The sequence below is a fragment of the Numenius arquata genome, chromosome 4 (assembly GCF_964106895.1).
Source record: "Numenius arquata chromosome 4, bNumArq3.hap1.1, whole genome shotgun sequence".
In the NCBI taxonomy this organism is placed as follows: Eukaryota; Metazoa; Chordata; class Aves; order Charadriiformes; family Scolopacidae; genus Numenius; species Numenius arquata.
The window spans coordinates 10364421-10483751 of record NC_133579.1 but is presented as its reverse complement, the minus strand read 5'-3'; the positions used below and the strand labels follow the sequence as shown (position 1 = coordinate 10483751).

Sequence of the window (119331 nt, the reverse complement as noted above, 5' to 3'; positions counted from 1 at the left end):
TATTGTTGAGAAGCTACAGCCTGTTAACCTTGTTAACTACCCAGAATTTTGCCGCTCTCCTCTTGCCAGACGAAGCATCTCAGCTGCTTTTCTTACAGCATGAAAGTCAAGGAGCTGCTGGCAGATACTCATTATGACAAGTCATCAGGTGTGAAGCTCCCTTTGCACCTTGGGTTTGCCATCAACCAAACCCCTTCACCTTCCAGGCTCACTACAAAGCCTGGGTTTTTCTCACAGCTGATATGGGGTGTTCTATCTGTGCAGCAGCTGAAATGACTCAAATAGGAAACACGTCCTCTGTTTAATTCCCAGCATAGGGAGAGGTGCAATGGCCATACTGGAGCTCAGGACAGAACCAGGGCTGTTGATGGCTGCCTGGGTGTATTTGCACACAGGACCTCGTGCTCCGACTGCAAGATGAAGCTGTGAACCGGTACCTGGCTTTACTGAAGATGCAGAAAGAGCCAAACTGACTTTTTGTTAAACGTGACAAGGTTAGATCATACTGAGTTTATTTTTAAGGAAAGTGTAAACAAATGCTCCTATTTCTAGCACATTTATTTGATTTCTGGCAGGTCTATTTGTAGTGTTTCTACCAACACTAGAAGACAGCTCCCTAACCCAACTTATTGATGGCCCACTCACCTGTGTACAACCAACACACCCTCCTTTCTGTTGCGGTTGGGTGTGTTAATAAAGCAAACAACAACCAAATAATAATGGTGAGCTCAAAACCCTGCTCCTGGCTTGGCTGCTGCCAGGGACCACCTTGTAGATGTGCTCAACTCAGACTCTTCCCCTTGTTTTTATGTGCTGGGGACTGTCTTGAGGTGCCACAAATGCCACAGAAGCCATTTAATTCTTCCCTGAAGGCTTTATCCCCCCAAAGCCCCCCTGTCTTCAGGAGAATGATGCCAGCCCGTTATGCACTGCTGTTGAGAGAGATTGTAGCTCGTTAAGATGCAATGAGTAACATGTTTGAAAATGTAATTAAAAGGGTTTTTTCAATCATTCATGAAAACTCTTTTAATGCAGTGTAAAGCTTGATAATATCTGTGGTTGTACTTTGACCTGATGAAAGCTCTGGATGGAAACTTATACAGTAGGTAATATTTACTCTGGCAGTGTGTCAGTAGGGAATGTCTACTGCTTTTATTGCTCTGTGGAATAAAAGTTTTGAATTTTGCTCTGTACTGAACCATTTATTGTCTTGAAATTGGCAGCAGTAACACCCAGCTGGATGCCGGTATGTTTTGTGTTTGCAAACAGGCTGATCCATGGGAAACAATCTAGCAGACAAATCAGCTTCTTTACGAATTAAACAAAATCTTTACTTGGGTATGAGGCATTTGAGCCTGAGGGAGCTATTATTTTGGAAAAGGCCCATAAAAGGACTTTTTAAGACACGGACTTTGTGAGTTTTAAGTATGATATTCTTAGACTGCCTTTAGTTACGCCTTGCTTTGTATAACCCAGTGGACTTTTATAAAACAATATTTTCTAAGTAAATGATGCTGGTGTCCAAAGCTCTGAATTGTAAAGGCAGAACAGAGCTCGGTGTCTGGCCAAGCTGTTGAGCTGCTTAAATTGTTCTTCTTCTACTTCCCACCTTTTTTTCTGCCTTGTCCCTGGGACAGGAACTGCCATTTCCTATCTCTCTATTGCATAGCACTGAAAAATTCCTTCTTGTAAGCAAGAGAGAGAGGTAGAAAGTTTACTCAGAAATAGCTGACTGCTCAGTACCAAAAATAAGCTTAGCATGTAGAGATAATTCTGTGTGCTTAGAGCCAGTCCTATCAACTCTCACAATCTCGTGAATGTCATGGGATCTGATGTTTTCTTAATTCTCCAGCTGATGGCAATCGAGGAACCACATGATAATCTTCACTTCATTAATACAATGAAAATATCACATGTAACTTTCTAGCTTTGTTGTTGCTGGGAAAATGTGAGGCCAGACAATCTTAAATCCTGAAGGTAAATAAAATCATCTGATGGCCATTCTGACCCTTTATGGCCTCCTCCTGGGTTTACATGCCTTATGTTTCTTGGCTGCTTCTTAGACAGAGCCACACAAAAAATTGGTTCCTAGTGAAATATCCTCTAACGGTCTTTGCTCTCATCTCTATTCAGAATCAGCCACATTTATGATTTATTTTTTTTTTCCCTTTACAGGTCCAAAAGTGTGTGCTGATAGTCAGCCTACAGCAATGTGTGTTGGATAGTCTCACAATTTACGCCTGGCTTGTTCTCTCTGTACCTTTAATAAAGGGCTCGTAGGCTCCTCTTCTTCCTTACCAGTACTCAGTGGAAGTAGGCTCCATTCTCACAGACTTCCCACATGGCTTTGGGAAAGTCACTGTAACAGTTCCTCCATTTTTTGTATATGAAAAGAGAACTGTATTTCCTCTCCTTGTCTGTGTGGGACTGCCGACTCTTTTGGACAGGTATGGCCAGGGCCATGCACAACCAGGCTTCATAACCGATCTCCATTTACTTTAAAAGTCCCTTGGAGCATGGGCTGGGATTCAGGTTTCCCCCCTCCCAGGCTGGTCCAGAGGAGATGTGACAAAGGGAGGAAGCAGACACCAAGCATCCCCACAGGCCACGCACCAGCAAAATACAGCCTGGACACTCATAGGTGAGTAACCTTGCGCCGGGTTCCATAAAACACAAACTGGGAAGAGTTTTGAGTTGTTAATGCTGGTGTGAATCATGGGTGGCAGGATTAACCATTCATGGACATCTCTTTATTAAAAAAAAAAAAAAATCAGGATAATAAATTCATTATATAATCCATGTCAAAGTATATGCTCTGGGCAGGACTTTTTCCCAGTGATCTGGATGATACCATTTTCTTCCTTGTAACGCAGCTTTCAGAGATGGGCAGGCACGTTTTTGTCATGTGATTTTTTCTGGACTATGATAAGCTTTCAAAGACAGACTTAGTTTCCTTATTCTTTCCTTGAATTCATAAAGCTTTAAGATGTCGCCTTTAACTGTGTTTCAGAGTTTGAATGCTTTATATTTTCAGGAAGAAATGTGAGAAAGAAAGAAAAACATAATAGTTTCCGATCATCAAATATTTTGGGTGAGTCATTCGCCTGCATTGCTAGATAAATGCAACAGGACATCCTGTAACCGTTGTGCAGTTTCTTTAACTTCTACATGTTTTTTTTCCTATAACATAAATAGTGAAGTAGGGAAGAAAGTGGCAGTGGAGTCCTGTCCGGGCACTCCTCTATGCTTGGATCCCCTCCCGCATGAGGAGAGGGAAGTCACAAGTCATCTCTTGAGGTGACTACCTACCTCAGCACTCTGATAGGCAGACAGATTGTGGTGTCCTTCTGGCCAGTGGCAGAGAATTCAAAGGCAAAGCCTTCCCCTGAGGGGAGTTAGAGAAGCTGATGTTATTTTCTTGAGCTTTTTGCTTCACGCAGGAGTTTCAGGAGTTACTAGCATCAGAGGGAGAGCATAGATATGAATCTTCACTGGAGCTTTCCTGGAAAAGACCTGGAAGGGGTGTTTCTGTGTCAGCAGTCTATTCTCTCACCCACAGTTTCGAGACTAATGTTCCCCAACCATTTTTTTACCTCTTGAATGCCAGTTAAGAGATTTCTCTTTTTTCTTTTGGATAAAGGGGTACAGCTGACCGGAACACCAGTAAGAGTGGCTTAACTGAAGTCAAACAGATCCTGCTCCCAACAAAACAAAACAATAAATCAATCAATCAATAAATAAAAAGAGAACAATAAATAAACATAATAATTCTGATCATAGAGTTGGCATATTTAAAAGTAACAGAGAAAGAAGGAAAAGTTGAAAAACTGGCAAAAAATATATGCTTTCTTCTTTCTACTCTATTTGCAAGTACAAACAGAGCTTTGAACCTTAAATCTGTCAAAAGTCAATCTGATCTTAGCCAAAGGCCTTGGGAAAAAAATTCTGATATCAGATAGATAAACATCTAGTCAGAAATCTTAGAGTAAGACTGAGAGACAGTTTGCGTGTGTGTGTGTATACATACATAATCACCAAAAATTAAACAGACAGATTTATGATGGCAGACGAAGTGAAAGGGAATTAGTGGAGAGATAACAAATGAACAAAACCTAACTTTCAGTAATAATTCCTGACAGAATTTCAGAAGCACGACAACGTTAAATAACTGGAATCTCCTGAAATTCAGCTCCCTCCTCAAAACCCCTTTTCAAGACTTGTCCCTACTGTGACACTCAGAAGCAGTTAGTTGATGAAAATTGAATGGTGATGTGTTACTGAGGTACAGAGGATTTTATTTCATTTTCCATTACCACTTACTATATTTATTATTATTATTGCCCTTTACTTAGAGTCAGAAAATGCCTTTCTGTGTTTACACAGTAAATAGCGGTCTCCAGTTGTGGTGGTGGTTTCAATAAACCCAATCAATAATTACCAGGAACCAAATCTGTCAATAAATAAGTCTCATAACTTCATGATCTGACAGTGAAATGGCGAAAAGTCAGTGTCTGACTGCTGTCATGCGTGTTTAATTCTGGCACTGTTCTTCCCCTCTCTCCCATACAGATACAGCCTCAGGAGGCAGGAAAATAAAGATGGGGCTCTGTAGTTTCATATGCTATTTACAGCAACATTTTTTCCAGGGTGAGAAGTTTCCTGTAGTTCTTTTACACACCTCTTATACACACTTCTCCCACTTCCTCGTTCTTTGAGTCTTTTCCTGATCTGGTCACAGGTATATTGGCAGCAAGCATTTTGTTTGTCTTTATATTGGCAATTTTTTTTTTTTTTCCACTTTTCAATCACCAGTTCTCCTGCCCTCTCCCAGGGCCATCTATTTCAAAACTCTTTTTGTCAACAACACATCTTGTGTTCCCTATCTGCTTTCCACATCGGGATTCATGCCTTACGTCTAGACTGGGAAGTCTCTGGGGCAGGCACTGTCTCTGGATTGACATGTATGCATGTTTATTTATCCTCAAAAAGCCCCAGCTCCAAACCTCAAAGTCCTATTGCAGTAACTAATGCTGCTGTGGGTGAAATAGCTTTAATCTATTAATTCCAGGAACCAGTTGAAACACTACTTTCTAGGCTTGACCAAAATACAAAGGTTACTAACAATTTCTTCCCAGCCCTTCTAACCCCCGAGCTCTTTCATCTGACTTCAGGCTCTGCAGCCTCTCTTGCGGCTGTTCTAGACTAGTAATGTAGAGCCTTTTCTTTGTCTCCCTTTTAATTTCAATAGCCTTCCAGAATAACTTGGGCTTTCCCTGCTTTCCTTCAAATATTACCTGAACTTTATCTTCCTCTCCTAATGGTTCTCACACAATTGGTTTCTAAAACCTTTGATTTAGCTGGCTTAGTAAAATAGGCTATGGAAAATGCCACAGGAAAGTGTTGCTTTGTTCCAGATGGTATTTTTACTTCTGTAATAGATTCATAGATTCATAGATTGGTCCAGGCCGGAAGGGACCTCCAAAGGTCATCTAGTCCAACCTCCCCGCAGTCAGCAGGGACACCCCCAACTAGACCAGGTTGCCCAGGGCCTCGTCGAGCTTCACCTTGAATATCTCAAGGGAAGGGGCCTCAACCACCTCCCTGGGCAACCTGTTCCAGTGTTCCACCACCCTCAATAGCTGGTAACTCTCTTTAGTTCACCTACTAACCTGCTTTCGGTGTTTGTTGTAGGTAATTGTGGAATCAATTTTCTGTTACGTCCTCATCGCTGAGTCTGGCGTAATCCCGGTAATCCTCCACTTCTCTTTGCCCTTCGGAGCACAACCAATACACCAGTTTAAGGTTGTACTTGTTTCCTTTATCTTTGATGACTGACACAGTTGAGACACTTCACCAAAATAGTGAGCATTTTCTGAGTCGTTAATTGAAAAGGTTTTTTTAATTACCACAGAAAACAAATAGTGAAGCTGGGAAGAGAAAGAGAGTTTGTGTTATGCTGCTGTTAGTTTTTACATTTATCAATGTGTTTATTTATTGTTGTAAAGCCTGTTTCAACGTAACCCATGTCCTGGGTAATGTCAAGAAGCGTAATACTCACAAAGCCTGTGCAGTGGCATGTTCAGGAGTGGCAGGCTGGTTTTGGCTCGAGAGAATGCGTGATTCTCTGCCCACTGTCCATATCTACCCTCCTTCAGTCTAGCCAAAATGCACCACCATCAGAGAACTCTGGGGTGGCTTATATGGAAGTCACCGCTATCCCCTTCCTTAAATACAGGACAAACCATCCTCGGGGCTCACATCGTTGTTGACAGAAGAATAATAAAGAAACAACAGAAAATGACCTTTCAGCTGGCTTTGCCCCAGTCTCCTGGGGCTGGACAGACCCGGTGAGGGAGCCTGGAGCTGCAGAGCGGCACCATTTAGGGATGTGACATGGTGTTGCCTCCCAGCAGCCGTAGCCTTGTGCCTATGGTTGCACAACTCTCTGGTAGACACTGCACAACTCCTCTGCACGGGAGTTTGGTCCCGGCTGAAGCGCTCAGCCTCAGAAGGCTGCCGGCAGCTGCTGGCAGAGGTAGGTGCACACTGTGGCTGTCCTGTGCAGGTGTTTCCTGACCGCCCTAGAGCCAAGGCTGGGGTGAACACCCCTCCTCTGCATAACCTTCCGTTCCCCACAACAGCCGGCTGAACGATAATCATCAGACTGTCCTACAGACACCTTTGTGCTTCACGAACATCTGCCTCTGCCTTGCTTTGCCTTCACGGCCTGCCACAGCACAGTGTGGCACACATACTCCTCCTTGCAAGTGTGACACCCAGGAAAGTGGTCCTGGGAACCTGGCTGAAGCTTCCCCCCATAGCTGGGGGCTCTGGTGTCCCCTCAGACCTCATCACATTCACAGAATCACTTGGGGTTGGAAGGGACCTCTGGAGATCATCTACTCCAACCCCCCTGCCAGAGCAGGTCCGCCTAGAGCAGGTTGCACAGGAACTTGTCCAGGCAGGTTTGGAATGTCTCCAGAGAAGGAGACTCCACCACCTCTCTGGGCAGCCTGTTCCAGTGCTCTGCCAACCTCAAAGTAAAGAAGCTCTTCCTCATGTTTAGATGGAACATCTTATGTTCAAGATTGTGCCCATTTCCTCTTGTCCTGTCACTGGGCACCACTGAAAAAAGACAGGCCCCATCCTCTTGACACCCACCCTTTAAGTATTTATAGGCGTTGATCAGATCCCTCCTCAGTCTTCTCCAAACTAGAAAGACCCAGGTCCCTCAGCCTTTCCTCATAAAAGAGATGTTCTAGGCCCCTAATCATCTTCATAGCCCCAGCCCTTAACACACTCCCCATCTAAGGGTCCACAAAGTCTTGGGAGATCCTTGTCAGCTCCCTCCTGGCACATACCACCACAGTGTGGCTGCTCAGTGGAGAAGTCCTCTACGCCGAGTCCCTCTTTCCTCTGCCTGTCTCATTCAACCTGACGGTTTCTTTGAGCAGTGGGAGTCCCGTGGGACTCCTTCACAGAGATTTTTGGTGTTTCTCTTTTTAAAGAAGTAGCCCACACTGGTTCCTGTTTATCTTCATTTATTCTCCGCTGCATAGATGACAGGGAAGCCACAAGATCAAAAGTACATGGACTACTTAGTCCTTGAAGACTTTATCTGCCGTGCCTGAGGGAACTGTCTGGCCAACAACATTCCTAAGTGCTATAATTTAATATTTTTATAATTCTAGGCAGTTTCTATTCTGGGCTAATTCTTTCAGGAAACATCAGCTTGTTAGGTCTCTCTGTGTACTTATAATTAGCAAGTAGCCTTAACTTTGCCCTACATGCCATAATAGCAAATTAATATTGTTGTTGGTAGTCAAACCTGGACTCCTCAAAACCGCTATTCATAACTTGCCTTTCAAGAAACAAAGTTCTACTGACTAAAGCTACCTTGCAGATGTCAGATATTGGCTACTTTGATTTTTAAATGCCCTTCAGTCTTTAAATGGAGCACAGAAATTTTGCTTTAGCAGGCAAAGTTAAAACTATGCAATTAATAGGGTTTTTTTTCATACACTTTGCCTTAGTGATGTATTTGGATGAGAATAAATGTGTCTTAATATCTTTGTTACATTTTTACGGGTTTTTCATAATGATTTTTCTGTTCTTGTCATTATACTAAATTGCATGCTAAGCATCATATTTCTAAATCTGGCTTTCAAATGTCAATAGCAGTGAAATAGCTGCACACAGTGTTAAGACAGTGTTGTCCTAAGCAACCACTGGATACAGCATCTGGATGCAATTGGGATGGGTGGGCTCAACCTCCTACACAACAAGCTGGCTGGGACTCTCCGTTTTCTTATTGCTCAGTAGATTTCTTCCAGCCACTACCTGCAGAGCAGCTCAGAGCTAAAGTACCTTCTTCCCGTCCAAAGACAAGGAGGTATGGGAGAGCATGATGAAAAACCGCAGAGAGGAAAGTGTGTGCATGAATCAAAAGCATGGTCTCACTTTGGGGCCAATGTTGCTGATGGCTGACCAGGTAGGGCAGGAGGCTTGAGCGGCATGGATTAAAAGGAATCTTATTTGAGAAGAAGGCCTTAAGAAAATGGAGATTAGCAGCCCAAAGAGATTTGAAGACAGAATCACAGAATAGTTTAGGTTGGAATTCAACTTCCCACTCAAATCAGGGCTAGCTTCAAAGTTAGCTCAGGTTGCTGAGGGCCCTGTCTAGTAGTTTTGAGTATCTCCAAGCATGGAGATCCTACAGGCTGTCTAGGCACCTGTTGCAGGTTTAATTACTCTCATGGAGAAAACATTTTCCCTTAGATCCATCTGGAATTCTTATTGCTGTGACTTTGACCATTGTGTCTTGTAATTTCAGTCTGCACCTCTAGGAATCTGTCACCTTCTTCTCTATAACACATCTTCAGGTAGTGAAGACTATGATTATACCTTCACTGACCCATCTCTTCTCCATGATGAACACAGGTCTCAGCTTCTCCTCATACACCATGTGACCCAATTCTCTAATCATCTTTGTGGACTTCTGCTGAACCTGCTCCTCTTTGCAAACTGATCGCTGATGGGGAAGAGGTAAAAGATAATATGATATGATATGAGAAAAGGTAGGAGACAAAAGTGGAGGAAAACCTTCAAAAAGCAAAGCCTGGAGCAATTAGGACATTGTATCCAAAAGAAAATGGAGGGTGGGAAGGCAAAAAAATAGCACAAGGAAAGTGGCCACACAGTTCCAGCCCTGTAGTAGTTGTCACTAGAACATCTCAAGAATTCGGCCCCAAAAGCTTTTATCTGAGAGCTGCTGTTCCTCTGATTCATTTTAAAGGTTAGTGTTGACATAGATTTCTTTCCAAAATGTCTTACTAAAAATCAAATTAATTTTGCAGTAGTGTGCATAAATTATGGAGACGGTGAAATGGGAGGTTATTCACATAAGACAGTTATCAAGAAAAGTGAGTGATACTAGGTTTTGCATTGGGCTTATTCTCCCATGAACACAGATGTCTAAGTAAGACAACTCTGAGACGCAGATGTGGGGGTGGCAGACAGTGATGCTCAGGCTCAGATTCCTTGATTTTCTTTATTGCAGCAGTCATTGCCATGAGCTTGCTGTGCAGCCACATTCCCATTTGTTTTGGGGCATCCTCACCTTCTGGAAGCCACTCTCCAGCTTAGTGGCACAAGAGTCACTTGGCAGTTTTTGCTCAAAATGGTCGTCAGGGCTGTGGCTGTCACTAATAGATGTTTCTTCTACTGCTTTGGGACTGCTGTGAACCGTTCCTCTGATCATGAGCTTGACAGATCAGCCGGCTGTTGCTCAGTGACCCCATCACCGTGGTTGGCAGACATGGATTTGACACATCAGGGTGGGCAGCTACTTCAGAGCCCTGGTAATGTCAGTCCCTGACAGCGCGCTACATTGGTGCAGAGGTGATGGCAAAGCAGAGCAGCACGTTGAGTAATGTCACCGAGCAATGGGACAACAGCTACCATGTTTTAAAATGCATGCATATTATTCATTCTAAAAAAAGCACATTTGCCTTTTTAGAGAAAAAAAATATGTGTAATTATCTACAAATCTAATCTGGAATATGGTTTTAGGGACTGTCTGGTAGTTTTTTCTCGTTTAGTGTATTACTTGCTCAAGTAGATATTCAGCTATAAATTCGAAGTATATACCTATCTCTGCTGTGAGTGGGGTTTTTTTCCACTTTAAAAATCTTTTTACGACTAATCAATCTGCTTAATCATCTAAATAAATGTCAACAATTATCCACAACTGTGATCTATACTGAAATAATAAAGTTATCAATAAAAAGCCTTAGAAAATTTACAGGAAGAGCTAAAATCGTCACAGCTCTATGTACTCTTATTAAGTCTAGATGCCAAATAAAGAGGAAATTAGAAGTCAGAGAAGTAAAAGAACATGTAGAGTCAGATATGGTCAGCTATGTCCCATTTGAGCCCATTTAAGATCCTGAAAGAGATGGAATCCAGTTGAGCTTTTTTGGTGACAATATCCAACGTGCTGGGGGTCCCTGAACAGCCACACTTCTGCTTGGTTTTGAACCCCTCCTTGTAGTTTTCCACCCTCCTTGTAGGTCCCTATTTGGTGGCCTTCCTGGAAGCTGGAAGTCTTGGAAAAGATGTATCATCCATTTGATTTCTCAGGCCCCAAAATAATATTCTTTTTCTATCTATCTGCTTTCACCAGCTTTATTTAGCACAAATCATAAGGTTGGAAAACTGTCTCTACAGTAATTTAGGTAGTAGTTTAGAATTAGATTAGAATCTACTGCATATCACATGTTTTAGTTAAGAACGTTAAAGATTGGGTTCATTCAGTTTATCTCTGAGCTCGCACATTTCATAAGCACCCTCACAGCTGCACCTGAAGAAATGTTGATGTGTACACACAAATAGCAAATTAGCCACACTTATCATTAGGCAATTTGCATGCCTAACGTAATGTATGCATTTGTATGTATATAGTTTGATGTTACAGTACAGACCACAGAAAAAAAGTCCATACGCTTGCCATTTTATTTCGTAGGGGTGACAATTAACTTAGTTAATCAGACACCTCTTAACATTGCATGCCATCTACAAGATTACCCTCATCCCCCCAGAGCTCAGTCTAAAATTGCTTTTGAGATTTGAGTTGTATTTATAGTGCCACCCTTGCCTCTAAGGCTGTGGTCCAATACAACGGTAAACCTTATTTTAAATACTACTGGACCAAAATTGCAGTGTCCATCTAATACAAAGCACTGCTCTGATACATATAGTAGAAAGTTTTGATGGATTAAATTTTTTGTATCAATGAATTTTAAGCTGTCCCTGCTGCAGTATAAGTTCAGTGGCCCTCTCACAGTTAGTGCCATCCCAAGAATCTGCTCCAATGCCCTCCTGCCTCTCCCCTGCTCATTCTGTTCAAAGATAACGATCCCTGACTGTCACCTGCAGGCTTGCAATCTCACACGTATTGGCCGTCTCTACTGGACACTCACCAGTCAGGCTTCTTTGTCACAGGTCTTATCCTAGATTCCTGCCTTGCATCAGATCTCTTCATCAGACCTATTCCTCAACCCTTGCTTTTGCCTCAGCGTGCGCACAACCAGTCTGTCAATACAGCACTTTCCCTGACTCACAGCCAAGCTAACTGAAGTCAAGCCATAAATCTACGCAGGCCATAAATAGAGCTGATGTTCCTCAGGAGCCACCCCTTATGCCGCACACATTTGTGGGCAATGCATATCAAGATAGAGTTCACCATTTCCCACAGATGCTTCAGTGGGGACATCAAAGGGACTTGGGAAAGTGAACGGCAAAAGACATGTCTCTGAAAAGTTCTGCAAGGTGGTTAGGGGCAACAGCGGAAAGGACAAGTGAGATGATGCTGACAGATTTACTGTCATTATGGTGGTGGACCATATCCTGAGAGGAGACATAACACATACTTTCAAAGAAGAAAAGGAACTCCATCGCAAAGAATCTAGGGCTTCCCTTTGTTGTACTTGAGGTCACTCGCTTTAAGGTAGAGGACAAGTTTGTGCACAAAAACCTGGCCACATGGAAAAGACAGCCAAGGAGAAATGAAACACTCTTGGCAGCCAAAAGCACCATCTATCCCAAATGCTCCAAAAAGTCTTTAAGAAGGCTTCCCCCCGCCATTATCTTAGCATTTTTTAGGCATTCATTCTGGTCCCAAGTGTTTTACTAACAAACTAAGTGCTACATGAGAAATGCTGCTCCCTAGCTCTTGCATACCCCTAAGTCTGTGCCAGCGGCTTCTGCCTTGGTTTGTCCCAGGCTTTTGCCATATGGTACCTCCCCATTACCACCTTGAGTGTCCCTTATCCCTGCACCACCATACTTTGTGTCAGGTAGAATTGCATGTCATACCCCTGAAAGCCTTCCAGGTCTGTGAGCCCAGTATGTCCCAGTATTGCTCTCTTATCCCCCAGCAGTCCCATTCCTTGGCAACAGCCACTCGCCACATTATCAAGAGATAGGCTTATCTGTAAAGAAGAAGAGGTTTCATCAGTGGAAACCCTCCACCTTGTTGCAAGCAGATCATGCCAGGCATCCTTCAGAAATGATGCTTCATCCTTCAGGATGATGCTGCCACTCATCCTAGGAGGTCTCCTTTCCCCTAAGTCTAACACTAACGTAGGTTTGCCATCCCTCACTGACTCCAATCCCATCCCTTTGTGGCTTAGGAGCAACTTATCCAAAGAGTATGCACGTGGAAGCTGCCAACAGTCGAGCTGATCCAGGCAGGGCAGAAGCTGCTGGTGCAGACCTTCAGATAACCTTTGGAAATGTTAACAACCTGTCTAGCTAAGGGAAGAACAAGGATTGCTTTTATTCTCTTACTAAACCAATTCTGCTGACTGCGGCAGAAAACAGAACAGCAAGTACAGGGTGTGCACGACAATCAAGAGGCTGGGCAGCTCTCTGGCAGCAAATATGTGGATACAGGAAAGAGGTGGTTACAATGATAAGAAAGAACAGACTAAATAAAGTATCCTAGAATGTCCAAAAAGTGGAGCCAGGTGACAAACACAGCTGCTGTTGAGATCACAAGTGCTAGTGTAGAGTCAGAGGAGGCTGGTATTGACCATAATGAGCATCAGTAATTCCTGCTCCCTCAGAAACTCCTGGTACCTCAGACGTAGTCTTCCTGACCACTTCATATCCTACCCGAGACACCTCCACACCAAATAACTTACTCAAGGCTCGGTGGCTGCTAAGGAACAACTCCTAATCAGGAGACACTGCATAAGATTCTTGCTACAACCTGATCCCAGACAAGAACTCGGGCAGTGATCATCTTCCACTCTTCAAGTATGTCTGGACATAGCTGCTGTGCCATTTCATTCAAAATTTGATTTTCTTTTTGCCTTTGTTTTTCAATGACTTTCTACTTTTTTTTTTTTTTTTTTTTTTTTCCCAGCTGAGAGCATTATCTGGGGGCTTTCGCAGCAGGGCTGGACGGCATCAGAGATGTTAAGGGTTGAAATTTCAAACGTTTCAAAGCCTGGGGCAAAGAGCCGCGGAGCTGCAATGGATGGGCCCAGCACAGCTGGGATTTCCAATCCAGTGGGGCCTAGTTCCAAGAACGGGATATAAAGGGCTTCAGGGGCAAACGGCAACTGGGAACAGGAAAGTCCGAGAAAAGCTGATTTACTGCTCATGTCTGACATATGCACGATTTCAAGTTACAGCAAACAGCTGTCAACCACTCGGCAGAAGACAATTAGTCAGGTTGTCCCTGACAATGTGACCCTCCCAGTTTTCACGGGAAATGAGTGAGCTGCAGCTGGTGGAGGGACTGCCTGTAGTTCCACTTGTACTCCCACCCTGCCACCATCTGCTCTTTTGGCTCTCTGGGTTTTTGTGAAGGGCACAGCATGCAGACAGGAGACTGGTCCAGAGGGCAGGTTAGTAGCCCTCCAGCATCCTTTGAGATACTTTGCACAACCATTCTGAAGCCCTACCTGAGGTGGCAATGCAAGAGGTTCTAGCAACAGCTAGGTTGCTGCTAAATGCCAGATGAGGTAAGCAGGTTCATCCAGTACTGGGGTGATCCAGCAACTCCATCGCTCCAAATGGGCTCAGCAGCAGGTTTGTACTCGGCATGGCTGCGCAGCATCAGACGGGCAGGAGACAGGAAAGATGTGAGTGCCACATGCCTTGCCAGACCACCCAGCCTGAGCTGATAGCAGTAAAGTAGCTGTAATCATCCATGACGGCTCCTCTCAGGATTCCTGCAGGTGGAAAATTGTGCCAGGAGACAGGGAATAAAGACATTACCCTACCATGTTGCTGTTAGAGGTAGCACAGCCTTCCAACACATCCTCCATGTGCACCAAAGAGTACATGCTGAGAACTTTATGGGTGCCAGGTGTCACCTCCTAATTCACACAGGTAGTTGTCCCCTTCCCAAGCCCAGGCTGATGGGTAACACACCAGCAAAAGTTAGGTGCTCCCAGGTTTCCTATAACCAAGGCTGTAACCCGGTTTCCTATAACCAATGAACTTCTTGATGCTCAGTGGCACTCCAGTGATAACTATCTTCTGTCCCAGAGAAGAGCTACTTCTCACAAACCCTGTGCAACAAGGGGAGGGAGTTGGTAACTCTAATTGGTACCAAATGTTTTCATCAATGCTACCAGTTCTGGCTTCATTAACTCAATTTCTGCATATGTTGCCTGATGCTCTGCACTGTCCCAGAGGAAAATGAAAGCTGCACTTGATGCAGGGATGCCTCATACTGCTGTACGGCTGTGACCAGGAACAGGACTGCTTTCCTCCTGCTACTGCAGCTGCTCAAGAGCAGCTTGAACACTGAATTGCTCTTGCACAGCAGAGATGCTAATGATGGTCCAATGCCTCTCTGTGAAGAAATTTTCCTGAGAAATTTTGCTGAGAGAGTTGGGATTGTTCAGCCTGGAGAAGAGAAAGCTCCAGGGAGACCTTAGAGCAACCTTACAGTACCTAAAGGGGCTACAGGAGAGATGGGGAGGGACTCTTTATCCGGGCGTGGAGCCATAGGACAAGGGGTAACAGTTTTAAATTGAAAGAGGGGAGATTTAGATTAGATATCAGAAGGAATTTTTCACTCCGAGGGTGGTGAGACACTGGCACAGGTCGCCCAGGGAAGCTGTGGCTGCCCCATCCCTGGAGGTGTTCAAGGCCAGGCTGGATGGGGCTTTGAGCAACCTGCTCTAGTGGGAGGTGTCCCTGCCCATGGCAGGGGAGTTGGAACTCGGTGATCTTTAAGGTCCCTTCCAACCTGAACCATGCTATGATTCTGTGGTGTCCAGTACAAGATGGATTTTGACACAGTAGAGCGTGTTCAGTGGGTGATGGGGGGCTGGAACACACAATTTATGATGATCTTTAGGTCCCTTCCAACCCAAACCATTCTATGATTCTATGAATTCATGTGGTGCAGGAGAGGCAAGATGCAGGCTGGACACCCATGTAGGCTGGTGATACCAGGCATAATGCCCAGAGTACAAGGCAGCAAACAAACAAACAAGTATATCACCACGGTGTAATCTTGCTAATTTGAAATGATCATACACCTGCTCCTGAATTAGCTCAAATCTGTTCTTCCAGGTAAATAAATATTAGGGATCACAGAATTGTGTACTAAATTAAGAATAAATTAAACAGCCTCTTCAGACCAAGAAGAATATCTGCAAATGGCCACAAATCTTTGAAAGCAAAGGGCTCCTGAAACCACTTGTTTGCCAGCTCACCCTTACTATTGCCTACCTGAATGAGCTGAGAACTCATCGGTTCAGCTGATTTCCTTGGCTCTGTAAGTAAGATGATATTCATGAGAACCAAGACGACCCTTTATTTGAGCTGTCATTTCTACAGAAAGGCAATTGGGATATTCTATAGAGCTCACGTAGGCAATTTTCACTCTCCATCAGGATATGTACCAGTGCCGTGCCACCAACACGACCTAGCTCATTGCAGCCGGGTCTCAAATTGGCTTCCAGTGTTGAACGCATTTGGATTCGCAAACTGGCAATGTTTCTGCTCACAGCCAAGAAATAAGTGGAAGCAAAATGGGAAGGATACCTGTGTATAAAAAAGCCTAATGGCAGGTGAATAAAATATTTTAAATCAGCAAAGACACAGAAAAAAACAGCTTTTTCCTAACTTTCAGAATCAGAGTATCTCAAGACAGACACTTTTTGTATATGTTGTATTATTATGGCTTGTTCATGGGAATTAGAATTAACAAGATGAAATAAATAAAAAAAAAGAATTTAGAATTTATGGCCAGAAAATGTCAGTGTAATAAAATGTAAGTGGCTGTGCATTAGGCAGACCACTGTCTACAGGAAAGATGCCAGCTTTCCCTAATTTAACCTACTGAGTCTGAATGACAGGTCAAATGTAGATTGTGTCAATAAAGGGATCTGTGCATTATTCCCCAAAGCGTTTTTAAATACTTTCAAAAATTTTAGCCATCAAATTAGTCAGGATCATAAATTAATGTGACACATTTCAAGTAATCACAATGGAACTACAATTAAAAACTAAGATTTTTTTTTGTTTGTTTTCATTTCTCTTTAGTGTCACAGAACTTATTTTCCCAGGCTCCAAACTGGAAATAAGAACAGGAACTGATGAATATCCACACATAAGGGTGCGTTAACTGCTTGCTTCATACTTGAAAGTAACATTTATTTCCTATAGTCTTTCTCTTTGAACAAACAAACAGAAGCTAACTGCCTTTATCACATGAAAAGTACGTTTCTTAGAATAAAATTTGTAAATATTCTTCATACATACGTCAATATGGCTTTCTCTAAAATTGTAGGTTACAATAAGAAAGGAAGCGATCCAAAAGGAATGCCAAAACGTACAGCTTTTATTTTCAGGGGGGGTGGGGGGTGGTGTTGTGTTTTTTTCCTCCAACAAGATTGTGTGAAGAACCAGCACGTGACTTGAATCTCATTTTTTATAACCCACTCTTCACTATTTGTTTAAAAATCGCTACAGTTTTTACAAAGCAGGTTAACAATTTGGACTTTAACCACTTAATGATAATCCTTTGAGGAAGAAATAAAATACAGAAAAATAATGCAGGCGGTGACCATGTAAATGCTGGAATTTCTAGAGAAAAGACATTTCACTGTGCCAATGAATTGAGAATGAATCTCCAAAACTCTGGCTCATTCAAAAAGGCCAGACATCTCAGTGTTTTAGTTTTACGTGTATCTTTACTCTCTCTCTCCCTGTTCTTCTGTGAAGAATTTAAATCCTTGTAAACCTAGTTTTGAACAAAGCGATCTTTTCCCTGTTTTGTTTTTTTTTTTTAATTGAATGAACCCAGGTGTACCTTGGGATCTCTCTCAGATGGCTGCTCTGGCTGTGCCACCTATGCTTGCGTGACTAACTTGTGTTCTTCTATTACTGCTCTGCTTTGGGGTTCAAGCAGAGTGAAGAAAGTGCGCAACGATGAGTTTAAGGAATATATAAAAACGTGGAATGAAGTCTGCTGTCCGTGACAGTTTGATTTACTGCCCGGAGCCACTATCCCCTCCAGTTCGTGCCACTACAGACTGGTGGAAGCAATCCAAACAATGACCAGCAGCTCCCTATATGGGTGCGTAGCTGGATTGGTCTGGGGTCTATAGGGCTGCCTAGAGGTCGGGAAGTAACGGTGCCCAAGGAAACTTTCCTGGGCGTTCCTGAGTCTACTGACAAATTGCTGGATTGATTCCTGGCCCTGGCCGCTTACCACTCTCAAAAAATTTCCAGAGCTGATCTGGAAGTTAACCTGGGCCAGGCACCATTCAGCCAGCAGTTTGGTGTAGTCCCCACGTGCTGGATGCCAAGGGCACGGACACAGAGCCTTACAGCGCCAGTTGGCCTGGGTTCTGGAGCGCTGTCTGGCAGCCGTGCTTAGATCAGCAGCGGGGACAAAGTCTGGGGAGTCAAGCCGGCCCAAAGCAGAAAATCAATTGCCAGGCATGAAGGCCGGCTGGCTAACGTGACCCGGCACTTCCACTTCAGCGGCAGGCTTGAAGTTTCTTTCTTGCCCCGTTTTACACCCCCGCCCCCAACCTCCTTGATCTATTCACAAAGATATTTTAAAACATGTGACTAACAGCAGATCTACAGATGTAAGAGAGGCTGGAACCAGCTTTTTTTTATCTCTTGGTGAATATGTAATAAGAGAGAGAGACTTCCTTTCCTGCTTACGCTTTCCAAGGTAAATTTGGTACATAATGCTCTTACCAGCGGGAACGAGGATGCATAAAATCGTGACTTATTTCAAATGATACTAACAACCTGGTTTTGTTTTTTCTTCTTATAAAGCACAGTATATTTACTCTGATCCAACCCTTCTCCAGGTTAGTCCTTTTGGGGCAGAGCCGATGAGTTTGTGCTACGCCTCCTGGATCTCATATTGCACAGCTGCCTATTGAGGGTAATTCAGCACTTTTTTTATTTTTCCAAATGATTCACGTTACATGTCATTGTGTTTATATATGGGTATATTGTATTTTACTAGACTGCTCGACTCTATTATGCATTTATAAGACTAAATTTTGTTTTATTTACACTAATGCTTTGATAGGAGAAGGTGAGTTTTAAACCCAGCAGAATACTTGATAATGAGAAGAAATAGGGAGGAAAGAAGGAAGAAAAAAGAAAGAAAAAGAATAGGGAAAGAAAGAAGGAAGGCCAAGACAGATGTGGACTCGTTGAACCATTTCTCCTCTCCAAGAAGAAAGATACAAGATCGAGGTACTTACCCTATAGAGGAAAATGGAAACACGAGGCACTAACAGTAAATTCTCTTCAGCGTCTGTGATAGCACTTCCAAACAGAACTAGCTCTTTTTACATAAAATTCTTGAATCAAATTTCCAACAAAAAAAAATAAATCCCCAAACCCAAGACAACATAAACTAAATCAGATCTTTCCTTTTTGTACAAACTTTTCATAGGGAAAAAGGCTGTTTTGTGGTTTGTTTGTTTTTTTCTTTTAAAAACACCTTTAAATAAGTTGGAGGAAGGGAGAAAACATTTACCAACCTTTTAATGGAACTTGAAGGAATTCCTTACTGTCTCACCCTACACTATTTTTAGAGGCTGGTCTTAGTATGAGTATCTACATGACATCATTTTAACCATAGATGATACAATTCAAAGAAGACAAGCAACTATTGCCCTCCACTTTTCAGAGCTCTGCAGATGCCCAGGGACATCTGGGACTCATTTAGAAACGTGACAGATGGTGCTCTGACTGCTTCTATGGACTGAGTCTTCTGCTGGATCAAGGTAGTGGCCTGTGTTCTGGAGTCACAGCCTCGAGACAGGGTGGCAGCACACACTACAGTGATTGTGCCAGGCCTTTACATCAGTGCCAAAGATCTGTAAGTCCTGCTATCAGAGTTTGCTTTCCTGGATATGATTCAGGTTCTTCTCTTAAACCCATTGGGTGTGAGCTGCATTGAGCCATTTTCAGCTATTTGGTTGCCCTCCTGGATGTCCTTGCCAGCTCCCCCGTCTGCTCCAACTCACAGCTAGGCCTTATTGGTGGACTTCAAGAAGGGGTACAGAGATTGGAACAGGCTGCTCAGAAAGTGGTGGAATCACCACCCCGGATGTATTTAAAAGATGGGTAGACGTGGTGCTTAGGGACACGGTTTAGTGGTGGTTTTCGCAGTGTTAGGTTAATGGTTGGACTCGATGATCTAAAAGGTCCCTTCCAACCCAGGCAATTCTATGATTCTATGACCTTGTACCTAGTGTACCACTTTCATGGTACCACCAAACTCGTTCCACTGCCTTCAACACTTTATATGGAGCCCTTAAATGCCTTTATTTTGAAATTCTGCCTTTGAAATCTCGACGACCTGACCTCGTCCAGGTGGTCTGGCAGTACACATTCGACACCTTGACTCCAGCTCTCGTTGAGCTTTTCAGCTGTATCCTCTGGGTGTTATGTCCACACATTCACATTTCCTGTTTTGCTGACCTGTGAGACTTACTTTCACTTTTCAACAGGCTGGGAAATAATTCTAAATAATAAAATAATAATAAGAAAAGAAAGGAAAGAAAAATTAAAAGATAACCTTACTTGTCCTTTGTTTTCTTCCAACTCAGCTTAGAATCACAGAATCACGGAATTATCAGTTGGAAGGGACGTCTAGAGATCATCTAGTCCAACTCCCCTGCCAAAGCAGGATTGCCCAGAGCACATCACTCAGGATTGTATCCAGGCAGGTCTTGAAAATCTCCAGAGGAGGGGACTCCAGGGCTCTGTCACCCTCACCCTAAACAAGTTTCTCCTCATATTTGAATGGAACTTCCTATGTTCCAGCTTGTGCCCGTTGCCCCTCGTCCTGTCGCTGGAAACCACTGAAAAGAGCCCGGCTCCATCATCCTTCAACCCACCCTTTAGATACTCATAAGCATAAGTTGCTACAGCTGAGTTTTGAAGACCTCCATTATAGGTTTTTTAGGCTGTTGGTGGAACGAGACAACCTTTTTTTCTGTTTTGCCTCTCAGACTAACACCGGTTTATGCAGTTAAGAACTTTTCCCGGAGGCCAATCCCACGGCACGAAGTTTGCTGTGGGGCAGAGGGTCGCTCCGACGCCCGAGGCAGCCCAGCAGAGCCGTAACCCCCGCGCTACCCCACTTCCACATCTCCTGTCTCCCCCCTCTTCCCCATCACTGCCTCCATCCCTCCCTTCTTCCCTCCTCCCCCTCCGCACCCCGCGCTCGGGCCGCCGGAGCTGCGCCTCCCCGCCGCCCGCCTTTCCCCCCCCCCACCCTCCGCTTCCCCCCCCCGCCCCCCCCGGCCCCGCTCTCCCCCGGCAGCCCCGCATGCAAATGGTAGCCGGCAGCAGGAAGTTCAAGCCCGTAGAGGCTGCGAGCCAACCGCCGGCCGCCCTGCGCGGTTCCTCCGCCGGCCGAACCCCCCTCTCCCGGCCGGCGGGGAGCAGCACCGCGCCCCGGCTCCGCTCCCACACCGGCCCCGCCGCCGCCGCCCCCCCCCGCCCCGGGACACCCCGCTCGGCGCCCCGCCGGGCACCGCGGAGTTCGCTGGCTGCCGCTCAACTTTCGCACCCGGGAAAGTAAGTGCCGGAGGGGGCGGAGGGGGTGGGGAGGGGAAGGGGGAAGGGAGGCAGCCCCGGCTTCTCCGGGCTTCTCCCACGGGGGTGCACCGGGCGGGTGGGTGGCCGGGTTGTCTCCGTGCCCCCCGCCACGGCACGGCACGGCACGGTGGGTACAAGGCGCTTTGCGGGGCGGTTTGCCTTCCCTTCTGCCTGCCGGAGGAGGTGCTGCTGCCGCCTCACCTTCCCGGTAGGAGCGGATGGGGTCTCGAAGGAAATACGGCATTTGGAAAGAAAAATAATAGTAATAATAATCATCATCATCATCGTTCCCAAAAAGCGTGATTTATCTCTTGCCGCTTTGCCCGGCTTCTGCTGCGGCCGTGAGGGCTCGGGTGCCTTCTGGCCGTTTCGTGCCGGCGAGCGTGTAAAGATTAGCTGCTCGGAGCCTGCAGCCCGTGTCACAAGCCAAGGCGAGAGCTTTGACTTAGGGGACACAGTGTGGCCTCTGGGTATTCCTTCCGACGCTGCTTTATTTTTCTAGGGGAGTCATTCCTGGAGCGTCTTCTAAGTTACAGCTGCTTCCCCTTAACTGTGTGTTCAGATGTGCGTTAGCTTGAAAGAAAGACGAGAAAATGGGATTGTGATGTTTGGTGCATGGTGTTTCTTGCTGACTACGGTTGTAACGGTACCGGATGCCTCGGGAATGGTCTTGAGGGGTTTTCTCCTCCTAATTTCAATTTAGGATCTGAAAGCCAAGCTGGATCTCCCTAGCTGATGCCGTACCTTCAGTGAAGCAGTTAGAGTTTCTGTTGAAACTACATCTTTTATGTGTTTGCAGGAGCTCACCTCGCTGCCTCGCTGACCTCTGTTGGCCATAAAGACTAAAAGAGATTAACACTTAAAACTCCTTTAGCCAGCTCGTACTGCTGTGGGTATACATAGGGAGCACAACGGTTGAGTTCTCGTTCTGTTACTTCATCTGAAACCCCAGATCAATCTCCTCTCTTGCCTTTCATTCCCACCTTTGAAAAAAAGAAACAGTTAGACCAATCTTAACGTATTTTAGCACATTGTAATACAAATTGGAAATTACGTCTTTTTGCTTGATCCCCATAACCCACCTGGAAGACTTTGGTAATTTAGATATCTTAATGTTAGTTGAAAGTATCTGTAAAGTATAAGTGCCAGGTAGATAAGTCTGCGCTCACCGTAGTATCATTAAAGAGTTATTTAAAAACAAAAACAAAACCAAAATTAATTAAATAAATAAAAAAAAAACCAAACCCAAAAAAACCCGAAACAAAAAAAAAGAGGAAGATTTCTGTTGGGAAATTGCAAAGCTATGTTGGGAAAATGTAGCTCAGTTTTACCGAAAGGACAGTCAGATTGTGTTTGTGTGAATAGTTTCCAAGCCAGTACTGAATGCAGAGTTCAGTGTTACTTATCTTTTACATGTTGGGACTTTGTATAATAGGTACCATCAACAATGCGGGAAGTACGGATGAGAAAAAATCAAACAATTTTCTCTGAGGAAGTAGCATCAGGCTAGAAATCAGTTAGATACTGTTAGTAGGATGTGATGAAGTCTTGGGCGAGGATTAAAATTAATGAACTCTGAGATCAACAGATGTCTCGTCCTATAGATCTCTCCTGAGCTTTATAGCTTTTTTTCTTTCTCCAGCTTTGTGAGCTACAGACTAGTTAGAAAATAATTCTTGATTCAATAAACATCTATTTTAATTGTATGCTGTTGAGGTATATATTTATTTTTAACTGCAACGGTGTAGAACAATCATCTGTGTACAGTAGCTGGCTGAATTGAAGTTATTCTGCTTTCCTCCTGTAGTCTTTTTTGAGTAAATAAGGGGTTTCTTCCTACATAAATATACAAGAGGACAAGGTAAGGCTTAGGCCTTTCTTTAGAAGTTCCTTGGCCAGTGGAGTTGCACAATGACTTTTTCTGACAATGCAATGAATTATGAAACTTTCGCATACGAAGTCAAACCCCATTGCCTTTGAGATGTTTAGTATTCCAGTTTTTAATGCTACCCTTTCAAGAGCATTCCCGTAACTGTGAAATTCTTTCCTGCATGTATTTATGAATGTATAAGTAGCTCTTTCATAACACGTTTTACCCCATTTTATCTTTGTAATTGACGAGAGCCATCTTTCAATGGCCTTGTTGGCTGTTTTAAGATAAATGGCATCACGGAACGCCAGGTGTTGCGGGAAGCAATTCCTGAAACGGGCAATGAAAAAGGTCTAAGGTCCTCCTGGCTCAGCTTAGCTGCTGAGAGTTAGCGGGGTGGCTCAGAAGACCAGAGACGCTACTTCTGCCCCTTCTGCTGCTGCACATCAGAGAGCAGCATTTGACCTCTCTTCAGCTGTTCAGGAAAGTTTAAGAACTGAGGTATTTAATCTCTGATGTGATTCCATTTCTGTCACAAAAAGGGGATGCTTTCCTATCGGTACATTACATGTTATTTGGAATCTTAATGGGCATCTTCGGGGTTTTTGGTTGGAAACGTGTTGACCATGAACCAATTTTTATTCTTCTCGAAGGGCTAGATGATCTGGGGAGGGGACGAGGCTTTCCTCCTTTCCATACGTGTATATTCTGAATGACTGAGTGACTTTATTTCTTGTGGGTAATTAGGTAGAGCCAGTTTTACTTATGGGGTTCAGGGAGCCCTTTGCAAAACTGAATGAACACAGAAAATAAGCAGATGAGGAATAAATAAATAAATATTAAAGAAATAAAGAAATAAAAGGCATGGGGTGGGCATTAGGTGTGGACTAGGACTCCCAGCGCTGTGCCGTGGTAGCGTGGCTGCACACAGAGATGTATTTCTGCAGCACCAGTGATCCCTGAAGGATGTGAGCTGTCATGTGCTAATGCAAGGGATGGGAGGAGAATCCGTTGGCCGGGCATCCTGAGGGTTGCGTGAGCTTCGTGTGCAGTAGGTGATACTTCCTTCTGAAGCTATGGAGCTGGGTGTGTCAATAATTCCACCAAACCACGTGGCTCTGTTAAGTAGCATTTATTGTTATTTTACCCTTATAGGATTTCTGCCGCTAAGAAGAACAGCTTCACTCTGTAGAAGAACCAGTTGCCCAGCTGAGAATTAGATTTTTTTCTCCTGCTGATCATATTCCTACTTCCTATTTCTCCTATTTATATGTGTCCCCTCATTATATATATACATGTAGGGAAGTATGCATAGGGAGAAAGGCTTCCAGACTTGCCGAGCCATGCCACAGGAAACTATGCAGATAAAAAAATGTAAAATTACATTTGTATGAAAACAGTCTTAAGTGAGGCATACAAGAAGGAGACTGCCATACCGTAGACAGCAATGGTAGCATCTCAAAGAAATCAGTTTCCACTAATAAAAGGCAAATACAATGTAACTGTCCTTAGTGTGACTCTTCCTAGTTTAAACTTAATTGTCCTTCAGGGAAGGATGAAAAGGTCTGTGCTTTCATATTTATTTTTGCCTGATTCAAATAACGTTTCCTGTTGACATTGTCATTAAATGCTGTAATTTCCGAGGTTGAATCATTCACGGTCATGTTCGGCATCTTTCCTGAAAATATGAGTTCATGGAACAAAATGCAAAGGCAGAATTCATCTTGTGTTGGAAGTGTTCCCTCCAAATATTTATGAGATACTTGTATTTGTTCTGTGCCCTAAAGAAGTACTCACAGAGGTATGTAGTTAAGTTATTTTTGTCAGCCGAACGTCAGAAGAGAGATGGTATTTTGACCGGTTTGCTGAGGACAGAAGGAGAAGGAGACCAGGGAAGGGTGAAGGGGAGAATGGGTCGATCTTCTTTGGGGTTTCTGAAAAGGGGAGGCTAGCACCCTTCAGGCCAGTATTTGCCATCCTTTAGGTCAGCGTTGTCTATCTTTTTCAGACTGCTGGCATCTTAAGTATCTACAATTGGTTCCTGTGTTTGCGCAGCGTATTATCTTACTTCTTTAGTTCAAAGGACTCGGATGATAAACAGTCTGAACAGCGTGTCCTTCTTCCTCTATGGTCTCTGCTGCATACAGCGTGAGGCTACTTCTTCCTGTCCAGACTGTGGTTGATATGTTGTAGAACTTGCTACTCTAATTTGCAAAGGCCGCCTTTTTACTGCCCGCGTTCTTGTGACCAAGCCATTTCTTTAAAAAGTGCCTGTGATGGCAAGTTGTGCCATCCTAACCTGGAGAATGTGATAGTTCGCCATAGGGGTTAACGTATGGGATGCAGCTCCTGTTCTGGAATGGCCTTTTCTGCCGTTTTCTCTATTTTAGAGGGCTCCTAGAAGTCGGGATGTGATAAAAGTTTGGAGGGAATGGACTCCCTCTGGGATGTGTTCTTAACTACTCCTTTGTTGGTTTAACAGAAAGCTGTTTCAGGAAGTTCGTCAACAAAAACGTAGCCTGTCAAGTGGGCTTTCTGATGTGGCTTCTATAAGATATTCCTGTGCTTTTCATGTTTCCTTCGTTGGAAAGATGGGTGCATACAAACCTGTTTGATCCATTTTTTTGATGAATTCTTATTCAAGCTGTTTCTTGGGCAGAAACTGAAGCAACACGGTATTAGAGGAGTCAGTGCAGAACTATATTTGGCTGCTGAACGGGTTTGTTTTTTCCATGTAAGACTGTACTAGGGGCTTAGAACAAAATTAATATTGAAAAGTAAAGAGTATGTTTGAGTGAATTCCTACATAATGATAACATATTTATAGGTCTGACCTATGACTCAAGTTTTACTCTGCCCAGAAAAAGAAAATATTTCCTGGTAGTATCATCTGAGTCGGATAAGGTCTGGGTAGTAGTGCATCTATTGCATTTATTGAAATTGCCTGCTCGAGTATCCCTTGCCAGCATGAGGCTTACATTCATTAGATCCAGTAGACAGAAGATTATTTTCTTCAGGGCAACCCCAGCCTTACCATGTGTCTTGATGGGATTTCTAAACCTTTCAGTGAGTGCTGAATGCCCTGGGGTAGCCGTGATTCAGGTGCCAGCGGGCAAGAGCTGGAGAAGAGGGTGAAGTGATCGCCAGAGCTGGTGTCAGTGCCACTGAGGAACTGAAAGCTCTGGGTAAACACACAGGAAGGGGATGGGCAGGAGAAAGAGGAAATCCTCTGTTGGATGTTCTGGGTTCCACTTGTTCAAAATGCATTGCAAGAGTCATTTGAATGTGCCGTTATGGCACAGCAGAGCATGCAAATGGGATTCAAACTACATTTTTGTAACTACAGACCTCCTGTTGCAAAAGATGTGCTAAACTATGTGAAAGCTAGAGAGAAGCATTGCAGCCCGTGAGGGGTGAAGGAAAACTTGCCTTTTAAGCAACTCTTAAGCATGCTGTATTGCTGGCATGGCACTTTGTCTTCCTTTTTCTGTTTTGTGAGGTCTTTGCTCTGTCACTGATTTCCAGCTGTGCTTGCCCTGGCTGCGGGAGAGATTGCAGCAGCTCTCCAGGCACCAGCGGAGAAGCATCAGGCCATATTGAGGTGACTGTTAAGCCAGTTTCTCTTGGGCTATGGATGGCCTGATTGATGGTTTCTGCTAGACAGGTGGTGGAGAGCAGGATTGCCACTAGGCCTGACCGGGAGAGCTTGCCTCCTCTGAAAATCTTCCGCTAAATTTCCTTGAGGCAGTTCCCATCCCTCTGCCATGACACTTAGCAGTGTGTCTGAAAAAGTCTTAGAGCCACACTGCTTCAGCTGTCTTCATTAGTAATTATGTGTTGTGTTTGGGGCTTTTTCTCCTCAATTTCCTGGAAAAAGTAATTTTTCAATCTTTATACTGTTGTAGCAGTACTCTCTTCCTATGGCTGTTTTTTCTTCTCCCATCATTCTTTTATTTCCCCAACATCATTCTGTCGTTTCTTTCTCTCCAGCTTCGTCTTCAGGACTGTCAGCGGTATAAGCTGTTCAGTTCATCTCTTGATTTAGATCTCTGTGCAGCAACTTTTCTTCTTTCCTTTCCAGACAAATAAGTCCAAGCACCTTTTATACTCTTTCGTAATCTAATTATCATTTGTAATCTACTTGTGCTACCTTATCAGGGAACATGCACCCAGAAATACATACCTCTTCAAGAGGCTGGGGGTATGAAGTCCAATGGAGTACCAACCTGACAGTACCAACATGGTCTTCACAGTGTTTTAAGAAGCCTGTGCCTCCTTAAAGGGCAGCTTTGTACTTCTACAGATGGCCAGCAAGACTCTTCTATCCAGAGCATGTATTATGCGTAGGTGTGATCTAACTTGAGAGCCAACTACCACTGCTTACCTTGTCTGATTTAAAATGGTGACCTCAACCTCGCTTGCAATGGGTTAGTTTGTCTCCTGAAAATGGTCAGCGTGGGCTGTCTGCTACCCCTGTGTCTGCTGTTCTGCGATGCTGCTGTGACATTTTCTGGTCAAGTTTTATTTCTGTTGTATGCAGGAGGTTTATCTGTGCTGTGTAGTAGCACATGTAGAAGGTTTTTGAGCCAGCATTGACCCTCCTGGTAAATCCACCTGGTTTGGTGAAGCAGAGCGAGGACTTGTCCGCATGTGTGCTGGCTTGTGAAGAGGAAACCAAGGCTTGGTATTGTGTGGGTGTAGTGCTAAGGCAACAGCTCTTGTTCCAGGATTTCCGTGCTGTGCTCCTGGGTGTCGACATGCCCCGTATGCTCTGTCCGCACAGAAAGTGAAACTCAAGAAATTTAGCTTTGGGAAGGCACTGCAAGCTTTGAAGAACCAACTTCAGCAGAGCCAGCACCAGCAGAAAGGAGATTTGGCCGGTGGAGTGAACAAGTGGGAAAAAGGCGCTTCAGGTAAGATCTTTCTGCTCTCGATGGAGCGTTTGAGCAAGTCTGAGGGCATTGGATACCAGTTTCAGAAAATGCAAAATTCGGCATTTGAATAGCTTATTTGAATCGGAGATGAGAACAGTATTATCTTCTGTAATGTATTTGACTACGTACAATGGCAGTCTTCTCCTGCTAGGTTTAGATGGGTGAAAAGTCCTTGTCCTTGCTCCTGCAATAAAAGCCAGATGCTTGGTATGGTATGACACAGGAAAGTAGTAACAGAATACACTTTCGGTGATGTGACTATATTTTGTTTGTTACACGTTCTGTGTCTTGTCGTGCTGATTGAGATTATGTGCTTTTCTAGGGGCTGTAATTGTCTCTACCCCATTAATTATCATCCTTTGCATTCTTACTTGGTTGTTTCTTCTCCTTTTATCTCTGCGCTTCTACAGCTCTCTATCTCTCAGCTTCAACCCCAGTTCTGACTTCTCAGGCATTTCAGCCTCCTCTCCTACACCTTTTCTCATATGGTTTGTATGTTCTCATATGGTTGTCCTGGGAGCTTCCCGTGTGTGCCCAACAATCGAGCAGTTTTACTCGTGTGAAAAGTGTCTTTTTTGCACAATGCTTAATTTTATGGGACTCCAATGTAAGTTCATTGTGGACTCATTACAGTTCTCCTGAAACAAACATCATGAACGCTGATTTGTGTTCATAATGCTGTGATTCTGTGATTTATTCTTAGTTTGTGCTTGGAAAATTATCTGCATGGTCCCTGAGTGCTAAAGTCACGTATAAACAGTGGGGCTTGTGCACAGCCTAAGATGTTTTTATTAGGTACAGTGTAATCACGTGGCCTGCCTATGAACTGTATATTTGATATTTTAAGTTACAGAGGTTCTAAGCTTTAATGAGCAGCCAGTATGGTCGTAATAATAGTACTGTGAAATTCTTGCAGTCTGCGGTATGAATGTGAAAATAATTCTTGTTGTGGACCTCCAGTTTACCATGAGTCTAAATCTGCCCAAATTGCCATGCGTGATGGCCAGTTTGTTAGGGTCCGTGTCCTGCACTTTTTTTATAAAGTCCTGGCCCGAGTCTCTGAAAGTCTGTAGAGCTCTGGCAAGTTGTGAGTGCTCTCTTACAGGCTCAGAGCCTGGTTTGGTGGAACTGGCTGTGGTTGTAACTGCTAGGTCTTCATCTGCTACCAATTGCAAGGCTCTTGACCACTAAGCAGGACGAGAAACAACAGAAAATACTAAATGATATGCAATCCAGTAATGATACATTGTGAGTACAGCAATGTTGGTTGTTTATAGAGGGAGAAAACAAGAAATGTCAAGGCAAAGTCAAAATAGTAGCAGAAGTCGAAGTATTAATTGGTTTCTGACAATGAAATAAATTAACATAATCAGCAAATGCAAGATGCTGCTTCAAGTCAGTCCTCCACTCAGAACTTGTCTGGTGTAGAATAACTTCTCTCAAATTTAAAAGAACTTTAATCAAGATAATACTGTTGCATAGCTGCTGTCCCAGTGATGTGGGGACTCTTGGGTTCATTCTTGCCCTTGAGAAAGATCACCTGCGAAGGCGTACATGTGTTTAAAATCCATGGTCTCCAGTTCTTCCTTTAAATGGCTGAAACAGGAACAATCAAGTGAACCGTCACACCAGCGATTCGCAACCCTTCCTCAAAAGAGAGCTTCCAGATTCCCACTCTCACTCCTCTCTGAAAATGGACAGAATGTAAAATATTTTTCATTTTTGTTAACTTCAGAGAAACTTCACATTCAAGCTCATGTGCACAACAAATGTGAAAAGCAAGCTTAGAAACTTGGACGGGAATTTTTACTCCATGTTCATTCAGTGATGTATTTCCTTTTACTGTCAGCCCAGCTTGAGAAAGCAGATTCACAAGATTTGAGTTAAAGTGTGCTTTTGTGTTTATGTGCCAGGCTTTCAGACCAGAATCAGAGGCAATTTGCAGTCCTTCAGGGTATGTTTGGTGGGCTTATGCAGAGTGTACTCCCAGCTATTCAAACAACCCTGTTCTCAAGGACTTCATCTAAAAATCTCCAAAAATTGCTCATGATACATCTCTTTTAGTTCTATTTATTATGTTTGCAGCAAACTGTTGGTTCAGACAATATCCTTTGGTGTCCCCGCATGTATCCCAAATTGCAACAGCTGCTTAGAGCAGTTTACTAAGCTGGGTGAGAAATCCACTGGAACATGCCTGTCAAAGGAATATAATTAACACAGATTTTAAAATTAAGTAAAATAAAGGAGTTAAAATAGACCTCTGTGAAGTGCCAGAATCTAGAGTACAATCTTACACCCTTGAGGTTAAGGGAGGTTCTGCTCCTTACACCAGTGAGAACAAGGCAAGGTGGTTCCTCACAGGAATAGTTACACAGTTTAGTGCTGAATGTTCTTCTAGTATCCCTGTAAAGATTAAATAGCACAAAACTTCATTTTTTTGCTAGTGTAATTTACTGGCACCGGATTTGACAGTGTCTGATTTTTTTTTTTTTTTTTTTCGAGAACTCTTGCAACTTCCTCTTGCGATTTAAGAAAACTTGTCCAAGGTTTGCAAACTTCCAGGAGGAAGTGGACTCTGAGTAAGAGTGTTAGCCCACATCAGCATGAATGCTTTAACCCTAAATTTTCATCTGAGCTTAGAGTTCATTCTTAAATCCATATTACATACCCCAGTACCATGGCCTGTGTTTCAGGAGGGTTCCTCTGTGTGTATCTAGTGCTGTACAGCTAATGAAACACAGAACAGACTGCTGGAGAAGTAACTTTTTTTGCAACTGAACTGTATACTGGCATTTGAAGAGGGTGAAAGAAAAATCTGTTTTTCTCTTGTGAGTTATTTGTGAAATTCAGGGATTTAGGCAGGTACCCAAGGCATAATATGATGCTATTATAACAAGAATCCTATGTTTAAGTTGCAAGTTTGGCCATGAGTATGTGTCAGCATTTAGATCCAGGCACAAATACAGGTTGGGCGGAGAATGGCTGGAGAGCGGCCCTGAGGAGAAGAACTCGGGGGTGCTCGTGGATGAGAAGCTCAACATGAGCCAGCAGTGCGCAATGGCAGACCAGAAAGCCAGCCGCATCCTGGGCTGCATCAAAAGATACTCTGCGCTCGTGAGACCCCACCTGGAGTACTGTGTCCAGCTTTGGAGTCCTCAACACAGGAAGGACATGGACCTGTTGGAACGGGTCCAGCGGAGGGCCACGAGGATGATCAGAGGGATGGAGCACCTCCCCTATGAAGACAGGCTGAGAGAGCTGGGATTGTTCAGCCTGGAGAAGAGAAGGCTCTGGGGAGACCTCATAGCAGCCTTCCAATATCTGAAGGGAACCTACAGGAGAGCCGGAGAGGGACTCTTTGTCAGGAGATGTAGTGACAGGACAAGGGGTAATGGTTTTAAACTGAAAGAGGGGAGATTTAGATTGGATACCAGAAAGAAATTCTTTCCTGTGAGGATGGTGAGGCACTGGAACAGGTTGCCTAGAGAAGCTGTGGATGCCTCATCCCTGGTAGTGTTTAAGGCCAGGCTGGATGGGGCTTTGAGCAACCTGCTCTAGTGGAGGTGTCCCTGCCCATGGCAGGGGGGTTGGAACTGGATGATCTTTAAGGTCCATTCCAACTCTAACCATTCTATGATTCTATGATTCTAAATGGGAAGGTGGGAGCCGATGAAGAAGCCCTCTGACCAATGGAGCAGGACAGTACATGCAGGGTGGTGCAAAGTAATACGAGTTACAAAATAACCAGGCTAGTACTGAGTTAGGATCCATGCACAGGGAAGACGTTCTGCACTAAATTAGTTGTAACTGTCTTAATTCATGTTGAAAGTGGGTTTTAAGAGTGCATAAAACCAGGAAAGGTTTATAACAATTGATCTATTCCATGGGGAAATTCCACCTGTATTTAAGACAGCAAAAGCACTGATGATCTCCTCCCTCTTTCCCCCTCTTATTAAAGATACTGAAAACAGAAGATAAACCCAAAGGAGAAGTGGTATACTTTCTATGAGGCCACCCTCAAAACCTTCATCAGGGCTTGTTGGCTGTGAATTTGCTGTCCTCCATCATGTTTTCATTGCCATGTTGTGATGATTTCCTAATCATAGAATCATAGAATGGTTAGAGTTGGAAGGGACCTTAAAGATCATCGAGTTCCAACCCCCCTGCCATGGGCAGGGACACCTCCCACTAGAGCAGGTTGCTCAAAGCCCCATCCAGCCTGGCCTTGAACAATTCCAGGGATGGGGCTTCCACAACTTCCCTGGGCAACCTGTTCCAGTGCTTCACCACCCTCACAGTAAAGAATTTCCTCCTAATATCTAATCTAAATCTCCCCTCTTCCAATTTAAAACCATTACCCCTTGTCCTGTCACTACATCTCCTGACAAAGAGTCCCTCTCCGGCTCTCCTGTAGGCTCCCTTCAGGTACTGGAAGGCTGCTATGAGGTCTCCCCGGAGCCTTCTCTTCTCCAGGCTGAACAACCCCAGCTCTCTCAGCCTGTCTTCATAGGGGAGGTGCTCCATCCCTCTGATCATCTTCGTGGCCCTCCGCTGGACCCGTTCCAACAGGTCCATGTCCTTCCTGTGTTGAGGACTCCAAAGCTGGACACAGTATTCCAGGTGGGGTCTCACCAGAGCAGAGTAGAGGGGCAGAATCACCTCCCGTGACCTGCTGGCCGCACTTAATCTCCGAGTTCTGTTTACAGCGTAGCAATGGGTTTGAATTACAGGCACATCTCAAAGCCAGAGATCACATCTGTAAGAGACTCTTTATTGTCAATAACATCTTTAACTGGTTGAAGGCCATGCTCATAAATAATCATTTTCTCCTCGTAGTGATGGTAGCTGTTAATGATTCCTCCTAAAAAAATGTCCTGTCAGTACATTTGTCCAGGCATTTGAAGGATAAGCGTTAGGCTGTCTTTCTTGAATGAGATGAAGGTTTCGAGTATCAGCTGCTACCTACAAATATACCTTCCTATGTGTCTTCTGGAGGGGGTGGACAGTGTGACAGATTTCAGTTGAAGAGCTACCTGGGGTGCAGCCTGACGACGATAGTAAAGAGAAACCTTAATTTTCCTCAAACTCGTTAAAGGGTAGCAAGCTGCTTACTCATCCCATGTTATCTTCTGAGGCTCAATGAAACCGGGAGAAGTGAACTCTGATTTCTCTTTTATGTATCACATAGTAAATGTAGACATTAAGTACTGCAAAGTAGCTCGTGCCGGGCCACTGGTTACTCAGTGTAATTTGTTTGTGTGGCTGTGCCGTTGGTTTCAAGTACATGGATGGTTAGGCTGAAATCAACACCCGAGTAAAACCACCATGTGTATAAAGAAGGCATTTTGGACTGTTCTACTGATGTAGAAACCCTTGTTCCATGCTTCTCAACTACACCTTGTTTTGGGAGGCTGACTGTGTGAAGAAGGGGAGTGCGAGGAGCTGGATAAGTTACTGTTGGGAGTGAAGAAGGATAGGTCCCAGATCTGTGTCCTCCAAAGGAACTGTGTCAAGCTTGTCCTTCTGCCCTTCTGTTGCATCACTTGTTATGAGGATGACGTCATTTGGGCTACTCCTGGACCTTGCTCCAAGACCTTGCTATTTTTATGGGTAGTTTTTCATTTTCCTGTGCCACAGTCATTGGTGTAGTCATTAAAAAGGGAGGGGAGAAGGATCTTTGTACTACTGGTAGGCATGGATTTCTGTAAAGCTCAGGGCAAACATCAGACTACTGACACTTTAGCACACTGCAATTATTGGCCAAAGTCATCAATTTAAAGCTGAAAAAATGGTATGTGAGTCATAGATACGTTCAGCTTGGAACGTAGGTGTAGACCTTGGGGTTTGCTAGCTGGAGTGGGACACCTTCTAATCCTTAGGAAAAATTACTGTCCTCTTCAACATAGTGGTTTGGCCAAATTTTCATATGGAAATGGAAATCTGGTTATATGGTTCTTTTGTCATTACTGAAATTTTTTATTAGTAAAGAAAATTTACGTTTTTACTTCTAGTCTAGGTAACACTTTTAAGTCTGTAAAGCATTTTGGGAACCTTCCCTTTAAGTTGGTTAACATGTTGGTACAGTTTTTCTCTGTTCCATTTCATATCATCCTTTTGAAGAATTTGATAGATGTTTGTTCTGTTATGACGAATTAAGATGTTATTTATTTGACCTTTTTCCCTTATCCTCAAAAGATAGTACAGTGGAAAAAAGTTGAGGAAATGGAAGATGTGGTTGCCTGAGGGCTGGCAAAGTGCATTAATTCATTGTTGATATTGATTCAAAATTCTGGAGGATGCCGTTGAGGCAAACGATGGTAATAAAATGAAGCTAGTGTTATAAGGTCAGAAAACAGATGTTAGCTTAATGTAAGACTCGGTTTAAAGTTGGTGCCAAAAACACTGACTACATGAATCTGGAACATTTTCATAATATATAAAGTCTATTATGCAACGTTAACAAAATTACAATCTTGTGTGGATTAACTTTCTTGTGTTTTGCTATTTTTCTTCAATTGAATAAACAAGGAAAAGGATCGGTAGTTTGTATAAATTATAATCCACTTCATGTCAATGTAATGTTTTGTTTCAGAATTTTATTTCCATCCTTTTACAAGTATTATGGGGTTATTATACTGCCACGATGACACTAGTTATTTTCAGTGTGTCTTCTTGATTTTTTTTTTTTTTTTTTTTTTTTTTTTTTTTTTACCACTGCCAAAGTTCCTGCATGAAACCAAGCTTTTAAGAAATCTAGGTAAAAACTGTGGTGGATTTGCCCCCCACCCCTGCTAGAGCTACCTTTCATGTCATCAGCTATGATGATATTTATTATGCTATCATTTATGAGTTCTGACAAAGATCATATATCATTTAGCTGAGCATAGAATAAATTTATCCTCCCTCCAGAGACTTAAAGGATAGAGAGACAGAGGTTGGCCTGTGGATTAGTATCATTTGAATATACAAATCTGTTCACCTGAACTGATACAGTTAGTTTTAACAAAGCACTTCCATTTCAAAGGCCTGGACTAACAAGTAAAAAAAAAAAAAAAAAAAAAAAAGAAGGGGGTATAGGAGAAAAGGTTTCTCCCCTGTGTGCAATGAAATGCATCAATACAACATTAGTACAGCTAAAGCAGGTTATTATAAAATGTCTCGCCAGAAGTTTCCTGGTCTTATGTCAGCAGTTGGGGGATCTTTGCTGTAGGATGTAATACACAGACTACTTCCACCATAGTCAGATGGCAGCACGCCTTTTTTTCCCCTGCTCTAACTCAGATTTTGATTTATAAAATCTTTAAACGAGGAAGTGGAGTTGAATTATGAGTGTTGCATAGGTTTACCCCTGATTTCAGTATGCAGGCCCACGTGAGAGAGGAAAGCAGGATGCCAAGGGGTAGAAGAATGAGTGTCAAGAATGTCAACGAGAACAGCAGTCAGGGAGGTAATGAGGTTCAGGAAAGGTTTCTGCCAACCCAGATTGGTTTGGTCGGACTGAGATATTTGTGTGCTAACGTCGGGAATCTGGGCTCTGAAGAGGAGGAATAGAAATACCGGTGCGGGGCTTAAAACCGAATGTTGCAGAGGAAATAGAAACGTGACGGATTTATCACTGCAGTAGGAACAGTGTGGAGTGTTGGAACAGGAACACGTAGGAACTGTAGTAGGAACAGGAATAAGTGTTGGAGAGCATGAAGGTGACAGCGTGATACTTTCTGTAACTGTTACTGGGAGACCCTCAAAATCAATCCGAGGTAGCATGGACAAAATAGAATTTGTCTTGGTCGCAATTGCTGAGGAAGGAACTGCGAAAGAAGCTGAACGGGGTAGCGGTGCCTGTCTGCTGCACTTCCCCAAACTCTTGGCAATACCGCTCTCTGTTGCCTCATGTTACGTTAGCGTTACATTAAGACTGTCTTCTTTTTTTGACACTTTCATTTGCAATGAAAAAGTAGGAGTCCCCTCATGATATTAGGAGGTATTAGAAACACACAGGCGGCTGAAAGCATCATGCAGAAAGAGCGATTTGGCAAAATAGTGGGGAGAAATTTAATATCGGGGTGTCGGGTCTTGCTGCTGGAGATACGAGAGGAAAATCTGCCGCGACAACTGTTTGTCATTATGAAAAACGAAACAAACTTGAGTGCTTTAACTGATCACAAGAGGGTTATAAAGGCTTGTGTGACTGATGAAAATGTGAAAATAATAAATTAATTGCTGGAATTTATTGGGTCATGTATTTCTGTAGACGGAAGAAATAGAAATATTATTTCTTGCAAGGCATTGCTGTTCCAGGTCATCTTGGAACACCCAACCACTTCTAGCCTCCTGCCCTTAGAGGGATGAGTTCAACTGAACCAGATGTGGAGAAGGGCTCCTAGGATAAGCAGTGGAAATGGAAAAGACTGGGAGAGCTTGGTCTTTAAAGGCTAGAAAAGAGGCTTAAAGAGATGTGACTTCTTCCTAATCGCCTGAGAGGACGAAGGGCTAAATGCCATTATTGTCCCCAGAACGTGCTTAAGGCGTGGGAATTACGAGACAGATTCTAAGCCAAGTGGAGTGAGATTCTGAAACCTCTCAGCAATAATATTTTGTTCTTCCCACCCTACCCATTAACCTCTCTAAAAATGGAGCGTGGCAAACTCACTTCTGAGCTTGTACGATGCGATTGTGAAAAACTAGGTAGCCCTGTTATCTTGCTGTGATAGAACTGCACCCTTGGAAATTTTGAAGGTTTGACTTAAATTAGACTAAGTTTGAGAAAATCTCGCAGTAATGTGCTTGTTGCGTGCATTTCACCCACACTAATATTTGGGGGTTGATGGTTACACTGGGGATTAACTTGTTTCTCTCCTTTGCCTGTTTATATAGATAGGTGTGTCAAAATATTGTTTCAGCTTTGTCTTACCTTTTCCCTCAAAAAAAGACTGAAGCGGCTAAAGAGTTCCCCAAATTTTTTCCTTTTTCAAAAATGCTGTCAGATGGATTACGACTTTTCATATCGCAGGAAGAACAGGAGTCTACACTGGGCAAGTCTCTCATTGTTGGACACTGAGTAGAGTTAGGCTTTATGTGCTCCTTGTTACATGCATTGCAGGGACCACGTGGGGACTTGTGCCCGTGTATATGTGTATCATATAAGGGATAAATTCAGCTTGGTAGGCACAGAAATTAAACTAAATTAAAAAAGAGATTAAAATACACGAGGCGAGGAGTGACTGAGACACAGAGAACCATTTCAGCGGAAAGGCAAAGGAAGAACAAACGGCTTAAGTTCCCCTGGTTGGTCTCCAGTGCAACAAGAAGATGTAGGAAGTGAAACAAGCCCGAGATGAAAGTTGACCCAGGATTTCTGTGTTTGCAAGAGTCCAGTTTGATGAAAGTTACCAGGCAGTCAGGACTTACAGTAAAATTTAAATGTGTATGTATATGTAATATTATATTATATTAGTAAATATATAGATACATATTTTATATATCTGATGAATTGCAGGTATGAGAACAAGGCTGAACAAAATAATAACTGGTCATTTGTGAGACAAGCAAGGAATAGGAATCCACTTCTGTTCAGTTGCTCTCCAGATTAATTCTTTCACATTACTCCCAACCACAGATAATTTGGTTTTGCCACTCTTCTTCTCCCTCCAGTGTAGTAGCACACATCTTCACTGGCACATATATGTATAGAGCAGTACTGATGGGGCCTTGCTGAACCCTGCCACCTCAAATGAAACTCCTCCTCTGGGTTCCTTGAGGGTTGCTTTGCCGTTCTGCACCATGTGGTGATGGGTCAGAAATGAACCCAGGTGTCCCAGGCCCCTCAGAGATGGTCCTCCTCATAGTTCCAATAACAGAGGTGCAGAAGATCATTGCAACACTCAAGTACTGCAGATGATGTGGAAGCAGGTAAACGTAGAGAGTAAGTCAGCAATAAAGATTAAGATAAATCAATTCCTTAAATTTAATATTTTTCCCAGGTTTTTTTCATGGAATGGGAAACTTGAGCAGTTGATTGAAGTGATGTAGAAAGTTAGGTGAAGGTACTGAGAAAGCAAGTGTTTGTGTCCTTGGGCAGAGTGGGCTTACGATTCTTCCTCCCCAGCAGTTTTAGATCTAAGTTAATCATCTGAGTTTGTTTGTTTTTTTGAGACACTTCTGCCTTGACCTTGAGGGTAATGCAGAGAAGTCTTACATTCTCGATTATTCAGGAGATCTGATGGAGGCATCACCGTGTTACCTCTGACTTTATAACTTGTGAAGTAACAACAAACCAGCTGGCAATGAAGGCCAGAATGAAATGTCTAAAACAGAAGAGGGAAAAGATACTCTTTTCAATTTTTGAAAGAGGTGTTAAAAGATAAAATTATTTTCCCCTCTGCTCTCTAAGCTGCTTTAAAGCTCCACATTTAAAACCAGTCGGTTTTTTTATGTATAGGTATAAATAGTTGCTTCCTGTTGTTTGATTCAGAAGCTTAAATATAGAACAATGATCAAGACTCAGAATAATTTGGGGGTCTTAATTTTTTAACTGTTTTTTCCTTTATACTTCTTAATGCACATTCTCTGTCTTATTTGTACTGCTGAGGAACAACTTTTAGATATATATATATGCATAAGAAATGTTGTGGCTTAAATGAAGAGGTTACTGTTTATAAACATTGTAATTGAATACAATTTTGTTTTATTTATGTACCTGTTAAAATACATATGTATATATCTGTTAAAACCCTAAGCCACCAACAGAATTGGTGTTTATATACATGATTGCTGACCTTTTGAACAACAGATATTTATTTGATAAAATAGAGTTGTTTGTGTACTCATTGCTGTAGTTCTAATTCTTTTTAAAGCTACTTTATTATTGGAAAAGCCAAAGTATAATCTGTTTGTTTTTTTTTTAAAAGTTTGAATTTTCTGAGAAGAATAAAATGAGGCCACTCTAAAGTGTTGAAAAATCTGTGAGGATGTGAGAATCATTTTCATGAAGACCTGACTTCAATTAAGAAAACCCCAGACATGTCAGGTTGATTTTTAGAAAATGGTTACTAATGCGCACCATAAATATCGTCTGTAACAGAATCCCAGGGAGGAGAATAGTTGCGACCGTGAGCAAAAAGAAAAATGAGGTTGGCTTTTTAGATGGTGCGGGAGATAAGCGCTGGGAGGAAATGAAACCTCAAATGCTGCTGATGGTGGATGGACAGGCGACGGTCACACGAACCTTGACTGCTCGCAGCGGGAAGTGTTGTGGCTTCAGACACATCACTCGGCTGGTAATACAGCAAAAGGCAGAAAAAGCAACAGTGTTTTGGGGATAGACAGCAGTTTTTAACCCTGGAAAAACGTTGCACTATCCTCCCGTAATCTGTGTTGAAACTATAACCCAAGTGCTGCTGCAGCAAGATGAAATAGGGGATTCAGAGGGAAAATTCAAGGCAAATGCCCCTGTAGGTGACAAAATTGGTGTCTGTGGAACAACCTGCTGCAGAGGCTCTGTGTGATGGTTCTTACGGATCCTCCCGTGCCTTTTCAAAGGGTGCCTGAACTCAGGTTCTTATCACCACGCTGCAGATGTTAACTCAAGTACCTGTCCTTGCCTTTTAGCCACGAAATACGATGTGCTCTTTGTTAAAAGAGATGCTGATACTTTTTTAGACATCTGATTATAAAAGTTAGCAGCTATGTTATACAGAGTTTCTTTTAATTAAATGTTTGTCTTCCATGCCTAGAGGTACGGACAGGGCAATAAATGAAAAGCATGGATGAAAAATAGTATCTCCTGTACTGCGGAGCTGTTGGAATGGGAAACCTCTGAGTAGGGACTGACAGCATTTCCTCTGATGCCTAAATTATTTTTATCTCTGATGAACAATAACATAGTTTCATTTGTAAGGATGCTGCGGTCTCTGGATTGCTCTTTACTTACCATATTCTTTTTTTTTTTTATACCTGCACAAAATGCTTCCTTGATGCTCATTGTGACACGGCAACAGAGAGCTATGCAAATAAAGATTTTACACCAAGTGAAATGTTTTATTTATGCCTGAATGAACTTCCCCTCTTCACATTTTCCTTATGACTACTCTATAAACTAGGAATGATGTACAGTGTGTACACATTTTGTATTTCAGAGTTTCTTTTTTGTAGGGGTAATTTGCTGGGATGGAATGTTTGTGAAGTTAACTTCGGTAATGATATAGCATTTTGTATTTTGAAATCCATTAGGATGTGTGTTGATTGAAACTCTTCCGTCGGTACTTGCTGTTTATACTGGCCCTATGAATCTTTACTTTGATACCACTCTCAAAACCCTGGGAAAGACCCAGATCAGGTTGTGGTAAAAATGTATAATACTGTGCTGGAAACCAATAAATCTGGCGTTGCAGTTGAACTGAGCAGTCACTGAGCAGAAGCTTTTGAAACCAAGACAGTTAGGTTTGCTTTGGGCATAGGACTGATCTGGAATTTTAAAGGTGTTGCCTGGAACCCAGTGCACCCAGCTTTACAGAGAGCTGGCATGTACAGAAATATAAGATCTTGTGGCCTTTGAAGAGTTCAAAAATCTTTCTATTTCACAGTCTGAAAAGAACGTGTGTTCATTGATCCACTTGCTACTGCTTAAAAACTATTTGTCAACTTTGTTTAGGCTTTGTCTCTATTGTCTGCCTATACTTGATTAGAAATAACATAAGGTCAAAAAATTAAATGTTAAATTATGTGTTATAACCTTAACTATATTGATATATATTAGGTGCTAAACATTGATTTTACATTATGGCATATTTTTCAGATGTTTCTTTTGCAAGATTTGAGAGGCTTGTTTTATAAAGAAGCTAAAAGTCTCAGGATGTGTCTACATCAGCATTTTAGTTAGATCAGGATCCCACTCCTGAAGCAGTTGCCCCCACTTGCTTGGCTGTGGTTCATGTTGTGGAGCAGACTGGGAGTGCAAGGCCGGGACTGCTTCAGGAAGATGCAGTGCAAGGACTACCTTTACATAAACCCTTACTAAGGTCTTGCTCCTACTGAAAGTTCAGTCCTTGGGGCTATACTGGAGTGAACGGGGCAATAAACCCCCTTGAAGCAGGAAGGGGCTTCAGCACCAACTGTTGGGGCTATTTGCTAATGTAGATGATGATAATGTATGTAGATGTAGATAAATCCTGTGAGGATCCTGGGCTTTCATCTCCATGAGGAAAAAAACAAAACCCTGTACTTCATGATGAGGCTCAAGATCTTCTCTTTGGTGGCACCACATGAGTTATAGAATCATAGAATTGTCTAGGTTGGAAGAGACCTTTAAGATCATCTAGTCCAACCATCAACCTAACTCTGGTAAAAAACTATCACTAAACCATGTCACTAAGCACTATGTCAACCCATCTTTTAAACACCTTCAGGGATGGTGCCTCAACCACTTCCCTGGGCAGCCCATTCCAATGCTTAATAACCCTTTCAGTATAAAAATATCTAATCTGAACCTCCTCTGGTGCAACTTGAGGCCATTTCCTCTTGTCCTATTGACTTTGACTTGGGAGAAGAAACTGACCCCTGCCTCTCTACACCCTCCTTTCAGGGAGTTGTAGACAGCGAGAAGGTCTCCCCTCAGCCTCCTTGTCTCCAGGCTGAACAGCCCCAGCTCCCTCAGCCTCTCCTCATAAGACTTATTCTCCAGACCCCTCACCAGCTTCGTTGCCCTTCTCTGGACCCGCTCCAGCACCTCAATGTCTTTTTTGTGGTGAGGGGCCCAAAACTGGACACAGCCCTCGAGGTGGGGCTTCACCAGTGCCGAGTACAGGGGCACAACCACAATCCCCTCTCGGGTCCTACTCACCACGCTGTTCCTGATACAGGCCAGGATGCTGTTGGCCTTCTTGGCCACCACCTGGGCACACTACTGGTTCATGTTCAGCCAACAGTCAACCAACACCCCCAGGTCCTTTTCTGCCGGGCAGCTCCAGCCACTCTGCCCCAAGCCTGTAGCACTGCAGGGGGTTGGTGTGACCCAAGGGCAGGACCCGGCACTTGACCTTGTTGATCCTCCTACCATTGGCCTCGGCCCATCGATCCAACCTGTCCAGATCCCTCTGCAAAACCTTTCTACCCTCATACTGTATTTGTGTGATTTCACACGGCGTCGAGTGGGCTTCTGTGGGGTCACAGAGCACCTGCACCTTGGCATTAGCGATCCCTTGTTGTTACTGTCACCAACAAATACTAACCTTGAGCTTACCAGCACAGCCTCGCAGCAGGCTTACGTTACAGCTGTTCACGTGCTTTAAGCTGCAGAAAAAAAAAAAAATAGGAATAATAACGCCTTTCTCTGAGTTTACACCGGCGCTGGGCAAGCTGCAATCTCTAAAGATATCTTCAGCTTTCTTACAGCAATAGGGAAAGGGATTTTTGGCTGACAACTTAGATCAAATTACCTTATGCCTTCCACTTCAGCTGTTTGTTCTGTAGAAGCAGGACTATTGAAGAGCAAAAAGGTTAGCGCTTAGGTGGCTCAATACCTGATCTTGCAAATGCAGCAGGTAATTAAACACTGGGCTTCCTGATGTCTAGAATGAGCATGCAAACACCAGCTTGCCCGTGAGTGTGCAGAAATTTCCTGTGAACCATTAACTACAGAACAAGAGTCTTCTGTGGACCACAATTATAGGTAAATAAAATAAAATCCTCAGTATTTCAAAACAACTAGTGTGTAAGCCGTGTAAAGCTGACAGTTTGGAAAAAATCTTCCACTAGATGTTTTCACAAACTGAAATTAAGCATTAAAGATGTTTGCTTGTAAGGGAAGATCCTGGCTGAAAGAGCCTCCCAGTGCCTTCAAACGAGTATGGGAGCACTGTAATGTTGACACACAAGAAGAGGAAACTGTATTCTCTGTCTCTGTGGGATGATGATGCCTGGTCAGTGCCTATTGATTTTCTGTATCATTCCTTTTATTTTTATTTCAAGAGAAGATGAGAAGGGGAGCGATGAGTTCTCAGGCTGCTTTTAAAGCCGCATCAGAGTTCACTGCATCACTGCTGAAATCTTATGGGCAGCCAAGATTTGTTGGTGATGGGTGACAGATAATTTACAGAAATGGTAGGCGAGGAGGTACCCTCCTCTCACGTTTAGAAGAAAATGTTCAGCCCGTGTATGGGACAGTGTGTCTGTCATTATGTGGTGCTTCCTCAAGGGCAGGATGGGAATTTAAATGAAGGCGATGTGGGAAGTTGACACCTGCCATGAGGGAGTGCTTGTGGCCTTGGCTTATTTTTATAGTCAGTTAGGATTATGATTATTATCAGCATTGGTACAAAATTACAAGTCTTAATATGAACCCAGGCCAATCTGGCTAATTTTCCTGTGTACAGGAGTAGGGTGTGTCAGGCACATCCCATTGAAATAGTTGTGTCTGCAGGTGGACGCCTCTACTACTTTAACTGTTTTCTATGATTACCTTTTCTATCCTAGAGATGAAGGTAAAGGTGAGGTGTAGTACAGGGTGTTAGAATCTGCTTTAGCTTCTCCAGCTGTGTTTTAGTCAGTGCTGGTTTACTTGAGCCCGAATGTGCACTGAGCTCTTATTTTAGGTTTCACACTGTTTTTCAAAGAACTGGCTTTAAAGATTAATTAGGGCAGGGGGGGAGAGAGAGCGTGTGCCTGCAAGGGAAAATGTGGCTGTGAACCTAGCATTAGAGCACTGACCTGAAAGGAGGGAGAGAGGAAGGAAGGAGAGGTTTGAAAAGCATTCATAGTGGATTCTTTGAAGAGTAAGTATGATTACTCTCTTCTGAGGGAGGAATATAGACATAATGTTGTATGTGTGCTTGCTGAGGTGCTGTGTAATTACATCATGGGATTAGCAGTCAGGTTCCAGTCACGTAGATGCTAACAGCTGTATCTCATCTGATTTAGCATGGATGCACATCCTGAGAAGGATTATCCTTCTAAATTGTATTGAAGAAGAAACACTTGTGTGGTGATTTGCCGTCACTGATACACACATCGGCTATTGTAGGCTGCTGTAACAGGCCTGTTTGAACACGGAGATTCATGACTGAAGGTCACAGTAGCTGCGTATCTGCCATGGAGCTGGGGCTGCACAAGTCATCAGCTTCACACGAGACGGGGATTTGAATCAAACGGAGCTCCCTGCTGGACTGGCATACGCAAAATGAAGTGGGGAGATACAGGTGTTGGCAACTCCAGCTGCAGTTCTCATCATTCGGACTGGAATTTTTTTCCTACATCTTCCAAAGCAGGCTTTTCTCTAAAATGTACCAAAATAAATTATCACTACAGCAATTACATTTTTCCTATATCTATTCTTGAGCTCACAGAAGTATCAGAAAGATGTAAGGGATTTGGGGAACAGGGGAGGAGAGGGAGAAGATTGGGGAGAAAAGATGATAAACCTGAAAATATTGAAACTGTAAATACCTATTTTGAAATATTTACTTCATTTGTGGATTGAGACAAGAAGTCATTTCTTTCCTTTGCAGCAGAAAAGAGCTTTCAGTGTGTGTTCCTACCCTTCAGTTGTTCTCCCTGTGGACTATTGTATATTAAGAGGAAGCATGTTTTTGCTGCATAGCCCAGGTGATTGCATGGGAAACGGCTTGGTTTATGGCATAATGTTTTTTGTTTAATACCTTCTTTATTCCAACAGGAAATATGGGATGTATAAAATCAAAAAGGAAAGAGAATCAGCATGGAGATGGGCTAGATTTGAAGAATCAACCAGTACGTAAAACTGAACGAACTATTTATGTGAGGGATCCAACGTCCAATAAACAGCAAAGGCCAGTAAGTAGATAGTCTCAGGGGAGAATTCCAGTAGCAAGATCAAAGCATGACTGGCATAACTTAAATTTCAATCCAAAGCACATGCATGAAGAAATTCAAATGATCATTAGTACACAATTGGGCTCTTAGGGTTGTGCAGTTCACCTTCAATGAGTAATTACTTAAAGAAATCAAATATAAAAATTGGTGATTTGTTACTTAATTACTTTGTTATGTTTGTCATAGTTTTCTGCATGAAAACTGTAATCCTTCTTGGAGATGCTTGATCTAGATGTAGCTACGTCTGTAGAAGAATGCTAGGTGACTTTAGAAAACCTGAAGTAGTTTAGAACCATTTTTAAAAGCATCGGAGTTGGGTTTTTAATAGCCATGGGAACCAGGTGTTGATTATTCTGTTTAAAAAGGCTGAGATAATTGCGGGTGGTTCTTTACCAGCTCTAGTCAACTTTCCTTTTATGCCCTGAAGGCCACTACTCGACGTGGCGCCAGGGGCATAGGTAAGGACGGGAGGGGAGCGGAGGGTGCAGGGAGCAGAGCTGTGCTGCAGGAGGAACAGCCTGCTGGTGGTTCCGTGTGTGCTGCTTGGCATCAGAAAGGAAGGGGAATCCCATCGAGTACCAAGTGGGTTTGCTATTTTGCAGATTGACTGGTACCTTTTTTCCATGCCTCTGCGAGTGTGAGGGACACCCTTTTCTCCCCTCTCACCAGATGGCACGGTGGGCTCAGTGGGCTCTCAGTCAACGTACACACGTCACAGACTACCATTTGAATATTTTTTGTAATTACTTCTTTTGTCTTGCACAATCTTAGCAGCGTAACTGTATTTTAGTTCTTTAGCATGACAGCTACATGTCAGTGACTGTCCTGCTAAAGTGCCCTTCGTAAATCCTCATCAGCAGAAGTCACAAAGCTGTGAACTTCCTCCCCACAGCTTGTGTCACACCTTCCCGAGGTCTGAGCTGCTCAATTCAAAATCTAGTGGGGACTTGCTGTATTTTCATCTTTTGAAGAATGGTGGGAAAAAGATTGGAGCATTTCCTTTTAATTTAAGACATAGAAGATGATACCAAATCACCTGAATAATATGTAATTGTAATGTAAGATCATCACAAAGATCTAAAACTGCTTAATTAAAGACATATTTTATTGTAGGCAAACCAAGAAGCACAGCTCTTACCAGGACAGAGGTTTGTCACTGAAGGTACGTTTCGTAGGAATCTTACTGCTGTGTGCCGTGCCCGTGTCACCCTGCGAAACAATGCAAACCTGCCTTTGGCTTTCTGCCTTTGTAGATACAGAGGAGCACGGAGTCATTGTGGTAGCTTTGTACCCCTATGATGGCATTCACGAAGATGACCTGTCCTTCAAAAAAGGAGAAAAAATGAAAGTTATTGAGGAGTAAGTACGATAGTACTGCTTGTACTGTAGTTTTTCTTTGGACTCATCTAATTCCCTTCATAATTTTTTGGTATCCTACTCAAAACATGGCTGCATTAATGGTAAGAGAGCTCTCTTATGTGTGGAAACACAAATGCATGTGGAGCTGCGGTTAGGATTTGGCAGCTGCCCTTGGTAACAGCGACCAGACATTGATCTGGTGGAGCCAATGGCTTCTAAGGAGGCTTGAGTTCAGAGGAAAGATGCTGCTTCTCTCTCCAGCGCGGGCAAAGCTCTCAGCACAGTAGAACCCAAATAACACTTTATAATTTTCCTTTCCTGTGAATACTAGCGTTGTTTCTGTTTTTCAGGTTGGGAGAATGGTGGAGGGCAAAATCTCTCACGACGAGGAAGGAAGGATTCATTCCCAGCAACTACGTAGCAAAAGTAAACACCTTGGAAACAGAAGAGTGAGTTCTCCCAGGCTCTAAATCCTGGCAAACTACTTCTTCACCCTGGTGGTGGATCCTTTGTGGGTGGAGGAAAGAAGAGGTTCTAACCCTTTGAAATATTTTTCAGATGGTTCTTCAAAGACATAACCCGAAAAGATGCCGAAAGACAACTTCTGGCTCCTGGAAACAGTCCTGGATCTTTCCTTATCAGGGAAAGTGAAACATTAAAAGGTGGGCTTCAGGGTGGGTTACTTTGGGATTAACGGTAAAGTTAAAAACGTACATTCTGTCTTCACAAAAATTGGCATTAAGTGCTGCTGGGTGTGGAGTAGTCCTAGCATGTCCTATTGTGTGAATGCTCTGCAGTTCTGTGGGAGTGAGAAGGATGAGAAAATCACAAGGAAAAGAGAGAAGAGAGTACAACCCAAAGTTGAGATGGGAAAAAACCCCAAACGTGTGTGTGATTACACTGACAAGATGCAAGAATGAATGGAGACATCTTTTCCCTTCCTAACATCTTTGATTCCTTTATTGAAGGACACTTTTCATTGTAAACAGTAGATGCTGCATTTTATAATCTTCTATTATTGGGTCTGTGTCCATTGCTACAAGTTTTAAAATGTAGTTAGTGCATAATGAGGGGTTTACACTTCTGCACTGTAGTGGGATTTTTTTGTTTTTTCCAAAAGCTTTTTGGTAAAGGCTTCTGCTGTAGACAGAGTTCCTTGTACTGAAAAGCTTAGTGAAGTCTCCAGGCTCCTTGGCTGGGACTTTCAGAAAAGCCTTAGGAGGTTCTGCCCCAGCGTCTGGACTCTGACAGCTGCCTAACTGCTTTCTCCAGCTGGATACTCCAACACTGCATCCTCCAGAGGAAGATGCACGAATCCCTTCGGCAGATTGTATGTCTGTCCTCTCCACAGGGGTAGATTTTCTGGCACTAACAGATTCTTGCTTAGGTAGCTCTCTGTAATGGGCCCATATCATTGTTTCAAATGAAGACTCCTAAATGAAGTTCTCAATGGAAGACTCCTAAATTCAACATAGGCTACTGAGAGTAAGGCAAAGTACCCCCAAAATATTTATTTCTATCCCCTTCTGTCACTTGATCTGTGTGCGGGATGGTTTCTTATCCTTTGAAAATGGACAAGAAGAATTGTACAAGTCGAAGAAACGAAGAGCTCTATAGTTTAGGATAGATGCTCTGTGGCCCCATCTTAAGTCCCAGCTGAGGTCAGGCTCCTTGGGCCTAACAGATCTGCCCTCCCTCCCGTGTGCCTCAAGCCATCTCCAAGCTATCCTTTTGCTTTGCCTGTGACATTCAGCGGGTTCCTTTTCCGAAAAGCCAATCTCCAAATTCCAGCTTCTGCCTGAGGAGTGTGACAGCCCTGTCCTTGCTTTCCCAGCTGGTTCCACTCGAGTCGGGGGGACTTTCTGCAGGCGTGGGTGTTGGACATAGAGCTGTCTGCCTTATAGAACTCCTAACTTTGTTGAATAAGATTGAAAAAGAAAGTGTGACTGTAAGCATTTTGGTGACCGGTTCAGGACCGGCTATTGGCTAACTTCCTCCTGTTGGTTGCAAAATGCTTTTTGAGGAAATAAGGGAGTAAAAAGAAAAACAGACAAAAAGGTGATTTTTGTTAGGCTCAACTGTATATGTGTGGACACTGTAGACTTTTGCTGTCTTTTAATGATCATTCTTTCTTTATCCACAGGCAGCTATTCTCTCTCCATAAGAGACTATGATCCCCAGCATGGCGACGTTATTAAGCACTACAAAATTAGGAGTCTAGACAATGGAGGATTTTACATCTCTCCAAGAATAACTTTTCCCAACATCAATGATATGATCAAACATTATCAAAGTAAGTTAAATCGGTTAGTGGATTACTTAATAGAATACAGCCATTATTTCCTGTGAAGGAAAAGAAATGCTTTCGTGTTTTGTTGTTTTGTTTCAAACCTTTTCATCTTTTTTTGTTTGTTTTGTTTTTTCTAATAACGCGGGCATGCATGTTATCAGAGATAAAGCAGAGCTGGTTGGAACTCAAGTAACGTTATCATAATCAGACCTAATGCTGCTTGCTCTGCGGCATGCCATTGTGAAATAAAGAATAGCTTTATAAAACACTTCATCAAAGTTAAGGTGATGTGAAACTACAGTAAGAACTGACTGCATTGGAAATAAATGAATTCTGTATTCGAAAGTAAATTAGTATTCACTATTCACAATTAGCAGAAATACACACAGACTTATGAATATCTTCTTGTGGTGTTGTGTGGAATTGTTTTTATTTTTCCTATCATTTTTTTGGTTGGTTTGTTTGTTTGTTTATTGTAAATGACATTTTGAAGGAAGTAGAAGTCGACTGACTTCAAAGAAAGAAAATGGCACCCACGTAGGATCTATACATTTATTTAAAAAAAAATAGGGGGAGGGGGAGGAAGGGACAGGTTTCTACATATGTTTTAGCTACAGAAGTGCCTTTTCATTCTGTAAAACTTCCTGTTGGATAGCTCCAAAATACGTGGTTTTAGTCTTGTAACTGGGAAGACAGAGGAGATTAAAAACGTAGGACAGAAAATCATGTAGTGATTTATCAAAGCCACGCTGAGGACTTGGCCATGAGGTTTCTCTGAGCTGTTGGCCATGTGTGGTTATTATTTGGCCCAGCTGGAAAACCTGAGAATTATTCTACATTTGTATTGAAGTTGTGGCTGGTCTGTCTGGAGAAAAAAAATAATTGTGACCTACTTATGCTTCCATGCACATGTGTCTGAAACAATGCTGTAAGAAATTTAATGACAAATTCAGAATACAGCTTCCAAGCCTGACTCCAGTGTGCATCTTCATTGACATACTGACAGTAAACAGATCTTATATTTTATTTAGTTGGTATGAATTGTACTAAAATAATAATCTGATGGTAACCAGATGCGTGTGACACTCCTTTATTAAATTTGTTTCTGAATACCAAATTTCAGTTCAGAGGTGCTTAAGTTACATGAAAGCACCAGAAAGGTTACATTTTCATCAAAACAGCTGATTATTTTGAAAATTATTTTGAGTTGGTTAATGCACACCTGCAATTAAGAAATATTTGTCTCAAGTCATGCGGCGCAGAAGTGTAACAAATTTTGTATTTTGTTTTTCCTTTGAAAAACAGAGCAATCAGATGGCTTATGCAGAAAGTTGGAAAAAGCTTGTATTAGTCCCAAGCCTCAAAAACCATGGGATAAAGACGCATGGGAAATTCCACGAGAATCAATTAAATTAGTGAAGAAGCTTGGAGCTGGTCAGTTTGGAGAAGTCTGGATGGGTAAGTTCATTCCTTTGGGAAGCGTATTTAAATCTGCTGAAAGAAATGTCATTTCAGAGTCATTTAGAATAATAGTGGACATGAACCTGGTCTGATAATCTTGTAAAATAGCACAGTCAGGCACAGAATATACCTTCTCGTGAGGAGGAAGGGGGGAAGTTCAGGGGAAGTTCAGGTTAGATATTAGGAAATATTTCTTTACTGAAAGGGTTATCAGGCATTGGAATGGGCTGCCCAGGGAGATGGTTGAGGCACCATCCCTGGAGGTATTCAAGAGAGGAGTTGACGTGGTGCTCGGGGATATGGATTAGTGTTGGGTGGTGTGGTGGTGTGTGTGTGGGTTGTGTGTGGTGTGGTGTGTGTGTGTGGTGTGTTTGTTTGGTTTTTGCTTGGTTTTTTTTTTTTTTTTTTTCATTGGTTGGACTAGATGATCTTAAAGGGTCCCTTCCAACCTAGGTGATTCTGTGATTCTGAGAGAGGATTAGTGAGGGGAAGATACCTGACATCATGGAACAAATCCTTTGGTGTCTTTTAAAGGAAAAAAGAATAATGAATAAGGACTCTAATTTAGAGGGTTGAAGACAACAGTGGGGTTTTTTGTTGTGTTTTGGGGGAAGTAGAAGGTTATATTTAGATGTGACTCCTGATTCTCAAAATCAGTGGTGGTCTCAGAACTTTGTTTCAAATCAGAAAATAGTAAAGAAACTGAAATAGAAAGAAATCGTGTCTTTTAGTGAATTATGCATAGAGTTTTCATTATCTCTTGGTAAAGAAGAGGCTGCAGTGTAATGCGTGGGACTGCCATACTGGGTGAAAAACAGGGACACAATCCAAGATTCTTGCCTGCCAGAACACTGGTGAGAAAGCAGGTGACTTACGTAGTAAGAAGATTAGAGATTGATCACTCTGCCTTGAGCTATCATGCAGGTCCCCAGTAATGAAAGTGTCATGATACTTACAAGTTGTAAATGTTAATATATACCTGGCAAAAAATGATGACATTAATTGTTAGAAACATAATTAGCTTAGCTTATAAACAACCTTATTTTCTCAGCCTCGGTGACTTCCTGTGGCAAGGGGCTATGACCACTCTCTAATCACATTCTGCAAAAATATTTAATCCCTTGCTTTTGAAATGCTCTCTATTCAGGGATCTGAGTAATGTTTTGGGTTCCATATTGCATGTTCTATGTGCTATTCACTACTTGCATGCTTGTTACTGTTTGCCATCTTATTTGAGGTAAACTATACCTTTCTCCCAATTAAGGTTGATTGATTAAGGTGGTTTTTTGCGCCAGAACATTGTCTCAGCCCTTCCCTGAATCTTCTTTTGGGAGGTTATATTTAAATAGTAATAAAATTTTCATTATAATAATGGAACGTTTTTGTTTTGGTTGGGGGTTTTGTTTGTTTTTGTTTTTGTTTTTTTTTTAAACCAGATTCTATAGACAGAGCATTTCTGAACAACTTAATAGTGTATCCCAAAACTTATTAGAGGACGTAAAGCTGTGAAGGGGTCTCTGATGCCACTCGGGAGGGTGGCAGGCTAACCTTTGCTTTGAAGAGACGCTCTCATTTAGAAGAGTAAAGTGCAGAGGGGTGGTGTTTGAGTGGCAAATTCCACACACAACTGCAGTGTCAATCAGAAAGCTCTAACTCAGTCGTAGGTGCAGTCTTTTGATAAAAATAACGTAAAAAATGCAAACAGTGCATCGCTATAATATAGCCAAATTCAATCTTTTATCTGCCTTCGTGAGAAAAGACTTAAGAAACCCTCTAGCTATGATATACGTGAGTGACAATTTACATACTAGTTCAGAGAAGCGTCAGCCATTGTGCAGGTTTTTTTCTGTCTAATAAACCGAGAAATGTTTAACTGACACTGAAACACAATGAAAGACTTGGGTGGCAGAAGTTAATCGCCTGCTTGAAAACGTAGATCGTTTTGGGAAGTGACTGCTTCTGCACATGCACACACAGAGGCATAAAAGTTTAAAAGGGTCTTTCTGGTTCAAGGTGTTTCCTCTTGTTTGTGTCATTACTTCAACATCTAAATTGGGCCTAACCCCTGCGTCTGGATTGCTGCACTGTGAGAAAAATTAATGTACTGTGAAAGCGATGGCTGTGTTTCCTCTTCTCCGCTTTCTTTCTGAAGGGAGAGCAGCTGATTTGCACGGCACAGGTCCTCTCGCATCAGGAGCCTGCTTAATCTTAGAACCAAGGAAGCTCAAGCTGGAAAAGACGTATTGGGTCAGCTGCGAGGTGCGGGGCGGCAGCAAACACTCCATGTTGTAATGATCAACCAGGGGCAGCAGGAGTTGTGTGGAGGTGCTGAGAAATAACCTCCATGTTACGCTCTCCTGGATAGAGAGGGAGTTGTTACGTCTCTCCTCGTATAGAACAACATGATTTTTCAGCCACGGTGTGAATTAGAGAGAAATAGTGTTCCGTGGTTTAATTACTAAATAGATTTCTTCTTGGTAAAGGGTACTTAGAATTGTGGTTTCAGAGGGAACAGTGTCCCTTTCAGAGGGACTGGGCTCCCCAGTAAAGACAGATACAGAGCTACTGGAGAGAGACCAGAAAAGGGCCACAAGGGTGATGAAGGGACTGGAGCATCTCTCTTGTGAGAGAAGACTGAGAGCTGGGACTGTTCAGCCTGGAGAAGAGAAGGCTCAAGGGGATTTTATCAATGTATATAAATACCTGAAGGTAGAATGCAAAGAGGATGGAGCCGGGCTCTTCTCGGCAGTGCCCAGTGACAGGACCAGAGGCGATGGGCACAAACTGAAGCACAGGAGGTTCTGTCTGAACATCTGGAAACCCTTTTTCACTGTGTGAGTGACCACGCACTGGCACACAGGTTTCCCAGAGAATTTGTGGAGTCTCTGTCCTTGGAGATAGTCAAAAGCCAACTGGACAGAGTTCTGGACAACCAGCTCTAGGTGGGTCTGCTTGATCAGGGAGGTTGGACTAGATGCCCTCCAGAGGTCCCTTCCAACCTCAGCCTTTCTGTGTTTCTGTGATATATGGGAAGATAGAGATAATACTGCTGCTGCAACGTGAAAATATGCCAGCATATCTTTTATAGTCTTTTCTTTCCAGTTTGACCATGAGTACTCTTTGGGCTTCCAAGTTGACATCTTCCTCTTGCACATTTTGGTGGGAGTTAGCTTATGTTATGGGAGGACTAAGAAAACCCGAGGAACAAAAATCAGACTCCCATATTCCCCAAGCGCTTGGCTGTGTTCGTTTGTGACCTGTGCGGATAATCTGTGTCACTTACGAAGTGGGCAGGTGAGCGCAATGGGATGCAGAGAAGCTGCTGTTCCTCAGTCTCTTCCCCAGTGAGCATCTCGGAAATACTGTACCTCCTGCAATCATAACAGCCTGAGACATTATCTGGCTTCTGACAGTGTCATACCTCTGTAGCTCAAACAAGTTGTTCCCAGTATAACCTTTCAGGGAAGTACTGCGAAAGCAGAGGAAGGAGAAAGCTACATCTTGTAGCTTATTCACAAAGTCGTTTCATCTTCAGTCTAGAGAAGACTGAGGGGGCATCTTATCAATGCTTATAAATATTTAAAGGGTGGGTGTCAAGAGGTTGGGACCAGTCTTTTTTCAGTGGTCCCCAGTGACGGGACAAGAGGTAGCGGGCACAAACTTGAACATAGAAAGTTCCACCTAAACATGAAGAAAAACTTCTTTACTTTGACAGAGCCCTGGAACAGGCTGCCCAGAGAGGTGGTGGAGTCTCTGTCTCTGGAGACATTCCAAACCCACCTGGACACGTTCCTGTGCAACCTGCTCTAGGTGGACCTACTTTGGCAGGGGGGTCAAAGATCATCCCCAGAGGTCCCTTCCAACCCCATATCATTCTATGATTCTGTGGAGATCTGGTCAGAAATGGTAGGCTTATCCTCATTATTGTCTGTTATAAATTCATGTCACAACTTGGCCAATGCAAGAATTTGGTGGCAACCTAGCTGTCCAGGTTACTTCTCTGTCAAAATAATCATAATCAACTCCAAAATAAATACCTGAAACGCTAATAATTTTTGGAGGATTCTATTCTAACATACAGAGAAGAACATGGATCTCTCTGTAAGACATCATGACATTCCTCAGACTTGCGTACTGTTGCTTGCATCACATTCCATTTTTAACAGAAGCATTAACCTCAGAGAGATTTGCTTCCTGCCATGGTATGAAAGGGTTTTTGACCGTGGAGTTCAGTGCATCTGGGCAGCTTCTTTAGTGATGTGGTGAACCAGAGTAGCACTGCAAGAGCAGGGTCTGTGTTTTATGCATTTTTGTTTCTAGTGTGCACTGATATGATGTGAACCATAATGCTCTGGGGTATTAATAATCTATGAAAGGAATTCTCAAGCAGGGCTAAGAGAAAAGTTAACAAGCCAAATGGAGCCATTATGGTGTATTTTATTAATGAGGCACATTCTGCTTGCATCTCAGGTGTAAAAGATTCTTTCAGTGGGTAACTCCCAAATTAGAATATACGTAATACACGTTTTGGAGGTATATTTTCTTATGCAGCTGTTACAAAAATAAGAGACTTCTAAAATGAACCAAGAAAACTTGCCAGTGCATCTCATCAGTATCACAAATACTTTTTTACCGTACATACACGAGCTGAATGTCAGTTGCAAAGAATCTGATTTTTATGTCAGGTGTTCTAGATGTAAGCAAGAACTTCATTGCTTACCTATGTTTTTTAATTCATGTTTAGGCAGCAAACTGACCGTATGTTCATTCATATCATGCGGCAAGGAATACCGTGACCCAGCGAGTGTTGGGTTTACAAGCCAGAGCCAGGTTCCGTTCAGCCAAGGCAGATGGTACCGAAGGGTGCTTTACGAAGTGCCCAAGGTGCTTTACGAAGTGAAGGTGATGCAGTGCTGTAGCCACCGCTTCCCACAGCTCCCAGCATGTCACTGGAATCCCTCTTTGATGCAGATTGAACATTAGATTTGGTGTCACTCGCTGAAACACTTGGAAGTCACCAGTTTTCCCTCCGCCTGTACAAAGGCTGCGGTTTCTTACCTGCAGAGTAAGAGTGTGCCCTCAAAGCAGATAATCTTTATGGAAACCAGCACAGAGGTTCTCACGGTGATCATAAGTGACCTGCCATGGGAACTAGGACTCTGTTCAGATGGGGTGGTACAGATGCATACTAAAAAGATGCTGCCTCCTCCGGGTCTGTCTAGCCTTATATCCTAATATAATCCTCCCCTTCAGGGGTACCATGTTCTTACTCTTCTACTTTGGACTCACAGATGATGGGACTTTTCTCCCAGATGGCAAGGTGGCATCTACTTAGCTGAGAGGTAGGGACTCATGCTCTGTGAGGGTTCAGTTCCAGCATGGTCCTCAGCCCACACCAAGCTAACGTTCATTTTGCTTGTAATGGGTGAGGGAAAGAGGTGGCAAATTCCAGTCTTGCCAGACTGTCAAAGGTGCATTTTTCACAGATGCCATTGTGTGTGCTCACTGAGTTCGCGACAACCTTTCCTCAGTGTTTGGTGTCCCATCCCTCCCTGAATTTGAGAGAGATCAGGATGAAATCTCTCGACTGCTCTCATCAGCTAATTTGCTTTGTGTGTTACCACCAGGGAGGGTCAGGGTAGACTCTTTTTCTGGCAGAAAACATCAGTATCACTCAGGTGTAGTAATGTAAACTTTCTGCAAGTAGAGCCCTGGTTTGATGGATCTCTTTAGTGAATGTAAAATACTGTTACATAGTTAATGCTAAGTGTGTTGGTCACAATTGCTTCACAGAAATAGTGATATTAATTAGTATGTTCAGTACAGTATTCAACAAATATGGAGTGGTACTAGTGCTATGCTTTAAGGTATGTGATACATACCTTAGTAGAAACGATACAAATAAGCTTTCTTCTTCTTAAGCAGAAAGAGATGTATTTAACATCTCTCCGGGGAGTATATAAATTGTGTAGTTGAGCTTTAACAGCAGCATTTGAGCTTTAGTTGTCGTTTCTTATTATTAGATCATCCAGAGGCATATCCTTGTTATGCTTTGACCTGACCGCGGTTGGAAAAATATATTTAATAATCATGGAGGTGAATAATTTGTGATAGAAACAGTGGCTTTTCTCAGGTGATGATCCTTCTTTGAGAAAGGTGATGGAAGACGCAGTGGTTAGAGCAATCACTTTAGATCCGGAAATTAGTTCCTTGCTTTGCCACTGATTTCTTATGTTAAGATGATAAATAGTGCAAGGAAATTGTGAACTCCAATTTAGAGGTGTAGCCATTGTGGTAATACTGTCTGGATTGTTGCTGATCAAGGAAATGAGGCGATTTCATTGAGTCATGAAAGTTTCACCTCGTCTGAGAAATATGTTTGCAATGTTGAAATGGATGTGGTGGGGGACAAAAGGCTGGGGATTGATATTGCTGAAGCGTTCTGTACATCTGAAATGGTCAGAAGAAGTTGTATTTATACACACACACACACCCCCCTCTCTCTCCCCCCTTTCTTTTTCAAAGTAAATGACTTCACAAGATAAACTTTAGGATCAGTGCTTGCTATTGTTTTTTTAATTATTTTAACATTTATTTAATGTTTGCAAACCATTAAAACAGGTAATAAATCACTGCTTTTCTCTTCACTGATAGTTGCTTTTTATATAATTAGAGTATTACATTAGAAGGTTTGATAATGAAAGGTTTGATAGAACGTTTGAAAATGAAAATGAAATGAAACAGCTACAGTCTCTTCCACTCTTGGCACGAGCTACGTGATAAGAAGTTATCACGTTTTAAATCTTGCTCTGAGGACTGCAGTCCTGGCAGCGTATCTTTGTTGGTCATGAGAACGCTCATTCGATTGCGCTTTCCCGTAATGCTCTGAGTACAGAGGGTTACAGAAAGGATTATCAGCATGAGACTGGCATGCATAAAATGATTATAATCATGGTGTTTAGAGATGCTCCAGAATCTTGAAAGCAATCCATGGACTCTCTATTAGAGTCTGAGACGATTTATGTAGACATTCATTAAAACATCTCTTGACAGTTTGAATATTTTATGGACTACCTGTAAATTAAAAATTGGTGTGAAGTGAGATAATTTGCTTTCCGTATATATTTTTTTTTTCCAGATAATTGATTTCTAAAAATAGGGAATGGATTATTTTTCACCGCAATGCTGCATCAGTTGCAAAACAAAAAGGAATTCTCGTGTAAATATTTGTGCTCCATCTGGCACTTGCTCTCAGACTCTTAGCTATTACTGGAATCCAACCTCACCTGCTTTACAAATTCCTAGTAGTCGGGGCGCTGTGTGGCACAATGACTATCGTATTCCCTCCTTTTAGGTTACTACCATAATAGTACAAAAGTGGCTGTGAAGACTCTGAAGCCCGGAACGATGTCCGTGCAAGCCTTCCTGGAGGAAGCCAACCTCATGAAAACACTTCAGCATGATAAGCTCGTTAGGCTTTATGCTGTAGTGACCAAAGAAGAACCTATTTATATTATAACAGAATTCATGGCTAAAGGTGAGAACCATATTGGATCTGCAAGCAATGTTTTAGTAAACTCTTCTGCTTCTCATAAATCAGTCCCCCTTCTTTATAAAGGAAGGAATAAAAAAAAAAAAAAAAAGGAAAACTTGGGATTTTAGTGTCATTCTTTTGAATGCTCTGATATAACATGAAGGAGCACCTATCCTAGAGAAGGGATGAAGCCTTAATTTTATGATTCATTGCTGCATTTGTGAAATAAACTATTTTTACAGTTTTCTTAAATGTAGCATTTTTAATTGTTTCAGGTGCAGAGCATAACACCCCAAATAGCTCTGGTTCCTTTGGGCTCCCTACCTAACTTTTGTGTCTGGTGCAATTGCAAAGCAATTAAAACAAACCTTAGAAATTGCCTTATGTGGCCCTTGAATTAATAAATACGTATGTAATAAGGCGAGTGACCGCTCATCAGTGGTTGTGCAAGGATGGCTGCACGACTAGAGCATCACTACGCAAAATAAGTGAGGTTTCCTTCTCAGATTGTCTTGGGTGGCAGTTTTTTCTTGTTTTGTTCTATTTGCAAGCAATTCTGCTGATGACTTCATAAATAAGGGTTGAGCCACTTATTCTTTATGACTTGAGAAGGACTGATATGTGTGCTTCTCCTAGACAGCTTTCCTGATATTCCAGAGACCGGGGTACTTACCAAACTCGACACTGACCTAAGGCATGGTCTGATGGGACTTTTCTACACCCAGGAAAATGGCAAAACCTGGATACCCGACGTGCTGAGTTGGATGTTACTGTCGTTAAATCCTGTAAAGAGACTGCCTTATTGCAGTCAACTTGAAAATACAGCAAAACGCTTCACTGCAAAAATTTTGTGATCCAGAAAATAAAGGCGTGACCTTTATTTTGGTAATCAGCTTCACTGACTTAATTTTCCTCTGTTGTCACAGGAAGCTTGCTGGATTTTCTGAAGAGTGATGAAGGAAGTAAATTGTTGCTTCCAAAGCTAATCGACTTCTCTGCACAGGTAAATTTTAAGAAATATGCTGAAAAATAATGGTGTTTATGGTCTGAAACTCAAGCTGGGCAACTTCATCCTAGGGTTTTTGGGTTTTTTTCATTAAAAAAGAATTTAATTTTCAAATAAGTTTTGGTCTGAGTAAATAAGGTTACTTGAAAGGAGGGAATAGATAAAAGAGGTTTCAAAGGGAGTGTGTGAAGTTAGGCTTAACTCTTAGCTACTGCAGTGGTTTGCAGCCGATTTCCTTTGTGGAGAGGCTGCTCTCAGCTCGCGGCTCCGAGTGGAAAGGGTAAGTACAAGTTTGTGAGTTTGTGCTTATGAGATTCCTTCAGTGTTAAATGTCTCACTTTTACTTCTTAAATTAGGTCAATTGGTCAAACTTTTCTTAACTTCAAGGCACTACCGTTGGTTTCAAATTCTTACATAAATTACTGTGAAACAAATGAAATCTAATCAAATGATGTTTCAGGTACCAGTATCTGATTTATCCCATGTCAGAAATAGAATCTGTAGAGAGAAGCCCCGGAGTGATTTGTGTGTGAAAACCTGAATCAAAGATGCCTGGAGCCCAGTGTTTCGCTTCAGACAGTTGCCAGCATTAGATGTCAAGGGAGGCATATAGAGAATAGAGCAAAAATTGTGCTTTTGCAAGTTGCAATTCATGTTACTAATGAAGGCATTTTTGATAGATTATTGTTTCATCCACCTTTCAGGGTTTTCAATATGCATTAGAATTGCTGTTGTACTGTTGTACTCTATTGAACTAACTTGTTACAATTCATGAGGAAAGAGGAGAAGGCCTTAAAAAGACGTAATGAAACGTTAGTGATTTATACCAAAAATTGACTATAGGAATATTATATGACTGTTTTATATAACTATTGCTATATAAATAAATATAAGTTTAGATATTAGCAAACATTTATTTACTAGGAAGGTGGTCAAACACTGGAACAGGCTTCCCAGAGAGACGGTCGATGCCACAATCCTATCAGCGTTTAAGAGGCATTTGGACAATGCCCTTAACAACATGCTTTAACTTTTGGTTAAAGTGGCCTGAAGTGGTCAAGCAGTTGAACAAGATGATTGTTGGAGGAATTTTCCAACTGAAACTATTCTATTCTGTGGTATATCAGATATCACATATTGTTATATAGATGTTCAATATATCAAATACAGGGTTTTATATAACATACGTTCAATGCAGGAGCTGATTTTGCTAGAATTATTGGTCCGGTGCAGCTATAGGCTTTCTAAGTTTTCTGAAGTCTTTTGGTAACTTGTCCTTGAGAATTTAGTGGGGCAAAAGCTTTGTAGATGTGGAAAACCTGCTGGATCCCAGGTCACGGTCTGGAGAGATGAGTATCAGTGGGCAGAAAAAAAGAATAAATGTAGCTTTGAAAATAGTGTGTAAAATTCAAGGGAGAGAAGAACATCTGTGAGCAGTGACATGAAAAGGGACTCGGGATGTGGAAAGGAAAGCACGTGTGCTTTTACAGCAGACCCTTTTATTGAGATTTGGGATGTTGAGTTCATTTTAAATGAATATTGTGTTTTCAGACATTTAAGGCTTAAAAAGCTTAATGAGCTAGAGAGCAACTCTAACTGTGTACAACTTGGGTAGATCGCTTCCAAGATGACAGGGGTCAGCGACTGTCGGTTACCAAGCTTTGAAAGTCGGGTCACTTGAAATGGGCATCACTTGTCACCCCGATCTGACAACAGCCTCTCAGAGACGGTTCCTGCACTTGGCCTCAGAGGTCAGGACCTTGTGCAGCGCGGGTGACATGAGAAGTCCCTCTATTCACCTAAGATGTAGGCTATCAACAGAAATTCCTGAGAGCGAGCCACGCGTTGTGTTGCAGAGTGATCTTCGAGGGATGTTCAGGAAGGCCTCTCTGAGGGTTTCTAGCCACAGCCCAAACAAGACTTTGGAATAGAGAGACCAGGATTTTTCTTATGGGAAGAATTTGTAGGTTTTTTGAGCACACTTGTAAAGAGCCCTTAATGCCACTGGGTAGTAACAGGACTGTGTGGAATAGACTTGCAGGCTGCGTGTCATTCTCAGACCAGAGATTTCCCTCTGACCAACACAGATGTTCCACTGGTCTTCTCCGGCTCTGGCAGTCTGAATGTTAATTGATGGGTCTTTAGTGCGAAAGAGAGACAAAAACATTTTCAAACTCTGTTGGCCTACTGTTGAGGTGCTGGTAATTTTACTGCAGACCCGTGGATCACACTTTTCCAGAGTGTAGGCTGTATGTAAGGGAGAACATAAAATGTGTCTGGTATTTTTGGTATGACTCTGGTTTGTGCAAATGGAACACCAATTTATTCTTACGGTAGTGACATTAACCTCTCTGTACAGCCTAAGGGGAATGAAATTTGGAGAGCTGTTTTCTCAGAAGAGGTTAAAAAAAAAAAGAAAAAAGGCAAGGAAGGAAGCTGATGGTGAGCTACTTAAATAAGATCAGGTGTATTTTTTTGCCTTGGTGGACACACACCTGAGCTTTTCACGACTGTCTAATCATACCATTCTGGCAAGGCACTTTACCAGACCATCCCAGCTTCTCCGAAAGACTGAAGATGCAGCAGATGGTAGCTGAGGATTGGCTTATTTTTCCCCTCGTGCATCTGAGATGTTGCACGAGGCTGGCCTGCTCCCAAGCAGGCAACCCAGGGGGCTGGCTCGTAGCCACACGGGCACACACCAGACGTCTGTTGCAACAAAAATTGCTGAAAGAACCCAACCCACTGCAGAAGGGTATGTTAGCAATGGACTTGTGATACAGCAGGAAGAAAACGGGCAAGACGAGGGTCCACTCAGTATGTTGCCACCTTTTCCAGAGGAATGGCCTTTGCCACCTTACAATGGCCTTGTCAGATAAGGAGGGACTGGGAATGGGGAAGGGGAGGATGACTATCAGGTAGCTGAAGAGTGTAGTGCAGGTAGTTGAACATGAGCCCCCAGGTGAAAGCCATTTTCCAAGTGGTGTTGAAGAGGGCTGTGGGCTGGTGTTTCCGTTGCCAGATTGCTCCTAGCGCTCCACTCGCTGACTTTGTAAGGCCTTTGCCTTGTCTTCAAAGAAATCTGCATTTGCAAGGGGTGAAGCGTGCCGATTTTGCAAAAAGAGAAGTAAGGACTGCTCACCCAGGTGAAAGAAACACCTTTTAAAAAGATAGCGTTTTTCAAGCAAGCTAAAAAATATACTCCTACTCTGCTGTACTGATTTTTGCTGTTTTAGTGGCGTAGCATCCACACTCACTGACTGCCATTTTTGACAGCAATAGCTGAGTACTGGGGAGAGACTTTTTAATAGGGCCTGTTGCGACAGGAGAAGGGGGAATGGTTTTAAACTAAAAGAGGGAAGATTCAGACTAGGTATAAGGAAGAAATGTTTTACGATGAGGGTGGTGAAACACTGGCCCGGGTTTCCCAGAGAGGTGGTAGATGCCCCATCCCTGGAAAAATTCAAGGCCAAGCTGGATGGGGCTCTGAGTAACCTGACCTCGTTGAAGATGTCCCTGCTCGTGGCAGTTGGGTTGATGACTGGATGACCTTTAAAGGTGCCTCCCAACCAAAACCATTCTATGATTCTGTTATTCTACTTAGTTACACTTACATCTAGTGACTACAGCGTACAGCTGTGGATTCAGAATTTTTGTGGATTCAGGATTTTTATGGATTTTTTTTTGCTGTACTAACAATCACAATTCATGAAATTAGGCTCGTGGAAAAACATGGCAAGAAAAGGCTTGCTAGGAAGATGGTCCAGCTCAGTTTCTAAAGCAATCTACCCGCTGAAAGAGCTGAAGTTTCTCTTTTGTGTTTTAATCAGTGCGTATGAGTGTTAGTTGGCAAAGATGATTTTGGCCACTAGAGATGAATGCTGGAAGTCTCTGAAGGGAGTGTGTTTTAGAGGAAGCTTGAGTTTTGCAAATGTACCTTCAAGCACATGCCACCTGCTTCAGTACAGAGCAGAGCTTCAGCATCTCTCGTAGAAGTCGGCAGAATTGTCCATATGTCAGACATGCCAGAAACAGCCATGAGGCAAAATCTGAGCCTGTTTCCCTGCCTGTGTGACCACTGCTGGCGCCTGGGCCAGCAGCATGGCAACCTCACCGGCTGGTCTCACAACTGCCGTACGTCTGGCAGGCGTTGGCAAGCTGTTCCCCTGGTTCCCTTTCCTGCCCGTCACCTCATACAGCGGGCTCGGGGAACCCAAAGGTGCTGTTGGTTCCCAGTTACGAGTTGGAGGGTAAGTGAACTTCATAGCTTTGTCCACGAGCTGTACTGCCAAATATTGGTAATGCATCAGGGCAAAACAGTGCTCGTGGACATTGCCCGTATTCCCCTTGTCGACTACAGGCAACAGCCTGGCTCACAGAATCAAAGAATCACAGAATGATGTGGGGTTGGAAGGGACCTCTGGAGATCATCTAGTCCAACCTCCCCTGCCAAAGCAGGTCCACCCAGAGCAGGTTGCACAGGAATGTGTCCAGGAGGGTTTGGAATGTCTCCAGAGAAGGAGCCTCCACCACCTCTCTGGGCAGCCTGTTCCAGGGCTCTGCCACCCTCAAAGTAAAGAAGTTCCTCCTCATGTTTAGGTGGAACTTTCTATGTTCAAGTTTGTGCCCGTTTCCTCTTGTCCTGTCACTGGGCACCACTGAAAAAAGACTGGCCCCATCCTCTTAACACCTACCCTTTAAGTATTTATAAGCATTGAGGCATAGGCATTTATAGGCTCCTTCAGCACTAAAGTGACTGGCAAATTCTGGATTTTACTGATTGGTTTTCATCTTGCCCTAGAGGTAGTTTACCGAAAGAGCTCCCGATTCTTTATTTCATGGTTCTTGAAACCATACGTGCTTCTGTTTGATGAGAGCTGCCAAAAACGTACAATGCAAATTCAGTGAATTTTTTGTGTGTGTAAACTCTTCCTGCTTCTTACGCAAATCCGTTAGCCCCTGTGTAGCACACACGTGCACGGTGGCTGTGGTAGGGAAATGATACCAGTTGTTACTGAACATACTCACATCATAACTTCCAAACTGGTCAAAGCTTTGTCATAAAAACACTCTGTCTTCTTTCCCGTGCAGTGCTGATACTTTCATTAATTCTTCTGTGAGCTACAACTTCATTGGCAACTCTTACCCTCTTCTTTCTGCCTTCTAAGGCTGCAAATTAAAATGATAATAAACTTAGAATAAAATTAACAGAGATTTTTGATGCAGTGCTTTAATCCCTCTCTCGCCTCTCTTTTTTAAGGGGGAAAGGGAAACTCCTAAATCAGAATGAATTTTAACTCTTATTTGGCATTGGGAGATTTCCACTGCAGTCTTGCCATATTCCTTTTCAGGTTTCTTTCATTTTTAATGATACCCTCTAATGTTCCAGTGCATAATTATATATGTTACTTTAATAATCCTTTTTTTTTTTTCCCCTGAGTCTGCTTTGACTACAAAGCTGCTCAACTGGATGGAGCAAGAGGAATACATTTTTGCAGCCTTTCCTGACTTCACCTTTAGGATTAACACTGCTGCAAACTGAAAATTGGTATTACTTGAAGATTAAAATGCGACTATTTTGCAACAGTTTCCAGTTGCCAGATACAAAGGGTCTGCACCCCTTCATAGACAGAGAGTGATGTGAAGATGAACTCTCTTTTTGAAAACTCTGTGATTGAGAAGTGTATTTTATTTTATTGTCTGGACATTACAGAAAGGAACCTGGGTTTGGTTAATCCCGGGCCAAAGACAATCTTGTCCATTTCAATAACGTGTGTTTGCTTCAAACCTTTTGAAACTGCGGTCTATTTTTAGTGAGGCTCTTCCCTAGGGACGGAGAATTATCTGGTCAAATTTAAGGCTCAGGATATGCTCCATTATTTTCTCTGCTTAAACCTCACCAGCAGGATGCTCCCTCCCACCCTAAGTGCTTCAGACTCATTTCCAGCCTGGTTTTTGGGCTGTTTTACCTGCATCCCGCCGAGCCCTGGGCCAAGAGCATCTCTGAGGCCACTGTCCCCTACCCGCCGAGCGAAGGACGAGGGATGTGGCTGGGATGTCATGTTCATGGCTGGACCCTCAAGGGGCAGCATCCCCATCCCGGGGAGCGAGCGCAGCGCTTCAGCCCCACTTGTCTCACAGGCAGCAGCGATACAGAGGGAATTTCAAAGCTGCCTTTACTCATAAATCCCTGCCTTCTGCTGCCTGTGGTTTCATGTGTAGTTTTATAGTACGGATCCTGAAAAGAGTAAGAAACCACATCTGCCAACGCAAAGGGAAATCTTTTTAAAGTGTACCTTAACCATGTCTAAGTAATCATTTCTACGTGATTTTGGTTTAAAATAGAGAGGATTGGGGAGGTTCTTAGCCTCGTGTTTCTCAGTATTTTGGAAATTGTAGGTCACACCCTTTTGTTTTTTTCCTGGAGTTGACTTCATTTGTAACAAATGAAAACTAGGGTCAACTTTGAATATTTCATCACTTACTTTTTTTTCTCCATGTTGCCTGCCTGCTTGTCAGGCGAGTGAGGAAATGTGAGTTTGGCTTTACTGAGAGTTTTCAGTCACCCGTATCCATGAAAACTGTCCTATCCTAGTTCTTTCCCTTTTCCATCCTGTGTTCTTACCTCTTTGTCATTCACATTAACCACGTGTGCATCCTTGGCCCTTTCAGTGGAGAATGAGGCAAAGGCAGGCCTTGTAAAAGTTCTCTGAAGCATTTGCCTGTAGTCGTCTCCACCGTTGCCAGCCATGTGCCGAGGTGGCCAAGAAGGCCAATAGCATCCTGGTCTGTATCAGCAACAGCGTGGTGAGTAGGACTTGGGAGGTGATCGTCCCCCTGTACTCGGCACTGGTGAGACCCCACCTCGAGGGCTGTGTCCAGTTTTGGGCCCCTTACCACAAAAAAGACATTGAGGTGCTGGAGCGGGTCCAGAGAAGGGCAACGAAGCTGATGAGGGGTCTGGAGAACAAGACTTACGAGGAGAGGCTGAGGGAGCTGGGGCTGTTCAGCCTGGAGAAAAGGAGGCTGAGGGGAGACCTTCTCGCTGTCTACAACTACCTGAAAGGAGGGTGTAGAGAGGTGGGGGTTGCTCTCTTCATTGGTCACAGGCGATAGGACAAGAGGAAATGGCCTGAAGTTGCACCAGGAGAGATTCAGATTGGATATTAGGAAAAATTTTTACACTGAAAGGGTTATTAAGCATTGGAATGGGCTGCCCAGGGAAGTGGTTGAGGCACCACCATCCCTGGAGGCATTTAAAAGAAGGGTTAACATAGTGCTTAGTGACATGGTTTAGTAATGTGGAGGTTTTTTGGGGGGGTTTTTTGTCAGAGTTAGGTTGATGGTTGGACTAGATGATCTTAAAGGTCCCTTCCAACCTAGACAATTCTATGATTCAATGATTTAATTTAATCATTCATTTAATGTCAGTGTTTTCCTTGGTCTTGTGCTATTACTAATGCACCTCTAGTTTCCTCGCTTATACTTACGATTTGTACCACTTTTTGTGGGTGGGCTATTCATATTTTTGTCATATTGGGGCATTTTTTTATATTTTGTAATTTTACTTTATAATTTTTGTGTGTTTCTGACCATGTGAGATTTGGCCAAATTTTTCTTATCAAGCACTGTCTTTACAACAAGTGTGGTTTGCCCTTGCGCTTCTAATTATGGGTTTTTTTTTAAAGTCTCAGGTTGTTCCTGAGACTTTTTTTCCCATGAGGTCGTACCTGTCAGCCCTCCAGGTTGTTTAAAATTTGCTTTCCTGAAAAAAATACAAATCTTCATGTTTGACCATTCTTTGATTCCCTTTCATTTTTATTCCACTCTGTTTCTTGATCCCTGTCACTTAGTTTTCCTTCTCAGCATGATATAATGCATTCTCAGCATGATGTAAAAAAATCCTATCAGGCTGACCCTAAACAAACCCATCTGGCCTCTTTTAGTGTTCCACATTTTTACGTACAGCCTAGTAACGCACAAGCAGAATCCATTACACGTGTTGCCATAACCCCCTCTCTGCGTGAAGAAACAGCATTGCAACCTGGGTGTAAAGAATGCCTTGTTTGAAATTACTCTGGCAAAAGAGGGCCACAGACCTTTGGAATGGAAGTTGAAATCAAGCAGGTCTTTGAGTTGAAAAAATGGAGCTATGAAGGAATCCAGAAGTTCTCTGGTTTTGCAGAAAAAAAAAAAATAAAAATTGAAATACTGAGTTTCACCTTTTGAAAAAAAAGCACCAAACTGCCCATCCCTCTACGTGTTTAATGTCAGCTGGTGAGGCCCCATCTAGAGTACTGTGTCCAGTTCTGGAGTCCCCAATTCAAGAAGTTCAGGGAACTGCTGGAGAGGGTACAGCAGAGGGCTACAAAGATGATTAGGGGCCTGGAGCATCCCTCTTAACGAGGAAAGGCTGAGGGACTTGAGTCTTTTTGGTCTGGAGAAGAGAAGACTGGGGGGGGGATCTGATCATCAATAAATACTTAAAGGGATATACTTAAAGCCTGTCAAGAGGATGGGGCCAGTCTTTTTTCAGTGGTGCCCAGTGACAGGACAAGAGGTAACGGGCACAAACTTGAACATAGAAAGTTCCACCTAAACATGAGGAGGAACTTCTTTACTTTGAGGGTGGCAGAGCCCTGGAACAGGCTGCCCAGAGAGGTGGTGGAGTCTCCTTCTCTGGAGACATTCCAAACCCTCCTGGACACCTTCCTGTGCAACCTGCTCTGGGTGGACCTGCTTTGGCAGGGGAGGTTGGACTAGATGATCTCCAGAGGTCCCTTCCAACCCCATATCGTTCTGTGATTCTGTGACATTTCACCAAGGAAGTCTTTGAGTTGTGACCAAGTGCTTTTGCTTTTCAGGTGGTGTAGCTCTTCTGTGACAGTAGGTTCTCCCCTTCTTCCTTCCAAATCCTCTGCTGCTTTTGCCTCTTTCCCCGAACACCTTCAGAAGCTAAAAGAATGGGTCAGAAAGTAGGGAATGCAATGTTTCCAAAGCATCCTCCTATGCGCCATGTGTTTGCTACCATTTTCTTTCAGGATTTTGAAAGAGTTTTATACCTGTTTGTGAAATGACCCGCAAGTGTTCCGGAAAGTTAAGTAATTACCCTGGTTTACAGGTAAAAAGAGCAGAAACAGAGAGGAAGGAGTGCTGCTGGCTGAAATCATGCCCCGAATGGGGGACAGAGCAGAACTGTGGCTCTGAGCCATTCGTTTATTGCCTGACTTTTAGCTGAAGCTTTACAGTACGGAGGCTGTCTCCTGGAGTGATTTATTTCTTCCAGAAGACTTTTCTTCCGTTCTTAACCGGGGTGCATATTTCCTAGTATTTTGAGATTTCTTGGTTGGTTGTTTTTAAAAGGATTTAAATTGTGTATTTCTAGAAGTGTGTCAGTAGCTCATTAAAGGCTCATTAAAGGGGAAACTTGCTCCCTTCTTGGTAGTAACGCTTGTGCGGTGTAGGCAGGATCCTCTCTTAAAGGCCACAACACATCCTCCAGAAGCCCAACTTATCTTTCTCTTCCTGCTCCCCAGTAGTAGTTACATGTAACCGAACAGTCTTGACAGGTACCAATGAACGTTAAAAGAAGGGGAAAAGGGCTTTAATCTTCTTTTGTTCCCGTGAATTTCCCTACATTTAACATATCATTTGGCAATGAAAACCCAACAATTATCGTAAAGAGCTATTACATGGGTTTTGGCACCCGTTCCCTTGATAAAAAAAATCGTCTTTTTTTTTTCTTTTCCCACAAGTAAAGGTTTAACATGACCAGACGTGTGAACTCAGTTGTCCAGTTGCTGTGTTTCCCCTCCTTCTCCCATTCAAAATTCCCTGCCCATTATTCTTTTCCTACTTGGGAATTTTCTGCATGCCCGAATGCTTGCACGTACGTGGCTTCTTTGAATTTCTCTGATTCAAAGTCAAAATCATTCTCCTGGAGTAACACGGAAATGCAGTTTATATTTGCTGAAAACATAATGGATCGTTTGAGGTCACATTCTTCGTTTGTGACTAATCAGATGATGACTTCACCGAGTCTGGCACAAATACAAGGAAATAAAATGGTCTTTCCAATGACTTTGCTTGGTTGGGCTTGGAAACTAAATAATATCGGCACAAATGTCTCTTTTGTGAAGTGGTTCTTCATTCCCCAGCCAGCAGTTCACCCAAACGTTAGATCTGTGCAGGGAAGTAGGAGGAAAGTGGATTCCTTTGTGATGGCTGATGCATTTTTGGTGACGTTAGTGGACCTGTCTGCATTTTGGTCCTATCTGCCAACCTGGCCAGTCCAATCTCAGCGTTCATCTTACAGCAAAACCTTCCCTTTCATCTCTGCTTCCTCCCCAAAGTAACCGCATGGGGAGGAGAGAGAAGCAGAGCAGGCTCTAATCAACTACTCCTCCTCTGTAGGTCTCTGGTAGGACTCCCTGTGGCAGTCATTCACCAGTAGCTGCTTCCTTCATTACAAAACCTCTTAGTTTGTTTCTAGACAATGTGAAATGCAGGTGTTCTTCATTCTCTTCATCACCCAAGTTTCTTTCTGGCTTAGTGTGAGAAGCCCCGTGTTGTACACGGGCAACGTAACGCTCGGCTCCGCAGAGTGTATGGGTTTGTAAGAAGAGGTTTGCAGTGGGAGGAGGTGGGAGGGCAAGTGGCTCGATTTTTTTCCGTTGCCTAAACCGAAAAAAGAGGAACGAAGACCGTGTGGTTTTGTGTTGTAAGTGGCAGCAGCGTGTGCCTTCGCAGTACCCCTCGGGGACTTTTTAAAAAGAGGTAAGCAGAAGTGATGTTCATGTTTTCTTAAAATTCGGTCGAGTGCTCATGCCCGCTTTGCTGCACCGCTGGAACGGGCACCTCTGGCACCGAGCAGGGATGTCTGCTCTTGTCTTCTCCCGAGGTGGAGAGGGGAGAGCCCGTGTATGGGTGTGCTGGGGACTGGAGAAGGACCCGTGCTGCTTTCCTGCGGCTTCATTAGCAAATCTGAGAGCCTGAGCATTCCCCAAAGCACGTGGCCACGTGGCCGAGAGCGAGCTGTCTGTCACCCACCCACAGGCATCCGGGAGAGAGACCTGTGGCACAGGTCGGACCGTGGCCTTGCCTGGGAATGACCTGGGGTCTTACAACGGATATAAAGACTGACAGCTCACAAGCACAAGGTTTATTTTTCTTTTTTTCTAGATCCTCTTAAACATTTGGACATCGTTTTAATTGCTCTGAGTTTTAGAAACTATTATTTCAGTTTCTTTTTTACTGAAAAGTAAAATATTTTTCTTCAGGAAGAAAAAAAAATGCATTAGTCTGGGCAAATACTGAAAAAAAAAATCATCCCCAGTGCATATTTTGAGGACGTTAATCATCTTTAGTGTGGTCTGGAAATTAATTTGGGCTGCTGAAATACAAATTAAATTTACTTACGATAGTATCTGAGAGAGAGCTGTTGCCAAACGCTCCTCGGGTATGAACAGGTACACGCTACTGTAGAAGAAAACAAAGATAAAGTTGTTTGCTGTATCTTAGTAATTGTTTCCTGATTGTCCAGGCCTAATCGGGGTAAATAGAGACTTGTTGGGTTTTTGTTTAACTTTATCTGCACACTTGTCTCATCAGCCCTTTAAAGAATATCCATGTCTTGTTTAACTTATTGATTCCTTCCATTCTCTTAGTATTTGGAAAATAAACTGATTAATAATTGGGGGAAGAGAATATTTCGGTAGAAATCTTAGGAGCGTTTTAATGAAGATTTTGTTACAGGAAATGTCTCTAATGGGTATCTCTACTCCTGCCAGCTGTTATCCACCCAAACAATTCTTTTGAAGCTGCTGCTGTTAAGTATGGCTTTGCAGGACTGGATCGACGTGTAGGTTTTCCACAGCAATCACCCTTCCCTTGCTTCCGTCTAAAAAAAAGGCTCCAAAGATACTGGCGGTGAATAAATGGATGCGGCTTCGCTGATGCCTTGGAAGAACAGAGAGGTCAGAGCTGCTGCTGGCGGTGTGCGGTGTTGAAATATTAAACCAGTTGTTTCTTTGCTTACAGATTGCAGAAGGGATGGCGTACATCGAAAGGAAAAATTATATCCATCGAGATTTGAGAGCAGCCAATGTTCTGGTTTCGGACTTACTGATGTGCAAAATTGCTGATTTTGGACTAGCAAGAGTCATCGAAGACAACGAATATACAGCAAGGGAAGGTATGTATTTTTATTTTTGCCTTTAAAACTTCAGCCTCTGAGAGGCAGCGAGGCTGTATCTAACAATAATATGGTCACCAAGGACAGAAAATGCTGTAACAACTTCCTAGAGGCAGCCTCCTAATGCCGACAACTTTTAAAATGAATAAGGAAGCAAATAACCTTCCTGCGCTCCCCAGGCTTTTTGAAAAGTTTATTTTAAATAAATTTGAAGAACTAAAAAAAAATTGAACAAATTGACTGCACGCCCACAGCTTCCATCCCACTGAGTTAAATGCCAAGAAAATAGGATCTTATTTTCTCAGCACATCCTTTAGTGCCCCGTGCACCTCCTTTCGCTTAGGGCAAGGAGGGAGCCCCAGCAGGCGGAGATGCTGGTAACAAGGAGAACTTTGGCAGCGCTGGTTCTCTTTTGAAGCTGCTTTAGGCGCTGCAGCACTGATGTGCGTGTTCGGCAGCATTGCTGGGGACACCGGCAGGCCGGGTCACGTCCCTGTTCGGCACACGGATGGCAGGGTCAGGACGGGCAAGAGGGGACATGACACTATTAAAGGTATTCGTCAGGGTTGTGTCATGTGTGTTTTGCTGATGTTGTTGAAGATCCTTTCGGGAAGCGCCCAGTCAATTCCTTGTAGTGAAAAGTATTTTATTTCTGCTTCCAGGCACAGACTGCGTTAGGGTAACCTTCCCCCTCTCCTTTTAAAAGAGGCTACCTCACATTTTCACACAGTCTGGGTGGAAACTGCAGTAATGTAGGAGGAGAGGGGAAGAACTAAGGTATGAGGAAGAAAGAGAACAATGCGCTACAGCTACAGTTGAGATTAAAGGAAGATGAGCTGTTCAGCAGTCACTGGGCAACCGTACTTCGATAGATCAGAGGGAAGGGTCTGCTTAAGCTGTTTTCAGAGGTGCAGAACCCATATCTGTGTTTCTTAGCTAGCTCTGGACATTTTATATTGATTAAATGAACCTTTCAAGTTATAAATTATTTAGGCTGAGTTTCTTTGATGTGTTTTCTAGCATTCAGAAAACTTTCCAAGCTTACCTGGCATCTTGTGCCAGAACGGTAGAGCAGGCTAAAAAGGGCAGAGAGAGAAATACATGCTTGTATTTCTCTTCGTTGTCTGAAAAGTTAATGTAATATTCCCCGACAAAGGCTGCTTGACCTCTTCTTATTTAACTGGAAGGAGTTTGCTTCTATAAAAGTTTGCTTTAAGCGTTCAAGGCCAGGCTGGATGGGGCTTTGAGCAACCTGCTCTAGTGGAGGTGTCCCTGCCCATGGCAGGGGGGTTGGAACTCGATGATCTTTAAGGTCCCTTCCAACTCAAACCATTCTATGATTCTGTGACATGGGATTTTCTGAAATGGCTTAATTAGACATGAAAGACAGTATTTTCAGATACGACTTTTTAAGATATGACTTGCTACTTCTTTTGTATCTGAATGGCTGAATGGTTAAAGTGTATGTTGAAGCTGGACTGACTTTCTATAAAATAGGAAAAGTTAATTAAAGTCTTGCGAAGTTCCAGCTGATGGGAATTGTAAGATTGTTGCCCGACCACTGGGCAGAAGGGAAAATGGTGACTGTGATTTTAGCAAAAATTCACCCTGCCTAGGAGTCAAAAGGTGCTATGTAACTTTCAGCATCTCATCTGCCCCTCTGACGCAGGACATGTAGTGTGGCAACACGCATCTCACAGCACGTCTCTGCTGGTAACTCTCGGACAGGAGTTGCTGGAACTTTGCTAATTTAGGAGTATCATAGGCAAGTCATTTAAGACCTTTTAGTGACTTGATATTGAGTGTTTAAATTTGCCTTTGACTGATTGAATCATAGAATCATAGAATCGTCTAGGTTGGAAGAGACCCTTGGGATCATCGAGTCCAACCATCTACCCTACTCTACAAAGTTCTCCCCTATACCATATCCCCCAACACCACAATTGAGATTGAGATCAATACAGAATTGATCTCAAGATTTGAGAATCAATCGATCAATCAATCTCAGATTGAGAATCAATACAAATTGAGACTGTACTTTTTTTCTTTTAGGTGCAAAATTCCCTATTAAATGGACAGCACCGGAGGCAATAAACTATGGATCTTTCACTATTAAATCTGACGTGTGGTCATTTGGGATTCTCCTGTATGAAATCGTTACGTATGGAAAGATTCCCTATCCAGGTATGGGCATGTATTTATACTGTTACTCTGTATTTATATGTACCACTGGGGATATTTACTCTTCATTGTTCTGTGCGGTTCAGGTAGGAGACCACAGAGGAGTACATCAACCACAGCTGCATTAAGTAGCTGTGAAAGAGTTATGTGGTTTTATGTTTAGTTTTTCTTCCTGATAAACAAGGTACACGTTAATGTTTCCAGCATGTAGAAACAACTTGTATGAAGGATATTCTTGCACACAAAATTGTCACATCTCAGGCATAGCTGATGAACTCGGCGTAGCAGACCACATTCTTTTAAGCTTACTGAGGTTTATGGAAAATTAACCTAAATTCTCTTATCTTGTGGGCAAATGGGGAAAGTACAGCCATATTCACCTGTAACTGCACACCTCAGATGGAGTGACTTGTGAGAAGAACCCTTAGGTTCCTGCAGTTTATAGGCAGTAAAGGGAGAGCAGATATTTTATGCAAAGCTTTCCCAGCGCATCCCAGTGCACGAGGTCTTGCTGTTTAAACAGTGAAAACATTTTCACCACCACGTCCTGAGCAGCTGAAATCCTGCCAGAGGTGTTCACAGAGGCAGACCTGGGTGACCCGAGTCCCAGGACCTGAAATGACAGTGGGCTCAATACCTCTGGGCAGAGGGAGGCCTGACCTCCCACGAGACTCGGGCAGCGGGGAAGGGGTGAGGGCGGCCAACTTTACACCGCGTTATGGGAGAAGATATCAACTTCCCATACAAGAGGTAGAGCCAAACCAGACATTCTCATCGCTCGGTAAGGCTCCAGTCCAGGAGAGCACTGAAGCTCAAGGGTAGCCCCCCTTAAACTTCAAGAGGTGATAGGGCTGCTTGCCAGCCAAGTGTTTAAACGTATGCTCCAGGTTGGTTTTTAGGTAAGGGCTATAAAATCCATGACTGAGTAGCAGGTCCTCCCAAAGCTGTTCTGAACATTACTCATGTCCCCAGGAAGGATCAGATGGGAGTCGTAGGCAGCCGAGTAACACATGATTCTTCCCACAGTCGAGACACTTTATTTTCCTGTTAGCACATGCCTGTGTATCCAGACAGTTGCCTGCGTTGAGCTGGGCTCACCAAGTTATTTCTGGATGCCTGGAAAATTGTCCTTCGCTGAGCAAACCTACGAGCTCACCTGGAAACCAGCAGTACAACAATACAAACTCCAACCCAATACATAGTCCTGCAGCTAAGTCCGCTCTCTCTTTACCTCCATAAAACATATCTTATTTTTATTTTCAGAACAAAATCAATCTGTACAGCAGACACCACGCGGCTGTACTACTGTGGGAAAATGTCTCATCTAGTGGAAGTCTGGGCAATATTTTTTTAAAGTATGGGAGCATTTTTATGAGGACCGTAAATAGGCCATGCACTATGGATTCATTTGTCAAGCAGCAATTAGAAACGGAAGCCTCTTGACTGTGTACTAGAAGGTTTTAATAGTTTGCAGGCATTGCTTGCATTCAACTGGAAGAGGGATATATGTCTACCTTAAATAGAGGTATAAATTGAAACAGACTAATAGACTGAAAGTTGATACTGAAGAATCAGAAGGACAGCAAAATAAATAAGCGACCAACTTATTTAACATGACGAGATGTGACAAGTTTGGGCAAATTACCCCAGCGTGGCAAGAGTAACTTTGTGATGGGTTGTAACCAGCAGCCACCGGAGAGAAACAGTAAATTGATTTTTCAGTTCTAAGGGGAATGCTTCAAAATATTATTTTCAATTATTAACCAGCAACTAGACAGTATTCATCATAAAGCTGTGTATGAAACAGTTTGAGTTGAAACTGGCAAGTAGTTAATTTCCGTAAAGAAAATCTAGGCAGGCAACTTGGTAGGGAGCATTTCCAGCCAAGGAACTTGGGGCTTTTGTGATCTTTGTTCTTAAATTCCAACAGCTGTTCCTCTTCCTGAGAAATTCAAAGCAATTAGTGGGACTGTAGTTTCAGGAACTACCTCAGAAATATGACACAAGTATCTGAATCTCTGGGCAAATAAGTTGAATTGGTTGTTAAAACTAATTTCCAGATGATTATATAGTATGTCAAATACTTGCATTCCAACTGTGTCCAGTCCTCTTCACAAGACTTGCCATTTTCTGTACCGTGAGATTCTTCCTCCATACCACTGTGTTCACATCATTTCCCAGGCTCTAACGTAAAGAAATATATGTTGTTATCTGTGAAGCTTAACAGGTACCACAGTGTAAATTAACAGATATGTACCAAACCTTTAGAGCTAATGTCCTTTGCTAGCATTTAAGAGGGTGTAACAAATATGCACCTGGGATATATTTCTTCAACCGCTTAGGATGTAGTTTTGATGAGACAGGTACTTGTCTACCCACAAAAAAAAAAAAAAAAAAAAAAATTAAAAAAAAGTTAAACAAGTAGCTATTTTGAGAATACTGCTTGGACTGTGGGATAGACAAGTAAACTTTTTTGTTTTAAATAAAACTCCAAATATATGCAAGTATGTTCATGACATATTTACTATGAAATACTGAGAAAATTATTATAATTTTTGTCTTGTGAAGTTAAATGGTTATTTAACAGAGAGTTTTCCTGCAGGTTAGTGGAAACACAAGCTTTGTCCTTGGCATTCTGAATGTAACAATCAGTCCGCGGACACTAGATCTAAGCACAATCCTATAAAGTACTGAAACCCACAGAATCAGCCCTGTTCTGCCCAAAAGCCCAGTGGCAGCAGTTCTCATGTAGCAGCACACTGTCAACTAAGACTTTGCATAATATGAATAACTATTTTACCGCATACATTATATGCAGTCCATTTCCTTAAGCTCAAGGAGTCAGATTGCTGTTCTCTATAAAATGCTTTACTGGCTTTCTTCCTGTTTATTTTGTCTTTATATAGCAATAATTCCTTATTCTGTGACAACCTGCCATTCAGCTGCTACCTTCAAAATACTGTTTTTCTACACGTGTGCAGTATTAGCTCAGGAAAACTTCACTCCTCCTTCCAAAGCAGAATTGAAAATACAAAAGATGTAGTCAAAGTAAGCACTCTGAGCCAGACCCAGATTTCATGGCTGACTGTATTTCTAGAACAGGTTAAAGCCAAAAGGCTTGAACTGAAGTCTACTATATGAACTTTAGTCATCTTGAATAATCAAAGTAGTTATACGGGCTAAAGTTGTCATTTGGTTGTAATTCAAATGTGTCCACACCTGCTAAGCGGCTTAAGTCCTAGCCTTAGTAGTCAATTAGGTAGCACCTACAAAGGTCTGCACCATCTGCAGCAAGGGAGCTGTACAGTCACCAGGTACGCGGGGGGGAGCACCACACCTGCATCTCCGCTGCTGACCTTGCTCGTCAGACTGTAGCTGCTCTCCCCATACCTCTGGGGAACTGGTGTAAGCAGGAGCAGTGAATGTCACGCATGCACCTGACCGGAGGCTGAGTTGCCCGAGAAAAACCATGAGAAACTGTAATCTTAGGCAGACCTGCACCATGTGGACCATTTAGCCTGAGGAGCGACCACCGGCTGTGGGGTCTGGAATACTTGATAGAGGGAAAGGCTTCACTGGTGGTAGCAAGTATCTAGACTGAAGCACAGATTCTTCCTGCATGCCCAGTCATCAGAAGCCACGGCATGGACTGGAGTACAGAAAGCTAAGTGTCCATGGCCTGGAGAAGGCAATCCTGGCACAGTTACTCCACCGCATGGCATAAGATTTGCAGAGGCAGGGACAAGCTGAAAGGCAGGTTTTTGTGTAGGAAGTGGTGAGCCTTTGTGTTGGCCCTGCCGTAGCTGACCTTCTGAGACCAGGTGTCAAAAATCCATCTGTGAACCAGTCTCTCAAGGATTTAAAAAAGGGGGTGTGTGTAAAAAAAGAGCAGCATAGGATGGCTGGTGGAACACTGGAACAGGTTGCCCAGGGAGGTGGTTGAGGCCCCTTCCCTTGAGATATTCAAGGTGAAGCTCGACGAGGCCCTGGGCAACCTGGTCTAGTTGGGGGTGTCCCTGCTGACTGCGGGGAGGTCGGACTAGATGACCTTTGGAGGTCCCTTCCGGCCTGGACCAATCTATGAATCTATATGGAGCAGGAGAGGATGGAGAGGCAGGCCTCTCTCACGTGACATTAGTTGGCACCTGAGGCTCAGGATGCACTGCTGGGAGTCAGAGATCTTATCCTCTGAAAGAAAACCATTAACAGGGGAACAAAGCAAAGCTCAGCACAGCTGGCAAGATAGGTTTGCACAATAGGATGAGGAAGAAGGGAGGGGAAATTGCCTGTTACAAGTAATGATATGACGAGTGACCGTGTCCAGCATCTTGCAAGCAGCAGCACTTACACAAGAAGCTGATGTTGAAGAAAATCTGGAAGTGTGTTATGACGTCCGGCAGGGTGAGTGGGAGCATGGGCAAACAGCTCAGCTGCTCTCCTATGGGTGAGCATCTCTGTCTCACTACGGATGAGGCCTGCAGTGAGCAGTTTAGAAGCTCTGCAGCTGGAGACAAAGGCTGATGCCAGGGTGGGCTTTTGCTGTGAATCTCACCTTGGCTGGAAGCAGAACAAAGGGTGGCAGGACCGGTCAGAGGAACAGAACGGAGCTGGTTCTGGAGACAAGAGTTATGATCTCGCCCAGCCTTGTCAGACTTGGCACCAAAGAGGTCACGATGCTCAACTCGGGAAACTGAAATCTTCCCCCAGGATTTTCAAAGCAAGCGCCTCGGTGCTGCTGCATATCTCAGCCTTGTTTATGGAGGCATATTAGTAGCTACCTTTAGTAAGTCGTAGTAGCCTTGTATTATTGAGTGAAGATCTTTAGAGTGAAGTAAATAAGAAAGAAACAATTGTTTCTTCAGGAATTGAGTTCATTTGATCAAAACTTTCTTTTTCTATTGAAGGTATGAGCAATTCAGACGTGATGGTTGCTCTTCAGCGCGGGTACCGAATGCCACGCATGGAAACTTGTCCAGCTGAGCTTTACGATATCATGAAAACATGCTGGAAAGACAAAGCAGAAGAGAGGCCAACGTTCGATTATCTACAGAGTGTGCTTGATGACTTCTACACAGCAACAGAAGGGCAGTATCAACAACAGCCATAGAACAAAGAACAATTATTACAGACTATTATTTGGACAGACTGCTCAAACCAATTACTTCACAAGTTTGGATGTCTTAACCGAGTGCGGAAGCTGAAATGCTGAAGGAAAGAGTAATTCTGCAAAGAAATGATAATGTTTTCATTTGGTTAAAACAGTTCCTCTAAAGATTGAAGTTCTCCTTAAATGCTCTGTTTTGCATCTGCAGAAACATCCCAAACCAAAGAGGCTTTTTGGGGTGGGGAGGGAGAAGGAAGGAAAGAGATCACGCACTGGCACAGTCTGGCACAGCCTGCTTAGGACCCAAGTCATGGCCTATGTTACAAGGAGACCTTTATAAAAGGGGCAAGAAGATGCATGAAGAGCTGTTTCCAAAAGAAAAAGCCACAAAGGAGAGCTTAAAGATTTAAGACGTGGTGGTGTTCTTAGATCATCTTTTTTTTCAAATACAGCATATTGTGAAAATTATTTTTATATCCTTGTTATTTCACATTAGTAGCTGGAGTACTGTCACCTCTTCTAAGACTTTCGAAAGGGCATGGTGGTTTCCTTTAAGGAAGGGTTATGTACGCAGTTCTTCACGCTGAAGATGATTCTGTTTTACTGCTGTATTACTCGAATTTAAAATCATTTTCAAAGCATTGCACAGCCATCACAGATGCAGAAGTGCGATATGAGCACACACACGGCAGAGGTGGCAGCACACCCAGCTCCATCCCACCTTCAGTTTCCCACAAGGCCAAAGGCATCACCCGAGGTCCATGGCAAAACATGGGATTTTGAAGGAAGTTAATACTTTCATTGCAGTCTCCACGGCTGTTACCAGTGAAAATATTTTAATCTTAATTTTTAATCCTCTGTGATTATTCAAGAATATTCTTTATATTTTTGCTGCTTTAATCAACTAACCTCAAATCTGTTTCAAAGCTAAAACTAGCTCTAGCACTGTCCAAAACAATTTATGGAAATATGCAGTAGGACATCAAGTTACATTGCGGTGACACTAAAGGTCTGTTGCTCAGCAGAGAAATTAATTCGTAAAAGTGAATGCAGTTTGCTAACATCTACATATTGAAATGTTCTAGCAAATTACTTACCAAAACAGCTGATCTAGTGCATTTGCAATGTAACTACAGCATAGATTACTATTTCCACCCCCCCCCCCCCCCAAGTGACACTGGTTCTTACACCTGAAACCCAGTCCATCTTTGCCACCCCTCAGCCCAATTATTTAGGCAAATGGTACTTTGCAGAAGCTTAAACCCCTTTTGATAAAGCTTCAGTGTGCCTGCAGTTGAAGTTCAGCAGCATAAATATTAATTGCTTTTCTTTTCGATTGGCTTCCTTCAGTCAAACTGTGCAGTTTAAGCAGACTCTCAGTTAAATATGTAAATAGTTTCTATTGTATGGTGATTTTTAATTTTAATAAACACTTAATCTGAAGCAAGTTGTATGGTAGTAATTTGAGACAAAACAAATGGCTGATGTTCTATCCAGAGTAATAGCTTCATGTGGAACAGGGAAACATCTGTTCATCACCAGTAACAAGACTATTTTGCAATGGTAAATATTAATGGATTCTGCTTTCCCTACATCCATTCAGCTTTGAGAAGCTGAAAAGGACCAAAGTAGCCCTTTCTGCATCCTTGTTAGGGTTTCTTTTTGGTCTGGAGGGCAGGAAGAAAGGAAGTTATTCCTCAGCTGTCCTTGAAACAGCTTCTCAGAAGCATTTAATATAATAGCAACAGTCCATTGCCACTCTTTGGAAAACATTACAGTTAAGAATTGGTCTGTACTTCACCACAGGCTTAATTTTATTTTAAGAAAAAAAAATAGCTTAAGATAATGTAACCTTGTCTTTCAAAACTGTTTCCTGTAACCAACTAAAGAGCTCTGGGAAGGAGGGAGCATGGAAAGAGCAGTTGCTCAGGAAATAAGAGGTTACAGTTAGTGTTACAGAAACTTACTAGTTAACATTCTCAGACAAGTGACAGACTGTCAAGGTGTAGCACTAGATCATCTGAAATGGTATTAGAGAAAGTTTCCAGCATTAGCCTGTTGAGATGATTTTTATTCTTTTAACTTCTATTTGAATATTGTTGTTCTTAGAGCAATTTGTAGGTAACAGCTTTCTTATTCAAGGAATCAACACTCAGTTTATTGTATCACTACACCAAAATGTTTTGGTTTTTTTTTAATATCTGGAATAGTGTGCGTTGGAGTAGAGCTTTAGAACTATTGCTATCACAAATTATGTTTGACAGAAACCATTCAAAACATGAGAGCAGCACTGGCTCAAGTGCTGTATCTCCAGCCTGGTTAAAGACACATCAGGGTGATTATTTATCACTGCATTTGCACAGACCAACCCAAAACTCAGACCTGGGAAGAACATTCACACCAGAGAAGGGCTGCTCTCAGTGTCACACAGGAATGCTGCACCACCTAGTGTCTTCACAGGGAGCACGAGGTTCTTCCTCTGAACTTTTCCACTACAAGAAACAGCATTACAGGGACTGATCAATCCAATTTACTTACTTATGGATTCTGCCTTGTTCCAAAGCCATCCTCCAGCACTTCCAGACATGGTATTTTCACAGTTTTAGAACCATTCTAAGAAAGCTATTTCAAATTTTATCATGCTCCAAGTCTTCCTTCCTTGAGTTAACTAGATGCAACTCAAGATCATCGTATGTCAATCGCTGTGATCATTTGGCCTCTAAGTTTATGACCTTTCCTCATCTTGATTTCACTGGTTTTCTCACCTTTATGAAATGAACAGCCACAGGTTAATTTAGCAACGGAAAATTTTATTATAAATAGATTTTTCAAATTTTAATGCATATTCTTAGTGGAAGTTCAAATGATATCAAAACAAGTTCCTTTACAAAGCCAAGTTAGCTGAAAAATATCAAGGAGCCAGAGAAGAACTCATTTGGTTGCCTCTTGTCTGACACCTTATGTTTAGCAATTCTCTCAGTTTGGCTGCAAGATAGCACTTTCCAGATCAAAGCCAGAATATTAACTGAAGAACCAAGCTATTTTAACCTCTTGAGATTAATCTTACAAACCATCTGATTTCTAGGAATCAACAATTAAAATTAAATACTTAGTTTAAAAAGGCCACAAGAGCAGCAAGTGAGGAGCATCTAATTTTCCATGAATCGCATATTTATCAGTATAGAAGACCATGATAGCAGTTACTCAAGAATTAAAAACGTTTTTATATTTATATCAAATCACATTCCTATACCAACAGTAAAAACCCATATTTAGGTCTATACTTACATAGTTCTAAATTCAACCCTGATTCAAGTTTAAAAGTTCTGTATTAAACATTTTTGTTAGTTAACGTAACAGTCAAGATGGCATCTAGATTTAAAAAAGCTACCAACCATTTGAGACTGTGCAATTATTAGACTTCTTTATCACTTCCATTAATCAGTCTTTTGTTTTATGAGCCCACAGTACTTGTTTTCTTGAAGAGGATGAAGCATCTTCATGCTTCCCCCAGCCTTTACCAAGAGGGGTACTAGCAGTAGCTGCTACTGTGGATTTCAGGTTAGCCAACAAACCTCTCCTAGGTTTTTGTTGTTTTGGCTCCTCTATAGAAAAATGCTTTTTCCTTTCATTAAGTTCTTTTTGCAGGGAAGACACTGTTTCTTCAAGCTCAAGAACACGTTTAGCCCAGTTCTGAAGACTATTCATTTCTTGTTCCTATGAAGATAAGGAATGTGAGTGTTCCAAAACCTTTTTCAAGTAGTTAATTTTCTGTTTCAGATTATTTTACTCTACCAGTAAACCCCCCTGTTATTATTATGTCTAAGCAGTACCCATTGCTTCTGAATTACTGCTATGCAGTTTAGAGAACAGCAAACTACGGGGCCATCAAGTCTAGTTATAGACCAAGTTTGACTGAAGAAGCTGGTGCTTAAACACTTTGCCATACTTTGCAAATAATTGCTCGTGTTCTAGGAACCAAATAAAAAAAGGCTTTCCTCTCTTAAAGTTGCAATTACTGAAAACAAAACTGGTGAAGTCTAAACTGTTATAATAGTTGGAAGTCTGCTAACCAGGACTGAATAAATACTTTGAGTGGGCCGAATATAGTCTTAAAGATGCTCTCTAATCCCTGTGGTTAACAAAAAGTCACTTTCCTGTGTCTTAGAACCAATTAAGAAACAAAGTTCAAGACGGATAATTTTCAGTCTCAGAACTATACTAAAAAATGTGCAGAAGGTGATTTAATGTTCAAAAACATCACTAAGCAGTCTTATACCTGCCTTGCTTCATTGGCAGATTACAATAAGGCATAGATGCAAAGTGTCAAGAGTTCAAAATTTCCATTTTATATTTCAAAATTTAGTTCATGTCTGAGGTCAGATGCTGTCAACTTTATGAAGTCCCTGCTTCTGAAAGAAAGATTTCTTCCATTTCAGCATTAAGAGTTTATCTGCCCATATCTCTTAGCCAGCATGGCCACTTCTGCAGGAGTGTCAGTACAGCTTTAAAGCCGTAGATCCTTAGGTCTTGTTGCACTAACATTTGTGCACTGACTGCTTGCTCTCAGAAAAACACTTCATGACTAGAGTCCCGACCAGTATTTTCTTTGCTTGACAATAATTTCTGGCATCTTTAGATTAGCAAGAGTTGTCAGCCTAAAGTTACTCTAATGACCACATCGATCATTTAAGTTGAAAAATGAGTCTTGTCTTAGAAAGTGAAGGAATGAAACACAAGAACTCTGAGCTCATAATTCAGGAAGTTGGGGATGGAAAAAAAGAAAGGAATAAAACTAACTTAAGTAAAAACATTATGCTAACATCAAAATAAGTTAGACTGAATGGTGGTTTTACATGTACAAAGACACAGAAACATCCAGCACAACTATAGATAAAAGCTATATTAAAGTTGCTTTTAAAATTGTTGACAAACCTTGAGCACAATTGTATGCTTCAGTTGACTGTTCTCTTCTGCCATTTTTCTGTAGCCTTCATTAGCTTCTAGCAGGTTCTCATTTAATTTCTGTATTTTAAGCTTCAGAGATTTTATAAGCTGAAAATAAAACCCATAGACACTGGAGCTCAAGACAGCATATTTTACATGAATTTTGTTTATGACTGGAACTCACACAGACACTATAAGCATTTCTGATTAATATTGAACAGTGCAAACTCCCAAGATCAAAGCAACGAAGACAAAGCCCACTTCTCTCAACCTCTCATGTCCCAACCCATCATTTCCAATGATATAACTGACTCCAACTGTATTTTATCATTAACTTACTTCTACAAGGTTGGAGGGAAAATATCTAGATTGCCAGAACTACCCTTCCCCCATATTTAATGGCTGAATAGGAAGGAAAAAAAAAAAAGAGTAGTGAATTACTCATCACACATGCACAGATATGCAAGACAAAACAGCAAAAAGGCACTGATAAAACCAACTGTTTTAAACTTCTCTCATTTCAGTTAGTGCCAGGCAGTAGTCCCCTCATTCTAACACTTTCTAGCCATACAAATCAATCAATGTTGTATCCCTATATCAAGCATAAAAGCCAAACTTTCTTTCTAGCATCAAAATTAACATAGGAAATGGAAAATTATGTAGAGCTCTCAAGAGCAGGGGTGGAAAACAAATGCCAGAGGCCATAACACAAGACATTAAACTTGGTAAGGAAAAAGTTATTTTTGGAGTACGCTTTCTCAATAGAAAAGAGATTTAAGTTCACTTTCCATTTACATGGTTTATTAGAACCAGCTGGAAGTATTTCTCCAACCCCTACTCCTATTTGTTATTAGTGAAAGGAGCAAGATTGTCTCTTCCCTCCTCCCCATCCTCTTTAAACATGAGAAACTAACTGTAGCCTTACAAGAAGTTCATTGAAGGTACAGACTAGAAATGTATACCTAAAAATAATTAATTTCTTTTCCATAACACAGCCTGATGTTCATAATTTCCACCTCTATATGCTATTCAGAACACTAGAATCTTGTTTGAAGAACAGAGACATTACCCTTTACTTAAACTTAAGGGGATAGTGGAGTTCAGTCCTTAACAGAAAGGAATGGTTTAAGGCATTATTTTGGCTCTAGATGGAAACCGTTACCAGATTCTGTAGCTGTTCCCCTGTGGGTGAGCAGGCACCCTTTCAGGAAGGAAAGCAGCGAGGCCACGGCAGCAATGTTCACAACAAATTCCAATACAAGGCTATATACTTCCCTACTTCCAACTCACATCATGTTCACCATGTGACTCGTTATAGCAGTAGATGCCTTTACAAACTAGAGTAAAGCCAGAACACAGCTAATCTCTGGCAAAAGTCATCCACATTTGGGCAAGGGCTTTTTTGCAAACTTGATGCCAATTTGGAGGGATCTTCATGTTTTGTCCACAGTGCATTGAATTATGCCACAGTTTAGGACTGTTATCACTAGATTTGTTAAATATTAAGCAAGAGCTACCTCTTCTTTCTCTTTGCATTGCTTCTGCAATCCTTCGTTGGCTCTCTTCATCGTTTTGTTCGTAAGATCTAGAGGCAAAAGGAAGGTTTGCTTGGTATTATACACATTACCAAAAGTAAAATGAACTTTGAATATCCAGATTAGATTCCTACCTAGTTCCATGTTATTTTCAGTAGTCAGTTTATCTGAATTCAGACTTCCCATAGCCAACAGCTTCCCTGACTGTTCATCAAGTTGCTTTTCCAATTGCAGTATTTTACTCTCTCTATCCTGAAAAAAGAAGGGCACATGCTAGAATTTGTCTAAATTTCTGCTTAACCTGATGCATTACTGCACATTCTTCAATCATACTACACACATATAAGCAGTTTTAAAATCATTTCAGGTGGAAGTTGTGATGGTTATGGTGGAGAAGTCACAGTAAGGAGTAACACTCAGATCATGAGACCTTCTAGAAAGAAGTTCCTTTACAGATGAGTCAACTCTTCCAGTCTGGAGATTTCCAAACTGTATTAAAAGTAAACTTAGGGCAGAAAGGAAACTTAAGTGCATCTGTTAAATGCTGTTGCCAGTCAGCTTGCTAATTAAGGAAGAATACATTTCATAGACCAAAATTTTAAATCTCAATCTCTTTTTTAGTACCTGTCAGTTTGCTAGGGTGGTATTTCAAAGTGAGAAATCAAACAAGTGTCACCATTAAGAAAAGTTATTCATCTAATTCTGGTTCTATGAAGCTGCCTGCTTTGATTTCATGTTCTACTCTCCTTTGTCAATTAAGAATTTTACACCTTAGAGATTTCATCAGTTTCGTATCTGACTTGCTACCAAGATCATCTTGTCCTTTGAATTTTCCCTTAAGCAGCCTTGTGGCCAGTGTAAGAAGCAGCTATAAATACAGAGAGCACTACTGAAACTCTTTTCCTCCACCCCAACATGGAGGATAGCTAGGGCTAAAGTGAACATAAAACCAGAGTCTAAGTGGGGAGAAAAGACAAGTGTGAAGAAGCTGGAAAAACACAGCCTGTTACACGATACAGTGTTGCTTGTCAGCACCTGACTAGAGAGCTGTAGAAGCAAAAATGTTTACGTATCACAATTTACAACAGAAACCCCACTTCCTTCATGTCTTAAAAGGAACCTGCCTATCAGCAGAGTGAGATGTCTTATTGGTTCCGGGGCATGACAGCATAGTGAGAAAGCACCTCTGGTGTTCACCACAGTTGTTCTATTCTTCCACTACAGACCTGAAAAGACAGACCCACAGGTCCCATCTGTTGCCTGGCTACACTTCGCTATCTATGCGGAGGCTAGAAGTAGAGACTGACAGAGTTGCACGTGGCTAACATGGCTCAGTTGCAAAAGGAATAGCAACTTACTGATGTCAACTCTGAGCAGTTCTAGGTATAAGTCCATTCAGTAGATTAAGGTATCCTCCCTCTAGACCTTCAGAGCACAGATCCATTATAATTAAAATAGCTACCCTGTACTGAATTCCCCATCAGCCCTTTCAGACTAAATTTTTACCCCACACTCTACAATCCCAAGGATCACCACAAAGCCAGACAGCTGTCTACACCATTCCTCTAGGTGTTCCAATCATTGCACTACAGAGATAAAGATGATTTGGATTTAAATGAACTGTGCCCTCAAAGATCAGATAGTTCAGGTATACACTACAGGTAGCGGTGGACAGAATACATCTCTATCCTTATGGTTAGCACCTAGGCTGAATTCCTAGTTATGGTGACTCTTCAGTGTTACATTTAGGTTTCCTGAATGATTCTGTCAAGGAAAAGGAAAGTTTACAGTTAAAAGACTAGCACTGATTTTTTTAAACAGCAGTCAAGTCATACCTCAACTTTCTGTTGTTCAGCTAGAAATTCTTCTACGGGAACATAATGGTCTTCGATTTGTTCCATTGCACACATATATGCGTGTTTCTTGATGGCCTCTTTATACATTTCAAATTTGCTCTCCAGTTTTTCTTCATAACTGTCTTTCATATCTTCCAAGCGGTTGCTGAGGAGAACATGTTGGTGTTATTTAATATATTAGCTTTCCAGCTATTACAATTTGACTACATGTGTTCAACTGGCAATATCAAAGTTATTAATCTGATCATAAATTGTGAAGTTAAGAGACCAAGAATTACTTTTCTCCCTTTTCTCCTTTTTACTCTCAATGATCCTACAGACTTGCATTAAGACATAACTTCTATTTGGCATATACCAGGACAAGTGCTATAGAAGAAACATACTTAAGATCTGTCAAACAAAAGCTTTATTAAAAAAATCCACCAACATGTAGTGATAGATATTACTACTCCAAATTAGACCTGATATTTAAAGCGTATTTTCAAGAGGTGTCTTTCACATTTTTGTTTTGGGGTTGGTTTTTTTTTCCCCCCTGTTAAAGATATGTACCAAATTTGCCATATTATTTCAATACATTACATATTATTCTTGTCACAATTTAAAAAAATGCCCCTGCACTGACATAGAATATCACCTCAAAAGAAAAAAAGCATCACTTCTGTTTCATGTGTTTGGTCAAAGGTACCCAAACAATTTTAAAATCAGCGCAGGTGTTAAGCCATAGTCTGTTCAGCTGGCAACTTAACTTGGAGTTAGTCTCTGTTAACAATTCAAACAGCAGGAAACCAATTTCAAGAAGAGAAGAATTAAGAGGAAGTGAATTCAGCTTCAGCTTGAAAAAAATCCTCAAGTTATTAACATCAGTGGGGGCAGACACGGTAATTTATAAGACAATAAACTGACAAAGGTTCCTAAGTCATCCAGAAGCAAGAATCCAGAAGGAGAGCTCAAAAAGATACAAGTCAAACTACCTTAAGCACATGCATATTAACATGAGCAAGTTTTAGAACAATCACAAGCCTCAGTGGGGTACCTGTAACAGTATTCCACATCTGCTAAATATTAATAAAGAGTCAGGACAATCTCTAGTACTTACAAATTAAGTAGAAAAAAGTTTAACAGAAAGCAGCATTACTTTTGCATTGTACATGGGAAGAGGCTGATCTTTACAAGTTTATTTTAATGTTTCTTCTTCCCTTTTCACAAGAAGCTTTGAAACTGTCCAGCCTTAATTTCTCTAAGTAACAGGAACATGAATGCCTTGCTTATACAGATATATATATGTATGCACTTAGATACGTGAAATCCTTTGTCCTGAAATGGACAGCAATTTGACTTGCCTCCAGGCTTCCTCCGTTTCCAACAGCTGCCGGAACATTGCTTCTGCCATCTCTTTACGTATCTTAACCTCCAGAAGGAGCTTACTTTGCCTTTCTGCAAGTAGCTTCTCCTTTAGGTTCTCTGCAGTTTTCAAGAGATCCTAAATTCAACATATTTCAGTTCAGCAAACAAGCTAGAAGCACACATTGATATCCACATCAAATGAAATATTGATACAGAGAGCCATCCACAGAGGGCGTTTCTACAAGCCTGTATTTTCAGGTGGGCTGCACCAAGGGTTAAATATTTTCAAACATGAATTTCTACTGTAAAGACAACCTTCCTCCATCTTGATGGTTTCTGCTATCAAAAATTATACTTTTTTTGGCATTTAAATATTAATTTGTACAACTGTTCATCATAAAGCCTACTTGATGTTTACAGTTTATTCTTATTAGATTGTATAGTTTTGTTTTTAAAATGCTGCATCTTAACTTATCCCTGCTGTTCTCAAAAGCACACAAACGACTAAATAATGTTGTTTTAAACACACATACTGCTTTCTTACTCATTGAGCAATTGGTTGCATTCCAAATTTAGCACTTGACCTAACTAGAAAGCCGCAGGCAGCCTTCCACAGCTACACTTGTTCCCCCAGAACTAGACCCCTTTAAATTTAGGTCTGTCTGACACCCAGCAGAAGTGCCCAGTTCTCATTTGATACAGCTTCCAGTTCTCATTTGATACAGCTTCCAGCACATCTTTTATGGTAAAATATTCTAATATTAGACCTAATAGTGATGGCTTTCTTGGGTACAATTTTGAGTAGATGCCTATCTACCTCATGACTCAGAATGGTGATGTCCACTTCCTCTTCTGCATAGCTTTCAGTACTGTCAGGAAAGTCATCTACAGATGTGTTAGCATCGAAGTGCATAATAGGTTTGCTGTCGCCTCCAACTAGCTTGGGTGGAAAATAACCGAAACTTTTGGGTAGGATTGTCTGGATGACCTGGAAAATCCAGAGTTGAACACACTGATTTATCAATGCTATCAATATTGCAGGTGTCAGAACACTAGGAAGAAGTGGCATGAATGCATTGTTGTATTTGCAGTATATTTAATGATTAAAAGAACATTAACAAAATTTTACATGTCTTTGCAGACAAAGACATCTATCAATATGAATATAAGACTTCAGTACTCTAACAAAGTGAAAATGGGAAAGATTACCTACTAACAAACTTAGTATGCTTGTCTAGAAAGGTGTTTTCTCTCCCCCTAAAATACAAGATTTTGGTGTAGTTTCCTGGAAAGTTAATGAAAAGCAGCAAATCCCTAAAACATTTGTTCCTTCCTGAAATACTGCGAACAGGATTCAGCAATTCATGCTTGTTACATAAAGATTTTACATGTGTAGGTCATAGGACAATACATCAGAGAAGACTGACTCCTCAGAGCATGCTCTTATTTTACAAGAAAAGTTGCAGCCAAACAGAATTAGAAAAAAATAATATCTCTCCGAGATCATATTAGACATGCCATTACAGACTTGGAATGTGTCAGAACTAATCCATGGTTCCAGACTAGAAATGGACTTAATTTCTGCCATGAAACACAGTACAGCCCACCACCCCACCCCCTGCAGCAGCTTGCAGGGAACCTGAATGAACTTAAGACCAAGTCCTGAATTTAAGGGGAGGCTGATGAGCAGAGCTAGTGGGAAACAGGAAAGCACATAGATTTTAGCAGAGGGGGTTTTGCTTTAAAAGGCATGCGTTAATCTACAAAAAAAAAAAGTCTTCCCTTTCTGTTTGTTATTAATTACTTGCACTTAGCCAAATAGGAACAATGCAGGCACAAGATCTGATTCAGACTACAAAGTAAAAGGCTACTTCTTTGTCTGTCACTGCCAGCTGTCCAAGAAGTTTTAAACAATTGTCATTTTGTACAACAGATGCTTAACTGCACACAGGTTAAACAATTCATCAAAAGCTTGAATTGAAATCTTGCATTTGCTCAGATACTCAGATATATTGTATAACCAGTCATATCTGAAAGTGCCCTGACTACTATTTTTTTTCTTTTTTCTTTTTCCACACCCAGAACGTCTGTGGTGTAAAACTGAACAAGCCACAGACAGCTGCAGACATTTTAACTTCTTACCACAGATAGGTTTGAGGATGGGCAAGACTACTGGAAGCCTTTTAGAGGAAGCCACATACAGAAGAATTAATATGATGCCTCAAAGTCCTAATCACACTCAAGTCTGTACAACCTGATCATTTCACAAACTAATAGTAACAAACAACGCCAGAGAGCAGAGAAAGCAGATACACTCTTACCTGTTTGGCTATAGCTGAAAATTTCATTACATGTAGTGTTTCATCATATGTAGAAGCATGCTGATTAATGTTTACAATCATACAAGCTTTGCCTTTTCCACAAAAAAAAGGCTGAAACAGACGAGTCAATTTGCTCTCTCTGAATGGAATATAGCTTGGCTTCATCCTCATGGAGAAAAGAATAATAAAATGATGAAAGAAAAAAAAATTGTAAAATTGTGTGATACTGTAACTTCACTTAATTCTGTTTCTCTCTTTCAGGAAACAGCTGCAGTAGGATGCTCATATTTAAGCCTAAGCTATTTCACATCAAAGAGCAAGGTCTTTTCTGGATCTCAAACTCCCCAACAAATTGAAGTATTTAAAAGTAAAATTAGCATAGTGTGTGCATCCCAGTTCCGTAGTGTTACAAAGCAGACACTGAAACAAGCCAAATAACAGACATCTGTCAACTGTCTGATGAATCTACCTGTATAATTTGGATGTGGAAGGGAAGAGGACAAAACAGGAGCTCTGTACACAAAGTGTACACACTCATACATACACACACAAAAAAAAGCTTGCTACTTTACTGCAAATTGCCCTTTTTTATTCTCCACAAACAACAGTTTTGGAGAAAGAACGTTCATTTCAGGTATTCCAGTGACATCTGTAACAAAGAAGGCTTCCAGGATTTTGTACATCTCCATTTTCCTCTGAACATGCAAACCACCTTGCAGAAACATAAAGGGATACTTAGGTTTTCAACCCAAAATTCAGCACATTGTTTACAACTTGTCACTTACTTTGGATTTTGATTTTGCTTCAATGCTGCAATGCATTTTCCAAGGATATGAAGAGAATTATTAATATTTCCAGCTTCTTTTAACCTGTCTCCAAAGGCTTGTGTTTTATTACATCTCTCTGATCCAGCCAAGTCACAGAAAGACAACCTGCATGAAAGAATTACCCAGAACACACACAAGCTTGTTTCTAAACAGTATGAAAACAGAACTGCATGTCTTTTTATTTCTTTATGTGCCTAAAGTGTAAATGAGTGACTCATTTCAGCCTACCTAGATCACAGAATAAGTTGTATTTTAAATACTGATGTTTTTTCCAGAAGGTGCTATGCAAGGTATTTAAGATACCAGCACTAACTTATCTATCTTCCCATTGTATATAAAGATACTCAAACAAGAACACTGCTCCCAATACTGTCTATTCAGCACATCAAAGAAATCTGCTTGTGGTGTTCTTTTAAAGCTTTGTAGGCATTTGTACATGAAGAATTCAGTTTAGGAACCCAAATTTTATTGCAATCCTAAAATAATTCCAGATGAGATAGGAAGAATTTCTAAAATAGTTTTTTGTAAGTGGGGCTATACTCCAGGCACTTTGACCATTACCATCACTGGTTCCAGCACAGAGGACTGCAGGACAGCAGTATGCTTCAGTAAACTGTAGTCTGCCTCTTTTGGATGCGGAACCGTTTGCTCACCACAGCAAATAAGAGGCCAGAAGTCCTTGCCAGATCATCTTTGAGCTCTTTGTTTGGCTATAGCAATTATGTGCTACTAAACTCAGGCCACTGAGTTGTCCCTCATACTGCAATAGGTTACAATCAGAGACAACTATCCTGGATAATCATGGAATTTCATCACTTTCACTTTATATTAAGAAAGGCTTGAAATACAGGAAACTCTGAAAGTTAGATAATTTATGTAACCCAATTATTAGTCACTTATACATACATTTATTTACATAAAATAACACCTTTATAAGATCATAGCCTTTCACACAGCTGAAATAAGTACATATTAATACTATACATATTAATAAGGCACATATTTCAACTGTATGAAAGGCTATGATCTTATGATCTTTATCCTTTTCAGTACAAGACGGAGAGCTTTTTTTCTTCCTTAAACAACATACAAACTGTCATTCATCTAACATCTGCCGCAAGCTTTGCCAGGGGAATACACCAACGCAGGGAACGGTAAGGAATACAGATGCAGTAATTTCCTCAAGTTATCTTTCTTCAGAGTATTTGTCACCATAACATCTGATATTAAAAGGTGTTATCTCAGTGAGGTATATTTATTACTATCTCTGCTTAGCAGAGACAAGAGACAAATGAGTAGGAACTAAGACTGAACTAAACCACTGTTACGGGACTGTCCTCATTTTTCCATATCAAGCTAAATGGACAATTAATCAGGAAAAAAAAAAAAAGCAGCTACCTAAATGGCTTGAGGTCAAAAGATTAGGCCACTTCCTCCAAATCACAAAAAAAACCAGAGAGGTGTAAGGACTTAGCACTGCTCTTACTGGGTGCAGTTACATTAGCATTTCAGATCAGGAGAATAGTTTTTAAGCAAATCCCCTCTTACTGTGGACCGTGCTATGGAGCAGTCCCAAAGCATGTCACCTGCATTCTTTTTTTGATGTTAGACTAGAATTTGTGTTCCAGGAGCACATCAAACATGGTACCACAAACATTCAACCCATAAACTCTAGTCTGGTCCCCAAGTAGAAAGATACGCCGGCAGAGCTTGCACCTTGAGTCTTCAGCACTAACTGCTGCACTCCAACCATAGAGCTGGCTTCTATCGGCCAGCCATTTGAATTCTGCTTACCAGAATATACAGTGTAGAATTACCTAGTGCTACTCTGTCCCCACCTCCCCTTTATGTAACACAATATACATACATTTCCCTCAGTTTACATACTACTGGCAGAATTTTAACAGGTTGCTTCAGCCAAATCTTAACAGAATAAAAGAGACAAGGAAACACTTTGATGCCTGTCCCTGTGAGATTTCCAGTCAGTTTTATGCAGGCAGTGAAGTTCTGATTTCCTCCTCAGCTCTCAGAGGATTTGTTTATTAAAAGAAAGTTCACCAGCATGCTTATACCTTATCAACTTTTCTAAAACATTTACATTCTGGTAATGAACCGAAGCATTCACTTACTCCGAAACTCCAAGAACACAGGGCTGATGCTCATCAGTTAGCCTTAGCAGCCTGATTGAAAATATACTGTGACTGGAATGGAAAGAAGTACTTTTTAATAACCGCAGTTTTGAAAATTAAACAGGCACTGAAGCAAAGTAAAATTTGTATGCTACAGAAAGTGCAGTGCTGAAGAAAGAACAAGAATACATTCACTAATTTATATTAGTTATCTTTGCAATGCATTCATTCAGCAGCAAAAGCAGCAATAGAAGTTGCATTTTGTGACTTTCCATTTCTTTCAGTACAGGAGAGGGGAAAGATATCCCATGAAGCCTACAAGCTGCCTTGGAGAATGAACAAGTCGGTTCACTTGAGTCTACTGGTCAGAAGATGATTACTCAGGTACTCATAGTATACAAACTTTAGACAGTATCTGAACTCAGTAAATCTGAGGAATTAACTTAGAAATAAATAGATGATAGGGGAGGAGAATAAGTTAAGGTTTGACAGTCCTGTAATATTGCCTTCAATATACACAGTTATTTTTTTCAGTTTTCAAATTACTCTGGTGTCTAGAAAGGCTGAATTTGTTACACTTGAAAAAAATCTAGTTACTGTGTTTTAGGCATCAAACTACAAAGGCAGTGGACATATGTTGTCTGAAACCAAAACAGAAAATCCCAGAAGCAGGAGTGCCCTGTCCCCAGTTTATCCAATAAATGAGGAAGCACAGAAGACAAACTTCTCCAGTATAAGTTAAGAATGAAGTTTCTAAAAAGAAAAACAAAACAAGACAAAAAACACAATTTAGAAACAAACTAAGTAGAAGTAAACATATTCTCTGGAGCAAAAAGATGACATTCTAGGCACCAAACTCCGCCAGAAAAACACAATTCTTTTCTGCACTGCTTTAGGCTTGAGTGAAATTCAGGTGGAATCATAGCTAAAGACAGCTGCCATTAAATTTCACACTAACACAGAAAAGAGTAACTCATGCTTTTTAGAGAAAAAGCAGGCTTAGTAACACTATGACTATAGTAGCTAAATATACATGGCCCTTCCACACTTCAAGGACAAATTAGTAAGAGGGCATTAAAATCAAGTAAGAAGGCATTTTCAACAGAACGTATACCACCTTCTCTTTATTTTCTCCTACTCCATCAAACCAGATTCTCCCTGATTTGTCTCCCAGAGCCAGGTAAGAGCTGGAGGCTTAATTCTCAAGATACCAAGTAAGCTCACCTAGAACACAGCAATCTAAAAGCATCTAGATAATCTAGTAGCACTGAAAGGTACTGCATGACTTGCTCCTCCCTACATCCCCCACTGACAGACTCCAGGTTTCCAAGAACTATACTGCCAGTGATGAAGAATTATCCAGGTTTTGCTTCAACATCCTCACACAGCCATTCCCACTCAGCACCATAAGCATTTGTCAAGTGCCCTGTTGGCACTCAAAAATTAACGTGATTTGATCTTTTTGGTTATCCAAAGCAAATAGCAACCCAAGTCCAGCTACTATTACAGTCATAGGGCATCTCCTATCTTTCTTCCAGAAAGAATTTTATAATAAAACCAGAATAATCAAGGAAAGTCTTAAGCTATTATTAAAAGAGTGGCTCATTTCAAACATATTCTGAAGTTTTCTCCCCCCTTCCCCTCCTCCCTCCCCTTAAAGGGAAAGAGACAGAGTATGCTGATAATTAGAGGAACAAACCTCCTACTTGATTGCTCATTCATTCTAGTACAAGCAAAGCTTCGGTTCTTGTTTCCTATTTTTAGTATTTTGCAGGCTTCTTCAGCGCTCTGAATGTTAATCCACTTTAAGTCTGTGAAAAGAGACCTTTTACATACACTTCTGACCACCCAAAAAATTCTGCGAAACTGCCAAGGTCATAAAACAGTATTATTACCTTTAATATAGGAATTTCCTCCTTGATCCTCACAAATTCTTAACACTCTGCGCTTCTGAGGTTTTGATGTGGATAATACATTTAATAGGTCATACACATACTCATTATAAATTTCACAAAAAGAAATCCACACAGATGCTTGTGTTCTTTGGTGTAGATTAGTCCTGTATACGTCAAGCGGAACAAAGTTGCTCTCTGCTAACCCAAAACAGAAAGAGTTCAATGATCAAAAAACTCATCGATAAATTTTTATTGCAGCATATAGAACATTCTAAAAGGAAGAGACTTGTAGATGTGTCGCGCAATGACATACACAGCACTGTATAACTTTGAGTTTACCCAAGAACATTCAAACTTCTCAGCAGTCACTTCTAACCAGAATATGCCCAAGTTCTAAGCTATTGCCCCCTCTACCACAAGTTTCCAGCAGCTTTTACGTGAGCTTTGCAGAAATAAGCCTTCCCCTTCCCCCAAAAGGAGCAGTGCTATGAAAGTATTTTTACATTATTATGCTTCCTCCTGAGTTGAGCAATTAAAATTTGGTTTAAAGCTACATATATTTACTTTGTAGCATAGTACAGAGATTTTTTTTTTTAAATCCACCAATAATTACCCACTTGTATTTCTAAATTTCGGTCTTTTTTCCCCCCACAAAATTTCTCCACTTTATTTTACCTAGCGAATCAGAAGGAACACTTTTTGAAGTACAGTTGGAAGAAGCCAACTCCACATCACACATGTTTGTAATGGTATTCGAGATGCTTTCTGTCTCCTTGAGAAAACAAGAGACCATTACATCCACATGAACAGACTACGAGAACAGCAGAAGTAAAAAAATGACAGTAATTCCAGTATTTAAGATTTAAATATTACAGTAGTATTAAGTGTTAAGCCACCCTCACTCTGGCTGCAAATGAAATATTTTTAACAATACCAAACTAAAAATCAATAAATGCTTTCCCTCACAAGAATTACTGCTCTCTGCTACTCCCACCAACCTGTTTTAGAGGCCAATGGCTGCTAACACGGTAGACTGACTTTACAGTCCTGGGAGAACCAAGATCCTCTGTCAGACTGCGACAGCCCAAGATGCCTTTATGAACTACTGGACAAACCTGAACAGTATTTCAGTCAATCAAAAGAACTGAAGAAGTAAGTTTGTTCAGGGCAACGAAGACACTAAAGCAGCAGAGACTCCTAATTTGATGGCTTGCTGCCAATCGCTTTTGCAAATCACCAGGTCTGGGAGAGTTTGGGTCAAACTTACTTTAAGGCCTCAGACATAGTGAAATGATAGCTTCATAAAGGACTTAAAGATCTGATAAACCAACAGTCTATGTTGGTTTAATTCAGATTGAATTAAAAGACCATTAAAAATCCTGTATAGATGACAGCACAGTTTCTTTAAGCGTACACAGTTGCTAAATTTCTTTACGTCAACAAAATTATTTATAAACCTGCCAAGACTCGTCAAAGCACAGGCTTCAAATTACCACTAGGAAAACTGGTGTAATCAAGTAGCAACACCCACTATTTAGAGATTCCAACAGCTCCACAAACTACCTCCCTCTCCATATTTTATTCATTAGGACATTCACTCCGATTTCCCAAAACCCCAACCCTGACAGAGGGTCATCCTAGAGTAGAAGACGGAACCAGATTCAAAGAAGTAAACCTTAATTCTATTACAACGCAGGGCTAAATTCATTATGGATTGTCTACTGATGCTTATGTTACTCACTTGATATATCCAAAACAGATTTCTTTTTTTTGCAAACAGAAAAGTATGAAGCCACACTTCCCAATCTTCCATTTTAAAGATAAATAGTGTATGATTTTGTTGTCATTTATTTTATAAGTTACTATTTTGCAATGACTGCACTGTCTATACATTTATGCTGCTTGCATAGTTACAAGTATAACCACAAGCATGGATTCTGTTCATTCTGTTTGTAACGTACAAAGCAGAATTCTAAAGCAGGGCAAGGGACTGACACACATGGCACATCTACACATGTCAAAAATGTAAAATAATGTAAAAAAACCCAAGTACAACAGTACTTGTACACATGGTAAGTTTCTGTAAAAGTATTTTAACAAAATGGAGTGAACTAGCTATGTTGCTATGCCGTTCTTCAAATCATAAGACCAAATACACAAAAGAACACGAAGATGAGTGCCTGAAAACAAGTGGGAACAGGAACTGACATTGTTTGCCAGCGACAGAAGCTGACATTTAATAGCAAATACGAGGACAGGTGGGAAAAGGAATGCAAGTAAAGCAGCTTTTAATCCAGTAAAACCCAGTATTTAATCCAGTGAATAGAACAAGTAAAGGGAAGGAAACAGAGGGTGTGAACCATGCCGAGCAAGAGTTCTTGCAGCAGTACCGTATAGAAAACAAATAGTAGAACATTAAATACAAGAGTATTGCAGTAACTCAGAGCAGTTTAAACTGAGAATGAAAGGAAGAGCAGGCTCTTTCTGCATGACATGTAAACTGAGCCTGGGAAAAGGGCCTACAGAAATGCATGTAAACCAAAACCAAGCCCACCAAACCGTATCTGCTCTCGGATTACAGGCTTGAGTGAACATCTGAACAGTGATGCTATTCACAAGCTATCACGAAGCACAGTTCCCGTACTGGCGATAGCTGAGCTATCACTGTGGGAGCATTGTAATACAGAAGCAAGGTCTTGTCATGTTATTATTTTCTAGATGCGTTTTTGCCTTTCCTTCCTGACGGTGGAGTCTTGCTCGCTTTTCACTGTAGTGCAGCAGCATCTAGATACCCTACTGCAATATTCAGTAACTAAACTATTAATAAAGTCAGACTGATTTAACAGAAAGGAATAAAGTATAGAATTATCTTCAAAGTAAGATATTTGACCTTCTGTACTAGACTTTGAGCTCCTGCTTGCTCCTTCTTGAAAGCTTGTAGGTTCCATAGTTTAAGAAAATATTTACCTACTATTCTCCTGACCGCCTCAACTTTTCTTCAATATCCTCACCCCCTGCACATGCACACAGTGCAAGTAAACTTTTTAAGACACTCTCACAAGAAATGCACAATCTTTAGCATCTTTTAGATTTTATCTGAGGTCTTCCCTCAAAAGTTAACCAGACTCAGACTATATGAAGTCCCATTTGCAGAGTTTAAATTAAGCGACAGAATTTAGAGTGGAACTTTACATATGAATATAATTCATAGAAGGATATTCTTTCAGAGCTAACCAGAGTACTTTAATACCAATGTTGTTAAAGACATAGAAGAGAGAAAACTCAATCAATCATTACTTCTCTACTTCCCAGAATTTGTTCAGTGTTGCTTTGAATGATAACCCCAAAATGCAGTAGGGTCACAGTTCAGTTTAAAAAAATGTTTTTTTTTCCTTGTGTTCAGAAAAGACAGACATCTTGTGGCAATTTGCATCTGAGCTTAGAAGTATTAAAGAGTCACACACACAAGGGTGCCCATTTTCTGGTAAGACCCATTTTACAATGGAAACAGAAATGATTAGATAATGAGAACAGGAGGCTGCCACAGTAAAGACTCCTCTATTCTACCTACAATCTTCAGAGACCAGAGTAAAAGACACATACAATCCTCTAAAGCAGGCTGTAATCTTTTTAGAAAACTCATTTTGTGGCATCTCACTTCAATTGCTGTATCAGAAAAGTTTCTTCATGAAGTTACACAAATCACAGGTTTATCAACTGTATCGTCTGCCTTAAGACTGTCTTGCACCAAAAGGGACTCTTCTGTCTCCTTCACTGCCCCTGCTAAGACGTTGCCATCATCTTTCCTGAGCTAGTACTGGAATTTGAGCAACTGCCCAGAGATCCAGCCTGGGAACCTGACCCAAAAGAAGATTCAATTAACAAGCAGCAGGTTTTAGATAGGTCAGCTCTCAGAGACTTTTCAAGGGCTAGTGTCACCACAGTGTCAGAACTGCTCCTCTATGGAAAATCCAGGCTTTGCAATGGTTTTTGGTTTGAACTGTGTGCTGCTTGCTGCAGCAAGTTCTTCCAGTTTACCCTGAGCTCCAAAACCAGCCTTATTATTCCAAGGTTCACCAAGTAATTGTACTGTAGATTTAGATAAATCTAAAGAATCAATAGTGAAACCGAGATATATTTAAGATTGTTAGACAAGAAGTTTTTAAGAAACGTCAGTCAGTAACAAGGAAGTATTTGGTCACTGACCTCCTTCAGTGATGCAAGAATAGCAGTTTTTATGGCTTCTTCTTGCTTAACTTGTGCATCTTCTAGTTTCTTAATATCATTGCTCAAATATGGTTTGAAATTCATCTTCAGGTAATGTCTTCCCCTTATGTGGTTAAAAATCACATCAAGTGAGCGAGGTAAAATACCAAAATCTTTTGAAGTCCCTTAAAAAAAAACAAAACATAAGATGTAGACATTCATAAAAACTTCTCATTGGGTTTTGACTTGGTTGCTATATATGATTTTTGGCAAACATTTTATACCTTGGATAGTGAATGTCTTGCCTGCATTTGTAACCCCATAAGTAAACACCAGTCCATTCACTCCATTAACATACGCTCTTACGATCTCTTTCATTGAGCCTTCAAAAAATTCACTCTGAGTAGTTTCTGGTCCAAAGACCTTGGAGAAGGAGGGGAAAGAGAAAGGAAAAAAAAGTAGTGACAAGCAGCACAAAGTAGTTTAATGTATCAAAATATTAAGCACTGATTAATATTAAGCACTAGTTTTTCAGAGCAAGCTGAGTAGGAGATACCAGCTTAGTTTTCTGTCTTGCTTGAACCCCTTCTGATTCAACATTTTCCCTTGGGTTCTCGTGGGATGTCTACTTAATTCTGAGAGGCACTCAGGCTTGCACTTATTTTTGAATATTTTCCTATTCCTAAAATAAACTACTCAAAAAGCTACTGAGCACATGCTATTTAGTGAATACTTTCAAGGGCTCTGCTGGTGACTCCCTCCTCACTCTGTACCAGTCAGCCAGGACAGATGAGATGATCAGCATTACAATGGTTTAAACAACTCAATGCCTGGAGCTGTTTATGTTTTGATACTGTAAGAATGGAAGTGCTTGCAGAAAGTAACAGAGTTAAAAAACTTACTTCCAGTACAGAAGGTTTAAGCAGTTAGGCTGCTATTCTTTCAAAATTAAGTCCCTAAACACATGCTTACATCAGTCCCTTTAAACAAGTGATTTCCTGTAGCACTTCCCAGATGAGGGCATCTACAGAAACAGCAGAACAACTGTAAGTATGTGCCTATGAGAAGCTTCTGTGGCATCTAATCAAAGCAAACAGAGCTACCAAGGAAGCTTCCTTGTCTCATCTAATAGGGACCTCCATTGCAATACAGCTTTCTTGACAGCCTAACAGTAAATAATAAGCAGTCTGTCTTTTTTAAAGCAAGTACCACCACAGGTACCAGGTACTTCAAAGAAAAAAAATCACATTGTGTGATATAGTAGAAAATTCGATTTTATCAATGCAGTGGGAAAACAACAAACTATAACTAAAAATTAGAAAAGTATTTGCTTACCTGAGAAAAAGTGAACCTGTGCACAGAATGACCAATCCCTCTTTCACTGTTTTTCATTGTAGAAGACTCTTTGGGTGCATTAAGAATTACTGTCTGGGGATCTTCAATAGTTACACAACTCTTAAAAAAAACAAGACAAGGTAAACCAAAACACCACACACAAAATATTTATGAAGAAGGATATCTGAAAAAAAAAAAAAAAACCACAAAACAAAACAGACAAAAAAACCCCACACCCAAACCAACAAAAGCCCTAGTGTTTTCATCTCTTTAGCAGAGTTGCAAACTTTACATATAACCACTCTTGAGGCAGGTAACAGCTACAGAGATATCCACCTCACATGAAAGCCAGAGTGCAGACAAAGCTAAGTCAATCATACGGAATTTTCTAAGAGGTATAAAATTTTTCTAGGATTCCTTTCAGCAAGTTTTTTTTTTTTTTTTAAAATGTTCCAAACCCTGGTATTTTGCGATTGTGGCCTGCACAACTCTAGCTATGACAACAAATCTATATAGAAATCTACTTTTTTTTTTACTTCAATCATTTTCAGCGTGAAACAAGCTATGACCAGCATAAATAAGTAAAATAAGTTTGAAGCATTATCCTTTAATAGATGGTGTTATCAGTAATGAAGAAAACTGAATTAGTTTCAAGTACTACTTCTCAATTAAGTAAACATGAGATGCAATTACCTAGCACTCACTAACTAGATAAATGTTGAATGCAGTATCCCAGGAAAATTTATTTTACACCAGACAATGGTGTAAAATACCAAAAATACAAACTGAACTACCAGTATAGCTTAACACTGTCTTGAAGCATCAGCCACAAGGATTGATTGTAACTAAATCTGACACTTATGTTCAGGAACTGGCCAGAGCTGGTAAAGCTAATAATCCATATATAGCATGTACATAGGAAGTACTGCTCTCCCTAGGAGTCTCAGTTAACAAGTCTGTTTATCAACTGAAACTCCAAGCAGCTGGGTATTGAATTCAGACCAATCACTTGCTTACTGTGCCAGGCTCTAAACCCCATACACTCTTTAACACTCCTCCCACATTGCCAGGAAGAGAAATGCACATCAGATGTACCAAATCCTAGAGCTACAGAAGAATCCAACATCTGCAGCCTCATAGATGCTCATGAGTAGAGTCCTTGAAGTCAAATCTGTAGAGCTGGAATCCAGCTAGTAACACACCACTCTTTTTGTCTCCCCCCAGCTAACCCCACAGGTAAGCTGGCAGGAGCCAGACCATTTCTGGCTCTATACACATTGTTTATATTCAAAGAACTTCCTGTTCTCCCATGGGTGACTCTAGAGAATCACTGGCAGTTGTACGAGAAGTACCAAATTCCATCCAAAGCTCTTGAGCTTTATTGCAGAAATCATTATCTCTATAAGCAACAACAGATCAGTTAACCTATTGACTATCTCCGTTTAAACATCAGTCTACAGCTATAAGAAATAGGGCATGGGTTCTACTTTTTTCTTTTCTTGTTGCATATTTGGAACAAAGATGCTTTCCTGACAATTATGCATGTCAGGGAGGAAAAAAGGACCTAAGAATTAAGTTGATCTCTCATTGATTATACAGATGGTAAGGGGTTTTTTTTTGGTTGGTTGGTTGTTGGGTTTGTTTTTTTCCATTTGTTACCAAGCATCTTCCTCACAGATTCAGGTGATAGTTAAGAGAGTAGAAAACATTGAAGAAGTTGAAGATCTTTCAAGCATTCATAGTTGTTGGAAGCTGAGGAAAAAAGGCTTCGTACCATGCAAAACAGGTTATACAGCTAGTACAGTGGAAGATCAACTATTTTAATCAAGAACTATGTTAAGACAAGAGTTTAAAAAAAAAAAATCTAGTACAAGCTTTAACACTATTTTTTCTCCCTCCCTGCTTTTAAGAACAAGTAGTTTCACTAGTGCTCAGGTAGTCAGATATTTCCCATTCCAAAGAGGAATGACATAACTCACAAACCAATTTGATTTTGTAAATCAGTTTACCCTTACAGCCAGCTCAGATTGCTGAATAATACCAAACTAGAAGCACTGTGGCAGTGCATACTACTCAACAAAAACTGCCTAAAGAAAGATAAATGTAAATTGAGGGGAAGAAAAACATAATCCAAGTGAAAAAAAATACAAAGTTTCCAACTCCGGAAGACTAAAAGCAAGGCTACGTTTCAAAAAAGCAAATTGCAAGAAGCAAATCAGAACTAATATTAAATTCTTCTTCAAACAGGTCAGGACAAGAGGTCTGTCCGAGAGCCTTTGAGACCCTGCAGACATGCAGACTTCAAGATACACTGCAGAGACCTTGTCCTCCAAGGACAGTTAAATGGTCTTTAAAATTCTTTGCATCAGTATTCGCGATGGATGGGGTCAGGAACACAGAGGAGTATTTCTGCGCTTTTGCATGTGTACATGTATGTGCACGTAAAACAATGAAACATTCTGAATCTGACAGTATAAACTGTAGAGGTTAGAGAAGAGTCTGACCGGATGAGCAGCAAGTTACCAAGACAAGGTAGCAGACTATTCAGGCATCCCAAAGAAATGCCACAGTCAGACATCTGAATTACTCCTGGAATTGCATAATCTCTTCCACAAAACTCCTTTGTTTCTTGAGCACTGTAGAGTCAAGGCTGACACCAACTTTTAAATAACATACTCCATGGAATTTTGCAGAGCTACAAGTATACTACACAAATCAGTAACAATTGTGATTTAAAAAAAATTTTTAAAATCACCTTTATCCAGTTATCCCTAATTCTATTTGAAAGCAATACATGGCTTTTATAAAATAAAGTCCTGACTCACAAAACTCTTTGGGGGAGAAGAAAAACTTATTTCTTAATTCTACAACTAACCTGAGATTCATGGTTTTCAAGCTCTGCTACAGAAAAGGGCCTCACTCTCAAGAAGACTTTCAAAGGTTGATATGCCTGTTCATTAAAAAAAACAAAACAAAAAACAGTTAACGATGGCCACTTTTTAAACAGAACACCCCCAAAGCATAGCAGGATACATCTCTGATGCAATATTTCATATTTTATCTTACTGCCTCACTTTCTCCTTCCTTGTGAAGTTCAGACCCTAAGGTATCATCTGCTTCTTTACCTCCTAATGTCCTTAAGTAACCCCTTTTTTGTCCGGTCTCTCTCCCCACACCCTTAGTGTTCTTTTATAACAAAGCTAAGGCTTTGATTTTAAAAGAGCACACTATTGGAGGCATAAACTGCACTGCTTCCACCTTCTGGTCTCCCTCTGTATTGAATTCAAGTTGTATTTTCTAACAGCTGCTCTGCAGTACTGCACTTCCATTTTGTATGGAGCACGTTCGGTTAACAGATTGACACATCCTTAGCCTCAAGAGACCGCTTCATTATCACCATCCAGGCACTAGCCCCTCATCTTCCTCACAGTAACAACCATGAAACAGTTCTCCATTGCTAAGGTAGGCTTTTCCAGCCCATACCATTACATAAACGTCTCCCCACCCAGGTGAAGCAATAATAGCAGGAAAATTTTTTGAGGGATCCCAGCATTCCTTCCTTTCTCACAGAGCTTCAAAATCTCTACTTTAGCAACTTGTTCATTCAGCACATGGATTTACCAGAGGTCTCCACAGCCCTCCCACTCCCCAGCACTCCACTAATCATAGAAAATTACATCACCTGAGGGAAATCAGTAAGGAAACCTACCATTATAAAAAAGCAGAGATGGCTATACTATCTCCAAGAGCGTACCGTAGCACAGCATTATAGGTTTTTATTTCCAAGCACCTAACAAGCTTTCCACAAGGATCTACATCCTTTTTTAGCTTACTAAAAAGAACGGAAAGCCATATTGCATTCAAAGTGCAATTACTGAAGTCCTTTACTTCCTTCTCAAAAGCTTCACATGACGTATCATGGAGCATTGACCATCTGCATGTGCTACTGGCTATAATTTATTTGTAAGCAATGAGAACTAAGTAGAAGAATCAAAAACATCTTGGGGGTAGGGGAATAAAGCAGTTGTTACCAAAGAAATATTTGCCAGAATTACAGCTGAAAAAAAAAAAAACCAACCCACAAAAAAAGCATAACCAGAAAAACATATTGCAAGACCAATTCACACCTCCTGTTCCTCTGTATCAGGCAATACTGTTGACTCCATAGGTGAGGGTTTACCCGGTACGTTCAGAAAAGAAACTGATTCCAACGTATCAGATGCTATGTTTCTGCAGAAGTTTTTCCGCTCATCATCCATCGTTCTGTGCAAAGGAACTTTTAAGGAGGGGAAAGACAAAATAAATCAGCCTGTCACTTTCTCACAGAACAGGCAAAAATACAGAACAAAACAGAGAATGGGGTAGCTCGCATATAAACAAGCGGTTCTGAAGAAAAGAAGGTCTTTGAAAGAAGTTTGGGAGTACGAAGGAACCTTAAATAAACCACTGACGGGTTATATTAAGAAATATGCGAGAGCATACTAACTGCCTCTGTTGGGCATTACTCTCCTCCACCTGCAAGCACTGGCCACCGCCTGTAACCCCCCCACAAGGGCTCAACGCCCCCCCAGTCGCCAAGGGCTCATCCGCCAGGCCCAGGGGCTCACTCCCCACCCTCAGCCCCCTAGGCCAGCGTGCCCTGCCTCGACGAACCGCCGGCCCAGGCAAAGCCCCGTTCCCACACGGGAAAGGGAGGCCGCAGGGGGACCGGGCGGGCGCGGCCGCCTCAGCGCAACGGCCGCCGCCAAAGGCCGCTACCTTGCCGCGCGCGGGAGCCCGCCAAACACACACCCCGCTCCTCCCCCCGCCACCGGCCCGCCGCCGGCATTTGGGCGGGGGAAGGCGGACGCTGATTGGCCGAAGGGGAGGGAGCGGGCGGGGGTGGCGTGTCTCCCTCCGGCCGGCAGGGGGCGCCCCCGCACAACGCAAGGCAGCGGCGCCGCCGGCGGGACGGGGACGGAGGCGGGGGGAGACGGGGCATGAGGAACCCGGAGCGGGGGGGGGTGGGAGGGGGGTGACGCAGATTTATTTACCGTTTTTAATTAGGCACGAGGGAAAGGAGGCGGCTTGAACGGCGAAGTACGGCGGCTCCGACAGCGGCGGCGCAGCAGCCAGAGGAGGGGTGTCTTGCCCGACTGGGGCGCGGGGGGAGGAGGAGGAGGAAGAAGAAAGGGGGATGGGGGGGGACACGGACGACGAAATATATATAAATATTTCCATCGAAACAGTTATATAAAGTTATTATGGGTGTTACGAAACCGCTCCGACAGCAAGGCGGGACCGTGGTAAACAAACGCATCCCCAAGCGTGCGGGTTGCGGGCGGGCAGAGCCAGAGGCGGGGAACGGACCGGGGGGACACCGGGAACCTGCGGTCCCACACCCGCACCCTGCAAAGGATCCGCTCTTCGGGTGGAAAAAAGGGTGGGAAAACCTTCCAAAAGTCTGTTTTCAGAGAGTCGGGAGGCGGCTTGGTGTCCGCATGGGCGGGGGGACCCAAGCAGGAAGGGAAAGTTCGACCCGAGGAGTTAAGTTGGAGGCAGGTGAAAAGGGAGAAACGCACCCAAGAAGACCACAGAAGAGAGAAACGCGCTCAAAAGACCAATTAAAACTTGTTTTTAAAGAGCCACGGCTGCTCGAAGAACACAGGCGGGGCTTCAGGTCAGTTATGTAGGTTGAAGGGACGGGGTGTTCAAGTCAGGGGTACAGCCTTTCATAGCGATGGGGTCTGACCACCAGGAAAGACCAGAGGCAGAAGTGACCTTAAAAGTCCACCAGCTGGTCCTACATCCCCTCCAAGGGCTGTTGGGTTAAGGGGAGGGAAGACTCCTTAGGTGAAAGTTAGTAGCTGATGGCACACGAAGGTCAGTCTCCGTCCACCTCGGCCAGTAACACTTCCTGTCTGTTACTCCTTCACCCATTTATCCCTTTTTAATCACACTGGTGTCACAAAGTCGAGTCCTTGCTGTGCTTTTCAGGGCACCCCATACAATGCAAATAATTTTAAAACTAAGGCTAGAAGTATTCGTCAGGTAGCTCTTATTTATAATATATTGCCAGGTGGGTTTTGAGTATCTCCAGATGAAGGAGACTCCACCACCTCTCTGGGCAGCCTGTTCCAGCGCTCTGTCACCCTCAAAGTAATGTTTTTTCCGCATGTTCAGACATAAGTCCCTGTGGTCCAGCTCATGTCTGTTGTCCCTTGTCCTGTCACCAGGGACCACTGAGGCAATCTCTGTGTACAAGTGCAAGTTTCTCACCTCTTCCTTCAACCAAAGCTCTTGAGCCTGCCAGAGGGTCACAATCCTTCCGCGGCTTTACCTTTAATGACATTGAGACACGTGGGCAGATGAGGGACTCTTGAATTCCTCGAGTAAGAAAGCTCAAGCTTTGGCCACTGTTTTAGGTCTGAGCAAATACAAAGGAGACCTCAAGGTCCACACAACCACGTTTCCTCACTTCTGTTTAATTAGAATTCCAGTTGTCTCCTACGCTTGAAGCAGAAGCAGCGACCCGGTCTCAAATGGATGAATTGCAGGGGAGGTTGGACTAGATGACCTTTAAGGGACCCTTCCAACCCAAACTATTCTATGATTCTACGAAATGAAACGGCGTTCTTTTGTTTAACTCAGGGGGTTTATGTCTTGTAGGTTTAAGAATTAATCATAGTTCCTTTAAGGATTAGTTTGCAGAAGATAAAATTCCACCACCAAGCTTGAGAGGCCTAAGTAGCAGCAATGAAAATGGCTGTTTTATTGCATTACCTATGAAGCTTACCTTTATTATTACCTTTAATATTCAAACCTATGGAAATCTAAACCTAGAAAGACAACTAGAGAGTTCCATGGCTTAGTTTTGTGACTCTACCTGCAAGTCTAAAGAAAGAACTTGCCAAATTCAACATATTCACCACAAATTATGAAGTTTCATAACCAACATCCTCAGGATCCTTTGTGAAAAAACACAGGGGGAAAAAAAAAAAAGCCAAGCAAGCTAATTGTTAGCTCAGCCTTGCATAACAAAAACTAAGAATTGAAAACTTGGTAATTCACCTAAACATCCATTTTAGTGCTACTGCTTGTCTGGGCATAGACTAAGATTTCAGCCAACGTTAAATCCTTTATGGAAAATATGGTTTTAATAATTTAAGTGCTGCACGTCCATACAGTCACCAACCTCCAAATTTCATCTTTCTGATGTTTACAACTGGCATATTCTTCCTTAAACATCATACAGTCCTCTCATGCAGCATTTTGGTTACGATCTCTGTTGTCCTTCTTCATGAAAATCCTCACAGGGCTACCCAAGACTCTTGGCACGCACATAAAAAACAAACAGTGATGAAAATTTGTAAATCAACTTTATTCAACGATGACCATCATTTAGGCATCGGCAATAGTAACTTCAACTTCTACACCTGGTTCAATGCTGATGGAAGTGATCTGCTTCACGATCTCAGAAGGGCTGTGTAAGTCAATGAGCCGCTTATGGATACGCATTTGGAAACGATCCCAGGTCTTGGAACCTTCCCCACAAGGCGTCTTCCTGGTAGTGATTCGCAGAGTCTGAGGAAAAATCATAAACACAGGGAATTATTTAGTTGATGCTCACAGAAGACGAATCTACAATCAAACGGGTCCACCTAAAAATACTGTATGGTATCCGTGTCATTGGAAAGTTACTTAAGATCTATTCTACTGATGTTAAAACCTCTTCCCTACATTCAATTTAAAACAATTAATGATTAAAATAAATTGAAGGACAGATGAGCCCCTTCCATGTTCAACATGTTTTGCACTGAACGGTTGCCTCAAGTGTCAAAGCAATTTGTGAAGTCATTATCTCTTTACACTGGGTCACTCTCAATTTAGTAGTACTGCTTTTCACCCCAACTTTTTAAAAAAAAAAAAAGATGTTTTACATGCACATTTGCAGAAAAACAAACTTTTAAGAAAAGAAAACAGTGTTAAGTACCTTGGTGGGCATGCGAACAGGTCCTTTCACCTTTAGGTTTTTTTCCTTAGCGCCTCTGATCAAGTCAGCACAGACTGAAAAAAAAATACAAAACAGCTCAGGTTTGCGAGTATTTTTTTTGCTTTTTGCTTGTTTTCTTAAGTGAAGATTTCAAACAAGACGTTGGCTCAGAATAGCGTATGAAGTGATCACTGCCATTCATTTTAAGGGTTATCCTCATAGCCAACCACGCACAAGTGGAAGCGTTACATCGCTGCGAGCAAAATCATGTTACAACAGTAGGCAAAAGCCAGTACTCCAAGTTTAAGCTGCATTTAAGCTGTTATCAGCCTGAAGATCCTGCACTGAACGGTAGTTCCGCAACACTTACATTATATGATTAAAACACTGGCAAAGCCAGTTCCTAAACAAGATTAAATAATTTCTTAAAGAATGTTAGACTTCTAAACTAAACTCTTGAAAAAAAAAGACAAGTGACAAAATACCGATCAAGAAACCGGTGCCTTTCAGTTCTTCTACGTTCCAGTGGCAAGAACTGAAATGCCCACAAGAACTAAAGGGAAGAAGCTGCACTCTCTGAAGTGAGTCATTACGACATGAAGTTTACAGCATGATGAAAAACCCCAAACGCTAGCTTCCATTAAAAATTACATTAGAATCTACTCATCAGCGTGGGAAGCGCTTTGGGTTGACTTTTGTTAGCCAAGTCACATACGGACAGGCAAAGGCTAATGTTTTTAATTACAACTGGGTTGGATACATTCTATTTCACAAGACGTTGTATCGTATATATCATTCATGACTTAACAAGCTACCTCAGTTGGAAAAGAAAAAAGGTATCACTCACCCTTCTCGAGTGATTTGACGTTGCGACTTGTCAAAGTAATTCTAATGCGGTGAATTGCTACCTCTTGTTCCACAGGTGCTTTGCCGGTATCTTTAAACGCCTAAAACGTTGAAGTTGCAAATATCAGACACTACAGTCAACACCGACTAACGCAGTCCTCGGCCTCTTAAAACCAGACTTCTAGAGGGTAAAGAACCATTTAGCTATGGGTCTGTTTTATTCCGCTGACTGGACGACGTACCCAAAGGGTACGGTGGCACGGAAGAAATGCTGGGAACACAAAATAAGGGTCAAAAGCCCTAACTGCTCTGGGGAAAAGCAGTTTTCCAGTGTCTAGCTGCATCTCACGGTGGGAAGCCGCAAGCACATCCCTCCCTGGTTTGCCTACACGCAGCAGGCTGTCCAGTCACGAACGCTCCTCGTCCTCAAACACATCTCAGATCTCACGTATCTTACGGCTTAATGAATTAACGAACAAAGTTACGGGCAAAACAGCAACAACCTAAACGGCGAGAACAAACAGGGGCAACCCGGCCAGAAAGAGTAATTCGGCCACTCAGGAGGCTGATTTGAAGAGGTCGTGCAATTAAACGCTTGCAAGTAATTGGGCATTAACGTGGACCAAGTGAAAACAAACAGAAGTGAAAACACGGAGGGAGGGAGAAAGGTCTTTTACAAAAAAGCGGTGGATGAAACATGGCGTTTCTCACACTGAGGAGCTACCACCCGCCGTCCGAACCGCCGCACGTTCCTCTCATAAAAGCCGGTTTTTTGGGCAAAGGAGGCGCGAGGCCTCGCCGCCACCCCTCTCTCCGGGCTGGGCTCCTCTCCCCTCCGCCCGCCCGCAGGCCCCGCTCCCCACGGCCCAGCTCCCCGGCGCGGAGGCAGCGCCGCGGCCTGCTGAGGGCCGGCCGGCGGTGGAGAGGGGAGAAGCCGGCCCAAGCTGGCCGTCAGGGGCTCCGGGAGCCGCCCCGGCAGCAGGGGATCCTTCAGGCACCTCCCCTCCCCGGGGCCGAGGCCCAGGCGGCGGCCGAGGACCGGCATCGGAGGGGCACACGCGGCCGCCCGGGCCTGGCGGCCACACCACCCTGCCAGCACCCAGAGGCGGCGGCAGCGCCTCGCCTCGCCTCTCCTCTCCCACCCCACCTCCCCTCCCCTCCACGGCGCCCCCGGCCTCACCATGGCGGCAGCGGAGCCTTCCTGACCGACTTATTCCCGGGCGAGGGGCGGCGCGGGGCCCAGCGAACAGCGGTGAGCCAGGAGGCGGCGGCGGCGGCGGCGGCAGCAGCAGGGGCAGAGGAGGGCGCGGCGCCGGCGGGGCGCTTATATACGGCCAGCGGCACCGCCTCCATCCGGGCGCTGCGGGACCTTTCACCCGCCGAGCCGGGGCCCGGAAGGGCCGGGGAGGAGAAGCCGGGCTTCTTGCGCGGCGGCGGGTGGTAGCGGCGGCCCCGGCGGCGAGTAGAGCGGAGAAAGGGGCCGGGAGCGGCTCTGGCCGGGCTCGGCGGTGAGGGGCAGGGGGGAGCGGCCGGTCTCCGCGGCTGTGGGCGGTCGGTGGGGCTGCTGTGCCCCTGCCGCGGGCCAGGCTCGGTGCCTTTACCGGTAGACCGGCTTTCTGTCGGGGGCAGTGCCGGGGTTAGGTATGGCAGCGAGCCCTTACCGCTTCCAGGGGTAGCGAGCCTATTCCCTTTTTCCTTTTCCCCCTTTTTTCTTCCTTTCCCCTATTTCCCCTCTCTTTTCCCCCTTTTTTCTTCCTTTCCCCTATTTCCCCTCTCTTTTCCCCCTTTTTTTTGTCTTTTTCCCTCTTTTTTTTCCCATTTAGTCTTTTTCCCTTTTTTTTTTTGCTTTAGTCTTTTCCCCCTTTTTTTTTTTGCTTTAGTCTTTTTCCCCTCTCTTTTTTTTTTTGCTTTAGTCTTTTTCCCCTCTCTTTTTTTTTTGCTTTAGTCTTTTCCCCTCTCTTTTTTTTTTTGCTTTAGTCTTTTTCCCCTCTCTTTTTTTTTTGCTTTAGTCTTTACTGAAAGTGGAGGTGAGCAGAAACTTGAATTAAAAATGCTGGTTTCGTTAATTCTTAAATTTAAGAACCTAAATTCATTTTACTTCATTAAGTCCCTTTATTTATTCACATGGGGCATTGGAGGGATGGTGGGGTGTTTTTTTTTTTTAATTAAAGCAGTCATTGATTTGGCCTGGACACTGATAACTGCCAGTCTTGAGTGTTTTGCCTGTTTCTAGGTCCATCGCTACTTGACAAATCTGTTGAACTGGAGAAGATGATGTTATATGTTATGAAATGATGGCCTATAGTAAAATCACTGTGATTATCTTTTAAAAAGGATGTTTTAATTCTGGTTTGGGGTTTTGTCCAGTAATCATAGACATATATAATGTTAGCAAAACTACTGCCACTTTTGGAAGCTTAGTAGTTACTACAATTATTCAAAATGGCGTGCTTGGTGTTTTAATATGAACTTACTTTCAGCTATCACACTGTACTTAATATATTTTTTTTTTCCCCCTACCAAAGGTTTTATAGGTCTTCATATGGTCATTAACCCTCATGTAATGGAGTAACCTTTTGTATGCCAATTATTCCATTATTCCATTAATTTTAGACTTGTTTTGCACTTGGGTCATTTGTACTTGCTCTTTGAAATCTCTGGTTTACTAATAACTTCTTTGGACTAGATCCTGTACTCTGATAAAGCGGTTCCAATAAACATAGATACCGAAGTTGTCATCCCGTTGCTGCTTCCTGAAATGCAGCAATGCCTTTTGCCAAAGGAGATCAGTTTTGATGAATAGAAAAATCTGTTTTGATGATAGCCCTGTTTCTCTGGCCTCTTCCTCTCTGCAGTGAAAGCAGCATTTCGTTCTGGTGGTTTGTTTTCTGAGCATTTAACAATTATATTAACAATTTTGAGCCCATGTGTACTCTGTTACCAGCTATTCCAGCTACTTCCTGGGGAAATTTTCTATCTAGAAGTGTTTTATATTCATCTCTCTTAAATATATGACCTCACATTCATCATGCTGAAACACTTAATTGTCCAGTAATCCAGATTGTTCTCAATCAGCAATCTTGCTACATTATTTACTTAGAGCTCTTATGAATGTCCTTAGTGAACTTTTATTTCCAGATAAAATATTGAATAAATTGCTGCCAAGAGCTAATTCCTGTGGGATTCAATTAGAAATATGTTTGACTGATTCCTCATTGATGACACAGACCTGTAACCTTTGCTTTAATTTACGTACTATGAACTATGTGCGCACAACTGTACCAGTTACTGTGTCCTACTGAACAAGTCGATGTACAAACGTGTTATATCAACGCTGTTCCTGTTGTCTACCAAACGTGTGCTGCGATTGCATGAGAAAAATGGTCAATCTGAAAAGATACATTTTTCCCTACATTTAAGCTGTGTAGTTTAAGTAGAATTTCCTCATTTGTTTCTTGTTCCTATACCAAGTAGTCAGTTTGGTTTTTTTTTTCCCCCCTGGGATTAATGCAAGGTTGACAGTAAGTTCCTGAATTTGTTCCTTTCTTACTTTTTTTTTTTTGTAGTATTGGCACCACCTCAGCTTTCTTTGAGATTTTTTTTTTTTTTCTCCTGAGCTTCCCCAGATTTCTCAAAGCTTATGGAAAATCCACATTAACAGCACACAAGTCTCCTTTGCCAGCTCTTAAAATTCTTGGATGCAAGCTATCTGGAGCTGCTGATTTAAAAACCGCCTTCTGTTCCTATGTTTAAGGCTTTCCTTAGCTATTGTTAGAATTTTCTGATATATGTTGTTTTTCTCCACAAATGTAGAACAGAAATTTATCTGAACTTCCTGCTTTCTCTGAAATACACTATATATAAAAAAAAATACTCTTTCATGTTATTTACATGAGTAAATATCCATTGTAAATACAACTTTTTGCTTACCTTCTGAATATTTTGTCATTCTTAGCTTCTGATTCATATTTTGCATTATGCCTGGTTTTTCTTTGGTTACATACTGGGTTTAATGTAGGTTTTTCTCCCCAGCTAATACTAACTTTAGTTACGAGATTGTGAGTTTGGACTTATAATACACTTACAATACAGTGTTGGCATATGCTTTTTAGATGAAGCTTCCAGGAGTGTTTTCCTCATGTCACATAATTTAGAAGATAAGTGATTAAGAAGCAAGACTTCCTTTTAACATGACTTAGTAGTCTTTAGCAGAAACAATTCAATACCTAATTTGGTGATTTATCACACAGAATTTTGTTCTGGCTACATTCATGACACTTTCTGAATTTTTATTTTTCATAGAATACTAAGGTTTTTTTCTCACTTTTTTTTGATCAGTTTGACCTTCAGAAACAGTCTTGAATAATGAACTGAATATTTTGTCTCCATATATTTTCCATTAGTTTATAGTGAAACCAATTAGATTCAATTTATGCTTCCAAATTAGTAATTCAGTTCCTATTAATTAAATATTTATGTGTAGGGAGTTAGGTTCTTGTCAGGCTTGTGGATGTTTGTTTAATTTTAGCCTGATCATCTTTACTGTGTACTAAATGAACAGTCACCTGATTCTTTAGCTACTTAATGCCATTGCATTTAATCGTGCTAAGTTTTGTCTGGGAAGGTTGGGATTTTTTTCTCCCCTCTGTGACAGGTTGAATTATAGAGGTTTTTTTTCATCCAGAGAAGATGTCCCAATGTTCTACAAATCTGAATCCATTTAGTCTAGATGTCAGCCGTCTGCCTTCCTTTGTCCATGTGTCAAAAAGGATCTTTGAGGGGATCTCGTAGATGTTCTCATAGTGCCTGAGCAGTCATAATTCAAGAGTAGATCCTGGTGTGAGTCTACCCGTGTGACTGAAGCGTTAACTGAACGAGCATGTGCCTGCTGTCACTCAGCATCCTCTAAAATACTGTAATAACTTCTCCAAATGAAGGCTTGTTCTGTCTTCTGGTGATGCACCTTTGGGTGGTTCAAAGGACAGGCATAGGCTTTGCAAGTTGGCTTGTGAACGCTATTTAGTCATTTGAGTAGATTTATTCTGTTTATTTCACACGGGTGGCCTGTGCATGGTTTTGGGAGGGCTCACAGTAGCTTCCTTAAATCTGCTTTGTCATTTTTTGTAGTGATTATCTGACGTGGGCAGGTCCCTGGAAGCTGCCTGGGTTATGCCAGCCTGATGCCTCTAGACTTTGCTTTCAGTGGTGATTAACATATCGCCAAAATACATTCCTATTTACTTGAAAATCACTTCCTTCTCCAAGGTCTTTGAGATCTGAACACACTTTTAAAGGTTTTGTTTGAACTTCTGGTCATAAAATACCTGTGAAGCAGGATCACGCTCATGGCTTCTCGGGAAATCATCAGTAGGTGGTGGAGTAGCTGAACCAGTCAGCAGCAATCCAATGAAAGTTATTTTCAAGCCTTTTAAGAAAGGCTTCAGCCTCTGCTCGGTCTCAGTTGTAGGTATCTGCCAATCCTCTTGTGTTCGCTTGAAGTTAGTTGTATCATGTCTCAGAACTCTCCTCCAGCTTCTTTGCTCAGCAGTTAGCTGTTACCTGTTAAAATCCCTTTCTCCTCTCTGGGTTTTGAACATCTGTATTTACTGTTTCTACAGGTGCCTCACCTACTGAAACTTCCAGAAAGCCCACTGGAACTGAAAATGTCCCCTTTTTAAAGATTGGTTTGTGTAGCTGGGTAGTTGCTAACTGGCAACTAACGTTCTCTGCAGAGGGACAGAACAGACAGTGCATCAGCACTGGTCTGCAGCTGGAGTTCTCATATTGCACCTTTTTAAGTTTTCTAAATTTTCGTGCCAATTCCAGCATAAAACTCGCCTTATAAAAATGCAACCCCCCTCAAAATACTAGGCTGCCTTTACCTTAATGTCTCGTGCAACTATGGAAAAAGAGCAAATGTGCTTCGACGGAGTCCTTTACTGTTGACAAATGTTGCTGCGAATATTCATCGTTAAGAGACTTTTTCAAGTGGGCAGCAGGAACTTCACGGTTATCACCACAAGCTCTTTCTTTCTAAATATGTACTTTACGCCTGACAGATAATGCACTTGCCTTCTAATATCAGTGACCCGGATAGAGCAAAACTTCTCCCGTGTCAGCCTGTTTTGCCTTGTTCTTTCGACACAGATCACAGTAACAAAAAATACATAGCTGCTGATACGTCAGAGCATTTCTAGTGACACCGAATCTGTGATAGATCACTGCAGTATCTCTTCGAACACTTGAGATTGAAACAGGATTGTACATCTGGGCTGCTTTCGGGAGGATATTGTTTGAATTTTTCCTCCTCTCGTTCAATCTTAAACGTTTTGGTTTTTTTTTTTTTTTTCAAATTGATGAATTATGTCTTCTCTGCTTGTCCGGAAGAATGTTTGTTGCCTCTCCACTCCTCGCTCTGCAGATGTGAGAGCAAAATTTGTAATGTCTCTGTCAAATTTGTAATAATGAAACAGCAGCTTTTTGCAGAGAATCTGTGCAACTCGGTCCTTACAGCATCAAGGTGGTTTATTGATTAGCAACATGTAATTTGCCCGTAATCAGTGAACTATATATTGTGGATCTGTATCAGCAATACAACAGAAATCACAATATTGTGATTGGTGATGCTGACAAGGTGTTTGTAAGCATCTACAAATTTCTTACATACCCTTCTGCAACTGATCCCACTTGCCTGTTGACGCAGTTCTGTGTGCACATCCCCTCTCTTGGGAGAAGTGGGGGTTACAAATGCAGACTCCTTAATACGCGGAGTGCGGATTCCCCTGTTTCTAAGTCCTTCTTGTGGAAGATGTGGGCACTTGTACGTGTGCAGCTAATCCACCTGCTGGTGGAAGTGTACCCCATGAGTTCCCGTACACACTCTGGAGAGAGGGGTCCCTCATCCTGTCAGCCCCCCAGCCCGTACAGGAGTGCGGTGACAGCCACTTAACATATCCCATGGGGAGAACGATGTCCAGCCTGAGAAACGATGGTGCCTGCTCCTCTGGTACCGCTGTTTCCTGCAACAGTCACAAATTCTTGTGCTGCTTTTCAAGCTACCTTCTTTTCTCAAAAGGCTCTTGGTCATCTAATCCCCTGGTTACTGTTTAATCTGGGTGGTCATTGTCTTAAACGAGCTTTGTTATTGTTAATATCCTCTTAGCGTTATCAGGTTTTGGGCAAACATCCTCTCAAAATGTGTCGATTTGGGTATTCTGTTCTCAACGCTATTTACACTCACATTCCTACTGTATCATCTCTTGTTATCCAGGCCACGTTACCAAGAGGGGGGAACACAATTCCTGGGCAAAAAATCCCTAGCATCAGTCCAGTGAAAGCAGAACTAGTGGGCATAGAAACAAAACTGCTATTTTTGCATCCAGTTTTGATTTGGGATGAAGAGTGGGATAGAGTGCACCCTCAACAAGTTTGCCGATGACACCAAGCTCGGTGGCTTGGTCGACATGCTGGAGGGAAGGGATGCCATCCAGAGGGACCCGGACAGGCTTGAGAGGTGGGCTTGTGCAAACCACATGAAGTTTAGCCAGGCCAAGTGCAGGGTCCTGCACCTGCGACATGGCAATCCCAGGCACAAATACAGGTTGGGCAGAGAATGGCTGGAGAGCAGCCCTGAGGGGAAGGACTTGGGGGTGTTGGTGGATGAGAAGCTCAACATGAGCTGGCAATGTGCACTGGCAGCCCAGAAAGCCAACCCCATCCTGGGCTGCATCAAGAGAAGAGTGGCCAGCAGGTCACAGGAGGTGATTCTACCCCTCTACTCTGCGCTCGTGAGACCCCACCTGGAGAACTGTGTCCAGCTCTGGAGTCCTCAACACAGGAAGGACATGGACCTGTTGGAACAGGTGCAGCGGAGGGCCACGAAGATGGTCAGAGGGATAGAGCACCTCTCCTATGAAGACAGGCTGAGAGAGCTGGGGTTGTTCAGCCTGGAGAAGAGAAGGCTCCGGGGAGACCTCATAGCAGCCTTCCAATATCTGAAGGGAGCCTACAGGAGAGCCGGAGAGGGACTCTTTGTCAGGAGATGTAGTGACAGGACAAGGGGTAATGGTTTAATGGTTTTAAATTGGAAGAGGGGAGATTTAGATTAGATATTAGGAGGAAACTCTTTCCTCTGAGGGTGGTGAGGCACTGGAACAGGTTGCCCAGAAAAGCTGTGGATGCCCCATCCCTGGAGGTGTTCAAGGCCAGGCTGGATGGGGCTTTGAGCAACCTGCTCTAGTGGAGGTGTCCCTGCCCATGGCAGGGGGCTTGGAACTTGATGATCTTTAAGGTCCCTTCCAACTCTAACCATTCTATGATTCTATTTTGGAAATCGCCTTGGAAGACTTAATGTGTGGAAAGGTTAATCAAGTATTAAAAAAATGTATTCTGAAACTCCACAAATCTCTCCAATCCAGATTTGGCCACTTGAGGCAGCACCGCTTAGCACTGGTTGTCGTGATCTGTGTTACTTGTGACAAAAGAGACAGTTCAGGAATACTGCCATCGTTCGTAGCACTTGTTGACAAGTGGCATCTGCTCAAATAATATCCACGGGACTCTCGGAACGTGGTAAACTGTTTTAACAACTGAATTGGCAAATGGCAAATTGCTGCACTTAACTGACTGGCTTCTCGGTGGACACGTTGTCCTGGGAATATTTGGGAACTAGCGGTACATGCTGGTGCGTACGAACTCCTGCAACACTGTGCTAATAAAGATTTCGGAGCTCTCTCCTCTCCTTATATCTCCCTCCGGCAAAGACTTTGTGGGAAGCTACCAGAAGCAGAGTGTCTGCACGGTTGGATGTCTGTCCTTGAGGAAGAAAACGCTGATTAATTTTACAGCAATTATGTTTACCAATATATGTAGTCTACGTATATTTTTGTCTACTGTTCTAGAGCCTAGTTACAAAGTCACTGATCACATATTTTTTTTTTTTTTTCTTCCAAAGAGCAGTTTAATCTAATCTAATTCTTTGGCGAGACAGAGGAGGAGGGAATTGTTTCACGGTGCTTGTGCTGCGCCTCTATCATGAAGCAGGGATAATTTAAGGAATGATCCTGACCTCACACTGCCTTCCTTACAGCAAGAGGAAAAGCTTCTCTTCATATAGAATGCATCACTGCATCTTGTTTTTTGGTTTTTTTTTTTTCCTTGAGAAGTTTTTTCCTTGAGAAGTTTTTCCTCATCCCTTTAAGATTAGTTTCTTCTTTGTTATATCCTTCATCCAACTGGTTTTCAGATGATGAACAAGCACAAAATTTAGCAATCGCCGTTCACAGATGAAGATGAGGTTTAAAGCAAGGGGGAATCACCATCTTGATAGTAGAGGGCTATAAGAGCAGGATATTGGTTGCGTCTCACAGTTTTATCTAGATTACATCCAGGTGTCAAAGTGGTTTCTGTGGGACTTGCAAAGAAATGCCCTTCCCAGCCCTGGCATCTGTAAAGAAAGACTAAAGGCAATTCAGTAATGCTTCGCCTGTCGTGACCCGACCCTCTGTGAACAAGCCAAGTTAAATTACTCAAAACCTGACAGAAACAGGAACAATAACATAAAACTTGGGACCTGGAACTAAAGGAGATACTGTGGTGTTAAAGATGTGTTTAGAAAGAGGAATGATTAGCCACCGAGGAAATCACTACACTGTGATTGTTCAGAACAGCTGGTCGGATCCACGACGTAACATGAAAGTGATCCAAGAGGCACCAAATATTAAGAAGTTTTGGTTTCAAAGGGCTTGCTAACTTCTCGAAAAAGCTAATGTGGCAAAGAGGCAGCTGCAGCTTACTACGTAGAGATTACGAGGTTGCGGGAGGGGGGCAGGAGCAACAACCGTGGAGTCTGTAATGTCATTTCATAGAAGCCCCAGCAGTTCTGTTGAAGAGAACAACTCACAGGAGAGTACAGCAAGTCTGTTCAACTTGTCTTTCGCCTAAATACACGGCAGAAGTCCCTACTTTGCTTGTAATGAATACAGGGCTTGTACCTGAGCTTTCACACCAGTTTATAAAACATCATTGTTGCAAATATGGAATATGGTTTGGTTACTCTCCCAGGAAATAATATAAAATAGAAAAGTCTTTTCCCCCTGCAACAATCGCTTAAATGTTGTAAGAGCAACTATGTGTAGATGCACGCGATCGCCCTTCCAACATTCCTACTTCCGTGCCCAGTGAATACTCTGGCAACAGGTTTTCCAGATGCAGATCAAGGGGAGC

At 42.1% G+C, this 119331-nt stretch overlaps 3 protein-coding genes and 1 non-coding gene across 9 annotated transcripts; 1 reads left to right on the top strand and 3 right to left on the bottom strand.

The window, feature by feature from the left end:
• The first annotated feature begins 44595 nt into the window (after positions 1-44595).
• On the top strand, positions 44596-79335 carry LYN (LYN proto-oncogene, Src family tyrosine kinase). 6 transcript variants are annotated; one of them, XM_074146596.1, is made up of 13 exons: positions 44596-44668; positions 45243-45248; positions 45893-45928; positions 46020-46125; positions 46476-46574; positions 46684-46787; positions 48269-48418; positions 49721-49873; positions 57231-57413; positions 58337-58413; positions 70456-70609; positions 72662-72793; positions 77695-79335. In XM_074146596.1, the coding sequence occupies exons 1-13, from the start codon at positions 44596-44598 to the stop codon at positions 77895-77897; spliced, it is 1476 nt and encodes a 491-aa protein (XP_074002697.1). In that variant the 3' UTR covers positions 77898-79335. The 6 variants fall into 6 exon arrangements, with proteins under 6 accessions (XP_074002697.1, XP_074002692.1, XP_074002696.1 ...); XM_074146591.1 differs by lacking the exon at positions 45243-45248 and adding an exon at positions 45584-45588 and having other exon boundaries at positions 44596-44738; XM_074146595.1 differs by lacking the exon at positions 45243-45248 and having other exon boundaries at positions 44596-44664; positions 45880-45928.
• Positions 79336-81335: 2000 nt separating this feature from the next.
• LOC141464017 (kinesin-like protein KIF20A) lies at positions 81336-104548 on the bottom strand. The gene is made up of 18 exons (XM_074146738.1): positions 104417-104548; positions 103165-103239; positions 100290-100409; positions 99239-99377; positions 98955-99139; positions 95424-95520; positions 94749-94946; positions 94553-94664; positions 92854-92925; positions 90683-90829; positions 89898-90063; positions 88394-88564; positions 87573-87712; positions 86212-86377; positions 84511-84628; positions 84359-84426; positions 82830-82949; positions 81336-81611 (listed from the first exon to the last, which is right to left on the bottom strand). Exons 1-18 carry the CDS (start codon positions 104546-104548, stop codon positions 81336-81338), a joined length of 2502 nt encoding a protein of 833 aa, XP_074002839.1.
• A 3081-nt stretch (positions 104549-107629) lies between these two features.
• Positions 107630-110460, bottom strand: RPS20 (ribosomal protein S20). The gene is made up of 4 exons (XM_074146783.1): positions 110314-110460; positions 109109-109208; positions 108262-108335; positions 107630-107852 (listed from the first exon to the last, which is right to left on the bottom strand). Exons 1-4 carry the CDS (start codon positions 110458-110460, stop codon positions 107670-107672), a joined length of 504 nt encoding a protein of 167 aa, XP_074002884.1. The 3' UTR covers positions 107630-107669.
• LOC141464197 (small nucleolar RNA U54) lies at positions 108422-108486 on the bottom strand. Its single transcript, XR_012463251.1, has one exon. It is a non-coding gene; the product is annotated as a small nucleolar RNA U54 (small nucleolar RNA).
• Positions 110461-119331: the final 8871 nt, after the last annotated feature.

Coding starts and splice junctions, on each gene's coding strand:
- LYN (XM_074146592.1), top strand. CDS start 44,596: ATGGGATGTATAAAATCAAAAAGGAAAGAGAATCAGCATGGAGATGGG. Junction 49,874..57,230: donor GTTTGGAGAAGTCTGGATGG/GTAAGTTCATTC, acceptor CCCTCCTTTTAG/GTTACTACCATAATAGTACA. Junction 57,414..58,336: donor AACAGAATTCATGGCTAAAG/GTGAGAACCATA, acceptor CTGTTGTCACAG/GAAGCTTGCTGGATTTTCTG.
- LOC141464017 (XM_074146738.1), bottom strand. CDS start 104,548: ATGGATGATGAGCGGAAAAACTTCTGCAGAAACATAGCATCTGATACG. Junction 103,240..104,416: donor CTGATACAGAGGAACAGGAG/GTGTGAATTGGT, acceptor TTTAATGAACAG/GCATATCAACCTTTGAAAGT. Junction 82,950..84,358: donor AATGCAAAGAGAAAGAAGAG/GTAGCTCTTGCT, acceptor TTTTATTTTCAG/CTTATAAAATCTCTGAAGCT.
- RPS20 (XM_074146783.1), bottom strand. CDS start 110,460: ATGGAGGCGGTGCCGCTGGCCGTATATAAGCGCCCCGCCGGCGCCGCG. Junction 109,209..110,313: donor CCTCGCCCGGGAATAAGTCG/GTCAGGAAGGCT, acceptor TCAACGTTTTAG/GCGTTTAAAGATACCGGCAA. Junction 107,853..108,261: donor CTGTTCGCATGCCCACCAAG/GTACTTAACACT, acceptor ATTTTTCCTCAG/ACTCTGCGAATCACTACCAG.